Source organism: Toxotes jaculatrix, chromosome 24, assembly GCF_017976425.1.
Source record: "Toxotes jaculatrix isolate fToxJac2 chromosome 24, fToxJac2.pri, whole genome shotgun sequence".
Taxonomy (NCBI): domain Eukaryota; kingdom Metazoa; phylum Chordata; class Actinopteri; family Toxotidae; genus Toxotes; species Toxotes jaculatrix.
In genome coordinates this window covers 2,747,483-2,872,669 of record NC_054417.1, presented here as the reverse complement: position 1 = coordinate 2,872,669, position 125,187 = coordinate 2,747,483, and the positions used below count along the sequence as shown (strand labels likewise).

The 125,187-nt window shown below is 43.6% G+C and overlaps 5 protein-coding genes across 13 annotated transcripts; 3 read left to right on the top strand and 2 right to left on the bottom strand.

The window, feature by feature from the left end:
* The first annotated feature begins 7,645 nt into the window (after positions 1–7,645).
* Positions 7,646–35,730, top strand: mcf2la (mcf.2 cell line derived transforming sequence-like a). 3 transcript variants are annotated; one of them, XM_041032227.1, is made up of 33 exons: positions 7,646–7,840; positions 16,180–16,263; positions 17,333–17,447; positions 19,605–19,695; positions 24,570–24,683; positions 24,903–25,019; positions 25,154–25,303; positions 25,503–25,627; positions 25,775–25,889; positions 25,974–26,093; positions 26,574–26,765; positions 26,865–27,056; positions 27,145–27,298; positions 27,413–27,465; positions 27,560–27,639; positions 27,732–27,798; positions 27,904–28,019; positions 28,111–28,180; positions 28,345–28,437; positions 28,524–28,616; positions 28,712–28,837; positions 28,954–29,175; positions 29,266–29,358; positions 29,463–29,541; positions 29,636–29,708; positions 29,825–29,931; positions 30,199–30,291; positions 30,656–30,730; positions 31,300–31,374; positions 32,121–32,230; positions 32,326–32,438; positions 32,640–32,743; positions 32,878–35,730. In XM_041032227.1, exons 1-33 carry the CDS (start codon positions 7,693–7,695, stop codon positions 32,955–32,957), a joined length of 3,639 nt encoding a protein of 1,212 aa, XP_040888161.1. In that variant the 5' UTR covers positions 7,646–7,692; the 3' UTR covers positions 32,958–35,730. The 3 variants fall into 3 exon arrangements, with proteins under 3 accessions (XP_040888161.1, XP_040888160.1, XP_040888159.1); XM_041032226.1 differs by lacking the exon at positions 31,300–31,374; XM_041032225.1 differs by lacking the exons at positions 30,199–30,291; positions 30,656–30,730; positions 31,300–31,374.
* An 823-nt stretch (positions 35,731–36,553) lies between these two features.
* On the top strand, positions 36,554–48,679 carry cab39l (calcium binding protein 39-like). The gene is made up of 9 exons (XM_041032363.1): positions 36,554–36,769; positions 42,292–42,419; positions 42,839–43,003; positions 43,231–43,349; positions 43,442–43,610; positions 44,232–44,291; positions 45,244–45,309; positions 45,831–45,974; positions 46,186–48,679. Exons 2-9 carry the CDS (start codon positions 42,318–42,320, stop codon positions 46,363–46,365), a joined length of 1,005 nt encoding a protein of 334 aa, XP_040888297.1. The 5' UTR covers positions 36,554–36,769; positions 42,292–42,317; the 3' UTR covers positions 46,366–48,679.
* Positions 48,680–48,859: 180 nt separating this feature from the next.
* On the bottom strand, positions 48,860–54,729 carry cdadc1 (cytidine and dCMP deaminase domain containing 1). The gene is made up of 13 exons (XM_041032325.1): positions 54,323–54,729; positions 54,102–54,243; positions 53,528–53,628; positions 53,177–53,354; positions 52,654–52,957; positions 52,303–52,509; positions 52,095–52,210; positions 51,465–51,514; positions 50,939–51,108; positions 50,660–50,849; positions 50,277–50,325; positions 50,055–50,165; positions 48,860–49,863 (listed from the first exon to the last, which is right to left on the bottom strand). Exons 2-12 carry the CDS (start codon positions 54,199–54,201, stop codon positions 50,065–50,067), a joined length of 1,566 nt encoding a protein of 521 aa, XP_040888259.1. The 5' UTR covers positions 54,202–54,243; positions 54,323–54,729; the 3' UTR covers positions 48,860–49,863; positions 50,055–50,064.
* A 129-nt stretch (positions 54,730–54,858) lies between these two features.
* On the bottom strand, positions 54,859–62,364 carry rcbtb1 (regulator of chromosome condensation (RCC1) and BTB (POZ) domain containing protein 1). Of its 5 annotated transcripts, XM_041032304.1 has the most exons (14): positions 62,312–62,346; positions 62,175–62,204; positions 60,868–61,165; positions 60,613–60,763; positions 60,062–60,228; positions 59,355–59,513; positions 59,159–59,266; positions 58,780–58,922; positions 58,437–58,500; positions 57,941–58,067; positions 57,689–57,815; positions 57,380–57,531; positions 57,131–57,261; positions 54,859–56,961 (listed from the first exon to the last, which is right to left on the bottom strand). In XM_041032304.1, exons 2-14 carry the CDS (start codon positions 62,189–62,191, stop codon positions 56,821–56,823), a joined length of 1,785 nt encoding a protein of 594 aa, XP_040888238.1. In that variant the 5' UTR covers positions 62,192–62,204; positions 62,312–62,346; the 3' UTR covers positions 54,859–56,820. The 5 variants fall into 5 exon arrangements, with proteins under 5 accessions (XP_040888238.1, XP_040888241.1, XP_040888240.1 ...); XM_041032307.1 differs by lacking the exon at positions 62,175–62,204 and having other exon boundaries at positions 62,312–62,364; XM_041032306.1 differs by lacking the exon at positions 62,175–62,204 and having other exon boundaries at positions 62,294–62,362.
* Positions 61,559–107,691, top strand: LOC121177931 (fibroblast growth factor 14-like). 3 transcript variants are annotated; one of them, XM_041032373.1, is made up of 6 exons: positions 61,559–61,578; positions 67,350–67,468; positions 91,433–91,543; positions 95,328–95,431; positions 107,235–107,433; positions 107,543–107,691. In XM_041032373.1, exons 2-6 carry the CDS (start codon positions 67,375–67,377, stop codon positions 107,689–107,691), a joined length of 657 nt encoding a protein of 218 aa, XP_040888307.1. In that variant the 5' UTR covers positions 61,559–61,578; positions 67,350–67,374. The 3 variants fall into 3 exon arrangements, with proteins under 3 accessions (XP_040888307.1, XP_040888305.1, XP_040888306.1); XM_041032371.1 differs by lacking the exon at positions 61,559–61,578 and having other exon boundaries at positions 67,177–67,468; XM_041032372.1 differs by lacking the exons at positions 61,559–61,578; positions 67,350–67,468 and adding an exon at positions 84,186–84,378.
* Positions 107,692–125,187: the final 17,496 nt, after the last annotated feature.

Below are 125,187 nucleotides of genomic sequence, written 5' to 3'. Positions count from 1 at the left end.
GTGACAGGTTCCACTGCTCCTCAAAGCAACAGTTCAGTTTGAGCTTTGCAACCTGTTGCATGCAAACCCCTTTATTTCTTTGCTGGCATTGTTTTTTAAGGGACAGACCTAAATAGTACCAGTATAAATAGACGGAAAAAATATTAAATTATATAAGTAATATAAACTTCTCTTTGATCCTTCGGGCTGTGAGTCCTCCTCTTGAGTGATTAATAAATCTAATAGTGAAGAATGCCATTCTAATGAAAAGTGCATGACCACCTTTGCTTGCTACCTTTGAAGTTTAAAGGGAGGATGTTTGTGTGATTGTGTGATGATAAATTAGGTGAAATAAAGATAATGCGATAGTCTAAGGGAGGAGGAGACCTTTACAGATGGCACCAGGGCAATTTTAGTTTTCTTCCTATCACCGGTAATGCCTGACAAGTCTAAATCTGCTGATGCTACAGTTAGAAGGTCCTTTTGGGGCAGGGGGGGTTTCCTCCCTGAACAACATTAAGCACTCTATAACTTTCTGCCTCTCTTTTCAACCGTTTGTTACCTTGACAACCATCATCGTTATAATTCCCCCTGACTGTAAATCCCTGATCAAATCATGTCCGCTTCCTTTAAAGCTTCCTTTAAATGGTCCTGTCACTGCACACCATTCCACTTGATAACAAAATGTCCTGGTTAACAGTCAGAAGAACTATGTTTTTGAACAGAAAAATTAAGAACATACTGACACTAACTACTGTCACATGCAGACACAGTTGGCAGCTTATTAGGTCGGTAGCCTAATGCAACGGTCCTGCAGTAAATGCTACCTTCATCAAGGTTATAACATTCACATTTTACTGAAACTGGGTTAGAGAGGAGTTTTTATTTTGGGAGCTTCGCTGATATAAATATGGTGGATGAAATCTTGAAACACTGGTGTAATTCAGGAGCTTCTGAAAGCCTTTGTCAGTCTTCAGCTGTAAATATCACCCTGGAAAGTACATGATCATCATTCATGGCACACAGTGAAGTCACCCAGGAGGAAGGAAGCAACTGTTTTGTTTGTTTGTTTGTTGGAGCTGAAGTCAAAGTGAAACACAGCCACCACTTCAGTCTGATCATTGTAGTTGCTTCTAGATTATTTCTAACTTTGACATCACTTTGGTATTCATGAGGGGACAAACAGGAACACACATGTGCCACTTTAGTATAATTAGCTGTATGGGGGTTATGTCATAGCACTCCCTCCACCCGTTCTTCCTGCGATAAACACAGAGCAGACATAAAGGCAGATAAACAATCACACATTCACAAGAACAAACACAGCAGCCTAACCGGGGAGGGGGAGAGGCAGCCAGCTTGAAGAGGTTTCATGACCAAGCTCACAGACATGATATGAGACACACACTGACATGACGATGTCTCTTTTGGAGTTAATTCAAGAGAGCCAAGGGGTGCTGAGCCGATTGCTGCACGACCTGCACGAATCCGTCAGCGTGCTGACCCGACACACACACCACAGCAGGAGCAATCGACCTATCAGGAGAGGAGGTCAGTGTAGTTTCGAGTGTGTGCGGTGCTGATTGCAACTGGACATGAATTCTGTCCAAAGTGTGTCCTGGTTCTCTGGTTCTGTGACAGGATGACAGGACAGGATTTCCTGTCACCACGGGGAGATTCCTCCTGCTGTGTTTCAGACATAATTGAAGAACTTCTCTGTTTTGTTTCCTGCTGATGCTACAGTATGTCTGCAGGAGTTTGGACTACAGAGGAAAATTAAAATGAAATGTCCTACTATTGCGTATGGTATACTGTATGTTTGTAGTTATTTTCAGAGCAGATCTTCTACACTGTCTTACCTTGAGTGCAGCACTCTTTAGTGTTTGACCTTGGTAACTGACTACATGGGAAAGCCTGTGAGTGGTTAATTGATAACTTACTTTATGTCTCAATACACCAGCAGCAGAAATGTCTGTTCACTAATTGGACGGCTTGGGGACAGTTGACACAGATAAACAGGCAGACAAACACACAGTCAGAGAAACTGGTTCATAGGACAAGCACACTGGCAGCCGGGTGTTCGTATCGATCATGTCTGCCAGCCTTTGCTGTGGCCGTCAACCAGCAGAAAGGAAACAGAACCATAAATACACCCAAGCTAACACACAAGGTGAGTGTTGTCTTAATGTGGGACATTCTAACGTACTGCTTCTGGGAACCTGTTGAGTTTGAGGTTACAGTTTAGCTCAAGTTTAGACACTTCAAGGAGAAACTGCATTGATTTTTGTAAATTCAGTCACGCAGCACCGACTGATCAATATTTGTGCATGGCAAGAAAAGCAGGCAGGTCCCAGGGTTAGTCCTGGTTTACAGACATTAGACGGGAGGTTGATTTTGTGTTTGAGTTTCTCTATCATTTCCCATCCCATGTCACCTGTTTCAGCCTAAGCATCCTGAGACCTAGTATTACATGAAAAGATTGCTATGCTCGGAAATTTGTTGCTGGCATATGTGTGTGCGTGTGAAAGATTTCCACAGCAGGAGGGAGGGGCAGAGGAAAGAGGTGTGGTGTAATCACTCAAGAAACTTTGACAGGTGTGTGCGCGTGCGCACGTGGGAGAGATAGACAGGGAGCGTTTGTTTGGAAATACAGATGAGGAGAGCGGGATGAGGCGGGCGACAGTCTTCTCTCTACCTGTGGAGAGGCAGACAGTCAGGGAGGAAGAGGAGAGCGGACAGAGGGACGGGATGAAGGAATGCACAGGAAAACAGGAGTATGGAGGAGAGAGGTTTGTCTGCATCTCTCTGCAGGAGATGAGGAGCTACTACAGATACACCCAGAGCTGTCAACAGCTGCAGAGTGAGTGTTGCAGGGATGTGTGTGTGTGTCACCGTGCATTAACTGTGGTGTGTGAGGTGTGTCAGTGCATGGAAGGGCAAATATTGAAATTTAGAATATACTCAACCTACAAATGCACACCAATGACTGCAAATGCTGTTTTTTTCTCTTAGTGGTGGTTGTTTCCCCACATGAGGATCACATGCATTTTTTTCCCCTGCACTCTTTCTTAAAAGCTGAGTCGTGATACTTTCTGTTCAGATTCCGACACCATGACTGCACCTCTCTCATGCTACTGATTGCAGCTGTACGTGGGCTAAAAGAGAAACTTTAATCATAAATACGAAGTCAAAGGAAAACACAATGAGTTGATTTCCGCCTCTGATAAATGTCTCCTGTGGCCCATCATGGTAGACCGGTAAGAGAGTATTACAGTATACTGCTACATCCTTATTTACCCAAGGTGGTTCAATAAAAGTTGGCATAATTACGTGACAGATTGTGTGCGAGGTGTGTGTTAAAAAAAGACTGCTGAGTATTTGTACACCATTGATCACACAGGCTGAGAGTCTATATACATGTGGGAACCGTGCAGTGTTTGCTTGATGGTCATGGATCCTGTCAGCGATGGCTCAGGTCTATTCTGGTCCCTTTCCTGTGGGCTTTGGTCTGTATTTAGAGCTGATGTGTGTATTTTTAGTCAGAGCTATTCTTCAAATGCTGTGTCACAGAGACAGGTGCTGCGTTTTTTTTCTCTTGATCTTAGATTAGATCCAGACCCGTTTGTTTTTTTTCACGATTGTTGGATTCACACATCTTCTAACCTGCAGAATTATATTTTTCTTCTGTTACTACTACAAAGTTAAGTTCTACTTAAATCCCACACAGCAATAATAATAATAATAATAATGGCTGTAGCTGTAAAAGTATAGTACTTGATTGAAATTCAATTTGCTTGTTTCTGCAAAATTTGGGAATAAACATTCATTTTGATTCTACATTGGTTTTATGATGGTCAGCAGTCTTCTCTGTAATTTCCTGCATGATGAGCCATCGTGACTGATAGCAGTCTTCCTCCTCTGTAGCAAAACTTCCTCTTTCATGTGTAATCACATGATTTTCTCATCACTGACTTTCCCATGATATCCCTCACTCTCTGCCACACCTCAGGTGTCTTTGACCTGTCTGACATCTGGTGATCTCTTGCGTTAAAATCCCTGGTCACCATCTGAGTTGCGCGTGACCCTGACCCTCCCACCACACACTCCTCTTTGTCAAGTTCACTGTCGTCAATCTGACACTTGTGTGGGTATAAATTCAGTGCATAATATTGTTCCCCATTTTCTTTATTAGCTACACTAAAATCTAATCTAATGAAAAGATTTTTACTGTGAAAGCAGCACAATGAACAATAAATTAACAAAAGCACAAAAGTGAAGATGCTGGCATTGATTTGGCAAACTGACGAACTCTTTAATACGTCTAAAAAATCTATTGCCGTGAGTCAACATATCCTTTATGTCCCTTTTAATGGCGTCTTGTTGCTTTTGAAAGCACTTAAAAATTAAGCCTCCGAGCGCAGACCTTAAAATAGAAGCTGTCAAAACAGAGTTGACAGGTGCAAACTTAAATCTACAAGCTCTTGACCTTTTTGAAAGTGCTATTCATAGCCCTACACATTATTTTCATATTGAGCTTCCATGTAATCTAGACACACTTTTCCAAGATCAGTCCAAAACCTGCAAGAATGAATGAGGAATCTGTGTAGCTGTTTCTCTAAGTATGTTCTACATCTTTAGCCTGATCAAGAGCTGAGTTTATTAGACTTCCTGATTCTGAAATCTTATCAATGCAACTGCTGAGTAATAACGAGTATACTTGAAATAATGGCCCAAACACAAAACCTCAGGTTGAATTTTCCTACATGAAAAAAATTCTCCAACTGCTCCAATAGAGCAATGATTCATTTTTCTCTGTAAATGAAACTCACCAAACCAAACTTTAACACAAAGTGACGTGTTCCTGTTTTTATGTAGACTGTTCATTTTGATTGGCAGGACATAGGGATCTGTCTCACCCCGTAATCCAGTCAAACATGCTGCTCTCCATGAAGTGAACGAGACATGTCAAAAAGTCAATGTGTCAAGCATGTCAAGACTACAATAGAAAATTGACCAAATGACTGAAACTCTGTGGACCTCCTCTTCTATAAACCATGATTTAAAGTGTGACACGGAGTCCAACAAACATTTCAACATTTTTGTTTTGCCAGAAAGTAAATGAAATGAAGCAAATTGAATAAAGATGGCTCATAATACCTTCTTTTTTTGACTTTTATGCTTGTTTTCTTTATACTCTTACAGTTCTCTATCTTATCTCTGTTTATGGCCTGCTTTCTCACTCATCCAGTGTATTTTCAGACAATGCAGCTTTTATTGAAGGCCACAGACTGGTTCTTCCGAGATATAATTTTATAAATAACAATTAAAAAGCCAGTGCGGTGTTCAGTGCTGACTGACTGGCCACTTGTTCACACCTTTTTGTCTTCCATCTAATCTTCTGCTTCTTGTTTTGTCTTATGAGTCACTTCTCAGTTTGGTGTCTTCCTGTTTACGCCACAGACAGCCAATAGTGTTTGATCCTGGAGCGGAAGGAGTGAACGGTGTTTCATCTTTGCCGACACAGACACGAGGGGAAAGTCTCGAATAAATAATTCAGCTGGGAGTTATTCAAGCTGTAGTCTGCACCACATCCCACATACAGGCACAAACAGGTCTCTTTTACATCCCGTATACACACTGACGTCTGCTCTGCATCCCACCTAAAACACACACAGATGCGCATTCACACCCACCCACACACCTCCGTTCTGTTAAATTCTTCTTCGGCCTTTTCCTCAGCTTAACTTGAGCTAACGAAGTCCCGAAAACGACCTGAAGCAAATTTAATTTGAGCCGCTGTGTTACGGCGAGCCTTTCACAGAAGGAGCTCGAAGCTCACGACATAATAAAGTTCATCATGTGGCCGATTTCAGATGCTGAGAGGGTTTTAGTCACGAGAGGGAATTTTCACATAAACTGATAAATTCCATTGCCTGGATTAAAGGTCAGTAGTTTAAAATGAGCTGAAGGTGAGGTCTTCAGCTGTGATCATTCTTCTTTTATATTAAACAGGCCATTGCACGTGTGCAAGGATAGTTAAAAAAATTTAAGTTTAATTATGTTTTACCTATAAAAATCTAGGGCCTGGCTTGTGCATGACTGGACTGTGACAGTGACGTTTCTACAACAGCACAGCGAGAAACACGAGTGCAGTGATGAGACAGGTTTTAAAGAAGCCAACAGTTGAGCCAGATTATCAAAACCACTTCATTCTGAGGCAAAACTGAAAGCGAATGCCTGACATAGTGACGTGCATGTGGAGAAACAGGACAGCGGAGTATCCTGAGGAGACCACCAGTGTCCTGGTTTACAGGGAAAACCATTATAGGGATTTGATACTTTACATGTTTGGACAGAAAACAAAGCATTTGGAAAATAGATGAAATGCACCTTAAGCCAGCCGCTTAATGACAATGCATCTAAAATGTGTGTATTCAGGACGTAGGCCTGAAAATTGTCGATCAGTGGGTGAAACCGGTCGCCCTCAGAGCTTCTGGAGGATAAATCACCAGAGACAGGAAATGAACCATTATAAACCCTCTGCCTTTTCCTGTCCCACAGCCAACGTGCTTTATCATCTAAATCTGACATAACGCGCTCACACACACACACGTAGGCCTCCATTTTGAGACAAGTCTTAGTATGTACAGTAACTGCAAAGGACCTCCATCCCTCTCTCTCTCTATCTTTCCCTCCATTTATTGATAATCTGATCTCAGACCAGGCTGAATTTAGCCTTAATCCAATTTTTAATCTCACACATCCACTGTTTTTCATCTCCTTGTGCCTAATCTCTATCACGTCTACCACCGTTACCCCGAGACATTTCCATATTCTAGTTCATATTTTGCTAAACGCTGAAATTGCTATTTTCATTCAGAGAAACACTGCTAACTAAACAAAGATCTGCTTGTACTTCAGGCTCCATCTTCTTGAGGCGTCTTTGTCTAAAGGAGCTTGTTTGAATTTGATACAACGGGAGAAATGATCACAAACTGTATTCTCTATGTGAAGAAAAACAGAAGAAACCGACTGACAGTTTAAAGAGTTTGTTTGGCTCAGCAGGGCAGCGCTTTGTGAACCGACCTCCTGAGGGTATATTCACATTTTCATCAGTCCAACTTCTCCCTGCGTCTGTGTGTGGCACACTGGGTCCCCCTGCTGTCTTTACTGGCATTGTTTATGTGTGTGTGTGTGTGAGAACAGCTCTGCTCTCTCTGGCACTAACATGACTCTTGTATTTGGATTATTAGAAATCATGTTTACTTTAAATTAGCCTGATTCAGAGCCGGCTCCGTGCGTTCACATGTTGGTTGGACACAATCACAATTTATCTTGCAGTATTATAATTTTGTCTGGAAAATATTTATCTACTGTGGTTTTAAATTGCAGTTGCTCTTCTTTCTGTTAGAATTAACTCTTACGTGAACAAACGAATTAGACTGTGAAAGGAAACTTTTTCTTTTCATATAGTTTTCCTCTATCTGCCTGAGAAATGTGAAACTGGGGGCGGACCGTCTGAAACTCCGCCTCACTGGCTGACACAAATGGGGAGGGGGGAGGTGTGTGTGAGTGTGTGAGTGTGTGTGAGTGTGTGTGGGCTGCACCGTGCAGTGACAGCTCAGTAAGCGGCTGAAGTCCTCGGCTGTGGCGGAATGGACTGCCTGAACTTCCACCGTGATGTCCTCTGACACAATATGTGGCTGTGTGTGAATGTGTTGTAACTGTGTGTGTGTGTGTGATTGCGTGTGTGTGTACATGTGTATACATACATGTACCTGCAACACTATGGCTCTAAACCGAGTGTCTCAACTCTGCCACGATATCACCAGGCTGTGGCTGCAGCTGAAGATGATGACAGGTACAGCGTCTGCGTGTGTGTCTGTGTGAGTGTGTGTGTGCATGTGTGTGCGTGTGTGTGTGTGTGTATCTGAGGTAAATGAGAGAGGTAGCACAAGATCTGTTAATTTAACATTAGAGTGTGTGTGAATAAGTTTTACAGAGATAAGACTATGAGAATTCTGCAGGTGCTTTCCTTTACGGATGTGTGTGTGTCTGTGTGTGTGTGTGCAGTGCTTACACTGACACTGGCGTGTGTTTTTGTGTGTTCTTGTCCGGGACCAGTCTTTGACATCACAGGTAGACCAGGTGCTTAAACAGAGTTAGTGTTTCATGTTTGTCCAGTTTGCCACACACAAAGCTGTGGGACAGTGGACAGCACTTTGGAGACCAAAGAAACTAAACAGTTGCATTAACTGATGAAATTGTGATTATAACCCTACACGGCCATTACTGTGGTCTGATTTCAGCTTATCACATATATTCTGGTATCAGCATTTATATTGGCTGATAAGTAACAAGACATCGTAAAGGATCTTTATCACAAACTGCTCGTCTTTACAGGAGAACGCTGAGGTCAAGAAGTCACCAGCGTCACTGTGAATCATCTTCTAAAGAAGATGAATATCTATACAAGACATTACACAAATGTGTTGGACAAAATGAACACACACACACGCACCATAAACTATCTTAGCACACACACAAACATACAGACGTCAGCGTCACTGTGTGACAGGTTTCCCCTGGTGAAATCACTTTGTAAATAGTTTTAAAAAGACGTTTCTAAATGAGTGTAAGCCGCTTTATGAATGATCTAAATGAACGGACGTGACCTGACTTTGTTATCCACATTGATTTTGTCTCCTTGCACAAAGATGCTTTTCCTGCTGAAGGCATTACTGTCCATCAGACGGTTACATAATCCAATATAAAGTGGACAGTGTGTGTGTGTGTGTGTGTTTTTCTTTTTCCTGAGGTCCTAACTGTGTGTTGAAGTGAGATGTGTCCTTACTCAGTACAGTACACATCAGCGCACGCTGACAGCATGTTAATCGCATTCGTCCCATTTACACAGTGTGTTTCCTCTCGTCAGTTGGGAGCAACATTAGGACAAAACCCTTTTGAGGGTTTGAACGTCAACATCTCCTCCCCCTTATTTCCACTCTCAGTTGTGTGTCTGTGTGCTCGTCGGTTCTCTCGCTGTTTTTTTGTTTGCTCTGCTGTGTGATAATTGCAAACCTGTGAACCACAGTGTTGATAATAATCCATGGAGATTTCGTCTTGTGTTTCTTGGCTCTGTGTGGGTGTTTTTCAGGTGTGTGCACAGTGCGCTGTGTTTTGGTTTGTGTTGCTGCGCAGAGAGAGCGAGCATGTTTGCCCTGCTAGCAGATGGACGGAGGTTATCTTATGGGCCTCATACAGCCTGCTCACACACAGACACACACACACACACACAGATAGTAAGGTATCCACCTTTCAGAGCGTTGCTTTTTGCCAAGTCAAGATTAGAAGTTAACAAGTCTCAGCTAAGCTCCCATAAGGCAATCTGGGACGTGGATCTGTGTGTGTTCGAGTCAGTGTGTGTGTGTTTTAAAGCATTTATTTGCTTTTAAAGTGCCGGTTTGTGTTGGATTTAGCAGCAGCAGCAGCTGATGTAATGTACTGTACCCTTCAGTCGATTCATCTTATCCTCAGGAGCCATTCACGACAAACAGCTGGTAATTACAGAAGAGCTGCAGCATGTCAACACAACAAGGCAGTGTAAGCAAGAGAGCATAATCAATAAGGTCAATACAGAGCTAAATTAGATTAAATGGATGGGATGAATCTTTAATGAGCCCTGAGGGGGGATAGAGTGATTCAACAACAAAATACAACAAATCAAACCTATTGATTTTTAAATATATTTATCAGGCTGACACACCGATCCATTACAGAGATTTGTCACTCGGCTGTAGTCAGATATAACCTGAAATTTATACCAATTATCCATTTTACAATACATTGTCGGGGAACTACTCCTTATTTAACCAAATGTTCATCATTAAATTTTTATTATCTGTTTAAGACTATCGTCAGGGAAATGTCTTGCCTCCAGTGCATGATGTCTGTTTTTTCCTACAGCTGCAAGTTTCTTTGAGGGCAAGTAAAAACACAGTCCTCCTGGATTCTTTACTTGTTGGCTGCCTCCCTCTCTTTCTCTCTGTGTGTGTGTCCTTTTCCCTTTTCTCTCCCCACTCTGTCTTTCTCAGTTTTCATGTTCTTTGTTCTGTGTAGATGACTGGTAGCCACGGCCAGAGGCAGCTAAAAAAAGGCTGCAGTTATATCTGCTGGTTTTACTCTGTTTTTTTTTTCCTCTAATGGTGGAGAGAGAAGAAGGGAGGAGGACCTGGATTTTAACCCACAAGAAAGGTCACACCGATCTACCAGGCCGATCTAACAGCTATCAGATCACAGCACAGCAAGATCATCGGTGTGTGCCCTGAGGATTGTTGGCACCGTTTGCATTAACTGAGGAAGCAATGAAAGTATAGTAACATAGTGTGTAACTGTTGGGAGTCAGGGACATAACCACTAGCTCTGAACACCAGTTTTAAATTCCCTTTATGTTTATTTTGAGATAATGAGCTCACTTGAAGCTGAAACTGTTATTGGCACTAAAACATACGCTCTAAATAACAAGAGGCACGTTTATTGAACAGCTAAAGATGGCTGGGCACGGACAGCCTGAACTTGTTGCACTTAACAGCAGAAAGTGCTGATTATTATTTCCACGTCAGCTGATAGTAAAGTCGGCACTGATCGGTCGCTCTGTTTGAATACAGTTTGCTTGAGTCCTGGATGGGAGCTCGGCTTCGGAGTGGTTGCGTGTCTGTGTCTGTCTGTGTGTGTTATGACGGCAGCACAGACTGCAGACGGAGGGACAGTGGTGTGTTGTTCTGCTGAGATGATGATGCGAGCATCTATTCAGTAGATCAGGGCTCACTGCCAGTGGCAGAGTGAGGCCTGAAGCCATTGTTCAGAGGCGGAGCGCGTCACTTTTACATCAGCACCTTGGCCTCGTGCAAGTAGGATGAACTGTACTGCAGCAGGAATAATGAATAAATTAATAAATTAATATAGACACTGGGTTAATTTCTAGAAGTGTAAATAAAAGTGATATTAATCAGGAATGTCCCCAGAGGACACTGCACACAGAGAGCCGAGGAACCCAAACAGTAATATTTTAATGTTTGTCTGGCTGCTGCTGTTTTTCCTGATCCACACTAATTCAGGCTTTGTGTTTGGGGATGGGCACTGCACACACACACACTCACACAGACACACACACATATCCCAGGCCGCTGTTGGCCGTGTGACCCAGTTGTTGTTTGGCATGGTGTGTGCCAGTCAGCCCCTGTCCTGTGTGTGTGTGTGTGTGTGTGTGTGTGTTAACGTCCCACAGCAGTGGCAGATGGGACTTTGGTAAACCCTGACTATAATGCCAGATAATAGAAGTCGGATTCCCTCACACAAGTGCACACACACACACAGACACACACATTCACACACACACACACAGCTGCAGAGCGGCTGTCAAATCCTTGCTTCTCTATATGCAAACACGCACACACACGGGTGCAACTGGCCATCTCTCTGCTGGCATTTGATACCAGCACAACAACTTTTAGCCTTCCATCAGCCCCTCACCACACACACACACACGCACACACACACACACTCATTTCTCCATCCTAGTGCCTTCAAGTCTACATTCCAAGTCCGTCCTTTCCATTTGGTGCATACCAGAGCAGCAGATGAAGAGCTGAAGGTCTCAGTGACGCCTCAGAGCCGGGCATCTGTCTTAGTGACGTTGTGCTTCATTAGCTCTGCCAAGGAGGTCATGTTTTCACCCGCGTCTGTTTGTTGATTTGTTTGTTTGTTTGTCAGCATGATTATGCAAAAAGCACTGAACCAGTTTGCACCAAAAGGGAAGCCCGAAAAAAATCTCTGTGGTTTATTATCAGCCACCGCGCTCCACAGGTTTGCAGTTATCACTCAGCAGAGCAAACAATGAAACAGAATAAATGAAGGAGAGTTTACCGATTTTTTAAATCACTGTGATGAAACCTGAGCAAGTGCTCAGCTCTGCTGTGTGTATATGTCTGTTTCTGTATGTCTGAGGTCATTTCTGTGTGTTCGTGCACCCGTGTCCGACCATGTCATGCTTGTTTGTGTTTGCACAGTCCTCAGCCGGGGGCCTGTGTGTGTCCATGTGTGTTGTGGCGAACATCAGACAGCCCTCCGGCTTCCTGTGGCTTTGAACTTTGACCAGCCACCAGCACTGGCAGCCATTAACCGGCAGAGAACAGCTGGCTGTCGGCTTTGAACCGACAGTGTGTGTTTAGCAATGAAAACCTGTAGGAACACGGCTGCAGAACAAAGGAGGAGGAGGAGTGTGTGTGAGTGTGTGTGTGTTTCCATCAGTTGTTTGTGCTTTGAGTGTGTGTAATGGACTGTACCTTTATCAGACTTAATTGAGCTGTTGCCTCTCTTTCACTCCTGACATAACCAGAGTGTGTCTTGTTTTGCAAATTGAGTTTTTGCAAATTACATCATAAGGGAGTGTTAGCAGCAATCAAATCTAAACACAGACACACACACACACACAAACACACATTTCATGTTAAATCTGCAGAGGAGCGATTCTCTATACAACATATGATTATGTTCAGCATTAACTAATTTCCTAAACTAATTGTTTTGTCTAGAAATTGTCAGATAATGTGGAAAATGCTTCTTATAATTTCCAACAGAATCTGATACCAGCGAATATTTTGCATTATTTTGCCTTAAAAAAAAAAATTGGTTGAATTGGTTGTCAAAATAATTACAGATTAATTTTCTGTCAATCAACTAATCATCTAATTGTTCTCGTTCCAAAATAGTATTTGTTGGGATCTTGTTATTCCTTTCTTGAGAAAGTAAAATTTAGAATCTGTAAATGATTAAATTAGACTGCAGGTATACAGTTGTGAAGTGTGGTACTTCTCTTGACCCCCTACCACGGAGAAAACACATCCACAGTATCAACTAGCACCAGGCCAACACATTAAAAATGTAGGCATGTGTAAAGAAACCCTGTCCTCCATTTCATCCTATTTAGACAGGAGCACCTCCACGCTCTTTTTTATTTTCCGACTGCCTCGTTCCCCCTCTTCCCTCCTCCTCCTCACTATCTTTTCACCTCTCTAAATCCAGGGCTTATTCCCTCTCACACATGCAGACACACACAAACAGGCTTTCAGCTGCAGACTCTCAGGAGATCCCTGCAATGTGTTGTGGAATTCTTCTCATATTTTATTTGAATCCTGAAATGCTGCATGTAAGGTGTCACGTGTTATTGCCATATTAGTTATATTAGGACGACTGAGAGCAACTTTGACTTGAAGTTAATTTTACTGTTCAACAGGAATCCAGAGAATCCTGCTGAACCGGAGTGAATCTAATAAAAGAGTTGAATGAAGTGATATTTAGTTTTAAGGGAAGGCTGTTGAGTTATGTATCGTTTAGCCCCTCAGCTAAGCCCCTGAAAAAAAGATGAATGAATTGGGGAAGGGATGTCAGGGCTTGGGGGAAGGGTACAAGGGGGCGGGGGGACATTCTTTCTAGGCCCCCCATAATCACTATTTGTGTTTTGCTGCATTGCCCCACTTCTAGTGAGTGTGTGTATGTGTGTATGTGTGTGTGTGTGTGTGTTGTTGCAGTCTAGTCACTATAGTTTAATTTCATTCATTCCACTGAGGACAAAGCAGGGAGTTTTAGAGTTTCAGCAGCAGTGAAAAGCAGCCCGACGCCTGAATGTCTGATATGTCTGCACCAGTCACCCCTGTAGTGCACAAGCTGTGTGCTCAGCGCTGTTTGTACCAACTTGAACTGAAAACTGCTGTTTTTTCCCATATCACATACACAGAAGCTACTGATCTGAAACAGAATCGCTGTCAAACACATGAAAATACAAGAAAATTAATTCCCATGCTTTTGTTTCTTTGAGGATTTAGTTTTCTGCTCTTAAATAAAAAACAAAAGCGAGTAACTAAAACTCCAGGCATGTTAAGATGCGATGAATCTCTCCCAAAGCTTATGCAGTGCCAACCTGCTCTTTCCATCGATATGATAACAATAAAAATATAGTGTGGAACAACTGTTATTTAAACCCACCCTGTCATTTTCCTGGATGGAAAAAAAAACAACACAAGAGCAATTTTTCTCACTGATGCTGACACAGCTCCTCTGCTGACCTGTATTTAAAAGCCACAGCTAAATGCTACACATGCTTTAAGTTTCAGATACAGTCTGTTAATTTTGGTTAGGCTTAAAGATCAAACACACACACTCACACACACACACACACACACACATATATATACAAACGTATACACAGACACAGCAGAGTCAGAGAGGTGCTCCACAGTCTCAGGCAGAGCTTACTGCCCTGACACACTGACCTGACAGCTGGCACAGTGAGCCCACAGCGCCCTGAAACACACACCCTGACATATGACAACACGCTTGCTCAAGTACAGTCTCACATATCGTATGTGCAAAAAATGTTAGAATGCACATAAAGTGTTGGGTGCTTTGCTCAGAGGCTCTGGGAAGAGAGCTCTCCAGATTTCAAATCCCCTCCTCTCCTCTCCTCTCCTCTAGCGTTGCTCTTCCTCTCTGGTTTGTGGTGTAGTAGAAGCTAATTATAGCAGAGATGGTGCTTTTTGGTTAAATTACAGGCTGGCTCACTTTGCTGGGAGCTCTGTGGTCTGTTCAAGTTTATTAAAGTGGACCTGCATTAGTCCCACGTTAACCATCTCTTTAAACTACTCTTCCTTTACTCTCTTCTTTTTCTTTCCCTAACAGGTGATAGTCATGTATGTTTTTGGTCCAGGGTGTTCCCGTCTGTGTGCACAGAGGCTGAGTGGCTCCTGAGTCACTGCTGTGACATCTTAATGTAATCCCCTGATATCTGGAGCCATGCCCAGTGACTTACTGGCATTATTACTCTGTACACGTGTGTGTGTGTGCCAGCCAGTGCTGTAAACCTCCTGTATAATATATCCCCGCCTGATCACAGCTACAAGAGTTTTGTGCTTCCTGTTTAATCGCTGTAGAGTCATTCTGCATAAAAGCTACGTACATCCCAAACATCCTGTAAACAGCTGCCAGCGTGTGGACTACACATGAAGCCTGAGAGCCACAGTATGTGGTATGAGTCACTGTCTAGCCAATGGTATGCTGACACACTGTATATAGAATTACTGAGGATTTAAGCTCTTAATCTGTTGGGTTTCTTCATCATATGGAGCCGCTGCACAGCACAGTGTCCTCTGTGCCACAGAGCGCAGAATTCAGACCTCTTCAAAGGTTAGAGTTATGATGGAGAGCACTGGTTGTATGATCACCTGTAATGGTTTAGTTTTACTGATGATTAATATAGTTAATATTGATTTTTACAGAATTGTCCCCATGCCTGCTTACCTAACATTCAAACAACACTAAGAAGCTGGATGGACAGTAGATTGGCCTTAGCTGCCCCTTTTGCAACAGATAAATCTCTGAGACTGAAACAAGCACATTATCCTCACCCTGCCCCCAGTGTCAAAGCCTTAAAATCAGTCAGACGAGCTTCTCCCGCGGGGTGATTTGGGTGGAAGGCCCCTTTCCAAAATGTGAACAGTTTGTTTGGTTTGCACCGAGATGGTAATTAATGCCTCTCGCTGCCAGGCCCACTATGCTGCTTGGAAACCTTGCCACACTTCGCTCACACCAGTCACAGTGCCAGCCTTTGTATATGTGCACACAGCACTTCACAATGATGCTCCATCACACACGCTAAGATGACGGAGACATTAAAAAATTCTCAGTTTTCATTCACAGACGCGCACATGATATGTACACAACTAACAGTCCCTCTTCGCTGTGTTTGGCACAGGTCACACATAGCAACCAAATGGGTGGGGGACAATGATTTTCTCTATCTCTGTCTTTCTCTGTGTCCACATGTGTTAGAGGACTAAATGAGATTACTGTAATCCAGCTTGACCAGAGAGAGGAGGAAATCCAAATACTGTTTACTTCATCCCCTGTTGGTGTCTCTGCCTCGCTTTCTCCCCTCTCCCCCCCGGATTTTCTCTCGCAGTTCTTTCACTCTCTTCTTCATTTCCCATCTTTCCTCCTTTCTCCCCCCTGCCCGGCCTCCTAAATCTGTATATATTCACTTCACTGTCTCAGTTTAGACTCTCAGACGTCCAGCTCTGGGTTCTGTCTGTGTGGAGACATTAGTATCTAACTAATATGCGTCTCTTTCTCTCCCTCTCTCTCCAGATGACATCCTGCAGAGGGAGGATGTTCCTCTGTGTGCTGCAGAAATTGGCTCTGAGCTCCAGAAACAGTTTGCCATCCTGCCCGGTGGGTTTGATGTCTTTGCTCACCTGCACCAGGTTTACAGTCACAGACACTTCACATATAAATGAAGATCAATGATTGAGTTTAAGCAAAATTAACAAATTACTTGCAACTGCAAATAAACATTTGCCAGCAATTCTCTATTTGTTATGTTTTGCGCTCAAGCAATTTTTTTATTACATATAATTTGTCACGGCGAACACAAAAATAGCCAGCAGCTGAGACAGAGCATCCAGCCGCCGCCCGACACACCACACATCACATGGTACCTGCCCCAGAAACTCCCAACATCACTGAAAAGCCCGTTTGAGGCCAAAGGATGAGGTGGAGTGTGAGGCCATGTGAAAACAGAGTTTTATAACGAGCTGGTTTTCAAACTGTAAAACTCCAGGGCAGATTCAGTCTGCGTGAAGAAACAAAGAGTTCTGCTGCAGGAAAAGTTTCACTCATCAGTTACTGATGACAGGCTGACCCAGATAGGACACACACACACACACACACACACACACTTAAACACACATGCACATAGGAATGCACACAAAGCAACTTAAAACAAACGTATGCACAGAGAAACACACACACACTCTTGGGGCTCTTTGCTGGGTTACCATGACGATAATGCCTGCCCAGTGACGGCATGTGAATAATTTAGCACCATGATGATCTGCTTTGCAACTTGACCCACCAACGAGAGAGCGAGAGAGAGAGAGAGGGGGCCAAATGTGTGTGTGTGTGATTTTATGCTCCTGTATAAAGTTTGGTCCTTTTACAGGTGGGGTTAAGTTTTTGTGGAAAATGTTCATGATTAAATTCAGAGTCACATTTCCCTGTGTCATCTTACTTTAGAAATTAAAATTACAGCTACAAATACAGACCCCACATTCACTTGCTTGACCTTTAATTAAGAGTTTTCTTCATGATATGTCCCTGTTGCATGTGTGAGATATCTCTCTGCTCCAAAGTCACTAAAAAGTCAAGAGGAAATCATCAACATGCCCAAACCTCAGGCTGACACACGCTGGATGTCACCCTGACCTTTCTGTGATCTCCTCCCTGACCTCTGTGTCTCCAGGGGGCCGTGGGATGAACGGCAACCCCATCATTGTCTTCCCAGAATTCCCAGCTTTCAGCGAGTTGGAGGAGGAGGAGGTCCAAAATGTTCTCAGCTACCTCACCAGCATCCCAAGGTTAGCATCACACACACACAGACACACACACACACATGCATGCACCATCCCTTCTGCAGCTTCATTTGGTCTGACAGTAAACATACTGAAGAGAAAGCAGCCAAAGAAACTGGAGGTGTAATACCACAAAGAGCCAGCAGGTGTCAGCACAACACCAAACAGATACCACAAGGAAAGAGCTACAGAAGACATGAAGAAATAGATTTTACAGAAAGGGAGATTATTGAAAAGGTTGGAGAATAGAAAAGAATATGGCTTATAATTGTAAGTATTTTTCATAATAAACTACCATAATAACCCTAGCTCTGATGGAAGGGTATCAGGTTGAACGCGGCACAATGTTTGGCTAATTGAATTCAAATTAAATCATAATCCACCTCCTCCTTTCTCCTTTCTGTCCTTATTCCTCCTCCTGTCTCCTCCCTCTCTCTGTCCCTCCACCCTCTCCCCTCCCCTCTCTGTCTTTCACCTTTCCTTTCCTGCTGAGTGCTGCACTCCCATTGCACACACACACATAACTGAGGGTATGAGAAAGGATGGAGATGTATTCATTTGTATATGTGCACATATGTGCATGTGTATGTAATGTGTGTGTGTGTGTGTCATGGCGGCCTCTCTGTGTATCAGGGGCTTTTTTTTTTTTTTCACCTTTCATACCCCCCACCCCCCATCCTCGAGTCCCCTCCCTTTCTCCCCACCAGCTATTTGCACCCAGCTGCCAATCGGCTGCACTCTGAGCTCTGATTGGCTGTGGGGGGGACAGCAAGATGCGGAGCTCAGCTTTAATTGGCTGAGGGTGGGGAAGCGGGTGGTGGAGGAGCAGAGGGAGAAGGACGAGGAGGAGGGAGATGCTCTTTAAGGATGTGAACGGTCACCTCTCTCTGTCTGCGAGCTGCAAACAGATGATTGTGGATGCAGGAACTGAACACTGAACAGCAGAATAAGGACAAATGAAGGGAGACTGGATTATTTTTGGATGATAACAATGGAATATTAAGGGGTTTTATCCTCTTTTTGTCCTGGAATAGCAAAGATTTTTCCAATTCAACCGGTTTTATTCATGTGGTTTGAATATTTTTTCAGCTAGAGATGGATTGAGGATTTGCTGTCGCAGCGTTCACTGGGTAGTGTAGTGTCTTCATTTTCTTAATGTGTGTGTGTGTGTGTGTGAGTGTGATGATGAAAATTGGCTAATAATGGCACCCAGATGGACCAGCTCAGCAGTATTCCTATGTTGGCCCCACAGTGTGTATGTGTGTGTGTGTGTTGTTCTTTAATCTTCATCCTTTTTCCTCGTGTGTTTAGGTGTCAGGATGCATGTCAATATGTCCAGCAGGACCTTTGCTGGCATTGCAGCATTCTCACACACACACACACACACACACACACACACACACACACACACACACACACACACACACACACACACACACACACACACACACACACACACACACACAGACGCACACACACATAGACATTAGCTTAATGAGGCTGCTACATATGGCACTGCCTGTGGAATGAATGGCAAGATTTTCATTTGCACACAACACACACACATTAATGGAGAGCCAAGGTTGCCATGGCAATCACAAGGGTCTCTCATAATCATCACTGATGACAAACGATGACTACAGACACACAGGCAGTTGGCACCATGGTTTTAAGCTTCGCTAGCATCAGTTTCTAATCCCCAAATATTCTTTTTTTCCTGTCAGGAACAATATAGTTTTTTAAAAATATAATTTTATAAATAATTTTATGTGTCAGGTATAAAAATACAACCTGATGAGGAGCTTTTACGTTTGCTCTTTCCAACAGGCAGCGGCTGGAAATGATGCATGTAGTATTTCTCACAGCATCTGTAACACAGACACAAGTGATCTCTGGGAAATGTAGTGACCTGCAGTAACAAAAAATGAACATGTATCTAACTTGAGGATTGCAGGTCATTCTGTTCAGTGATTAGTTCAGTGATTTATAAATAAAATTACTGGAACATGGATTTATTCCTCATCTTGCTCAGTAGTTTGACCTGTTGCCTAGACCTTAACAGTTTGGAGACCTTGATTTACACCCAAACAAACAAACAGACACACACACACACAGAAAAAAGTGGTTTCCCTGGTTCTAACAGTGTGTGCCTCTCTCCTGCAGTGCTGCAGCATCTGGAGTGGGTTTCATCCTGGTCATCGACAGACGACTGGACCGATGGGCCACCGTCAGGGCTACCCTGCTCCGCATCGCAGTAAGATCCAGTGTGTTTGTGAGACAGAAACTGTCCTAGTTGTGTGTTGGATCGCTGATGCCTACAATTAGCTGTTTTGAGTGTGTGCATTACTCTATATGTGCTAATGCTTGTGTAAACGTGGACCTGTGGGTGTAGTTGCTGGTGTCAGCTGTGTGTGGGTATAATTTGGTTTGTCACCACTCAGAGTAATGGGTGTTTTGGTCTTTTGTGTGTGTTTGCTCGCTTGTACAAACTCTACATTACGTGTGTGTGTTTTAGTTTAGTTATGTATTCGTTAGCTGTCTATAGAAAATGTGCCGGCAATTAGGCAACTGGATTTTTTCTTTCTGGATGTTGGAACAAAGCAGGATGGGAGTTAAAAATAGCGTGTTATTCTGGAGTGGGTGGTGGGAGTCTCACAGAGTGTGAACATCGTGTGTGTGCTGTATGCGTGTGTGTGCAATGACATACACTCCTGTTGGAGCAGAAATAGAAAGTCCAGGCTGTGAGAGGCATTAGTCTCATTCTGTAATTGTCTTTCTTTTTCTTTTTTTCTTTTTTATCATCAGCTTTGCATCAGTGTGCCATTAGCCTACTAGCCTACTTCATGCTCAGTGTAAAACTTCTCTTCTCTAAATTGAAGGAGGGAGCACGAGCGAAGAAGAGAGAAATCAGAAATCAGAAAAAAGACTTAGAAGAGTTTACATCAGACATCAGAACCAGTTACTGACTACTGCTCTCTGAGCCCCTTAATAAAAAATATCATACAAGTGGAAAAAGAAACTGCTACATCTGAAAGAGGAGCCAAGAGAAAAGCAGCCAAGTCAAAGTAGTGAACAAAATCCAAAGAATTACAAGAACATAAGCGTCCCATAAATATTTATCTGTCTGAAATGATACTGTGTCGTGTTTCACTTTGGTTTGCCATTATTTCATTCATTAGACATCCCTCCTACAAAGTCCCTGATTTTTGCATTGTCCTCCTTCTACTCCATCTGTGAATCATGAATAGCCAGCTCTGCCAAAACATGTGGACGAAGCTTCACCACATCTGTTGTTACGATGCTCATCCTGTATTCCACCGTTTAGCATGTTTAATATATGCAGTTATATGCTAATATATGGTAATTGGACACTGATTACAATGATGCCTGATGGTTTTTCCATGGTGTTTCTAAGAAAATAGCCCCACTGGGGCAATAGGTCATCATGAGATTCCCTGCTTTAGTAACTGAACCCCACCTGTACACACACAAGACATTTACACACTCAAGACACTGCTCCACCAGTCTTAATGGACTATTCAGGGTCTGTTATCATATTCCAGTCCACTGGCCCAGTCCATGTCCTTGAAAGGGACATTGATGGACTGTGGGTTTTACCGATAGCAGGGAACCAATCAGTAGCTCTGTCTCTCTGCTTTAACTGGTGTTAGATCCATGTGAAATGGATGCTTAGCTAGAAACTGGAAACAGGAGGAAACAGCCAGCCTTTGTCCAAAGATAATAAAATCCACCCACTAGCACCTGTAAAGCTCACAGGTGATAAAGCTAAGAAAGAAAATGAGTCTCACAGCTTATCATACTCAGGAGAAACCCCAGGATTCAGAGAGGCAGTTAGAGTGGAGTTTATCAGTGTGGTACCTTTACTCCTCTTCTTCCATCCTTCGCTTCATTCCTCTGTTCTGCTTTTGTGTTTCCCCTGTCTCTCTGCTCGCTGCGGTCGTCCTCTGCTTTCCATCCCACACACAACTTTGAAGGGAAACATGCAAAACAATGGGATGGGATGAGGACGCTGTAATTTCTGTTTTTATTTTCAGCTATTTCTCTTTCTATTAAATGTCTGTTTATATTTTCACTCTATATTACTCCATATGGAAGACACTGTCACCGACAGCTCCTTATTTATTCTGTCCCAAGTTCCTTACATTTACATGAAATTCATAAACACAAACGAGGTGTTTCAGCTTTAAATCCTTTTCATGCTTCATGTAGGACGAGCAAAATACATAAAGGCAGAGTGTGTGAATTATCATTTAACCTGAAGGCATGAAGAGCAGGTGGTGAGAGGAGAGTCTCAAATCCTCACCTCCTCAGTCCCCCTCAGTTCCGTTCCCTGTGGCACTGTAGATGTCCTTGTACACGCTTGTGTTGTCCACCAGCCAATGACACACACAGTCTTTCTGGAGAAGGTCGATCGTCTTCCTGTGGGACGTACAAGGCTGTTCAAGGTCGTCCGCTGCCATTTGCTGGTTCCCTGCCTGAAAAAAAAAAAAAGAGGAAGAAGAAGAGTGGACATTATTGTCATGTAAAGCCACAGATTAGTGTACAGCAGATGCACAGATGGTGCTGAACTGTACGTAGTAGGCTCATGTTCGGCGTTGTACTGTGGCTGTAAATGAAAACGGGGATGAACTTTGACCTCCACTTGACAGTGATCATGAAATGAGCAACAATTGCTGCTCACAAAATATAGAAATTCCCAGAAGAGTCTTAAATACAGAGATTTCTTTGCACTGGTAAAATTGATTACGTTAAGCTCCTTAGATAATGTGTTTAGAACGTTTTCATACTGGTTTGTTCAGGAAAATTTCTTCTTTCTAAGAATTTATGACCTTCATCAGTGACTGAAGACCAGAATTTAATTAGGATAAACCGGGCGAATCATCTTCATCTCAGTTGCAGCCTTTCTTAGTGATTTAGGGTAATAAATATGCAGTCACTCAAGCATGCTACAGGAACATTGCTGCAGGGTGAAGACACAGACGGCTCCATCAGCTGGTGCAAACAAGAGGCTTGAATTTGTGAAAACAAATCATTTTTAACAGCCACGTATCGGCTAAAAGGCAGCTATAGTACAGCAGTCTGTGTCAGGATTCAAAGCCAAGCTCTGTGTCGTAATTGGGACATTTTCCATGTGCAAAAGCAATGATCCAGAGAAAGGGGGTTTGGGCATGTGGAGGGAGGTGGTTTAATATGGTGGCTATATCCAACTCCCAAGAGGACAGCGTGGATGTCATTAGAGGACATGACTGGAGAGCTTTCCCTCCCTGCGTCCTCACCAAAAGAATATAAATCAGCCCGGTCAACAGAAAATGATATTCTAATCCTTATCATTTATTAATGCATGCTTTTTATCTGTGAGGAGCATGTACGTGTGGGCATCACTTTAATGTATAAGTGCGTTTTTGGGGATGTGAGCACGCACTAGCATGTCTGTAATCATCTGTCATGGGGATGCATTGAGCAGCGGGTGCATTGTCATGTTAATGCAGAGCTACAAGTTAAACCAAGACCTCTGTGGGTTTATTGAATTTAATGGATTAGATATGTATTTTGCACAGAGTGTTTTACTGGTGGAAGAACCAGCTCTATAAAAGACATTTTTTTTCACTTGGACCTGTTGGATGAATTACAATTATTCTATTGTTTCCCTGCATCTTTATTCTTTCCTGCAGTGTATTATCTGCAGGTGTAATTAGCTATAGTAGTGTAAATGAGCCTGTAGTGTTACTGAAGATATTCTGTCACCTGTCAGTTTGGGTGGAAACTGGAAAGGAACCATGCGGCATGAACGGTGAATTTTCCAACCTGGCTGCCTTTCATCAACATCACAGCAGGCAGAGTGCATGCATGAGTGTGTGTGTGTCTGTGTGTGTGTTTGAGTGTGTGTGAGCCAAAAATAAATGACTGGTAGAGCAAAGTAGAGCTGCCGCACCAACGACGCTATTAGAAGACTCCTCTGCACACACACAGGGTCTCTCTCTGTATCATCGCTCCCTAGCACTCCATCATGCACTCTCTCTCTCTCTCTCTCTCTCTCTCTCTCTCTCTCTCTCTCTCTCTCTCTCTCTCTCTCCTCTGCCTCTCCCCATGCGTTTTCAGAGGAGAATGGTTTCCATGGCAACGCCGTGCAGGCATTTCATGACCATGATGTATGTGTGTGTGCTCCTCGGTGCGAGCGCAGGTCTCCTTGTAGACTAAATCAGAGGCATGTACATTATTTCATCACAGCCCTGGCAGCATCTGTTTATTTTTATTTTTTTAATTATTATGGGATGTTCCCTGTGACTCTGATGAATATTAGGCACGCAATAATGGATGAAGTCAGTGGGTGGCACCATTTTGTCCACACTGTGGACACCAGTTTCCTCACATATGCAATATAACCATTGTCTTAATACATTAAAACCTCCCTCTGAATGACTAAACGAAATAAACCTAATATAATATGTTTCCAAATAATGTAGGACGAAACTAAGAATGAGCATCGTTAGCACAGTTAGCATAGCTCAGCAAACACTGTTCATATACACCAACTCATATTTCATCTACTGAAAGCAAAAAGGATAAATAGGGGAAAAAAATTCCTTATTTTCTATCAGGTTTCTACTCAGACTTTATTTATGGCACCGCTAAAGACTTCATGAGCTTGTCACACATCTGTGAGCTTGCCTCTGGCCCTGTGTGTGTGCACGAGTGTGCCTTTGTGTGTACACGTCACCCGACATCGATTTATGATGCCTAACAGGGTGGAGCAATTCGTCCGGGGTTTTAGAGGAAGCCTTAACCAATATAGGCTTTCAGCTGAGTGGCCTCCTGGGCTGTTGTCTGTGTAAAGGCAATTCTACGCTTTTAAGCTGTTAGTGTGGAGGTGGAGGAACAAAAAGTCACGGGACCAATTAAATCACCCCTGCAGTCACAGCTTTCTAGATGGAAGGTGTAACCAGGGAACAACTATGATGAAATGTAGGAGATTTAGTGGATATTACATCCTAGAAAAACCTCTTTTACGGTTGGTTCAGCTTTGCAGCAGCGGGCTGAGCCCAGCCTCATACTCAGGAGCTGCACTATTATATGCCAGACTAACAGACTGCTATTTTTCTCTCTCAGGGATCATTTCCAGGGAACTTACACTTGGTTCTGGTGTTGCGTCCCACTGCTTTTTTCCAGCGGACTCTGTCAGACTTCCTGTTCATGTTCAACAAGGATGAGTTCAGAATGAAGGTACCGGTGTGACTTACACGCCGCACGTGTTTGCATGTGTCGGCGCTAAATCCCGTCCTACATAATGCATGTGTTTTTGTGCCTCACTGAATCCATTATTTACATCACTGCAACTGCACATAGAGCTGTGAGATCCTGAAAAGGCTGGCAGCAAACCAGAAGGATCACATCATAACAGTGCTTCATCTCATGTGTTAATCATGTGATTGTTTTCCTCAGGTGGTGATGCTGAGTTCGGTGACTGAGCTCCACGCTTATATCGACCCGGGACAACTGACCACAGAGCTGGGAGGCACACAGGAATACTGCCATGACAGCTGGATCTCACACCGCACTGTGTGTACACCAAACACACACACACAACATAAAGAAAGTTCAAAAACAAAGTTTTGTTGCTGGTATGTTCAAAGCTGTTTAAGCTGACCACTTCCTCTCCTCTTCTCCTTTATTTCTCTATAAATCCTCCGCAGGCCATCGAGGCATTCGCCCTCATGGTGAAGACCACGGCTCAGACTCTGCAGGGGTTTGGCACAGAGCTGGCAGAGACAGAATTACCCAACGATGCTGACGCCACCACCAACCTGCTGCACACACACATGCTGAAGAAGGATAAAATGAAGGTCAGAGACGCTTTTCTATACATGTCACCCAGCCACATGTCCCTCTGTGCTTTCCTTCATTCGCTCGCAGACATCTGGTGACCGTTTCAACCCAGGTCTAGGTTTTTCTAACAGTTCTCTGTTGCCATTGGAGTGTTTGGTGTTTGCATTTTCCTTTGAGAGCTTTAGACTTAAAGAAAATGGTTTGTTCATTTTCCAGGAGGACCTGCAGGTGGCGCTGTCTCAGGGGGGACGCCTGTTGGACTGTATCAATGAGCCTCTACAGACAGACCCTGAATACAACATGACCCATGATGAACAGGAAAACTTAGCGACTGTTCAGAGGTAGAGGAAGAGATGAATGGATAAACCAGCAGATAAGGAAGTTGTCTCTGAACACACACATGAATTTCCTCTCGTCTCCTCTTGTCCCATCACTCTTCCTCCTTTCCTCCCCTCTTTTCCTCCCTTCTTTTCCCTCCTCCCTCTCAGACTCCTGGGTCAGCTGAACGAAACAGAGGCAGCGTTTGATGATTTCTGGGAGCGTCACCACACAAAGCTGGAGCAGTGTTTGCAGCTACGTCATTTCGAACAGCACTTCCGTGAAGTGAGTTGAGTTGAAGCGTTTGGACAGATATTCATCTACACCTACACCTCAGCGACAGAAGGTTAACAATGTGTGCGTTTCTAGGTGCGTGCCCAGCTCGATGTCACATCAGAGAGGCTGTCAGGTTTCTCTGAGGTCAGCGTGAGCCCCGCCCATGCCGAGCACGTCCTCCGAGAGCTCAGCAGCCACGAGGACAAGGCCTGTGTAAGACACAGACACATGCACAATCATGCACTGATTCATTCAGCTCACGTGGTACAGAAAGCACACACTCAATGCTTTCACCTTTGATGCATCCTTGAAGCCATATGGCTAATGATATAATCAATGTCATGTCCTGTTCCGTCCCCCACCCACTGAGACATGATGAGAGAGAAAAGACAAATGGAAAAAGAGGCAGAGAGGGCACCTGTATGTGCAGGTGTGGATTAAAAAAAACCCAAAGACTGACTGAAGGTTGACTGATGAGTGTGATGTAGGTGTCCCACTCCATCCAGCATCAACTGATTAATACTCCACTCTGCATGAGGTGGAGGACTGAGGAGGAGGAAGAGAGGGGGTTGTTTTATTGTCAGCGAGTGATTGGCGATGCCTCCACAGCTGCTGAGCCAGTATTCTATATATAACTCTGCTCTAAAATATACACTGATATTAAGAAGAGACATGTCCAATGTGTTTGAACAGGACGTACTGGACCAAGCCTTGTCCCTCGCCTGTGAAGGTGACAGGCTGATAGAAAACTCGCACTATGCCGAGGACTCCATCAGGCCGAAGTGCAGCGAGCTGAGGGGAGTGTGTGAGGAGCTCAGCTCCACTCTGAGGAGCAAGAAGAACTTCCTGCTCAGGGCGATGGAGCTCCACCACGCTCTGGAGAAGGTAGGAGTGTGGGTCTGTGTGAGAGATTCATAAGTTTTATCACCTTTCAGGAAGTTAAATTCATTACTTCCATAAACCCCCCCCCCCCCCCCCGTCCAGGCATCACGGTGGTGTGAGGAGGGCATCTTCCTGTTGGCCAGCCAGCCAGTGGACCGCTGTCAGTCTCAGGATGGAGCTGAAGCAGCTCTGCAAGAACTGGAGCGATACCTGGACACTGCACCGCTGCACACCCTCGCTGACCGCAGTGCCATCTGCTGCCAGTACGAGGCAGTGCTCTCCACTCAGCTCAGGGTCAGTAGGAAGTGGCGTTAACAGAGATTTATGGGTGATGTTTCCCGCTGAGGTCAAAGTTCACCTTGTATTTAACTGTGTCCATCAGGACCAGATAGAGCGAGTTTTCCAGAAGCAAAGCTCTGTCCAGGAGATGTTCGAGAAGAGACGCGTCAGCTTGAAGAAACTTGCCGCCAAACAGACCAGACCAGTCCAGCCAGTAGCACCAAGACCTGAAGTGAAGTCCCCGCACTCCTCTCCCAGTAAGACTGGACTCATGGATAAAGAAAGAGAACAGCTCAGATCAGCAGCATCCAGACTTGATATCAGATTTCCTTAGTGAGAGATAAAAACACTGTTTTCTCTTTGTCCATCAGATCAACAGAGGAAAGAGAGGAGGTACTCAGCAGATAATGCCAACTGCAAAAAGGTAAATGCATCATCCAAGTATTTCAGATTTAACTCCGTTTATAATGTGGCTGTAATTATACGTGGTCATACTGATTAAACCAATATGTTTCCAGGTGGAGTCTCCCATACATAACGGTGGCACCAGACATGCTTCTCTCTCAGAAGAAGAGGAAAACCTGGCAGTACTTCGGCGGTAAGGGGTCAAAGGTCATCCTGAGAGTCTCAGCGCCTGCTGATTCTGATGAGCTGAAACTTTAGTTTGCTTTTGCTTTGTGTGTCTTCCAGTCACGTGATGAATGAACTGCTGGAGACAGAGCGGGCGTATGTGGAGGAGCTGCTCTGCGTGCTGGAGGTGAGTGTGCTCAGTGACGCCACGTGACTCTCTGTATCAGCGTGTTTCTGCACGTTTGGGGGAAAGACGAGGAAAGGGTTTTGCTGATGTGACGTTTAACTCCAGGGCTACGCGGCAGAGATGGACAACCCGGCCATGGCTCACCTCATCCCCAGCACCCTGCTCAGCAAGAAAGACATCCTGTTTGGCAACATGTCTGAAATCTACCAGTTTCATAAGAGGTTTGCTCCTTTCACACTAGCAAGGAGATAAAATATTTATATGTCTTTGCTTTCATGGTCTAAGCATTTGTGGTGTGTTGTTCGTCTCCAGGACGTTTCTAAAGGAACTGGAAGCGTACACTGACTGCCCAGAACTGGTGGGCCGCTGCTTTTTAGAACGGGTAAGCACTTCTTTCAGACGTCACTTCTCCTGCTCCAGTTTGGACGTATTACGTTCACGGAGACAACCTTGCACCAAACAGGAAGTGCTTCACCAGCCTTGCAGAAATCCAACATCATGAACATCTGTACCAGCTGGTTAGTGACTGTTTTCTTTTCTCTGCAGATGAAGGACCTGCAGATCTACGAGGCTTACTGCCAGAATAAACCTCGCTCTGAGAGCTTGTGGAGACAGTGCTCCGACTGTGCCTTCTTCCAGGTTGGGCCCTCACCTCTCACCTTTTGTGTGGCTCTTGAGAACAATAAACTCACTGTATATTAATTGGTTTCTGTTGTGTGAATCAGGAGTGCCAGAAGAAGCTGGAACATAAACTTGGTTTGGACTCCTACCTCCTTAAACCCGTCCAGAGAATCACCAAGTACCAGCTACTGCTTAAGGTGAGCTCTGTTCATGTTGTGTATATATATCTACAGCATGTGTGTTTATGTAAGACAGAGAAGACTCACTGTATTCTCCACGCTGTGTTCTGCAGGAGCTGTTGAAGTACAGTAAAGGCTGTGAAGGCTGTGATGACCTACAGGAAGCTCTCTCCTCTATTCTGGGGATCCTGAAAGCTGTTAATGACTCCATGCACCTCATCGCCATCACAGGATACGAGGTCAGAGAAACAAGTAAAAGAGAAAACAAGTTGCCACATAAATATAAAAATCAGGGGGAGGAACTCAAAGCCTCGAGAAAAATACATGTGGTAAGTCTGTGTTTTCTTTCTTTCAGGGTAATCTGTCAGAGCTGGGTCGTCTGCTGATGCAAGGCTCCTTCAGCGTGTGGACAGAGCATAAGAAAGGTCACGCCAAGGTCAAGGACCTGGCCCGGTTCAAGCCCATGCAGAGGCACCTGTTCCTACATGAGAAGGCCCTGCTCTTCTGTAAGAGGAGAGAGGAGAACGGGGAGGGCTACGAGAAAGCTCCATCTTACAGCTTCAAACACTCGCTCAGCGTAAGCTCACAAAATGTCCAAAACGCTCTGTATAGGTGGCTGCAGTAAAAGATGCTGTTCTCAACGCTGCTCCTGTCCTTCCTCTCTCAGATGAGTGCAGTGGGCATAACAGAGAACGCAAAAGGAGACAACAAGAAGTTTGAGATTTGGTGCAACTCAAGGGAAGAAGTTTTTATAGTCCAGGTACGGTCACTGAGCCTGCGACAAAATGAGCAGCGTGGATCTCCAGTAGAAAGGAACCACATCTCTGCTTATTCTTTACAACTGTCGCTGTTTGTCTTATCCAGGCTCCAACGCCAGAGATTAAAACATCATGGGTGAATGAGATCCGCAAAGTCCTGACCCAGCAGCTCAAAGCCTGCAGAGGTACACACACACAGAGCCACACTGGCTTGTTTGCTCAGCGTCTCCTCTGCTTTTTTTTTTCTGTGAAACTGTAGTAAACTGTTGTGTGTTTCAGATGCCAGTCAGCAGAAGAACGTAGACTCTGTTTCCCCGAGTCCAAACAGCAACAACACCTCCATCTCACTCAGGTCGGTATCACTGGTGAGCATGTAGTGTCCGCACACTGTGGACACACACAGACACAGACGAAAACACGCCTATGCCTACATTTATCATTCTGCTTTCTTCTTCTTGTCTTTTCCAGTCCCTTCCGCAGCAGTGGTCAGAAGAACCAGAAGAAACAAGAGGAGAAGAAGGCCGAGCCGAGCCCGACCTCCGACGCCAACTCCTCTTCCTCACCGAAACACAAAGGTGAATGTTTTAATTAATGCTGCATCCTCACACACAGACACAGACACACACAGTGTGTTAGTCAGTTATGGCTGCAGTGCCCTCACTGAAAGCTTCACTGTAAACTCTCACTAATCTGGACTCCTCTTTTCTTCATCACCTTCACCTTCACGGTCCCTCTTTGTCTCTCTGCCTCTTCGTTTTTCTGCTCTGGGCTACCTACATCTGTCTTTTCCTGACTGCCACACTCTCCTTTCTTCTTCTCCCATTTCAAACCATTGCTTCCAGATGAACCAGTGACCAGTCCGACCACTGACAGATCCTCAGTGGCTAAAAAGCGTTTTACTTTGCAGGGCTTCAGCAATCTGAAGAGTCCAAAAGGTAACATTAAAACAGGGACATGCTGCACAGACCAGTGATTTACAGCCTGATGAAATCATGATGATTCCAGTTCTTATGTTGGGGACACACTGCCCCCTGGTGGGAAAAGTCTCCAACGCCAGTGCTAAAGTTTCTGCTGGATACAAAACAGCAACCACAACAGTAACTCAAAATTATCATTAAGGCTAAATTATTTTGATTCCTCACATGATTCTTTCAGAGCACTGTGGAGTGACGTTGATTCAAACCCGGTCACTGCTTTAGATGTTTAATCATTCTGTCAGATTCTTGCTTCTCTTCCTCACTTGTCTCTTCTTCCTCTTCTTCTCCCTTCCCTTCGCTTTTTTCCCGCCTGTGTGGCCAGGCTCGGCCCTGAGCCCCGAACACAGCTCCAAACGCCACTCGGTCAAGAGTGACCCCACACCATTTGGGTTCAAAGGTATAATATTTCTGTCCCGTCATAGGGGGGCGTCTAATAGAGGGCCATTATTCATCCTCCCATCCCTCATCGTTAGAACGTGCTGTGTATTTTAACGATGTAACTTTCACCTGTGTCTCATATAGAAGGATGAAACTGGATTTGATGGTATCCAGCACCAACAGGAGCGCTTCTTCATCCTGTCATCCTCAGTTCACCAGGACAATAAATTTCCAGTCCAGTACAATCTCATCCAGTTTGCACACAGTTATATAAAATATCACATATCTCCAAAGTTTTATATATTCTGCAATATACGTTTTTCTCCCTGAACACTGCAGCTACCAAATTTCACCTTCATCCACAGGTCATAATCTCATCATCATCATCATCTCAGAATCGTACTCTCATGCTGTGTCCATTTTCATTGGGAACACTTTTTTAACACTGTTAGCAGTGATTTAGAGTCTGATCACACCTGTAGTCTCTCACCTGGTGCACTAACTGTTTGCGGGCCGATCAGCTGACCCAGCTGTCTCACAGCACCACCGACTGTCTCGCTGATTTGCTGGCTGTCTCTCCCCGTTTAGACCCGGCTGCCCATGCCACTCTGAGCAGAGTCAGATGGATGAGTACCTCTAGTCTGTTACAGAGCAAGCGCAGAGGTACAGAGCCGCTCTGAGGATCAGGCACTGTGGGTGTTTGCTGTGGTTTGTGGTGTTTGTGATTGATTTTTACCAGAGGTAACACGCAGCAACATCCACCGCCCAAGCCATTTAGCCTTTTATTGAGGGCTTGTTATTTTTAAGTCTCAACTGCTGCCTAAATGACAATGTTTTATCAAGGAGCCTACCTCAAATCAATCATTCTCTCTTCTTCTACCGCTGGGTGTTATGGGTTTAGTTGTTTTTTCCCTGATTCTGATCCTGTGTTTTACTGGGATCTGTCTGTCTCCTGTTCTGATCCTCTCTGGGATTCTGGAGGAGCTTGGGCCGGCGTTTGTGTGTTTGAGTGTGTGTAAATGGATCTATTTGTCATGTTTTCACAGAACAGATTTTGTGGTTTTGTGGAGATTAACGTATGTGTGAGTGTGACTCTCTTTCTAAGTGGCATTCTGTTTGCTCCTGGCCAAAACTCACATTCACAAACATGTTACTCTTTCATGTGCAGTTTCTGTCCTTTAATATCAACAGAAACATGAACCCAACCACGAATATCCCAAATATCCACATGTCTTTAGACCTGGGTTTTGTGAGTTCTACATTTTGTTTAGTGTCTTATCTAATTATTGACCCAGGAAGCATTTTAATGCCACATGGAGTGAGAGTGTGAGATAGATCCACCTCTACCTGTCCTGAAGTCACTGACCACTTTTCCCACTTCTCGTTATTCCACTTCCACTCACCTACAGGCTGGAGCAAGGCGTCTCTCTCCGTGGATGCCTCAGAGGAGAATGACGGGTACTCCAGCGGCGAGGACCCCATGAACTCTGACCCTGAGGATGAAGGAGGAAAGAAGCTGGTGAGCCTGAGCAGTGACGTGCTTTTAAAAATGATCAGGATGCCTGTGATGATGTTTGGCACCTGACTTACTTTGGTGACCTCTGACTCCTTTAGGCTCCAGGAAAGTACACCGTGGTAGCAGACTGCGAGAAGGCGGGACCTCAGGAACTGTCTGTCAAGAGTGGAGATGTGGTCCAGTTAATCAGAGAGGGAGAGGACGGACAGTGGTAAACACCTAAATTCATTCACATTAATGAGAGTAAATCAAACCTTATAAAACAGGAAAACACACAAACTATAAAAGCAAACTGATCTACATCTGGGCTCATTCGAGCTGTAGAAATCTTTTATATATTTTATATTTGTATAATTATCTGCGATGGTGCCAGTTAAGGAAGCTGTTTGACAGATATTTCCACTGTCTGCAGGTTTGTGAGGAACCTTCGCAGCAGTAAGGAGGGTTGGGTGGCAGCAGCAAACCTCCTCAGCCTCATCTCAGAGTCTAAGTCGTCCCAGTCACTGAGCAGCTCAGGTATTTTTCCCACATTAACACTGTTCAGCAGTTACTGCCCTCCTCTCTGGTAGAGGTGTTTGCATGAGGCAACAGCCGCCGTCTGCCTGGGGATTCACAAAGCCAGTTTTGTTGTTTGTGCGTTTGTCCTTCAGATGGCAGCGTCTCTGGGAACCTCAGCACTTCCTCCAGCTGCAGTGAGACCTACACCAGCTTTTCTGACATCAAACCCTGACCTGAGATCACTGTCCCCGCTCCGTCCTTCCACCTAAAACCACATCCAGGTTGAATTACAAAGCCTGAAGCCGACTCTGACGGGAGAACAGGATCTCAGTGTCCTTTCTTTTTTTAACCACGCAGACACGCACGCCTCACAGTTTGTCGGATCCAACCAAAAAACAAAAACTATCACTGTTTCTGCAAATCTTCCCAGAGTTTTTCGCTGAGTGTTGACAACACCCGGTTTTCCTGAGTATTTACAGTCACTAGTCTCTAACTGCAAACGAAACTTAGCTCATTTCCACTCAGCAGTATTATACTTTCATTAGATTTTTTTTTCACCTTAAAAAATATCTGCATGTTGATAGAATAGTTCATTCCAGTGACATAAAACTCAGACAATTAAAACATCAGGAAAAAATGGCTCCACAGCATACATGATAAAAGTCATGTGACCAATCACTTCCTGTTGGGCCTTTTTTAAAAAACATCACAAAAACCCTTGTGATTATGTAGCATTGAAAGAGACAATTGTTGAATATCTGCACTAAATATGAGGCGTCAACCTCGTCCGACCCCTTCAAGTCGACGGCATCACAGCATAGCGACAGATTCTTGTGTGAAACGTCCACAGGTACCATCAGACTGGTATTTCACATGACACATCGGCTTTAGTGTCAGACATTAATTGCACACTGTGAAAAGTGGCAGCTGGCTGCAACAAGAAAAAAATGCTTTCAGTGCATCTTGGAGCATCACTGAGCAGGTCGAATGTTCAGGGCACGTTACTGTAAGTGTTGTAAACTTTTTTTTTTTTTTTTTTGGGATGTGGGATACAAAATATATACCGCCGACCGCTGGGGTCAGAATGCTGTATTCATCCCACATGTTTAATAAGAGCTTCCCTTAATCCTTGCTTTATGGTATTAATCACAATTTAAGGAACACAGATGTGTCACCAGGTGAATGTCACCAACAGCACGACCTGGTGGTCACATGTCTTGCACTTCTCCAGCTACACATACAAATCCCTTACAAAGCGAGCGGCAGCTTGAAACAACTTTTACACTTCTCTCTGTTTTTTCTTTTTTTGTTTTTTTTTGTTTTGTTTTGTTTTTTAAGAGGGATTGTCTGTCTCGCCTCTGAACTGCTCTGGATTTACCTCTCAGGAAGCCCCGAGACGTTGCGTGGGCAGGCAGGTGTGACTACATACCTGCTTGTGTCAACTAAATGTCTTTGTGTGTGCATTCTTGCACATGTGTGTTGTTCAGTGCAAATCAAACATGCTTGTATCACAAATCCCCAGAAAGGCTCTTAAATCACAAGATGTCAGTCGAATCTTTTGCCCAGGAGCCAATCAGTGGTTCCCCACAAGCCGAGCCTGAGAAACCCTGCACATAAACCTCAACACTCTGCATATATATCCTGTTTTTGTGTCATGGCCGCCCTGCTCACCTATCTTTGGTCTGCACTGCAGCAACAAAAGCAGGCTTTGTCCCTTCCCTCTGCTCCCAGCCCCACAGAGGCATGTGACAGTAGCCACTACTCCACAAGCAGGGCTAACCAGGGCCCAGACCTGCTCGACATGTTTGCGCCACCAGCCCAAGAGCAATATTTGTTTACTTGACACCAAAATGTAGCCGAGGAAACGTCATGGTGGAGTAACAAGGTGCAGAAAAAAAACAAACGTATGACAGCGCACAGCGGGGGTGGTGAGTAAGCCAAGCCCTGATTGGCCCTGATTGGCCTCATCGTGGAAATGAGGATGCTGATACGGGCTGATAGCACACCTCCTCACTGTCTTTCAAACATGGTTTTTATATCCTGAGATTTCCACTGTATCAACACAGTGCACTGCAAAACAATCTCCTCCTTCTTCCATCCCTGATGCTGAATGTCTGACAGTAAGACACCGAGTGCAACACGCTGCTGCACCAAAACCAGCCGCACCCATGTATTACTAAGAATGAGCTGTATTTGTCAACTGGCCTAACAAAGCCATGTCTAACACCACTGTGGCTTTGTTAAATCCAGCTCTAGCGATGATTAATGCTCTTAATTATTTTCTTAAGCTGTCCTTGTTGAGAGCCACTTTAAAGCTTTTTTTTTTACTCAGATCACAAAAATGCATGTCGTCCCTGTGAAAGGAAAGGTTCTTCTCCAGAAAAAGGAAGTTTACACATCTCTTGGTGTCAAACTGTGAGCTAAACCAGAGAGTAAACTGTGGCTGGCATTATGTGTTGATCCTTGTAAGACTGAAAAATGTATGTTACACTTGTACAGCTGTGTCCTCTCTATACCTCACACTGTTTTCCTCGAGAGCATGTATATTGTGAAGAGGGCCATGGTTTTTGTGAGTCTCTTTGTCTCTCTGTGTGTCATCACTCTTTGTGGCATGTTCTTCATGAGCCCCAGTGTAAAAATCTAAAGTATTTTTTACCAGGCGCTGTTGTATATTGTGAGAGTTTATTTTCTGCCCTCTAACGAAAGCTGACACGGGCACTAAACTTGTCAGTGTTTGATCATGATCACACAATAAAGCTTATTGAATCATTTGTACTTTTTACTGGGAGGGTGGAGAGATGAGAAGGGTTATATTTTTTAGTTTCTTTTTATGCAGCACATTGCAGCAACCACTGTCTTTATTTTCCTATTGTATATCTACTGAGTATGGTGTTGATATAAAGATATTATAATGAGACATATCTGTGTATATTTGTAAATATGTAATTCTGAATTGTATGTAAAATGAAAAGCAGCTTTAATAAAGTCCGACATGGTTTCCTCTATGAGACTTTGGCTTTTTGTGGGAATTGAAGCTCTTTTATTTCATTTTAATTTGTAATATTATCAATTTTAGCTGGCAACATTAGGAATTAGACCAGTATGAGTCATGTGTGTCAGACATTTTTTAAGGGTAGAATAAAAAAAATCAAATCTTTAATTTATTGGCCTTTAGCATAAAAACACGGATACATCGCCAAAGTTATCAATTATGTATTTTGATCCGGAAATGTAATTTCAACCACGTGATATCTAACCTCCAATGGGCTTTTTCCAGTTTAGACTATCATGATTCGACCTGGGGCTCGTTCCAATAGGTTTACAACCCGACCTTCAGTGTCTCCTTTCTCCTCTAGTCTTTCCTCTCCGTGTTGGAAAAGGTAAATTACTTCTTGTCAGGTGTTTTAAATGTGAGCGTCGTAAACCGCGTTACACGTGCTTCTTTTAGTGACGTATGATTCAGGTACACCTGAGACGAGGCGGCACGAAGGACCTCGTGTGAGAGGATGCGAACGAGACTCAGCCGCGGCTGGAAAGATACAGATGTGTCAAGCTGGCAGGCGTCAGCCAGACTATCACCGGAAGTGACGCGAGTTGCTCTATAAAGCGACTTGTGTGTGTATGACAGCGTAATAGCGTAGGAGTAAGAGAAATGTCGTTCGGATTAATAAATACACGCAGTATTTCGACTATTAGTGGCGATCTCAGTCTGACTTTCACCCTTTCCTCGCTTTATACTTCTGTTTGTTCACACGGATGAGAGTCCGTGGAGGTTTTATTCCGAAACTTTGCACCGGAAGCCCCAAAGTTTCCCGGACACCAGCTTGACAGGAGGCTGGAGAGCGACCAGATGGAATTCTGCACTGCCTTCTTAACAGATTCCCCACATTTTAAATCGCATCGCACACATTTTTAGCGGACTTCCCTGCGAACAACCAGCCCTGGCGTGACCGCTGAAGCCTACCCGAGAGTCTCGGCTGCGCTGTGAACCGGGACAGAAGCGGTGAAGACATTTACAGAGACCCGACCAAACATCTCCCCACTGTAAGTATCATTTCTAGCCCATACTGTCGAAGAGCAATAGCTCCCAGTTAACCTAATGGTACGATCACTGCCCTTGACAGTCTTTATAACTTCAGCCGGGCTTGGCACGTTTAAATGTGCGCTGTGCTGATACAGGAGAGCTTCCTATTGTCCTTTCCAGCTGTGTTTTTTTTTGCTGAAATTATGCAGACAACTGTGATTAGCTCTGGAAATGTGTCAAACAAAAAGGGAGTTTAGCCGGAGGCGAGAGGGGTGTAGCCTTGTTAAATCACATTGTCTGGGACTGTTTATGCGGCCTGATCCGCTGTTTACTGCCGCCTGATCTGCAGGCTCTTATTCCTCTAAACACTGTCGTGCATGGGAGCTTTAATTCTCCAGCATCACATAAACAGTGTGTGTATTTTGTTTTTGTTTTTTTTTCCTCTCAGCTGCGTTACTTCAGGCGACCGCCGTCAGGTTGGTCAGATTGAAAACAGCGCGGCTTCCGGTCACTTTCTTCAGAATAAAACCGTTCAAAAAACGTTTATCCTCTATCTGCAATAAAATCTGAAATGATTATTCCCTCAAGCAGTTAGCCAGACAATTAACTGCCAACAATAATAATAACTGATTAATGCCGTAATGTAATTATCAAGTAATAATGCTGATCATTCTCTGATTCCATCATTTCTAAAGGAGAGCCTCTCTGTATTATGGCCTGTGTCAAACTGTAATATCTCTGAATGTTGAGCTGCACAAATCAAGCCATTTAAAGCCCGGGGAGTCTGGGAAACTGTAACTGACATCTTACACTACAAGTTAATCATTAATATATACAAAAAAATAACTAACAGACTAATCCATATTGAAATAACTAATAATGCAGTGACATGGACGGTTGAAGCATTATGTACAGGGTTGGGAATGCTTGAACACTTGTACTATCAGATGCTTTTATTCTGAATACCTCACCACCTTATATCCTGTGTTCCTCTGGTTACTTCCTTGTGCGTTGACATACAGACAGAGCAGAAACACATACAGTAGGCTCTCATATCCTGGTAGGAACAGGCCTGTCTGTCACTGGTTCAGAACATTAACCCACACTGATCCTGCTCTTAACAAGTGACTGTATCTCCTAACAGACAGTGACCTTGTACATTATAAACCAGGCTTTTACTGTCACTCCCCGCAGCATGTGTGGCATATTACCAAGGCTTTCAGGAGTAATACACTGATATAGTCAATGACAGGCAGGAATACTTTACACTTGTCACACTTCTCAGTGTCATCTTTCCATATTTGTGTTTAGCAAGATATTTTTAACTACTGGCTTGTCTGTCACTTACAAGAAGTTTAGAAGTGTGGTTTTGGAGTTAGTGTCTGTCGCAACGCTACAACGACAAAAGTGAATTTGGAAGGAAGGCTTGCCTGTCAGACTTAACGGAGAGAATAAAGGTTTTATTAAACCAGTTCATAGCCTGTGTGTACCAGTACACAGCGTCTTCCTCACCCATGATGGCGTTTATCAAAGCAGCTGGACGTAGAGCAGGTGATGGCAACTCTGACACAAAGCAAACCACAGATCCACAGCTGAAAAAATCCAGTCAAAGTTCAAAAGAGAAGGGACTTTTCACATCATTATCAATCTGGGGAATGGACTCAACGAGCTGATGTTTGTCCTTTCAGGCAGCGTTCCTTCCACGTTGCCCCGGAGAGGACAATTTCCTTGTGAACCTCAGGGAAATCTCTTTGTAGTCTGAGACGGGCTGCGATGTGGCGTCATCAGTTCAAACGCTTCGATTCTGATTTCTCTGTGTGGGAGCAGACGCTGAAGCATCAACACAGCAGAAAATCTCCTTTTTCAAAACAGAATTTGAAGCTAAACAGGGATTTTAAATAGGATACCATCTGAGTTTGATTACTTAGATTCAAACTGAACTTTTTTTTCTTTTTCTAATTTTGCTTTAACTCAATAAGTAACTATACATTAGACTTTTTCATCTGAATATAACTTAAGACATCTTATGTGATGCAGGACACCTGCTGGCCGAATGGCATGTAGGTGTGACGCATCACTATGCTGCTACGTTCGCTCTGAGGCTCGGTCACAGATCACTATGTTGCTGCACTGGAATGACATCGATTAGTCACCAAACCCACCCACTACTGTGCAGTTTGCACTAATTACGGTGTTTGTCACTGTTATCTGATGCTGCAGGTACACCGCAGGTAGAACAGCATTAAAATCAAAGATAAATAGAGCAGATAGCAAAGCAAGCGTTCACAGGAGGCAGCAGATAAAAGTAGAGCACAAATGCAAAGAGAAGAAATGGAACAATGTGCAGGAGAACATACGAGAACATCCGTATAAATAAGGAAACACTGTTATATGTTTAATTAACTAACTGAAAAGTTCACATTTGGGGGAACTGTGCAGCGTTTGCCTGTTCGCTCAGACTGAAGCAGAGCAGCTAGCTGCGTGCGCTCAAGCCCAGTGGGCACCAGATTAATTCCATTACATAACATTTAGTCAGTCTCAAGTAGGCTACAAGTGAAAATGAAGGCTTCACAGCAACCTAGAGCTTAAGCTTTCCAGGACTCAAAGAGGTGTTATTAGATGATTAAAACAGACCCCTGAAGTATTCTTTATTAATCTGAGACATTCAGTAACAGCTGCAGCCACAGGGCTGGACGACGGAGCGGAAATGTTAGACCTATAAGTGGTTATTACCTGACACAGCAGTCTGAACATATGATTGGATAAAAAAAAAAAGCAGGAAAGCTTGTGCAAGCACAGTAACTACTTCCTCATCGCCTGTTTATCCTTTGACAAATATTGACTGAGCTGAAGTTTTGTAGTCGCAGCGTAAAGTGATGATAAAGTGAAACAGAAGGAGCCTTATTCTATTCTATTCTTATTTTTTCTGAACATGTAAACCTCCTCCACAGAAGCATCTGGTCTCATTAATAAAGTGGAGCGAGTTCCTTAAAGTCATATGTTGTGTCTCTCTGTCTGTTGCAGCAAAACAAACTGGTGCATCATATTTAAGGGCGTCAGGTTCAGTCTGACCTTCTGATGATGATGTGTGTGAATAAGTCATCTTCTTCCATGTGATTTCATTTGTTAAATGTGAATCAGCAGCCTGCCCTCTGACCGGTGCCACTGAGCAGAGAGCATTACGATTAAAAACCTTTACGTCCAAACTAAAAGCACTGAGCACCAAGTCAGAGACGAGGACAGTGAACACACTCGGCTGCGTTTTTGTCTTTGTCAGGTGAAAACCTTGTGATTCCAATTCGAGCTGTTTTCTTGTTTTTCGCGGGTGTCGAACAATCGGAGAGCCCTTTATATAATCCTACAAACAAACTGCACTTTAATGAACGGCTACTGCCATTTCTTCCTCACTGAGGAAAACACTGGCGCTCACTGTGCTCTCCTCAGATATCTCTGCAGAGGATCAGCTTATTTTCTTCATCATATCGCCGTGGCACCGCGAGCTGCAGCAGCTCTTATCTTCTAATGATGCCCTGTGGACGGCTGCTTTATGACAAACTTCACCAAATCTGAAGCTGATCATGTTTGGGGCAGCATGTCGGGATTTATTACTATTCAGAATTAGATTTTTTTTTTTCCAATGGAAGCAAAACTGATGAATCAGATCCTGCACAGCTCAGAGTTTACCACCTTGCTTTAGTAGGATCTGGGGAAATCAGAGCGTCTGCTCCTCACTGCTCTGACACACAGCTATTTCACGGTCAGGGTTCTTGTTTCTCCTGTTTTCGTGCGGTTTACCCTCAAAGTGTCACGCCTGTGCTGGGCTGACCGATGGCACATTCGCCATCTAAGCGTTTTCATGACAAAACCTTCAGGAATAACAAGTGAGCGACAGGAGCTCAGACGCACAGGACTGCTCAGACTCTGTGTGAGGTTGTTCTCTAAGTTTTCTGAATTAGAGAGTGACATACAGGCGGGGGTGGAACGGTAGCAGAGGTAGACGCAGAGGAATGAAGGTGGGCGTCAGGGTTGAGGGGGAGTGTAATGCCCTTTTACATTCCCAGATGAGGATTAGCAGTCACAAGTTTTCTGCCTGCTCCTGACCCAGCCTGGATTGTGAAGGCCACTGCTGCTTCCTGGACCCTTTAAACTGAACCAAACTCCCTCTGTTTCACTCAGACACCACACACGCGTCTCTGCTCACAGCATTAAGTTACCTATTTGTAGTTTTCCTCTGGCATTTTTCACTTTCCATATTTCTTTTACTGTCAGCTGACAGCTGGGTTTGCGGCTAAATGAGCACATGAGGTTCTTGTTAAGGTTCTGACAACATGAAGAAAGGCTGAGAAGTTAAAAATAAGCTGCAGATTGTGGAACTTTCCTTTATTATATCCTGAATAAGGCGGATGGGGCACGCACGGCACTGACACTGCTCTGTTTAGTGCTCGGCATATCAGTATGTTATGTCTCAGTAACGCGGCTGCAACAGAATCCTGCAATAACCAACATCTGCTGGCACCTTCTTAACTGTTGATGCCCAAACAGTCGCTGACATTCTGGCAGCGCCGGGGCAAAATACAGTCAGAGGAAAGGAAAACCAGATTTTATGAATCACAAACAGCCATGACAGTAACTAACGGGGACCTTTGGAGCGAACGGTGAATTTTTCAACAGACACAGCCTCCCTGCCTCCCTGTTTATGCAGAAACTGATTTCGGTGAAATGTTTTGGAGAAATTTGAGGTTTTTGGAACAGACAATCGCGACCTACCCCTCTGTTGTTTCTGCTGTTACGTAACAATCTAATGTATTGACTATGACTTTGATTATCTGAAGACTGGTGTCAGAGGGGCTGCAGCTGTCGCTCCTGTAGACGAGAGATGACTTTGGTATGTGTCTCTAAGGTGCGAGAGGAATCCTGAAGCACAAACACACACGTCATTTGTATTTCTCTCTCAGCAGCCTTTTGTCGAGTTTTCATTCCAGGTTTAAAAATTCTTGGGGGGGGGGGGGGGGGGGGGGGGGGGGTGTTGTCTGGGATGAGGTTGGCTGATATTTTGGATTTCGTATTAACTTTATATTTGTCTATTTTCACCTGTAAACTGTCCAGTTCTGTACATATATTCACACATTTTATACAAACTTAAGGCAATCTGATTAAAAATGTCTCTTAGTGTTTATAAAAATGATTCTGACTTATATATTCTTATCAGGTTTTCAGAAACTCTGGGTATTGATGTCTACATCGGCCTCAAAAACTCAGTGTTAGGTTTTCCTCCATTGTTCTGCGCTGCAGACGAGCTGGCGAGCTCCTAAATGTCACAGAAATGTTAGGAGGCAGAAGTGCACTCGTTCACGTCCGACATCAAAGTCTGTCACGAACTGACGACAGACACTGACTCCACGCTGTTGTGCAGAGTAAAAAAGGAAAACTGGCATAATCCCACTCACATGAAAATAATACTGATCATTATTTATTGCATCCAGCTTGTCGTTGACTCCTCTTACGCAAGTCCTGCATGTGTGTGTGTGTTTTTGTTTCCCAGGTCCGAAGGCGAGTTTGTTTCCCATCATGCCGCTGTTTGGTAAATCCCACAAGAGTCCGGCAGACATCGTCAGGACCCTGAAAGAAAACCTGGCCATCCTGGTCAAACAGGACAAGAAGACAGACAAGGTAGAGAAGGACAGACAGCATGTGTCTGTGTGTGTGTCTGTGTGTGTGTGTAAATGCCTGGGTGTCCAGGGGCCCATGGGTGACAGCCCTCTGTGAAATTAGAGCATGGAACAGTCTGGTCCTGTCATCTCCTGACACTTCACTGTCAAGACAGTTTACTCTCTCTCACAAAGGCACGCACACACACACACACACGCACACACACACACACACACGCACACACACACACACACACACACACACACAAAGCTCAGGTTCTCCGTCTTCCATCTGAACAAAGTTGACTCTTAATCTGTAATGTTTGTTTGTTTTGGTCCATATTTGCATTTGTCTTCCTCCATGTGGTCAAAGAAAGACTCCACAGTCCACATGTCCCCTCTCTCTCCTGTCTTCTCCAACTCTTCCACTCTGTCCTGCAGGCGTCTGAGGAGGTGTCGAAGTGTTTGGTGTCCATGAAGGAGATTCTGTACGGGAGCAACGATAAGGAGCCTCACACTGAGACCGTGGCCCAGCTGGCCCAGGAGCTGTACAACAGCGGCCTGCTGATCGCGCTGGTAGAAAACCTGCAGGTCATAGACTTTGAGGTAAGGAGAGAGGGTTTTTTTTTTTTTTTCTTTTTTGTGAGTTGCTCCTTAACCACAAAGCGGTTCTGCAACATCACGAGTGTGCTGCCTCTCATGACTAAGCTGCCACAGAAACATGGTGGAGGAAATAATAAATGAACATGCTTCAGTTGTGGGGGGGAAAGAGACATTTAGGAGACTGTGTTCGGAGGACGTAGCCGTGCTTAATGTTATCCACATGTTTCCAGGGGAAGAAGGATGTGTGTCAGATCTTCAACAACATCCTGAGGAGGCAGATCGGGACGAGGAGCCCCACTGTCGAATACTTCTGCTCCCACCAAGAGGTCCTCTTTATACTGCTGAAAGGGTGAGACACCCACACGGAGCACGTCCTCTAAACACTGTAGAGTCTAAACGGCTTCCTGAGAGGTGAGACAAATGCTCTGTGTCTGCTTCAAGGTACGAGACGCCCCAGGTAGCGTTGAATTGTGGGATCATGCTGAGGGAGTGCATCCGCCACGAGCCGCTCGCCAAGATAGTTCTTCATTCCGATCATTTCCACAGTTTCTTCAACTACGTGGAGATGTCCACCTTCGACATCGCTTCCGACGCCTTCGCCACCTTCAAGGTACCTCAGGTGTTTCTGTTCTAGTCTGGGTTTGAGTCAGGATTTAACTGATGTCAGTTTTTGAAGCCGATGTATTTTTGGATAAAAAGAAAAACTCAGACTGATATTTTAAAGCCTAATTTAACCAAAACTTTTGTTTAAAATGATTTTACTTTTTATTATTTGGGAGAACCTCCCTTTAAGGTAGATTAGGAACTTCTTAAGACGGACTGATGCAGGTTTAATTTGATGTTTTATTGAGCAAAGCTCTTTGCAGTTGTTTTTAACGTTTTTTTCGTTTTAAAGTTTTTCCTGATAAATACGTGTAGAAATTAATTTTTAAAAACTGGACAGTTTTAATAAAAATCCATTGTTGATATCAGCGAGATAAATCTTTTAAATCTTCTTTTTTTATATTTGAGGGCTAATTTTTGTCTTGGTCATTATGAACAAGTTACAGTTGAACAGTAATATGTTTTCCAGTATTTTATGTGCTTTATTATACAGAAAGTAGCCATTTCCAGCTGAAAATGTTTACCAGTGTCCATGACCGAGAACAGACAACGACACAAACATCCTATAAAAAGCCTCTTACACCTGATGGACTGGATTTCTCATTTATGTTCCTGTCTTTATTCTCAGGATCTCCTGACAAGACACAAAGTGCTTGTGGCAGAATACCTCGAACAGAACTACGACGCTGTGAGTGCACTGACTCACGCACACATTTCCCAACACTGTGGCTCTGCCCCAGAGAGGAAACACACAGGCCGGCTAAACACACAATCCCACACTGTAACAGCTGCCACACGCGTTAACGCAAGTGTGAGCCACCGAGCGCTATTTGGAAGCATAAACATAAACACTGTCCACAGCTTTAAATGACTGCTTGACCAGGAAGACCCCAAGAGAGGAAACATACATAGATACACGAGTAACCAGATCAGGAATCGGTCACTGCAGCGCTCATTGGACACACTGTGGTCACACACAGGGCCTTGTGAGGGTCTATTCAATAAGCTGAAGAAGGGGGCAGATATGTGGCAAGTGAGAAATAAATTTTTGACTAATACACTAAAAGTTCCAGGAAAAGTGAATCACTGGAAAGCCCTGTCAGTGTCACAGCGCCTCTACATACAAAGATCTGCTCTATGCTGTCAGCTAACCAGGGCAGAGGGGTCCCTTTCATAGGTAGGGCCCCTGGGGGTCTCGGCCCCAAGAAACCCTGCACAAAAGTGCCTTTTTTACCTGGACGTTGTATGTTGACAGATGCCTGCATGTCGCTGTGAGGCCTGTCAGGAGACGGTGCTGTGGGCTCAGCAGAGTCGATGTGATCCTGGAGCCTGTGACCAGGCTGAGCCAGGCGACGGCACATTGATTAGATTTGGCCCTGATCTTTTCAGGCTCTGTGATATACAGCGCACTACATGACGTCCTCAAAATGAACTACCAATGATTGTGGTAATGAAACTTTAAGATAAAATATGAAAAGCTCTTGTGGAAGATCAAGGCCAAAGGTTGTGTTATCCAGAGTCCTAAGGTCTCTCCGTGTGTGTTTTACTTTTCTGAATGTCCACATCCAAGTTTGACCTGGACCTGACATGTTAAACCTGTTAATAATGTAAAATAATGTGTGCTTCTTGTGCCATTGCAGGTGTTTGCAGATTACGAGAAGCTGCTGCACTCTGAGAACTACGTCACCAAGAGGCAGTCTCTAAAGGTTTGGCCTTGACTCATGCATTGATTTGTAAGCAGCAGACAGTCTGTTGCAATGTGGCTGATATTTCTGTAAAACAAACAAAAGGGCCAACGCTGTGAAGTGATACCTGCTGTGAAACTATTAATGCTGCGAGAAAGCTTCTTCAAATGGGAATTCAATGTGCAGCTGTTCAGCAGAACAACAGCGAGGCCTGAGCAGCACAGAGAAAACACAACCACCGCACTGACCTTGGTTCACCACAGCTTCGACTGTGTTTTGACCAGCTGTGTTCGTGGGTGGGAAGCCAGTGAAGGATTGTTTGTTTGTTGCTATGGTACCAGCTCCTACCTATCAGAGCAGATGGAGGGCGGCTTACGCCCTCCCCAGGCCAACAGAGGGAGCTATCCACCCAGGAAGCCTCCGGTGCAAAAAGCCTGTTGGTCTTTGGAGACGCCTGCTGTACACTTCACACTTCAAACCAAGAATCAATAATGACATGGACTTCTCTAATAAATCTTTTTTTTGAACAATCTGTCCTCCAGCTTCTGGGCGAGCTGTTACTGGACAGACATAACTTCACGGTGATGACGCGCTACATCAGCAAGCCGGAGAATCTCAAGCTCATGATGAATCTGCTGAGAGACAAGAGTCCCAACATCCAGTTTGAGGCCTTCCATGTCTTTAAGGTAAAACCCCCTGGCTCAATCATCTCATTATCCTCAATTATCCTCAGCCTCAGTTGGGTGTGAGAACGTGGCTGTACAATTATTTATTTAACATGCACGCTTAGCTGTGTAGTCTTAATTTAACTTGACAGTAACAACAGACGTCAGTCCAGCAGTCCCTGCAGTCCATGCATGTAAACGTCTTTGTTTTTTCGGCTGCTCCCGTCCCCAGGTGTTTGTAGCGAACCCCAACAAGACGCAGCCCATCGTCGACATCCTGCTCAAGAACCAGACCAAACTTATCGACTTCCTGAGCAACTTCCAGAAGGACCGCGCAGATGACGAGCAGTTCAACGACGAGAAGACGTACCTAATCAAACAGATCAGAGATCTGAAGAAACCGGCCTCCTAGAGAAGCACCCCCCCTCCCTCTGCCCCAAACTTTTTATCAATAGGAAGACATAGAAAAAAAACACATTAACAATAATGGTTATACTATTTAAAAAGAAAAAAAATCTTCAAGACGTTATTTGTCTTTTTTCTCTTTGTTGGTTCATTAAAAACTTGTGTAGTTCTCAATCACTGATCTTTTGTAAATTTTTTTTCATGGAAATTTTTTTTTTCATCTGTAGCATGTAGTGCCACAACTCATGGTGTTGGAGGCAGCTGATTTGCTTTGTCAGGAGAACCAGAGATTAAAAAAAAAAAAAAAAAAAAAGCTTTGGCCAAAATGGTCAAGTGGCTGTCGAACACACAGACACGACCATTTTTGTATTTCTAATCACCAGTCGCTGCACACCAGTTAATTTCTAACTGTCCGTCTGCAAATCAGAAAAATAATGAAGAATTTCTGCTTGCTTTCTTTTCTTTTTTTTTTTTTTTTTTTTTTTTTTTTAAGCTTGGTCAACGTGCCTGGTCTGAGATCAGGCTTTAGAGTGAGAACATCTGAAGTGTGAAACACTTCCTCAGTCACTGCTCAAAGCTTCGTTAGCCAAACGGCAACAGTAATGCTCAGATACCTTCTGCTGGCTAAACATCTCTTTGTTATCGTGCTGCCAATTCACAGTCAACTCTCCCACTGATGAAGCAGTTCTCTGAAGCTGGGAACACATTACACAATATGTAAAGGCTGATTACAGAGATTACTTTGCAGTTTGCAGGAGTTTAAACTGACCCTGACTGGTCACAGTTTGATTTTCTGAACTTTACCTGAACTAGTCCAACGCGCAAAAGTTACTTGTTAAATGTGTGATGCCGAATCTTTCCGGTCAAATCTAAATGTACGAGTCTTCACGTGTTCCCGGCTGAAGAAGCCTCCACCTGTGCCAATCTGTTTAACTCAATAAGCTTTAGTGAGACTGAGAATGGACGTGTTTAGAGACACGTGGTGTCCGTCACTGTTGACCAAAGCTGGCCAATGAAAATAGTAACTGTAAACATATTTTAAGAATCTTTGAAATGAAGAGCCTTTTTAATTGAACGGCGACATTGGGCTGCTATCGGTACAGTAAGCTTCAATCATTTTGATCACTGGTTCTCTTTGCTGGTGGCTGATAGCACTTTCTGTATGATAAAAAAAAAAATAATAATATGATGATGATTCAAATGTTTGTTTTTTGTTTAAGCTGATCACTGTTTTCACTCTGCTTGATGGTAATTTTTTTTTTATATATATAGTTTAATTTCTTGTCATGTACAGTTTCTGGTTTGTACACCTGAAGTGAGTGCCATTGCGAGTGAGAACATTAACAGGAGGCACTTTGCTGTGTGAAGGACAGCAGCTGTAAAAAAATATGGCTGTTTGTGTTTTTGTTTCACTCCTTTTCTTTGTGTACCGTCACAAACGTTTCGCTCTGATTTGGATCTGATGGTGTTAGAAACAGGCGAGGAGATTCAGAGGTGCCTTTTTGGTTTGGTGTGTTTTCCCTTTTTCTTTTTTTTTGTATTTTCAGTATCTTTCTAGGGGGAGCTTAATTATGTTGATGAAAATATGCTCTGATAGAACATATTTGTTGTGATTAAGCAGTGAACCTCTTAACTCACTATATTTGAGTTACGCTGTCAAAGAAGCATTTTGAACTTTCTGCAGCTGATCGGTTGCCATCATGTACAGAGTCACTACACGTCCGTCGCCCACGTAGCGCTAATTCAGTATGTGAATTACAAGCTGTGTCGGCTGCAAAGTCACTGGGGAAACAGAGTGAGGCCAGAGTTGATCTGTAACAGGACTCAATGGTGAAATGTAACTGTGAAAAAAATCCACATGTAGTTAAAGACTTTAAAGACTAAATTTGCATCCATTAGTTAGCTAAATATTTTAAAGTCTATTGATTAGGACTTGAAGATTTCATTCTCAGCAGATTTAAAGTAAATTTAAGGTTCAAACTGTTCAGCTGTCTCATGTTTAATCACTGAATCAAACAGAAATAAAAAGCAGTAGGGGAGTACAGTAGGGTGACTAACAACTGTAAACCTGTAAAGTGACATTTTGTTTTTTTTTTCATCTGGAAACAAAAAATGGTTCAGTTTTTTTGTGTTTGGGTGGAAAATGAAAAACAATGCCAGCTATTTTGGATGTTAAAAGCTGTGACAGTATTTATAATATATCAGATATCAGAAAATAACAGATGCAAATGTAGACCAACCAGTTTTACATCGGACTTGTCAGCTGAGCTACACTCAACTATTTCTTCGTCTTGTTTTTGGCCTGTTTTACAACTAAAACCATGAGCAGCTACGGCCGAGCTGAACTCCACATTATGTTCCCGGTTCCCTCTCTGAAAGCAGCCACTTCGTTTTCCACACTAATGCTACTGTACACACATTTTCGCAGCAAATAAAAGGATGGGAATGCAAATGTGTGTTTGTGTGCTCAGAATTTTATTTCTGTCTTTTGTTAAGTACCAGTATTTGAGATGCTGATGTTGAAACGTGTTTTTTTTTTTTCCTGCCATATGGCTTCACAGCTAACACTCACATTTAATGTCTCTCTGTGATTTGAACGCGAGTTATAGAAGCCTTTGGACAATGTGTTATAGTACCGACAGGAAAAAGGTATGACATACAATGCAAACAGGTCCTCATGCAAAAAAACATAAAGCTTGAAATTAACCCAATTTCCCAACTCAAATAAATACATTAAAATGATGACACAAGCTATGTAATCAAGTTCCTTCCTCCTTAAAGCAGCTTCATGTGGCATTTTAGCAAACACCTGCTGAAGAAATAAGCTGCGTCGCTTCCTTCATCCCAGTGACAACATTCATTCTTCTTCAAACGAAATCTCATTGCACGAAAATGTCACGCTTCACTTCACAGTGAGCGTGTGGCTGCCTCTTTGTAGAAAGAGCATGAGTATCCTGGAGGAGAATTCATCGTTCTTTTAAGCCCGAGTGCATCTGGCTTCTGTTCACATCAGATCTAAAACAATATCATTATAATCCTAAAAAAAATTCCTAGTGTGAGAAAAACAGCCACGCGTCTTTCAGATATTTTCAAAGCAACGGTCCATCAGGGGCCTGTGTATCTGTAGTTCCTTTAAACCTTATTCAAGTCAACAAGCGCTACACCCATCACTACCAGCGCACACACACACATACAGTATGCATGTCTTCATATCAATACTTTATACCATTTAAATAAATTATTCACCCAAAAATTCTACACATCACAGTTTATATTACTATAAGAAATATATTATTTTATACGCAGTATCTGTTATTTCTACTCTTCTTCCTTCCATTTAAAAATTGTCCCGCATTCACGTGGTCCATTTATTCTTTACCTCTTCCATCACTGGTCCCTCCATCCTTTGCTTCTTAGTGGTTTCCCTTTGAGGTCGCTGTATTGCACACTTCTCAGCCTGTTCTCGTCTCTCCAACTCACTGCCGACGACTTCTTACCGACCGGACTGGTAAAAGACACAGTGGGAGGAAAAGTTTCAGAGAAAAGTGTTTGAGGAACGTTCTTGCTTCTCTGAGCCTCAAAGGACTTTATGGATCGTCCTCCAGTCACCTACCACTAACAATTTCTATTTTAAAAACTGCAGCCAGTCGGGTGCATTTGACCTGTTTATCAGTCAGTGTGGTGTAAAACACACACCTGCTGATGTTCAGCTGACAGAAGGCGAGTCGTGGGATCTGCTGGTGCACAGCTTCTTGTTGCGGTGGCTCTCCTGCTCAGTTTGCCTGCTGTGCTTCCCAACACAACCGTCTGGAACAAAAAATACCTCGGTTAACATACAAGGTCAGGCTGCTCTTTCTCCAACATGTGACCCCAGTTACAACTGTGTGGCATATGAACTCATAAATAGATGGAACTTACTGGAAATGTGAGGAGAGGACGCGGAGCAAACTGAAGGGTTTCTCTGCCACTGTGAAGACAGAGAAATGTTAGATTCTTTGAGGTGATGAAATTATCAAACGCACCAGAAGAAGATTTCAGTTTGAAAAACAGAATAAATGACCATATAGATTCTTTCTCGAAAGCTTGAGTGTAAAGATTCACCTCTGTGAAGCTTCTGTATCTTTCCATGGCTTAAGACTTGACAATTGAACCTATAGGCTAATTTTTTGCTATAGTACATATAAAAAAACATAAATCAGCATATAACAACATCAAATGGGATGATAAGGCAAAAAGAAAAAAGTATTCCCAATAATTATTATGATTATTATTATTATTCATCCCTCCCTCCATGTGCTCACTATGAACTTGCTGATGTCCTTCACGCTGCTGAACCTCAGGTAGGAAATGTCGCCCTTATCTTTGTCCCTGTCCTGGTCACTGGTGTAGATGTGTGTGATGCCGGCTCCCCTGATCAGAGGGACACACTCGTCACACGGACATTTAGTTACAAACAGCATGGTGTGCTCCCCCGGTTTGATGTCTCGAGTCCTAAAAGCATGAGGAAGAACTGATTGTTTAAAATGACCTTTTTACTTAGTGACTGATTATTAACACTGTGTAAATGGAAATGGTCTGACCTGAAGGTGAGGGCGTTCTGCTCTGCGTGGACAATGTATCTGTATTTGCGTCTCTGCCGGTCCTCTTGTTTGTTGTCCATCTGCGGGTACTCAGCGTACTGTGAGCCTGCTGGGTAAGCGTTGTACCCGCAGCCCACCAGGTACAGACTCCCCGTTCCATCGCAGCCAGCCTGGAGGACAAGAAACCCGTTCAACATAACACTGCATGAACAGTATCAGTGAGAGAGGACATGCAGCACAATGAGACTGAAATGAGAAATGTATAAATCCCTAGGTTTGTTTCAGAAACCCAGTATTTCAAGTGAGTAACCATTTATTTATCTATACATCCACTGCTCTTTCATGTCCACCTATCACCTACAGCTGCAGAGACAGCAGAGGAAGGATTACCCAGTGCTCATCTTTGCAAACTTATTCGAAGTAATGCAAAAATTACAATAGTGAAACCCTCCTGTAGAAGGTCAGACCAGTTGAAATATTATAATTCAGCGCTGGACATAAAATAGTCAAAGAAAGCTGAGCTCACCGAGAGTCCTCTGGCCCAGATCACCACACCCACGCCCACTTTGGGGTCCTCTGGAATGAAAATGACAGTTTACCATGTAAGAAGCTGGTGGCAAATGGCAACTCTGACAAGAACACTGTTTAAAATGGCTGTGACCTTTAAGCCCGTCATGCAGGAAAATGTCCTACAGGCCTGCATCTGTTGCCTCAGCCCTTTAAAGATTAGAGAGTGGCTGCCTGACTCCTGACACACAGAGATCTGTGGCTGACTTCTAGGAATCTGTCAGACTTCCACAGGCTAAAATGCCAAAGCTTGGATGTGGTTAGAGTCAGACACTTTGACAGAGCTCCATAATTTAAACTAAACTTTAAACTGACATGTCATCCAGCCAAACTCGACCAGTCAGCCAAACAGATTAATTACTCATCACCTGAAGATGTTTTTGCTCTGACTGTTGTGTTGAATATTTGAGGGTTAATGTTGCAGCATTCTCATTATTTTTTACCTTGCTGACATATTTAAGATAAATAGTTAAAGTCTGTTTCAGTCACTTTTTGCTCAGTTTGATCTGAAACAGGATGTAATCGGACGCTGAATCCCCTTAAAGTACCGTGAACTATTGTCTGTGACAAACTGAAAAACCAACCAGACCTGTTCTATAAGCCAGCAGTCTGGCTTGGATAATGCAATGGCGAGCCACCTCCTGGGAGACTTCCTCATGATGAGGAGGCAGCGAGGACATGGCTGATGAAGATGAACACGGTTCCCTGGGTCACGGAAACAACACAATTAACAGAAAATTCAGAGCTGTGATTGTGGCGGGGGGGGGGGGGGGGTGTTTAAAGAGCGTTCTACTTACTTGTAGAATCCGTAGTGTTGCAGTGGCACACCAGCAGCCACTGCAGCTAGAACCTCCACCAGCTCCCTCATGTTGTGTCGCAGGTACGAGAAGTTTGGCTCCACACAGAAGTTCTCCAGACCCATGTGTGTCAATATCTCCCGGTGCTGCTGAGACGTCCCGACCAGGAACTGTCTGGAGAAATCCTTCAGGTGTCTCGTTCGTTCTCTGGAAAGCAGGAGGAATTTCTCTTATTGACAGGCCACGTTACATGTATTGCCCTCCTCTCTGACTGGTGAGAGACTTCTAAAACCAAACCTTTGATTTAAGCATCAAGAAAACAACAATGTGGTATATATGTATGTAGGGTACCTGCTGAAGAGTTCCTCTGTGTTGAGTCCTGGTTCATCATCGGCCACTTTCTCCATGAAATCACAGTCTCTGGACGTCTCAGACACAAACTGTGCCAGGCCAGGTGCCAGCGGCTGCAGCAGCACACAGATATGAGGACGGCTGTTGGACTTCAGCTTCTCTGCAGCCACAGCGTCCAGTGCGGCCTCCTCTGTGATGCAGTGGGGTGGACTGTGGGAGTGGGAGTTTGAACGGTTTGTGGAGGTGGACCTCAGCATGCTGACCTCTGGGTCTCCGGGCCAGAAGGAGATCTGACTGACTCCAGCTGAAGAGGAGCAAACAGCATCATGAGTATTTATTTCTAGTAATGGCAGTAATATCTCCTTTGGAAAGATATATTTTATCTTATATTTTATTCTGCTCAGGCATCAATATGTGAAACTTTACACCCAAGTGTCACAAAGCTGTTGTCTGCAGGCATCGTGTTTTTCACTTCTCAACCTGTCAGTCTGTCTGCTCATCTCTCTGTCAGGCTCCCCCTCACCGTTGATGATCATCTTGAGGCAGGTAGCACAGGGTCTCCTGGAGAAGTACAGCTGACAATCGACTAGGCGGGCGCCATGTTGGATAATGGCTGCTTGTCCTGCGTGGAGCTCTGCTCCTGAACAGTGGAGTCCCACCACCTTACTGTCCCGCACCACGACCAGGCCCACCTCACGGATCTGGATCAGAGCAGATTTGAAACTATTACTTCACAGCTCAAGTGCTGGTAAGGAACTTTCTTTAACTCCCTGTAGCATATATCATGTGTTTAGTAGATGAACTGAAAATTTCACTCATAACTTGGTGTATTTTTTCCTAGGTTGTGTACCTCTCTGTGTGTTTGTACACCAACCTGACTGTGGCTGTCCTCTTCATGTTGTTCCTGAGGGAACAGCTCCATCCACAGACTCAGTAAGGTAAACAGATTTACCTTTGATAACCTGGGGTCATGGCCTGGAGGAGAGACAATAAAAAGAAAATAAGTGAGTGAAGAGTCATCCTGTCCATCTTGTTGGTGCAAAGCTGTAATTACACTCGCTGGAGTGAGACTGTAGACTGTCAGCTGTGTGAGGGACAGCAGAGATCAGCGCTGAATGGTGAAACGCTGCACCACAGTAGCCTGAGGCTGCTCCCACATATTACAGCTGCAGCTAAAGGTAATCTCCCATTTGTCTTATTGAATAAACCAAAACTCAGTTTCTTGTGTTAAGTTCACCAAACTTCCACTATATATATATATATATATATATATATTTATAGACATCAGGATAATCAGAATTTCCCCTCCAGCTATAAACAAGAATAAACAATGTTAGGCTGCTCTGATAAACTCTTCCTCTCTCATTGATCAGCTGTTTTGGTGACATGACAGGAAGCAAGATAAACCACTGCCGTTACAACATGAACTCTTTTTCCATCTGGCTCACCTTGCACTCTGCTGTCAGTCTGGGTGCTGCTGTCTCTGGTGCCTCGACCCGGCCTGGACTGGTCCGCATCGGCTCGGTTCCTTATCTCGCTCCCTTCCATTCAGTCTGCCAGCCCGCAGCCAATCAGTATCTCCGGTCCGATCTTCGGATAAAAGACAAGAGCAACTGAGAAAGAGACAAGACTTCAAATGAGAAACACTTCCACCAGAATTAATATTAACCTGGTTTGTGGTGTGAAGCCGGGCAGACGGACAAACAGGATTTCCGATCACCGCCTTCAAAGTAAAAGCATTAAGAACGGCACCAACAAATTATATGAAGAAGACAAATAAAAGCAGCGCTTAAAAGTATCTTATGTAATATTAATAAAAGAAAATTAATTATCCAATTGAAGCCGTTACTGTTTATATCCAACATCGGAACCGTCAAACTCTTATTCCAAAGTAGTTCTGTTTCTAAGCAGCTAACGGTCGCTAACTTGACGAAGCACAGGGTCATTTCCGCAAACGTCCTCCGACGTAAACACAAGAGGGCGGGGCCAAGTGCAGCATTCTCCTGTGTTGAATGTGTTTGTTCCACAGGGTAACTCCCAGATATCATCACATAACTGCTGCTTCATCACCCTGTAAAAAAGAGCTGGTCACTTCTCTGTAAAACAAAACTTAAACTGTTAATTTTAAAAAAAGGAAATTATAAGAATATTTACACAGTAAGAACAAATCTGACTACTTGAGCACAAAGTAGGCCATACAGCAAATGGGAACAAAGAAGATGGGAGTCATTTATTTCTTCACAGAAACATATTGTCCCCATAACTGAAAATAAAAAAGACTAAGTAAAATAACATGTCCTAGGTACAACAGCAAAAGAACAGTAAAATACACCATAACATCATAATGTTATAAGATGAATTTAAGCATGTTGCCATGAGTTGTGTAAACGTGTCCTATGTAAATCAAAGCTTAAGAAAGCATAACAAAAATATATTCAGATCTTAACACAGTAAGCAAAACAATATTCTTTTTCCAGTTAGCTTGTCCTTTTTTCATATAAAAAAACTGTAAACCTGCTCTTCTGTCCACTGAAGCTGAAATATAACTTTAATAAATCTGTCATAGTTTTACGTGGTTCAAACCAAATTAAAATTGTCCCATCAAGCATCTGAGTGAAACCTAAGAAACAGAAACCTAATAGAGGAAACAGAATCTGAAACTTATCTCACCCGTCTTGCTGCCAGCTGGCCTGGTCACTAACTCTCTTACTCATAGATACTTCAACACACCCAGTGATGCAGCAGAGGGTAAAAACTAGGACCTGCAGGCAGTTAAACCCAAGCTAATAGAACATTTATAATTATATAATAATAATAAAATCACACTTGTTTCTACAGAGCATTTCAAAGTGATAATATTGCTTAGCTTGCAGTTTCTTGTGCGGGTTCAGTCCAGTGCATTCTCACTGTATCTACAAGAAAAAAGCCAACCTATGGAAAATGCATAAATTACCAAGGAGTGATTTTGGTCTTACAGAGGTTGTATTTGGCCCTAAACATTAGCAAACACAAACCGATGATGGACAGTTTGTTGGAGGTCCCAGAGTAACGGGGGAATATAAAGTTTCTGTAACATCCCATCTGCCTCACATACATTTCACAACATTTACACTTGGAATGAGAGAGAAAAAAAAAACGGCTAATAGTGTAACTGTGCATCAAATATTTAGTTTTTTGTGAAATCTGTACTGTAACATGCTTTAACTCATTTTTCTCGTCTTGCCTTCCATAGTGTTTCAAACTATTTCAGCTGTTACTGTTCTACTGAATATAAGGACGAACGCAACTGTAGATTCTTAAAGTGCCATAGAACAAAAATCGAAGTCAGGCAGAATATACTTACCCAGAGAAAACAGACCTCAGTATAAAAAAGGGAAATATACATCCCACAACACATACACAGAATCCCAGCTAAACAATTAAAATAACAAACCAGGTGTCCAATAACAACCCACACTGGAATCTGGATCAGCTTTGTATGCTGACACCTCTAAATGGGACTCGCCTTTTCTTCTGTCAATGCAACAGCTTCAAGAATTCAGCCAAATATAAAGGCTCAGCATATCCAAACACAAAGACTCCACACTGAAAATGACAGGAATGGAAAGTAGACGGAACTCAAAGATGTGTTTCGGGACAGTGGTCCTCGTCTCCTGGCCAGTGTAAGTCAGTTATCTAAGCTCTTTCTGAGTCAGCTAACACGGACACAGACTCTGCTCTTTCAACTAGTTCCCTTCCCCTTGCTTCCAGGTCTTTGGTCTCCCACATTAACTTTTCAGGAAAACACAGGAAGAATGTTGAGTACATGAAAGCACTGGCCGAGAAAAGAAATTCAAGTATACATGGAGCAAGTAAAGAAGACAATTCAGTTTGTCAGAAAAGGCGCCATGAGTTTGTTGAGTGTCTCCACAGGAACTGGCCAAAGTGCTGAGATCAGATCCATGGATAACGCAGCTTAAATTCCATCCAGCATCTTTGTGAGTGATGCTACTTATGTGCCAACATGCGCCTCAGTAACTATGCAAATCAGCATTTTAAAACCGGTTCATCTCTTTCGTTTAGGAATGTGATCAGAACAGATTCTTTTACAGCAGTGCCACGCTGCCACTACCCTTGGATCACAACCACATCCGCTTGGTCAGAATATAGTTTATACTCTACTACCACTCAATTCTTGAAGGCTCCGCAGCGGCTAGCTCTGCTGATAAACTCCTTGAGCATCGCTCCGTCCACCTGCCAGAAGGCTCCGGTCTGAGTCACCTGAGTCAGATGGTTGACACAAAACCTGAAACAAAACTCTTCCAGGTCCTGGAAAAAGACAGAAAGTGAGACCGGATCAGAAAAATGCAAAATGTGGGCGTCCTCTTATTCTTAGGTCAATACTTTAGGACTAATTAGGTCATCATCATTATTAGCCATCACACCTTCACCTGGCATCACAGTACTGCTGTGTACAGTCTGTCTGTGTTCACTGTACCTCTGCGTCGTATCGTATGGCGGCAGACAGCAGGGTGAAGGCGTTTTCCACAGTGATTCCTCTCTTGATGATCTGCTGACACAGACGCTTCAGGCGGTTTTCGCAGTAAGAGGTGGCCAGGTCCAACAGGCCTGCAGACAACACACACAACACACACACACACACACACACACACACACAGGATCTCTACAAACAGCCCAACTGATCAGAAACAAATGAGGGAACATAGCATGTGCGATGAGTGCTAACCAATGGCGTCCTCAGGTGGAAGGTCAACAGTGTCCGTGTAGAGAAACTGCAGGAAGGATCTGTAGACCGGGTAAGAGAACTGGCCGATCTCTATCACGTCCTGCTGATCCTCTGTCCACTGGGAGCGGAACATTGACCGGAAATGCTCACACCTGTTTGAAACAAAAGACCTCCATTTATACTTTACATAGGCCTGGGTATGGAACAAGTGAAGCTGGTGCTGAATGTTTGGTTATAACCTTGTTCATTTATTCTGATTACTTATACCCAATGATATCTATGCTTTATATGCAGATGAACACAACATGCCTAATCTTCAGCACAGCTTTGTGGACGTGAATACATTTGCCGTCGACACTGAATTTAAGGTCAGCCGTTTCTGGACTGTCGAACTCTTTCCTCAGAGCCTCTGCAACCGTCAGGAAGTCATCATGCTCTGGAGTAAAGCAGAGAACAATACAGATGTGTTATGATTTAATAATAAATTTAAAGTAGAATTCCCTTTTACACAAATCTGTTTAGGACAACCACACTGCTGAGGATCAGCGTCCTCACGCTCACCCATTGACATGAGCCTCCACATGACAGAGGGCGTAGCGAAGCAGGCGAAGACGTCATCAGTGTTGGTGAAGTGAGTGAGGTGTGGCAGGACGATGGACTGACCCCGACACTGACCCCACATATACACCTGGAGGACAAACAGTCTTATTAACATCTCAACATCACATAATACAATTAAAAAAAACAAAAAACACACAGACGTTTACTAACTAATGTCATGTCAAAGTAGGAAAAGCACAGGTGTAAATATTAAAATTCATTATGGCTGCAGTGGATTTAGCTGCCTGGTTATCGAAGATGATAAAGACGTAACCCAAAACTAAAATTATAGTCAGTTAAAGGGTCACAGGCATGACAGCACCGCAGACAGATATGAGAGAAGTATCGATGATACAAACATTCATGTCTGAAATTAATTAATATCAATCAAACACATATAAAAACACAAGAAGCATCTACGTTAAACAACTGTAGAGAAGATTAATGGCACGTGTACCTGCCCGCTTTGCATCTTGGCTGATGAAGTATGTGTTGAATGGCAGGCAGCGACCTCAACAATCCTATTAAATGAGAGATGGCTACATGTTAGCACCATGTTTGGTATGTTTAAAACAGTGGTTTTTGGTAAATGTTCTTTGTTTATGAAGGGGAAGACAGGATCCTTTAGTCCACTGACGACTACTCAAGACCAGGAGCGGACGCTGAAGTACAGAGGGAGGAAATGAGGACAGGAAACAGGAAGGTGAAGTCTCAGCAGGATGTGGGAGAAACCAGCCTGTCAGTTCAGACATACTGCTCTCAAAATCAGCTTGAAGCACACACCTCTCCTTCTCCCCTACCTCTCTTTGTCAGCCATGATTTGCACTGGGCTGAGGTGGTTGCTCTTGTTGCCAGTTCCCAATTGACCGTAGGTGTTTGCGCCCCAGGCGTACAGCAGCCCTTCATCCGTCAGCGCCAGACAGTGGCTATAGCCCGATACAATCTGAAAATCAGGAAAAGCTTGAAGTGCTGCAGCTGCTACCAATTACCTCCTTAATTAAACCATCATACAGGAACGCTGTGGGCTGGGTTTCTTAGAAACACTGAGATAATTACATGACTAACAGATGAATCATTAGTGAGTTTTCCTTTGGACGAGATGAGTGAATGGCCGTTGTTTTAATTTTCCGTGGCTTACATGCCATCATCAGTTGTCATTAAATTAGGCTGCCATCTTACCTGTTGAATACACAGCCCTTGGAGTGCAGTGAGGCGACAAGGTGTCAGCTGGTTTCCATTGTTACCGATACCCAACTGCCCATTACCATTGTAGCCCCAGCCATAAACCTAGACAGGCATAAAACAGTCTTCTTTACTACATGAAGTTCAGATTTCCCACAAGGATCCTTTAGACGTCAAGTAACGCCATCTTCACCTCTCCGTTGTCCACCAGAGCCATGGAGGAGGTCTGTCCACATGTGATCCCCACCGCATTCTTGCCCTGCAGGCAGCCGGTGACCTTCCTGGGGTAAGGCTGGTTGGCTGTGGAGCCTGAGCCAATCTGACCACAGTTATTATAACCCCATGCAAAGACCTGGAGAGAGTGAAGTCAAATTTACCAGATTAAAGTTTTAATAAAAAAAGCTTCATGGATCATCATCCCCAAAAAGACCCATGAAGAAAACATCAGTAAAATGATTTGTGCGTTTACGTGCTGTTCTACAAACACACAAATACATAATGTAGACAGACAATGCAATGTTCACACAACACTGTGAAATGTACCACAGTTAGCAAGATTTCACACAGTTACAGCCTTTCCTGCTTACCACACACACACACACACACACACACACACACACACACACACACACACACACACACACACAGCCTAATTAGCTTTAATTCCTTGGGGTTAAAAATAAGCCGCTTAGTCTGATGCTGGACAGGAGGCGGCAACGATAGGGTTCTCAAATGACCTGTCTCAACATAAAATACAACCATATGTTCATATGCTGTTGTTATTTTATGGTAAACCTACATTATATATATTTTTATTTATAATGACTTAGAGGAAGTTTATCCTCCTAATATTACATATTTTAAAAAATCAATATAAATACAATAATCAACAACAGTCACCTCTCCATCGTGAGTGAGAGCCATAGAGTGATGCGAGCCACACGCCACCTCCTTCACTTTCTTGTTCTGCAGGTTAGCAGTGACCAGCACCGGGGACAGGCCCTGGTTGGTAGTCCCATTCCCCAACTGACTGTAGCCATTGTGTCCCCAAGCAAACAGCTGTCCATCTGTAATAACCCAACACAAAGATCATGCAGTGGGCCGAGATCAGAGGAGTCAATGGCTGCTGCATCAAGGATTTCACCGACCAGTCTTCTACTGAAATGTTTAAAGAATTTCACATTAACTTATCTTATGCAGAAAAAAAATATTCACGTCCGCTAACTGTTTCATATATTTTAAAAAATGCATTACATTTTCCTGACAGCTGGAATGAGCCTGAGCTTCAGTCCACATCACACAACCTCTTATCCAGGAAATTAAATCTCAGGAAATTATTTTGTTATATAAGAGACAGGAGCACTCAATAAGGAGAGGAGCAGAGACATATGCTATGAGTTTATAATTTCCTACCTAAATGATTTATATAGCTGGCATGAGTAATAACCTACCCTCCGTAGCCAATAGGACGTGAGGTCCGCTGCCATAGCTCAGGCTGATTACCTTCTTCCCCCGCAGGAAGTCCAGTTTCTTTGGCACAATAATGCTCAGACTGTCTCCAGTGCCAAGGCAGCTACTGCAGTTCATCCCAAATACAAATACCTGGAAAGCAACAGCACACACATCAATATACACAGAGTTACTGCTCATCATAACAGTCAGAGGTTTTCCACCAGGTGCTGGTATATCTAAGACACGCTCCTCACCTCGTTTCCATGTGTGATGTAGATGGCTTCATTACCGGAGGTTCCAAACACACAAGCCTGTCGGACCGTGGCTAGTTCCTCAGAGCTCAGCAGAGAGAACAGGGGCCACTTACTGACGTCCACCATGGCTCCCGCAAAACTCAGCCTTCCTTTCTGAGGAGGAGGAGGAGGAGTCAGGGCCGACAGGGGAGAGGAGGGAGGAATAGGAGGGGGATGACGAGGAGACGGGGGGCCGTGAGGAGGAGGATTTGAAGTTGGTGGAGGTGGGGAGCAAGGAGCAGGACCATCCCTGCTGACACTTCAGAAAGGACAAGATGAGAGGCAATGAATAAGTGGAACGAGGCAGAGAAAAAGCTCTTTATAATAACATTTTTGATAAAATTAGTTTTTTAATGGTCAGATTTATTTCTCTCCCTTTCTAGAGGTCAGAAAAGCCACACTGAATAAAAAAACCAAACACGTTTTGACAGCCAGACTGGACAGGTAAACAAATAACAACAAAGACAGATGCACTCAGAATTACATGCAAAAACAATAATCTATGCATGAGGACCAGGAATACATTTCTTCAGCTTCAAGAGAACTGGAGAATTCCTGGTTTCAGTCATGACTTACTCATGGCAATAAAGCATGGCAGGCAATCAAAGCAGCACAGGTGATCTGTTATAGCACGGCTTTTTATGCCTCATACATTTTTCTGCCTTTGAACTGGGACAAATCCTGCACAGCATCTGTCAATTTAGTTTTATTCCTGTTTCTCTGCAAATATATCACTTTGCTGGGCCAGAACTTCCCTTTACTTCGACATGTATGCCAGCTTTACTCAACACTGTAGTAACATATGGTCCTGTAACTTCTTATGGCTGATGAAACTGCAGATTAAGAGCACATTCTGAAAACGACTGGCATAATTACTGCAATTTTGTTGGACTAAACGCATTTAATTCTATTTACATGTCATGATTACCAAACTCTAAAGGCACTAATGTGGCTCATTAGGGTTTTTAGAAAAGCCACTGAGTCATAGACCATTAGCTAGATGCGTCCTGCAGCTGACAGGCAGGGGGACTTTTAAATTGCTTGATTTCTGAGTGGAGTTTGGAAACGGGGGCTAACCAGAGCACATAGCATAGTCAGCCAGCTAAAACTGCGCTATCTAATTCGAGACTCTCTTTTCAGCCAAGTGTAAATACAAATATATATACAGCCGTTTAGTAAAGCACCACAGCAAGCTTTATGGCACTGAAGCATATGGTAAACGGGAGAAGCTAGTAGCCTTGTTAAGCGCTTTCCTGTGCTATTCCTACCTAAAGCATCGCTCCATGACAATGAGTCAACTGGGAAAAGACAGACAGACAGCGACAACATTTAATAACAACACATCTACCGGTAAAACACCTACGATACACGGGCAGTGTGAAATTACCCGACTGAAATTGTTTACCCGGTGCTGTCAACAGAAACGCCGTCAGACCAAACGGCATCCAGTGTGGCCACTTCTTCTTCTTCGTCTTCTGTTTCTCTGGTAGACCTGGTGCTCCGCGGGCGCACTGCTGCCCCCTCCGGTCATTGGTGAAACTACAGCTCTGAAAATGTGGGAACGAAGAAGTCACAAAAACATAAAAGCAACACATCCACTGTGGCTTATCTGAGGGGAAAGAGACATCAGACGTGGCTTTGAGTTAAACGTGGTCTAACTATAGCTCTCCTTTCAGTCCGTGCCATTAAAAAAACAGCATTTAGATGTGGAATACACACATTTATCCAGATGCAGTCATTGAATCAGCTGGATCCTTTGATCCACCTACAGTGTGTAACTAAAGATGATCATCCCACTTCTATTTGAGATGTTTACATATGTATGTGTGCCAGAAGTGTGCACAGTTAATATCCTAAGTGAATAATGAACTGAGCTTGTAGTTTACCTTGATGTCCTGCAGGTGGAGTTCCACCACATAGATCCAGGTCTGCGGCTTGGATGTGCTGCATCATTAGTGATGCTCTTTCATATTATACAGTGCCAATAAATTAGGCTTTAGGCTTCAGGGTTTGGATAAGGGATCAATTATGTTTTCATGATTTAAGGCTCAGCATAAGACGTTTTCATGAACTGATTTTAAACATTAACTTCTCATGAGCAGTTGACCAGCAGCAGCAGGTCTTCTAGTTCAAATGAGGTAAGTTTCATATCACAGGGGGTCAGATTAAACATGAATCCTTACAAATCAGGATAATCATTTCCAGTTTGGGTTCCACTTTTGTCCAGCAGCACTTGCCTTGCAGTCTGTCCTGTGGCTTAGAGGGCAGTTATATGATATTCCCTGGACACAGGCCATGTTGTGCTTTTCTCTTAGAGCTGCAGCCAACAGATCAATACGTCAGCAGGCTTAGTGTTAACCCACTTCTCAATGGCCTGGTGTCCACTACACGCTGCTACAGGCGTTTAGTCCACAAATCTGACACTGAGAAGCGAGTGCTGTCGGTCCTTTGGTAGACCTTTGCACCTTTGCTCAACATGAAGTGTATTTCACATAAGTTGCTTGGCTTTATGGTGGTTTGGCTATAAAGCTTCCTAACACTTCAAAATACCTCACCAGTGTTACTTCAGCAACAAAAAGTGGTTGTCCAATTAAAAAACAGTAAACGTGTAGAATGCATTTTTAACCATTTCTCAGTTCTAAGTCATTAAATGTTTTTTTATATTCCCATTATTTAGCAACGGAGAAACTTGGTCAGCCAGTATATTCAGAAACCCTGTCTGAGAAAAGTCTCTGATACAGTACCAGATTATATAATAGCTTATTATAAAGAAATTACAAACAACCAAAATGAAGCATTACCATATGATTTCCTAACATCTCGGCCATAAAGCCCACTCCATGCATTCAGTTACATTCCCTGTGCCTGCAGAGATAAATCAGAAACAACCAAACATCCTTGTTTTTCTCCTGCACCTTCTTCTTCTTTTCATTTGACCTTCTTCACTGCTCTTCTTCTTCCTTCTCCAGCTACACTATTTGCTATGTGTAACAAACGCACATACTGTACACACACAAGCAGCTGTGGCTGTTTGCTTACTGAGCTGAGGCAGCTCTCTGTGCACACAGATGATATTTTGCCTCTTGATGACAGCAGTCCCATGCTGCAGCCTTGAGCTCCTCAAAACAATACAAGTCGTGAACAGAGTGAGAAAAAAAAAATAAATCTGCCAGCCGTCAGTCATCTTGCAGTAATGACTGTGTGTGGGTGTATCTCTCATGTATGTGTGGTCTTTGTTGTGATCCAAATGTCAAAATAAACAAGACAAGATGAGCAGGAGACATGGCTGTTTGTGACGACCATTATCCAGGACTCATTTCCCAACACTGCAATGCAGCTGAGGGTGAGGGTTTTTTTTTTAGGGGTAGTTCAGTGTTTGTCTGTAATTGGTAATTTGTGCCACTGCAGGATTTCACTCATTTGAATGTTTTCCTGAAAACTTTAAGAAATGCAAATGTCCTGCACACACATTCACACAGTCACATGCAGCTGTGAAGTGAAAGACTTAAACAGAGGCTGTGCTGTAAAACAATACATCGGATTCTTTTTGGGAAATCAGACCAGTGGTAAACAATCTAAAATACAACATAAGGCTGCCAGGCTGCATGGTGATAATAGTAAACACTAATCATACAAACATTAAGTTGCAATTTTAGAAAACTATAAGTTGTAATTTACACTTGTTCAGGAGGAAGGATTTAATGGGTTATAAATGGTATGCATGATGTTTTCTGTCTTTTCAGAGAGAAAGAGTTTGTATTTAACTGCAGTTTGCCTCTGCTTCTCTCTGAACATATAAATTCCTGTTCTTGTTCAGAGTGAATGGTTGAATTTTCTTTTTCGTGGGCCTTCACCTTCATTTCAGGACGCAGGTTTTATCAAGCTGCAAACATCAAAGGCGCGGGGAGAGGAGACTTTCCTCTTTCCTCGGTAAAACTGCTGTTTTGGGTTTAGGTTTATAAATTGACTGATTCAAAGGCAAATGAGCCACAGACCTATCTAGAGAATGGATGGCGTGTTTTAACAGCCTTTGGAGATGCCACGGCGCTCTGAGGGATGTAATGGTGTGTGCTAAAGTGATTTTTCTGTCTCTTGCAGACGTTTTCTCAGACAATAACGTTTTTAATTATTTCTCCAGGCGAAACGTAGACACACAAAAGGTGCTACGTGACTTTGATTATTTAAATCCGCAAAGTAGTGAAGTTCAGTTTATTGTTTTTCTGATTGGTTTTACTCAATCGATTAGATATGTCACACGGTCATTTGGGTCCAGAGAGCTTGAGTGCGCGTGAGTGTGTATGAGCGGCTGATGTGGATTCAGCACTACGGACAGCGCAGGCTCGCTCCTCTGGAACCACTGCACCATTTTCAGCTGAGTTTCAACCCGCCATGAATGCGAAGCAGTCTACAAACTGAGACAGACCTTCAGTCATGTCTGTGGTCTTTGCAACACACCAGGCAGCACTTCATTCAGCAAAAATCCCGCAGAAAAAATGCGCAGGAAAGAGGCCATTCTCTAAGAGTTTGCACAGATTCAGCTGTTCCCCACAGACTGTGCACGCAGGTCGAGCTGACTTGAAGACCCCAGTGTTTAAAGGGAGTCATGCAACAGGTGCGTACATTTTCCAGCAGGCAAAGCGGGATTAAAGTGACTGGTTTTCAGTTTGGAGCAGCGGCTTTCTGACCGAGGGAAGAGCGCGCTGTAATGAACCACCAGCGAGAGACAAAGGACTCTGCGTGGTGGTCTCGTACCCATATCAGTGACGCCATCTCCCCGCCCCACTCCCCCCGAATGTTGCCGGTTATGGTTCATATCCAGTCAGTCCGGATACTGACGGTGTGGGAACCACATGTCTACGTAAGTGCAAGCGGCTCCTCTCTGTGGGGCCACATCAAGCTGCACAGGCACACCGGAGGTGACTTTTCCTACAGAATAAAAGTCCAGTGCAAAGCTCTCTTTTGCAGACAGAAGAGAAAGTCTTAATACTTGTCTGAAGATTTTACAGAACACCCATGTCAGCTGACAAGTGCAGCTGACCCGCCCCCATGAAAAACAGAGAAGCAGTCTCCTCATGGAAACTGCTGAAAAAGTGTTAAAAACTTAAATGCTGGTGTTCAGTTCTTTTATTTTGAAGGTGCCAACCGGAATGCGCGTTTTGTTTAACTGCTCAGACTTTGTTGCTGGTTGGGTATAGATAGTCAGTGCACCTCCTTGCGCCCCACCGGCCGTCGGTCGTCTAGAGCGCAGCTGAGTAAGACGCTGAAGCACCAGAGAAGCGCAGGAGGACCACGAGCCGGACCTGGTCTTCCTCCTCTTCTTCTGCATTTAGTTTCTGGAGTGGCAGAGGCAGCAGAGCCAGAGTCCAGCAGCTTCTTTTCATCAGCAAGGTGAGGAAGAGGAAGAGGAGGAGGAGGAGAGGGGAGAGGAAGAGGAGACAGACAGACAGCAGCAGCAGCAGTAGCCTATCTTGGCGCACTGGAGCTTATGGATTATTGAGAAGTGGAGGCCGAAACGCGGATCAAATATTCATAAGGACTTTTTGAAGAGAAAAACACAGAGTGGGATAGTGCAGAGATTCCCTGCAGTGATTCACCTGCCCAGTCCAGCGCTGCATGCGCTCCCACTGACCAGAGAGCAGAGAACCAGCGCTGCTGCTGGAAAACGATTCTGCATCTAGCGTGTGTGTGTGTGTGCAGTGTGTCTGAGTGAGTGCGTCTGAGTGTGTGTGTGTTTGGAAAGGAGCCCCCCTGCTGCAGTACTTGCCTGCTGTGTGGGTACAGGGATGCCACCGACTTGCTGACGGACACCCGGTATCCGCACCCCTCCCCTCCTCCTCCCCTCCCGGACGGACGGACGGACCGACCCCTGCGATCCCCACTAATATGCAATGGTTTTTTGTGCAGAAGCCGACAGCTGCCGCGTACCGCCGACTTCACGCTAGCGCCGCCGCATGCCTGTCAGCCGCTGCCGCTCCTCTCCCCGCGCCGCGCGGCAGACGACGCCATTTGAAGAGGAGCGCTCGCGGGGTATTCACGCCGCGGCGGCCGGGCGGCAGCAGCAGCGACCGCTCCTCCGCCGCTGAGGACCACCGGCCGCTGGGGCAGCCGGAGGCGGAATCCGTGGAGAAAAGCGCCGCAGCGGTTGCTCTTTTCCTGCCGCACGGGGACGACGTCGACGCGGAATACGTGCGGTTGCTGGTCTCTGGGCTCGTGGAGGAACCGGGCGAGAAACCGGGCGACGAGCCGGGCTTCCTGCTCTTATTCTTGTCTATGGTGCAGATTGGGGGCGCGAAGCACCGCCGAACTGAGCCCAACAGCTGGCCGGCTCTGCTGGCATGCAAACAGGGGGGCGGACCAGCCCCCATGCGGTGGGTGAATTTTAGGCTGCCGCATCCGGAGCGCCTCTCGTCCCCCACCTCCTCTTCCTCCTCCACCTCCTCCTCCTCCTCCCCCGTCTCGGCCAAATCCATGCGGTTTATTTGGAACAACATTTTCAGCAAAGGATCGCATATGCTGCAGTGTCTTTGTGGCAGGAGCCTCAAGAAAAACAAGAACCCAACTGGTGAGTTTGTTGTGTGTGTGTGTCTCATTGTGTGTGTGTGTCTTTCTCTGTGTGTACGTGCGTGTGTAGGGGCTGATAGAGAAAGACTTTACTGCGTGTCTGAACGTGTGCGTGCGCGCAGGATTGTGTGTGTGTGTTCCCTCCTGAGACTGCACTGTTCGACTGCTTGCTGGTGTTTCTCTGCAATCGCAGTTGTGCAGCAAGTGAGTGCACTACAGGGAGGGAGAGGGAGGGGAGGGAGTTATGATGGGGGGGGGGGGGGGCAGAGGGAGGGGTGGGTGGGGTGATAACTTATTAGCACAGGTAGCCTACTGACTACAGTGGCAGTGCGTGCGAAAAAGCGTGCGTGCGTGCGTGCTGTGCGTGGCAGAGATGCTGCAGAAAATCAAGTCTAATGCAGCATGCAGACCCGTTCAGGCTCCAGTAACCTGCATGATTAAACAGCACATGGCCTTATTTAGACTTCCCCTGTGGATATACAGCGCATACTGTGGAACAGGAAAGAGTGGAAGAAGAGTCTTTGTGTGTTTTTGTCATGGCTGCAGACATTTCAGCCAGGCAACACAAACACCTCTCCTCATGAGATCGAAGGCTGGATGTGAGGCTGTGTTCAGCAAAGCCTGATGGGAAACTGACTTTAAGGAGTCACACAATGTTTATTTCTACTTTTTCATTTAGGTGAGCTGTTCATTATGTCCAACACCGCGGTGAACACAGTGACAGGCAACATCTCCATCCTCTGTGGCTGGATTTGTGTGCAGTCACAGTCCCTGGCTGTATTCATTAACAGGGTATAATTAAGAGTGAAATTCTGTTTAATTCAGCAGCAGGTCGTTTGATTCTCTTAGTCATGCTCTCCAGAGAGTACAGGACGCTTTTAGATTTGCTAAAAGCTTTGACCAAACTGAATAGTTTGCTTTGTTTTCCAGCAGATTTTCCACCACCCGCTCTGAGAGAGTGAGAGCAGGGCAGAGATTGACACTGGCATTGTAACAGGGACTGGATGCTGTTGACATTATTGGCATATTGACATTGCATCAGAGAACTGGCCTCTGTTTCCTCAACGCAGTGTTTAGAGGGCAACAGCAGGAAAAACAAAGTTGTGCTCAGAAATAAGGTTTTTAGGCACAGAAGTGAAAGTTTGGTGTTTAGGTAACTGAGATGAAGCCTCACAGCAGAAGGCACTTACAGAAAGTTAGATTACAGTTACATTTACAAAAAGTAATGGGTATTGTTTATATAAATAATATGTGAAGTAATTAGTTAATTAATTTGACAATGTAATTTGAAGGTTTAGTTAAAATAATCATGATATGTGTAGTTATGGATATGCAAATGTATCATCACACATAAAACGGTTCCACTGTCTTTTATAGAGTTTGAAAAATTAAGCTTTTCACATGCACGTCATGTGAACCAGATGGAGAACACATTGCACTGACCAGGGTCTGTAAACAGACATTTATCAGTGTCTTACTCAGTGGCACGTAATTAGACCTCAGTGTTAAATGAAACAAACAGCAAACAGCAAATTCTGTTTTGTTGTTGTTTAGTTTGCTGAATAAGTGGAAATGGTTTTAAAAAGTTGAGTTTTAAATAGTTTGAACTCGCAGCTTAACTTTTAAATCTGTCCTGCCTCCATGTGCTCTTATGATGCATAACAAGCACGGCGACAGTAAACACTCGTTCACAGACGAGTGAAAACATTCAGCGCTGAGCAGAAAAACAGAACGCAGAGTGCATATTCTGATGGTGTAATGAGGTCAAAGACACTAATGCTGTGTCTACTCTTTGTCCCTGGATGCTAAACAATCATTTTTTTCCCTCCTGTTGGTTACAAAGCACTGTCCCCATCGTTTGGAGCTGATGTGTTAAAAGGACAGATGTGCAAAAATTTCAGCACCATGGACACGTAGCAGTCGCCACCTCTGTATGCATCCATACTCACAGGAGACTGCAGTTTGTGGAAGGTGAATAAGACTATTAACATCATAGAAACAGATGTGTGAAAGAGACAGCTGTAAACAGCATCTCATTGCATTAGGTCTAATTAGCGATTTGTTTTGCTCTCCTGAGTGAACAGTGGTTCAGTTTTTAACAGTTAATGAAAGGTTGGTGGGCGTTTCCTCAGAAATACGTCTGCACCTTATCAACAAACATTTCAGAGAGGAAGGCACAGGTGTGCGCTGTGTCACCGACAAGTAATCTCTGGGAAAACACTAAAGCAGCAAGTGCACAGCAGCCAAAATAAAAACCTTTACTCTCGCAGATTAAAGATGAAAACAAACCAAACAAAATCAGTCTGGTTGTGTTGGCACAGGTGAAAGGACTCATTTACTACACAGAACTGAACAGTTGTACTAAGTGCAACACTTTCACAGCTTCATTTCACCGCCTGCCGACACACCGCTGCCTGCCATTTACAAAGTGTCACATGACTGCTTGTGTTTTTTTTGTGTCCACTGGGCTCTGTTTTTATATTCTTCTCTCTGTTCACTCGATGAACTGGCTCGATGCTACACACAAAACCTCCTCGCTCACAGCTACCCTGCAGCTTCAGACTTAAACGGACTGAGCTCCATCTGCTTATGAGACTGTGAGATGCAGCTGAAAGCTCTGGTAAAGCTAGTAAGTGGGCCTTGAGTTGAGTCGATATTGTGTTTAATGAACATAGCAAGTGAAGTTATTAATCACGGTGACGGTAACTAGCTCAGTCACTGCTGAAATGCAAACAGGAGTTCAGAAACTTGGCGTTTGCATATGTTGTTTTGTCATGTGAGGTGATTAGCTAATGAAAGAATATCTCACCCACACACACACACACACACGCACACACACACACACACACACAGTGGGAACGGCAGCACGTACTGTTCACTAGAGAAACGAGTAAGTCGTCACCGGCACCCTGCAGCCGGGCTCGTGGGTTTACAGCAGCCCGCACAATTTAGCTGTCACTTTCTCCTTTAATTAAGGAAAACGCACAAACTCTTTCCCGTGGCAGTTTAGTGTATATGTGTGTGTTTATGGGGAGCGCGCACAGTTGGCGATGAAATATGGACCTGCTGTGGATGGGGAGGCAGGAGAGCGTTGCTGACTCAGCATTTGTTGGCGTTTTTCTTCTGAATTGCACTATTTAGTGACGGTCCACTGGGAAGGCAGCTTTGTTTAGTGTGAATGAATGTGTGTATGTCTGTGTGTGTGCATCATTATGGGTGATGATTCACTGAGAAGCTAAAAGTTCTTGTTTGCTTCTTACTGCTGTTGTGCTGTTGTTAGGTGACTGTGTTATACTTTTCATCATCATGCATGATCCTGATTAGATGGACAAGCCCAAAGATGCTGCAATGTTCATTACACAATATGAGAAGGCCGGGACTCACACTGTACATGCAGAGCTACACAATGAGCACCGGCAATGTAACAACATACTGTGGCTGTTTCTTCATCGACCACTCGTCCCTCACAATACTAAAGTGATTTGTTAACAAAAGACACTGAAAACATCCTGTGCAGACCCACTTTTACTGAATAACAGCGCTGCTGACAAAGTACTAACCCCTGTGACAAATACACTGGATGTCCTGTAGCTGCTTCACAATAAAAGCCACCCCATGACTCACCGGTTTGAGCTCGTTTCATGTGGAGCAGCAGATTTAGTTCATTTAGCAGCAACAAATTAAACTCTGTCACAGCTGTAGGAGAGTGAGAGCGGTTTCTATCAGTCTGATGGAACTTCAGACACTAACACCGGAGCACATGCATGCACAAAAAACTTTTTTCTTCATTCAAGGCCGTGAAATTTCACAGCATGTGATCAGGTCAGCTCTTCCTGTGTGAATGGAGATCCAGTGCTGTAAATGGGACTCCTTCTGTTTCCTCCAGATGAACCAGCTCCAGTATCATTCATTGTTAAAAGGCATAAGGCACAATGCTACTCGACGTCGTGCGTCCCATGTGGCGTGACCCAGATAGAGACATTCACCTTTTATAGCACACGTAGGCACACACACACACACGCACGCACACACACACACACACACGCCTGGTCACCCTCTCTGGAGAGTTGCCATTAAGGCATCGTATTATATTTTATTTAAACACTGGAGTATAGCAGTGGGGTTCATGCCAAATCAGATTTGTCTCTGTATGTGAAAGGCACACACACACACACACACACACACACACACACACACACACACACACACACACACACACACACACACACACACACACACACAGAGTTATTTAAATATATAGTATTTAAATGTTATTTTAGTTTCCATCCAGTCAAGAATCAAATGTTTCAGAGATCTGGCTTCAGAAGTCATATTGGTGGATGCTGATGGGTAAATATATTCATATTTCATTTTTTCCCTGAGCTTGCAGCAAAGTACATTTGTGTGTGTCTCTTCCTCTGTCTCTGCTTCTGAGTTGCGTGCTCTTACGTTGTCTAAAGGTGATGAGTTGACAGAATAGTGACAGTCATCGTGATGTCTGTCCTCTAAGGTCACATGGAGGGTTTTGGTGCAGTACTCTAATACGCTCCCTTGGTGTGTGTGAGTGTGAGTGTGTTCATTAGCTTATGTCCTCATTGTCCAAACACACTGAGTCTGCAGAAAGACATTATGACTTTGCTGGTCTGATCTGCTTTCTCCTGAACTCATCATGTACGTCATGCTTCACACACACACACACACACACACACACACACGCACAGAAACTGTCAACTAATCACACCCGGAACACACATACAGTGCAGTCACACGTCATTTTATATAACCAAACAAACTACTTTGTTAGCGAAAACACACCAAACTGAACAGAACTTTGCAGACAAAAGCCAAAAACGATGCAGTGCTTCTTATATGATATCCAACTGTGAAACCGCCACCTGCCACAAGAGCTGCGTCTCTGCTCTGACAGGACAGGACAGTACAGACGTGGAGGTAAATGAGTTCAGGTGTTACAGGCTGTCGAACAAAGAAAAAACAGTATGAGAAGCTGCTGATTACAGTCAAACTCTGTTCAGCAGAGGAAACTATAATTTTACAAATGAAGCGACGAGCAACAGAAGAAAAGTAAATGAGGAAATATGTATGTGTGTGTGTGCGCGCACACACGTGTGTGTTTGGACAGCTCTCGCTCCAGGTTTCTGTCAAGAGGGAGTGAGTGCAGAGTATTATTTTTCCAAGTGCACTTAAAAAGCAGCAGGGCATCAAAGACTCTACGAAGAAGTGTTTTCACAGACTGAATGATAAGAAGCAGGGAAACACTTAACAACAGCTCAGCCTCGCTCTGACTCGTGGGCAAAAGCACTGTTTAATTGGCGAGGCTGGAAATGAATATAGAATATAGAATATACAGTCACTGTGGTATGATGCTACAGCACAGCTTGTGATATTCTACATTTTTACTTGACAAAATAATCCCAACTCAAGGTGCACTTACTAGCTTTTCCCAGAGATTTGAACCATGTCACTTGTCATCCAGAGTGCTTTGTCTGGACTCAGGCTGAGTGTGAAAGTTCATTCTTTGAAAGGAAACAAAAGCTTTTGCTGCTCACAATAAATCACTTTACATCGGGATGATATGGTTCAGCTTTGTAGAGGGCTGCAGCCCGTTCCATGATTTGTCAGAACAAATCTCACCAGAAACACAACACAACACCATCGCTCGTTTGTTCCACGGCTTTTCTGAACTTATGCTTCTGTGTATCTGTATCTTTTCCTTTGTGCCTCTTCTCTTTATCTCTGCACCTCCGCTGTTCTGCCTCTCACTCACACACACTCCAGATGACTTTTAGTCTTCTCATGTCTGTGCTTGCTTCTGCTTGATGACAGCCCTGCATGACATAATCGCCATATCTGTCCCACTCACTATATATGTGTGTGTGTGTGTGTCCATGTGTGCGGCCACACTGAGGGGACACTTTAAGATATAAGTTTTCCACGGAGTCCACTGGACTGGTGTTTACAGGTGTGTGTGCGTTAGTCATGGACTTTGAGTTTATACTGAAGGTAGCAGAGAGGAGAATAAAGGCTGCTTTGGGCCGAGCTGAAACAGGTAAGACTCACTTTACACTGGGAACATCTGTCCTGAGAGAGAGAGAGAGAGAGAGAGAGAGAGAGAGAGAGAGAGAGAGAGAGAGAGAGAGAGAGAGAGAGAGAGAGAGAAAGTTTACCTCTGAACAGAATCACTAAAATCATGGCAGTCCATTTTATGTTTAAGCAACTTTCTAAAACTTTTTAAAATGAATCTGACACTTCATTAGAGACGTAGTTATTATGTGAAACTCTGTGTTATTTAGTTGCTAAAAACTCTCTTCTCTGGTGTCCAGATAGGACGAGTGTTTGACTAATCTCATCCAGTCAGGGTTTAGGTGATATTGGAGACATTTTAAAGTCAGTTCATGATCACTGTGCCCACAGTGCCTCATGAATTTGGACAGACTGAGCGCGTACATTACACACTCACAGAACACACACAGGGACACTACAGAAACTGATGTGCCCTTTGCAGTAGTTGATAAGTCAGGCGTTGTGCTGTGGCGTCTGTCTGGAGGACCCAGTATTATATAGCTGTCAATGATATGTGTGCGTGCATGCGTTTATGTGTGTGTGTAGTAGACAGATGAGGTCATGATGCCCGACACTAAAGCTGCTCAACTGCTCCTTTCTTCCTTGCAAAGTCATTTTCTTGCTCGTCTCATGTGAGCACCTCCCTCAGCCAAAAACACAGACGCAGCCGTACGTGAACATTTTTAATCCACCGCTTCTTCTTCGGCTCCTCTGCTTTTAACGATCAGAGTCATGACTGAGAAAAGCTGTGATGGTGAGGTGAGTTATGGATGGTGTAAGTGAGACTGGAGCCAAACAAACTACAGTGTCCATGGACGACAGTGTCGCTCACTGATTCTGAACAACAATGGAGCCCTGAGGCACAGAGGGATGAGCCATATTAGACCTGCGTAATTCAATATTATTACATGACTCAAATGCTCTAATATTCTCTAAAAACACAGTAGAAACTGAATTCTAATTTCTAAATTCACTGAAGCCGGCTTAGAGCAGCTGAACAGGGCAAAATGAGAGTCTAAAAGACTTCAGCTCTGATAAATATGCTCTTTATACTGTGCTCCGATGCTCCCTGATAGATTCGCTCTTGTGCAATGAGAAGATTGGGTGCAATTTCACGCCTGTTTGTCCAATTTTGAATGAAATCTAATGCATGTTAACACTCTGTCATCTCAAATCCATTAGCTGAGTGACGTACACAGATGTAAAACACTTACAGTGTTTTCAGTGGCCAACACTCATCCAGCGGAGAGTGGGCGAGCCGTGTTTGCATCCCCGCTCCCGTGAGACGTATTGTGGCACAGTTTGGATTAGATGCAGTCTTGTGTTAGATTCACAGGCTGAACGGGAGCTTCTAATGGACCGTGCTGCTGAGCTGTGCATGTTGTCATTGTCAGAGGGATTACTGTACACACACACACACACACACACACACATATATACATGCACATGCACTCACAGTGCTGTCAGACCTGGTGTCATTTAGCTTTCTATTCTACCTGTTGTGATTTCATTCTTTTATTTATCTAAATTAAGTTATAGAAAGAAGGAAACGGGACCTTAGATTTTGAGTTAAACATCTTTGTGACACCTGACCACAACAATCCACCACCCGGTCATTCCTCCTCCTCCACCTCCTCGATCCAACTGTGAACTTCTCTCCACAGAGAGGTGTGAGGAATAACAAGTTTTTTTTTTTCCCATAACACAATAGCTGAAATTAGGCATTTTATTGCTCAGCCTGTCGCTGCCTGGAGCTGCTGCTGAGAAAAATAAGCTTAAGTTCTCGCCCAGCATGTGCTCGACTGTGGGTGGCACCGAAAACATTCTCCTTTGTTGAGCCTTGAATGCTTGACAGAGTTTTATCTCCTGTCACATTATCTACCTACGGTCTGTGTTCCCGTTATTCAAAAACTAATTTCATGTTTCAGCCGCACATACAGGAGCGTTTGGAAGAGCACTAAAAACTGCTGCTGAACAAAAATAACGCGTCTGTCATCAGCAGCGACAAGCCCGGCTCTAATCTCCTTCTTTGGGAAAAATATGGAGCAGATATGTTATCATGCTGCACACAGGAAAATAAAAAGAAACTTAAACTTAATCTGTGACAGTGAAGGCTGAAGGGATTAAAACCAACTCGAGTGCACGGTCTTTTATGTGATGCCCAACTGTTGTGACAGCATTGCCAACACAGTCAAACAATGACCCGACCGAGACGTGACTGACTCATTACAGAGAGGCCATCAGGTTACGGTGATGTAAACCTCTCAGAGGCATGAGACCAGAATCACTGGTGGAGTCCCTGATCAGCATGTGGTGGTTTGTGAGCCCTGATTTAGATTTATTAGTTGTAACAAACTGAACTTGTGTCTGACTATAGAGCCGTCAGCTCTTCTTGCTTCCTCTACATTCTCATACACTAATTTTTCACATTATATAAACATTTCTTGGAGCCTCTCCGCCACCTCCGCCCAGCTTTGACTTTCAGCACCCCCTTAGTTCAGACTCTTGCTTGGAGGAGTCCTCCCTTTAGTCTTTGTGGTTATCTCACCCCCCGCCTCATCCCCATAGTTCCACCCTCTCTTCTCCTCTCCCCCTCCTCTCTTCCTCCTCTGACTTTTTGGGGAAAGATCTGGAGCACTTATGTAACTGCTCTGACGCAGAAGTCTCCCATTTTCAGCTGTTATCATTTTGTGTGGAAAATTGTCACTGATTACTTGAGCCTCCAACTGTACCTGCTTTAGCAGCCGCAATGTGACCTCTGACCTCTCTGGGAGAATCCAAAAACATAGGGAAATGCTCCAAAACAACACCCTATCACTATATACTGTTTTTAAAATAACTGTAAGGTCGCTTCAAACAGTAGAAGTACAGTAGAACTATAGTTTTGTACTTTCCCAGTGCAAGTGAACACAGTGTTTGCATGTCTTTTCCCATTAGCAGTTAGTGTTAGCATTCTCTGCTAATGAACTGGCAGCCATAATGAATGACATTACGTTAGAGCTGATTTCAGACTGTCAGTGTTCACTGTTTCTCTCTCTCTCTCTTTTTTTTTTAACAGTAGTTAACTCTGGGGGAAGAAAGGCATGACTAACAGGAATTGACTTCCACTGTTATTACTTCACACTTCAAAGTACCAACAACACCAGAAATATTAGCGCAGCCCTGCCTGGGAATATCCCTTCGAAATTTCCCTGAAGCTAAAAACAGGGAGCTTTTAAAAGAAAGATCAATAGTAATATGTGAGGTGTTTAGAGGACCACGGTCCATGAAGCTCTGTTACTGACATCCATCCAAGTACGAGTCAGGAGTACTTAACCTTGAGTGGGCTTGATACACAGACCGGTCTCAGGAGATTCCCACTGTCCTCCTGCAGTTTCACAACTATGCTTTTTGACTTTGATTGTCCCACATGAGACAGCAGACACAGCACTGGTCTCCTGGGCTAATTTACAAAAACTGAGCAGTTTGATTTTTAGCTCAAACATCACAGAACATTTCTAACAACCTGAATAAATACTGTAGTGTGTCAGAAGGACTACACTTTGTCAACATCCAGCTGGAGCGGAGATTACACTGAGCTTATGGGGAAGTGTTTCAGTGAGTAAAACGATACGGCACCTTCCTTACTTCCAGCCTCACTTGCTTTGATATAACCAGCGTAACTTATGGTGACGAATGTTAGCAAACTTTGGACAGACATTTATGACTCTGAAAGTCACATAGTCTCACTTTAAACTGCACCTCAAACATATCTACAACTTCTGACTACAGTAGGCAGTAAAGACGACTCTCAGCATCTGTAATGATGCACATAACTTTATCTGTGGTTGCTAGGCTACAAGGGCTGGCTCAATCTCGCTGTCAACTTAACCTGGTTTTCCCGTATCATAAAGTTATATTTGATAACTAGTGTGACAGGAACAAAAGCACTATAAATGCCACTGTGTGTTTTCCTGTGATACACTTATCTCTGTGAGTTTTCTGACATCCAGCAGACATAAAGTTTTTCACCGGTCTTTGTGCCGAGAACACGAGAGGCGTCGAAAGACATTTGGGATGAGAGAGGGATAGGTATAACAGAGAGGAAGAGGAGAAAGAGGGGAGGGGGATTCAAGACACTAGAGACAGCAGACAGAGGTGGAAGGAAAGGGGGGGTATGAATGAATAATTTAGTCCCTCCGTTCCCTCCCTCCTCCTCCCTGCTGAGCCAGGGATGTTACAAAGATAGACGAGAGGAGAGGAAATAAGAAGAGGAGACAAGGAGAGGAGAGGAGAGGCATCATGTTCTCAGTTCAGTCCATCCTCCTGAACACAACATCTCAGAAAAACTGAGGAAATTTCTTCAGATTTGGCACAGACTGATTTGATTTTGTTGCTCTGAGGTCACAGGTCAAAGTCACCCTAACCTCACAAAGCAGCTTTCTGGCCATGACAAAACATCCAAAAGGTCAAAGGTCAGCTTCACTGTGAAATGATAATGTTCTGCAGAAATACTTTTCGGGCCACAGTTCAACGCTGTAACTCAGGAACAGAAGGAGACTGAGCACTGAACTGATCACACTAATCTTGGGTCTCCACCTTAAAAAGGTGGAGACTGTACAGCTCTTCTGTGCTGCCGGTTTGAACATGTGTGTGAAGCATCTACGTTTTTAGAGCTTGAAGCTTCTTTGCAGCAACATCCACATTCAAAGCATCGTCTACTGTCACGGCTACAACTTTGTGTTCTATCAGAATGAAGGAGGCAAACAACCACAAGGCGGTAATTCTGGTTAATAGTGGGTTTTCTTCTTCGAGTTTTATAGCTTGATTACACAGTGTGTGTGTGTGTGTGTGTGTGTTTGTATGAATGTGTTGTAAGCTTTTCTGCAACAGGGTATAAATGTGTGTTTGTGTGAGAAAGATGAAACCCACAGACGGAGCAGAGAGATAAAGTCGCAGTATGATTGAATGTAATTGATCCCAGGTGTGTGTGTGTGTGTTATCCTCTCTGCATTCAGCAGGTGTTCTCTCCCTCCTTTTGGAGACCCACCTGCGTCACTAATCACTCGTTACCTAGGTAACAGTGGACTTCCCCGTGTCTGTGCTTCTGTGTGTGTGTGTGTGTGCGTGTGGGCGGGTGTCTGAGTGTGAATTATGACTCATCCTGCTCAGTTCAGAGTGGCTATCCTCACACTCCTGTCTGGGGAACACCCACCCACATCTGTTACCTCCCCGTCTGTCTGTCTCTCCCCTCCCAATCGCTCCGTTTGTCCTCTCCCTCCGTCAGGCCCGTCTGTCCCAGCTCTCCTACTCCGACATCCAGTTCACAGAAACACATAAATGCAGTGTTTACCTGTTGCTTTGTTGTTTGTTCAAAGCAGGAATGGAACAGATTAAGTGCCACAGTCACCATGACAGGCCACGCAGATGAGAGCGCCACCTACAGAGACGCTGCTTGATTCATAAATGATCCATGGGAAGTGCTTATGAGCACCAAAACAACAATCAGCATTCAGTCTGATAAAGTTACAAAACCGATCAAGTCATTATTCACTACATGGCCAAAAGTATGAGGACAACTAAAAATTACACGCACAGGTCAGAGCTGAACATGTCATTCCAAAGCCATGGGCCTGATCACAGCAACAGTCAACAATAATAAGAGTAAATGTTAAAACAGCTCCTCTATTGTACGGTACATCTATGAGCTTCTTAGTAAACGCACAGAAAACAAAGATCAGAACCACTCATCTTCATCCTCCCACAGCCAACATGTTCAGTACTTCTCTAAAGGTGGTTGAGCAGTTTTGGTGGTTTGGTGCCAGCACTGTACAATAACTCCCTTTGTCTTGTTAGCGTAGGCAGCTCTTCTCTCTCGGTGTCTGAGAACAAAAGCACTGAAATGTCAAAGACTTTTTTTGGGCTGGTTCATTGAGTTTATTCACATAAATCTGCTTCTTAACATAATGTATTGTATTAAAGAGCAGCTATAAGACTACAGACACTAATAACACATGAAATACTCAGTGACCACCTCTGCCCTTTCTGCTGGACTCTCACTCTGCACATGAACAAGGTACTTTTTTCAATTTAGCAAAAAAAAGATTAACAATAGAATAAATCTGCTCAGCAATTTATGAAAATATAATAATAAAGAAGTAAGGTACTGAGGAGAGAGAGAGCGAGTGTGAGTGGAGACTGCTGTTCTCTTTTATCGCCTGTAGAGAGCGCCGCTGCCTCTGCACAGACCTTGAAGCAAATTGTGTACACACACACAGACACGCAGAAAAAAGTGTGTATCTGTGTGTGTTCTCTCAGGAGGGAGCTGGATGTTTAATGAGAGTGTTTCCTTTTTTTTTCATTCATGCACAGAATTGCATATTTGTGCTTACTTGCATGATTTGTGTGTGTGTGCTCTCGTGCTCGTCTGTGTGTGTGTGTGTTCTTTTGCAAACCGTGGACCATGAAGAAGAGAGATTTGGGATGGGCATAGTTTTTTTTTCTTTCTTTTCTTTTTTTGAGGGGATGGATGGTGGAATAAGTGGATAGACGAAGGATGGGGTGCAAAGAATTTTCCTTTTGAAGTTGAAGAGCTGTGTCCCGCCTTCCTGGGATGTTATAAAAAGCAGCCGAAGAAATGAATTTTAATGTAAATGTAGCTTTGATTTATTCATAACTCCTTCACTCGGACTGACCTGGATAAAGCAGCGTACACACACCCTCCTCACACACACATGTACACACCAGCACACTTTTATTTTTATTCTCTTTTTCTTGCTGTCTGGGAGAGAGAGAGATATTTAAATAGTTGTGTGTCAGCACAACATCAAGGACAGAAGAAGGAAAGCCAGGGAAGCTTCTGGCTGAGAGGGAACAAAACATGGAGATCCAGGATGAAAACGTGCTGCTGCTCTGTGTGAATGTTTGAATTGGAGGTATAGGAGGTATAGTCAGAGCAAGCAAAGGAAGATGTACCAGTCTGAAAAGTATAAAAACACAACAGCACTGACATGTTGTCAGTTCTTAAAGACAAAAATCTAATAAGCTTGAATCTGCATTCAGAACTCCAGACTTCAGGGACCCACTCTGCTGCTGATCATTACATGCCACACACACACACACACACACACACACACACACACACACACACACACACACACACACACACACACACACACACACACACACACACACAACACACACAAACAATTGCCAGTGTGTCACTGATGCACCAGCACTAATAATAATGTTACCAGTGAAGTCTATTGTTTGACACGCTCTGGTGCCACCTAGTGGGCACAAGGAGAGACACACATTAAACTTCTGTGATACCTTGGAGAAAACTTCTGTGTGTGTGTGTGTGTGTGCGTGTGTGTGTGTGTGTATGTGTGTGTGTGTGTATGTGTGTGTGTGTGTGTGTGTGTTTGTGGCAGACACACACACACACACACAAAGAGGGGCAGAGCCAGACAGAGGCTGTTCTCTGTCCATGGTCCTGAAATATTTCGGTTTAAGTGTTCTGACCTGCTTCTGACGCCGTGAAGCCTCAAAGCGACATCCGATTATTTTTTAATGGCAAAAGCTCCACCCGCTGCCCTCAGGTCTTTTTGGATCCACACGACATTGACCAAAATACTTTAGAGTGAAAAGCACTTTCATTTATCTTTTAGTTGTTAAAAGTTTTTACATAAAAATAACACCAATAAAATAAAATAAATACTGTCTACAAATGCATGAGAACTAAAAACATATTTATTTAACATTTAATTTTCTAGTGATATAATTATTTTTATTATAAGCCTATTTTAATGGAGCCATACGTATGAATAAAGCAAAAATCAAAAGGAAAAAAAGGGAATGAAAAGGTTTCATCCCTTTAGGGGCATAAATGTGATGAGTAAAAAGGAAATGTCAAGGTGTCGCCAGAGAAACTGAATCCCTGCAAGAACTATGAACATCCAAACAGAATAATGGCCGGACATATTTCACTGCACACCAGTGAGTGCTGCAGCCCACACTGTCCCTGTGACTTATCACTAACACTGCAGTCAAAACACCTGCCCTCAAAAATCCACACGTCCAAACCCTCCTGTCTGTCATTCATAACAAGGACAGGCGCAGACTGGAAAAGGTTCTGGGATTTTCTTTGATATCGGAAAGGAAACTTTTCATTTCAGTGTTCTTTTGTGTCCAGCTGGTTCCCGGCCCAGCGCTTTTACTCTGGAAAGATGGCTGACCTACATGCTGCACTGGAAAGACAGATTCATGCTGGCCTGTGAAATTTAGGCAAAACTTAAACTAGAACATAACTTTTCAAAAATACTCATCTTTTTTTTCTTTGTCTGATTATACATGGATTTAAAGTATGATACAGTTTTAATAAGTGTAACCTCAACATTTAAAACTGGTTATTAAACAGACAAACTCAGTGCAGTGCTACACCTGATACTGATACTGAGTGTACTGTATTCAGTCCTGTAATATAAGCTTACAGCGGGAAACCTGCTTCAGAGGTATAAGCACGCGTACAGTAGACAGCCAGACATGTGAGGCGGGCAGCCCTCCAGGTTATCAGCCTGTCAATCTAACTCACCTCTTGCATTTTTAAAACCATTCCTGCAGACAGCTTATCATGAGCTGAATACAGACAGCATCAGTGAGCGGGGCAAGTTTCATCGTCTGCATTAAATTCCTGAACAGACTCTGTGAGTTTCATTGCTCTTAAATAAAATTACTACGACAGGGATGAAAAGTGTTTCACAGTTTTGTCATATTCCACAGTTAAGTTGCTCTGTTCATACAAAAGACAACGTAATCATGTAGAAGGCACAAAATAAAGTCAGTTGAAAGCTTTAAAATTTAAAATTTCACATATTTTGCATATTTTTGCAGTTAGATTGTTGCCTGTTTATTTCCCAGCATGAAGATATAAAGCGTTTCATGCCTTCAGGCACTGAGAATGAACGTTTTTTTTTTTTTTTTTGGAATTAAAATATTTGCATATTTATAGATTATGGGGGAAAACAAGTAGATGTAACTGATTTTTGTTTTATTATCATCATTATTATGGATTATGTAAATATATAAATAGAAAAGTCTACATTATTCCCACCGGGCACCTGTTACCGGTTCCATCCGACCACCGGCCGGTGACGCCCATCCCACACACACACACACACACACACACACACACACACACACACACACACACACACACACACACATCACCGGTCCGTTATGAGGATGACAAGTTGTTTTTGGGAGCGCGTGTGTGACTGCTCGCTCGGCGCGTGGCTCCAGCAACGGTGTGGCTCCAGAGAGCGCTCGCGCTTTCGAACGTCAAGTCACCCAGAGCCACAACCAAAGGGACATCCGGTCATTACTTTCAAAATAATAATGACATGTCAGTAACACTGTCTCCAGAATACATAGGCTATTCTAAGTCAAAAAGGTTCCACTTATGTAATGTAATAATCCTTGTATGACTTATTCGGCCCAAAATGTCATTTTAGGTTTTATAGAGTGTGAAAAGAAAAAAAAAATTGAAACAGTTGAAAAAGTTCGGTCTGGTCTACAGCCTGTGACAAGCAGCTAAAGGTCAGTGTTGAATAAGAGCAGGTACATCATAAAAGAGGACTAAAATAACACACTCAAAGGTCGTTAAGTAACAAAAAAAAAAAATATATGCAATATGAAAAAACCTATTCGTACAGCAGTTATTTTTGATAAATTGCAAATATAAACCTTTATGGATGAAACAGGTCATATAAATGAAAAAGAGATAGTCTTTAACAAGCGTGTATAATATGTCCTATTAGCTGCATTTTCACTAAAATCTTTTTTTCTAAAATGATTAAAATTGGCCCCTTGATGGCAGCAACAAGTAGCAAAATAACAGAGGAATAAAAATGAATAGTAGGCTATGGCAAAAAATATATATAATATAGTATATATAATAATATTATTAATAACCTAACCCAGATCTTTATTAATATGTCGAAAGGTTGTTTTTTTTTCGTAAACAGACTCGTTAATGTCTGTAATCCGTTTGAAAAACAGACAAACCCCATTAGGCTTTCACTTTGAAAGACAAACCGCCTCTTTCCGGTGAGGCTCGAGGTGACTCTCGCTGGTTTCACGCAGCTGGAGCGGCTCGCGGCGGCACGCGCGCCTCGCACCTCTGTCAGCGGAATACAAACGGAGATTTTCCGAGGAGCGGGAGGAACTGCTTTCTGAGGCATCAGTCTCCTCTTCAGAGGTTTCCGTTTGTTTCGCCTGACGATCATGGGATCACACACTGATAAACCAGGTCCGGTAAATTCGGTTGGAGGAGCCGTTCAGTGACAGCTGCTGTGAGGCTCCCTGACTGACAGACAGCCCGGTGAAACGTGACGGACAGGTAAACCGCTGCACGTCTCAGATCAATGGCCTGGGGAATAACGATAACAGAAAATATGCAGTAACGTGAAGTGGCGTGTTTATTTTGGACTTTATCGCTTTCTGGCTGAAGTATGGGGCTGTTGTAGCCGGTAAAGCGGAGACTGGAGGTTTGCGTCTGGTTTTGTCTGCGCTCCGTCCCCTCCGGTGGACACAACTGAAGAGACTGGAGACACGGACGGAGACGGGGCTGTTTTTGTGTCGGCTGTTTCGGCGGAGACATGGCAGCGGCCATTGCCAGCGGTTTGATCCGGCAGAAGCGACAGGCGAGAGAGCAACACGCCCACCGACCGACTGCTCACCGGCGGCGGAAGAGCCCCGGTAAGAAGCAGGGGCTGTGCAACGGGAACCTGGTCGACATCTTCTCCAAAGTCCGGATATTTGGCTTGAAGAAGAGGAGGCTACGGAGACAAGGTGTGGGGGGAAATCGGGGGGCGAACAAACGCGCACATGCATGCGCACACACATTCACACGGACGCATAATATATATATTTATATATATCTTGATATGCATGTGCGCGCTCACTTCCACACACACACACACACACACACACACACACTGAGAAAACGCACGCATGCACGCATGCATACACTTTTACGCGCGGCCACATTCTGTGCTCCACAACCACCTTCACACGTGCACGCCCTGGCTGGTGCACGCATGTACACTCGCGCGCGCTCATACACTTGCACACACCCCAATCATGCATAAACACAGACTGACAGACTCTGTCCCTCTGTCTCCCCCCCCCTCTCTGTGGTCACACACACACACACACACACACACACACACACACACACTGTCATGTCTTGTAGTGCCCTATGGTTCAGTAGTTTCCAGGTACATCCATTATTGAAGCCACAGATTAGTCTGTCTAGTCTCTCTCTCACTGTGTCTGTGTCTCTGTGCGTCTCTACCTCGCTCTCTCATTTTCAGCTCATAATTCAAAGAGCCCGATCACCAGGATCAGACTTTGCCTGAACCACCAGAAACATGTCAGACCAAAACACAGCCACGGCAGCCAAACTGACACCTCTCTCTTATTTTGAAATTGCACTTTCATGTAATTCAGATTTTTCTCTTGCAGAAAACAGAAACAATTTTTTTTTTAAATTTCATGTGGAGGTCAAAAAAAGTCTGAGTCAAAAATGTCAGATTTCAGATCTCAGTGAAAACCATGGTAACGTCAGTGTTAAATCAGGAGCTGGGTCCTTCTGTCAGCAGTGATCAGACATGGAAGTGAATGCAAATGAATGAGAATGTTGTGATTGTGTGCCGTGGTTAGCGTTCAATAGCAGAGGCGATAAGTGCTGTTGTAATCAATTGATTGTGTGAGAAACCAGCAGGTGAGTGTGTGTGTGTGCGGAGGGAGGAGAGAGGGAGGCAGGAAATGAGGAAATGAGAGGAGGGGAGGAGGGACAGAGAGGACGAGATAGAGGGGAGGCGAACGTGAGGGCTGTTGATGGGAATTGGTTTTCACCAGTTTGGTCTGGTGAGTGAACTGGTGAGATCCGAGAGCAGGGATTGATGATGATGATCTCCTCCTCTTCTTCTTCCTTTCTTTCCTTCCTACCTCCTTTCTACATTTTACTTATCCTTCAAAAACAACCCCCTCCCCTCTCCATTTCTCCTCCCTTCTCACCCCTTTTTCTCACCTATCTCTCGTTCCTTGTTTCTCCTCCTTGTCCTCCACCTCCTGTTGGCCCCTTCATCCCACCACCCTTCTTAAATCATCCAATCCAGTTTTCCCCCGTTGTCTTTCTCCTCATCTTTCTTCATTTTCTCTTTCTTTTTTGACTCCACTTCTCACGTTTCACCTTCATTTTTTCATCCATTTTCCCGTCCTGTTCTCCTCCTCACCTCTTTATTCGAAGGCCCTTCCTCCTCTCACCCTAATCTTCCCTCCCTATCTTAGATCTTTTCATCCCCTCTGCTCCTCTCTCCTCCTTCTTGTCGTCCTCTTGCTGCCTTTCTGCCTTCCTTATCTCCTTTCTCCCCTTCCTCCTCATTTCCTCATTGCACCACCTTTCCTGTTCTCCATCCTAATCCTGCTCTCCGACCTTAGATCTTTTCATCTTCCCATCCCTCCTTCTTCTCCCTTTTCGGAAAGAACAGACGGCAGCAGCCTCCTCTCCTCCATTTTTTCTCCTCCTCACATCTTAGCTTCAGTTTCTCTTAATTTTTTTTGGTTCCTCTTTTCTCTTCTTTTATTGTCACCTCTCTCCTTTCTTCTCCTGATCCTCGGCTCATCACCCTCCTCCTCTCCACCCAGTTCTGCCCACACACCTTAGATCTTTTCATCCCTCCTTCAGGCTTCATTTTACTTTTCCTCTCTCTTTTCTCTCCTACCACCTCCTTTCCCTCCCTCCGTCTTTCCCTCCTTTGTGTTCCCAGCTGTGAGAGCTGCTGGTGAAAGCTTGGCAACGTCCACAATCTCTGTGCTGAGTGTGTGTGTGTGTGTCTGTGTGTGTTTGTGTGAGCGAGAGAGATTTGCCAACATCCCCTACTGTCTTCCAGAGGTTTTGTGAAGGAGAGACAGGCAGACCCAACTCAAACTGATCTGCAGCCTCAGTCAAAGATGCGGTTCAATACAGCTTAAATATGCATACGTTTATCAGCTGGAGAGACATGGAGCCACAGCTGACCTTTCATTAAAAATGAGACATCCGTCCACTTCTGATGTGATGGACGCTGCGTCTTGTCCACAGTCTGGCCTCAGTATTTTGTTATTATTGGTAATTAGACGTCTGAGCGGAGAATTCGTGGCACTAATGTGGGAGGATTTTACTGAACAGTGTTTAAATCCTGCAGTGAAATCCGCCTCACTAAATATCTTTTAAGCCAAAAACCAAAAACTGCTTCAGTCCGACTCTGAGCAGAGGATTTGAATGTGACATGATGGATGGCACTTCCCCGCCAAATTAAAAGATAATCACTGCCATAAACTATTGGTATTTGGTACCTTTAATCAGAAAATTTAAAAAAATAAATCCTGTGGCCTTAAAAAAAAATCCCATCAGCTGAGTCACACCACCATCCAGGAGCTGTTCATATATTACATGCTGCCACTGAAATGCACCTGCTGTAATACATCCATATCAAACAGGGTTTTACGCCAACAGAAAGACAGATGTATAAATGCAAAGCGAGGCTGTGAGGTACAATCTCTGCTCTGCCTCCACATCTAATTCAGTAACATTTAATTAATTCAGCTGCTACTCGTCCTAGCTTCAAGAACAAGTTTTTTTTTTAAATTTCCAAAACCCTAAATCACAACTAGTGTATGTGTGAGCTGCAGGAAGGTGGTGGGGAGAGTTCAGAGACTGTGGATGTGCCAGAAATGAGGAGACGAGGAGTCCAGTGATGCAGGAGGACCACTAGAAAGTCAAGTCGCTGCTCTTTCATATTGATAGAAGGATAGAATTGATAGAACTATTTGACCCAGCTGGCCTCTGATGTTCAGCATGAACCTGACTCAGACACACAGCTAGAAAACAGACATGAAGAATCACCGCTTGTAAAATGGGTTTCCCCCCCAATTCAGAAAACAAATGCCGACATTTGAAACATTAAAACTACTGACAGTGATTCATGTTATTCACCGTGGGACAGATCAGTTACCTCTGTTTGTCCATATGTTAGAACAGGCGATCTGTACAGGTACAGGCTGTTCTCATGCCTTTTCAATCAGTGCATAATAACAAGCAGGTTTGGAAAAGCGACAGATCAGTGCATGAAGCCAAAGGCGCAGACTTGTTTAAATTTGAATGTAATGTCTCATTAGGACAAATTCAGGTTAAGGACTTTCATTATTAATTAGTGTAGAATAACAAACTGCATCACTGCTGCTTTATTCCAGATGAAGGACATTCAGTGCAGCTGAAGCAGACCTGAACGGTCTGACAGTATCTGTGTTTTAACAAGAAATCTGCCCTTTTCAGCAGCGTAAGTGTTCCTCTAATCAGTAATCACTCTGATGTAAATGAGGGGGAAATGGGTGCATTTAGTTTCTGCTTGTGAAGCCTTCGCTGTTTGGTGAGATGGTGTGTGTGAGCACAAAAGAGGGGAAGGTCTCCGATGCATCGCGCGTACGAGACGCCGGTGATGATATTTTATACCGTGTTAAGCGCTGTATTTAGACTCAGACTGGGGCGAATTAACAGACAATATGACATGTCACATCAGTGCGGCCGCCTGACAGGCTGACTGATTGAATCAGATCATATTATGGTGAAAATATAGCTGTGTGTGTGTGTGTGTAGGTGTGTGTGTGTGTTGAATGGGGGAATACCCTTCCACTGGAACAGTCTGGAATCACGAGACTGTTGCCATGGCAACGCGAGAATGGGAATTTCCCTAGTAACAGACAGACGGGATCTGGGGGATACTGGGAAGAGTGGGAATATCACCTTGGCGACTGTGGGAATGTCGCTGTGGCAACGGTCGGCCGCGCCAGGTCGGCCTCTGAGTGACTGGATAAATGGATGTTAGATGGGTGGATAGACACATAAATAGAAGATGAGTTGATGCAGCAGGACGATCCCCCGTGGAGAGGTATTGATTTTTCATCCATTACAGCAGGGAGTTATGCAAACACCACCAATAACAGCATTTGAGACTGTAGTGATGCTCATAACAAGGCTGCACGACGTGTTTAAAGATCCATATCATGACAAATGATTTCAAATAAGATAAATGTAATTGTACTAGTTTTTTTTTTTTTTTAAATAAATCAATGCATTATATTTCCTTTCATACACTGGCTCACTTCTTCTTATCTGAATTACCGACATGACTAATGACTAGTTCAAGATTCTGGATCAGACAGTGACCTGATTGGCTGATTAAACTTCTTCTTAGATGAGATTCATTATAAAGGATTCAGATAAAATATTTATTTAAATGTGAGCAACACTATATTGATGTGAGATCTTCTTTTGATAATTATATATATATATATATATACAGTATGTGGTTTATTGTCTGGGCCTCATGTGTAAAACTGATAATACAGAATATAAATAATAAATGTTGCCTCTTACTGTTTAAAGAACAAACTGTAAAACTACACATTTGATTAAAATTAGTCCATAAACATGATGAATAGTGTGAATCTCATAAACTTCTTACAAACTGTGCAATGGCCAGAAAAGAAAAATGATTAGTCTGATTAAGAGAATATATATAAAAATATATATCTAAATTTCCAAACTGGAAAAGTGATATTGTGGAGCGCAGGGCTTTACAGTGTTTAAAAGTTTTTGATGTTAGTACTGATGTGACGCCAGTGTTTCAGTAACAACACCAAAACTTTCCATAAGTTACTTTGAGAAATACAAATATTTCTCTACAGAGTCCTCTTCTTAAAATAAAATTTTCCATCGGCTGAGTCACAGCATGGAGAGAAGTAGAGGCGTTCATTTATTACGTGCTGCAGCTGAAATGCACCTGCTGTAATGAATCCACGTCAAACAGGGTCTTAAGCCAACAAGACAGATGTATAAATGCAAAGTCAGGCTGTGAGGTACAATCTCTGCTCTGCCTCCGCGTCTAATTCAACGCTAACGTTTATGTTCAATAAACGAACAGAAGTCACAGATGAAGCTCAGGAGATACGACACACTCTGGAGAAAGATAAGAGACAATAAATAACATTTCCAGCAGCTTCCTCAGACCGTGCGTCACACAAACGGGGACAGGGAGACTGAAATGTGACTGGTTTCGGTGGGTCTGCAGCGGGCGGCCTGCTCTGATTTCTGCTCTGTTCGGACAGACAGATGCTGAGCAGGTGAACTGTTACTCTGAATCATAAAGCTGCATGAAATGCCACAGCCCTGAGCTGGAATGATATTTACTTCATGCATTCTGCTGTATTGTACTGACAGGAAACAAAAATGCAGTGTGTGTGTGTGTATAAATCAACCGGGAGATTTACTCACAACACATCTACATTTACCAGGACGATCTGCAGCTACACGTGACGCGCAGGCTGTTAGATGACAGCACAGCTAATATCTGTGTTTCAGATCTAACTCTGGTTCATTATTGACAGCACCACACAGCAGTGGTGTGCAGGGAATTTAGTCAGTTCCAGTGCTGGTTACAAGCTTCACGGCTGCTCTTCCCTCCTTCTCCCCTGCTGCACAAGATGGATCCTTCACAAAGATGGAAAACACCCCTGCCTCTCTGTCTCTCTCTCTCACACACACACACTCGCTTCATAAACTGGGTCAGTCTTGCCTTTTTTCTGTCTCTGTGCATTAGGGTATACCTTTACACATTCACCCTCTGTCTCTTACACACACACACACACACAGATGTTCAAAGGGGATTCCCACCCTGCTTATAGCTGCACCGACGACGGAAAAGTCACTGATGTGTGCTACAGATGGAGACTGGGTGTGGTCACATCTAAGTGTGTGTGTGTGATGGAGCCATATTAAATAATCAGTGTCACCAACCAACGTCAGTGTGTGTGTGTGCGCGTTTGTGTGGAAAAAAAGCGGAAGCAGAAGGGGAGATGAGAGTAATGATGGAAAAAGCCTGTCTGTACCTGCCGCAGACGCTGTACACCCAGAGACTTACAAGACTTTTGTCCAAAGTCTTCATATGACTCAGACGGTCTTTGTCCCTCAGCTCTTTGCCATCTCCTCTGCCACTGGTCCTTTCTCTCACTCTCAGCAGCTGTTTTATTCATTTTGTTTTATTTCAGTCATTTCTTGTTTGATTGCGAGATGCAAGAGCTAAACAGCGAGAGGCAGAAGTGACTGCTGCAGAGATATGAAACGGCCGAGAGCACCTGCGTGACTAAAAAATTAAAAAATCTGAACCGGCACAGCGATGATTTTCTTCTGTTTGAGATATTAGATCTGTAATTACATTTTAATTATTGTGGATTTATCAAATCCAGTGATTTGTGGGCAATTCAGATGGAGACAGACAGACAGAGATCCACACAACTGTCCTAGTGTCGATAAAGGGAATCACACCTACAACCCAACATACTGGTCAATAGATAAATAGTAAATAGAATTTGGCAGCTTCAAAGCCACTTGAAGGCTGCTCCTTACTATCAAAGGTTCAGAAATAATTTATCGGCATTATTCAAGTGGAACAATGACCGCGAAGGAAGGATTAGTCCAAGAATCCTGTAATGGATTGGATGTGCTTGACTAGTCCAGAGGAAATCCCTCAGGATGCTGCATGTTACATGAGGCCACATTGTGTTTCTTTAATGCCAAACTGTGTTGGATCTGGAATGTGCCTTCTAGGATGTGTGCAGAAATTGAATTCAGGGGATGAATCTGTACATAAATCGCTCACGAATCATTCTGCGGAAGCTGACAATGCTTATTTAAAGCTCTGACTGGCTGTATGATGTGTAGCATGTCCAAATTATTTCTTTTCATCTGCTCTTCTCTCTCTCTCTCTCTCCCTCTCTCTCTCTCTCTGCCTGTGTCATGTAGAACCACAGCTGAAGGGCATAGTGACCAGGTTGTTCTGCAGACAGGGCTTCTATCTCCAGATGGGCCAGGATGGAAGTCTGGACGGGACCAAAGACGACAGCACCAACTCCTGTGAGTACGCACTCCGCACACCATGCATGCACAGGTACGCTGGTTAAATTTCTGCTGCAGCCTCGTCTCAGAGATCATCTCTTTATCTACTGCTAATTTATAACTGCAAATACGTTCTGATAAAACACGTAATGCAATCTGAGTTAAGCTTTGTACTCAACATGCCATGACAGTCTCTCTCAAGGCCGAATAGCTACAGGCGACAGGTCAGTCTCTCAGTCTTCATCTGATCTGAGGAATGCTGAGAGACCAGCAGGAAAGAATAAGACCAGATGATCTAATGTGATCTAATGAACTGTAGTTATTATAAACATGGTTAAAGGAATTTCTCTGTAGCAAATTCCTCAATTTACCAAGCACTTCCAAACATACCGTACGGCTATACCGTCATTCAAGAATATTGATCTTGATGGCTCTGTTTTCAGAGAACACACCAACTGTTGGACTGAGAGCGACGAGTGGCGGCTCTGAGGGTTTGGTTTTTTAAGGCCTTGTTTGTTGGACCTCTGCATCCAGCGCAGCCTCCAGCGAGGAGCTGCAGATGGACGGCTTATTGATAAATGCAGCTTTTGCAATATTCTAATTTGCTCGTCTTTGAGAAAATGAAATGCTAATCAGTGATAACTGGTCCACAGTCTCCCCTCCACATTGGCTGGGCTTGTTGCTCTCTGCCACCGGCCTGCAGCAGTGTCCCACTTGTTTACTACGATTTATTTATTCATGTCTTCGCATCAGTTTTTGGCAGACGTCTTCACGTCACCATGTTTTTATTCAAATTCCTGCCACGGCTCATCATGTAGATCAAACAGAATTTACTGCCGCTCACACTTGTTGCCAAGCGTCAGTTTGTCTCAGTCACTGAGGAGACATCAGTGACATTTCCTGCAGCCCTTAAAAGAAGGGCTGTTACCAGTGCACGAGTGTGACAGTGGTTTAGAAAGTGTGATATTTATCAAGGGAGATTACTGGCAGGTGTGCTCATGCACATTTGATAAATTTCTCCTGCTCAGCCCTGAACACTGTAAACCCGGTTGTTTAGAGAGATTTAGCAATAATATCTATGTAAGAGTGATTAATGAGGGCTGTGATAACCCAGGTGTAATCAGCCTCTGATTAGAGAGAGAATCAGCAGGGCTCTCGGTCCTAAAGAGCGCATCCACCATCACAGCCTTCATTACAGGTCATTGTTGTGTTTGATTTCATAATATCTCAATTATACAATAATATCTATGTATGTTTCCTTCTGCAAAATGGAGCATTAGAGCATATAGACAGCCGGTGTCAGACCGCTGTTCTGAAATGGTCATACTGCACTTGGCCTGGGCGAAAACAGAATAAGCAGACTGGAGGGGACGCGTCTCGCATTATGTTTTGATTTTAACTAAACAAAATCGACCGCTTCATCCCACGCTTCTCTAACCAATGACCTCTTGAAGTGGCTACATGAAACAAAGCTTAGTCTTCGATTCAGCCTGTCACAACAGCTCCACCATCTCTGATATCGTTCATCCATCGTTTCGCCTGATCTGTTTTACCGCAGAGGGCAACAACATGCAGATGGTGAGGAGTCAAGCGTGTTTTAGAAAACCACATCTTCAACACACGGATGTACATTAAGCTAAAATGCTTCTTATTTGACAAAAGTATGAGGCTGAAGAAATTTTCCAACAGAAATTGTAGACAGTGAGATCTGTGGATTATCTGGGACATTGTTTTAAGAATGACACACTGCTGTGGAGGCAGAAATCTCAGAGGTGGATATTTCTAAGCCAGGCATCAAACTCACAGCATGAAACAACAACATCTATGTGCCGGAGCCACAGGCTGCAGCTAGCAGTCGGAAAAGCAGCAGAGTCACAAATTACAGTATCGATAATTGATGAAAACATCCCCAAAATGAGATAAACGCTGCATCTCGAGATCCACACAATACGGCAGAAAGAAATGCTGGACGGACAATACAAAACAAGCTATTTTTTATCAAGGAGAGGTTCAAATAAGAAAAATCTTAACATCTCAGAAGTCTACAAATGAGGACAGTGAAAAAAAAGAAAACAGGAGAAACTGGGTTACCTCAAAAAGACAGAAAAATAAAACATGGCTCGACACCTGCATGTAAACATTAACCACATTTAAAAATACTGAAAATGTTCGCATTGAACCAGAACATCCGAATTTCTGTAAACTCACTGGATGTACGGAGAGAGGCAGGGTTCACCTTCAGTTTAGTCTGACATTGTTTCTGTCATAACAGCCCGACGGCCTGCGCCGTCGGCAGGCTAATCAATAACTCTGTAATGATAAGAGGCACGCGGGTTAAAGAGGTGTCGCTTCAACTGACCTCAGCGTGAGACCGAAGGATTTCAGCCCCCCCTGAAAGGTCACAACAAATGACGGCTGTTAATCGGCATAATCATTTTCACATCAGAGAGCAGCTTCATACAAGAATATATCACAACGGAGGTGTGTAATAATAATAACTAAGCTTTCCAAGCTTCATCGTTGTGGCAGCTCTGCCATTGTGTAACATCTGACCGGTCGCCTGAAATCACAGCTCCAGTGCGACTGGAGTATCACTCAATTTTCATGTCAATTTAATGTCAATTCCAGCTCTTTCATGTACAGATTATTATCACAGATGTTTGCAAATGATCTCTGCGGAACCTCCAGAGGCTTGTTCACATACCTTCAATTCCAAATGTCATGCTTCACAAAAAGTCTCTGTCGCTGAGAAGCTGACAGCCGTGTTTTGCAGAGTCATTTCACGACGCTGCTATGAAGTTATAACCTTTATGTTTTCTGTATGAAAATAAAAAACAGTTTTAAAGAGATAAGAATATCAGAACAGCAAAGCACACTGGGAGAGCTGTTTTACTGCCTCCTGCTTGTAAACAACCTCAGCATTCATTACACGATTCCCCTTGTTCAATCTCTCAATCAATTGTTAATGTGCTCTATGGATGTGGAAGCTTGACGTTCACAATTACATCTTATAACTGGAATAGATCTTAGACGATAGAAGACTGTAAAGGATTTCAGGCAGTGAACAAAAACACCAGTGACACTCGCACTGTCTTTTAAAATACACGCCTCAGGCCAGAAGGGTGTGATCAGTGCTCTGTTCCTTTACCGTCACTGACTGCTGCTCTTCAAATAACACTGACCTGATGCAGCTCAGAGCTGGATTGTGCCTTTGAAAAAAAGAGACAAGAATCGGCTGAAAAATGAAAATGTCATGAACTAAATTTACCTCGGTTGAACTATACAAAATATCCAGTGGATAAAATGGATAAAATGGATAAAACGTTCCAAGTCAGACTCAGAGACGCCTCTAAACTGCACAAACGTGTCGTAAATCGCTCGATTCAATCTGATAAAGGCTGCAGCCGTCGACACCATGAGCTGCCACAGAAACAAATAGGGGACGGTTTGACATGAAGTGGACCATAACTTAGACGTGTGGTCCAGAGGAGAAGACAGTCATGGAGATGGAACACATTACAAACACCTTAACTGTATGGAGCTATAGAGATAAATGAATGATGAGAATTTGCAGTGGCTTGAATTTTCAGCCAGTGTTCTGCAGACGTCTTCCTCTGGTTTAAAAGCCCTTCAACCAGCCCCACGCGGCTGAGCTGCTGCTCCACCTCACCAGCCAACCAAACCAACTGAGCAACAGGCGACTGTTACAGTGCTCCGAGCGCTGTATTTCAAGACGAGACGCACACACACACGAAGAGGAAACACACCAACATGAACTCAGTTTGTCTGTTTCTGTCCTCAGCTCTGTTTAACTTAATTCCCGTGGGTCTGAGAGTCGTGGCCATCCAATCAGTCAAGACTGGCCTCTACATCGCCATGAACGGAGAGGGTCACCTCTACTCCTCGGTGAGCATGCACACACACCTACACACACACACACAGGCAGTGTACTGTACATGTGAGCATGGACACTTAAGAAAGAGCAGTTCCCAGCCTGAGCTCTGCTGTTCTGGAGCTGGACAGAAGGTGTGTGTCATTCTTTCACACATTTATTTTCTTGATTTCAGCTCTCGTGCAAACTAACATTTAAAGGAACTCACTTCAAACAGATTTCACCTGCTATTTTCTCATTATTCTGCTCAGCAGAGCCACTGGGTGATTTCAGTGCCACTCCTCAGCCAGCCCCGTGTACAGACCATTGCATTCGCCGTGTCCGGGGACTGGGGTCTGTCTGCAGAGCCTCTGCTGCTCTGTCTGAAAGACGACACACGTGTGAGCGAAAAAAGGGAAAATGGATCACACGCTTAAAGAGCAGCTACAAGCAAATATTGCTCTGAATGACACAATATGTAACCTACATTTCAGTTTAAATTTAAAGGAGGATTTAAGGGACAAATTAAATAAAATTCAAACAATATGTATGTTGATAAAAAGCTTTTTCTCATGTCAGAGGAGAATATGAAAGACCTGATCTCTGAGGCTTTAGTGGAACAAAAGATTGGAGACAGGTTCATTAGGCAGAGACAGGGAGAAAAAGGTTTGGGGGGAAAATACATTAAGCATGAATTATTTCATTATATGTTAATTGTTAGTTTTAATGTCCTTAACTGCCTTTCCAGGAGCATCTCCTCCCTGAGCATAAAATATTCAGAAAAAGAAAACAAAACAAAATCACTTCAAGTTGTAAATGGAAACTGGAAAATGAAAAATAAAAATCCCAATTAGTGAAAATCTTGTCAAATCACTGACGTACTGTAAGGGAGGGACATACAGGACAATATGGAAGACATGAGAAATTAAGAAAAGAAGGAGGTGGTGAAGAGCAGGTGGAGGCGAGGAGGACAGAGGGGAAGTGAGGCAGAGGAGCAGCGACCGGCTGTGAGGAGATCTGCTGGAGCAGAATATGAATTATTTCCATGCTGACTCTTAAGAGAGAGTTCATGCTCCTCCACTGATTGTCTCTTCTCCCTGACATCATCCCTCTTTCCTCCCCTTCATTTCTTTTTTTTGGGGGGTGGATGAGAATAGCCAGAGAGCGGGGGAAAGAAGGTGACGGGAGGAGAAGACAGGAAAGGAGAGGTGATAGAGAGATGAAAGGAGGGAAATGAAAGGGAGAGGTGAGAGGAGTAAAGGTGAGGCCAGGACAAATAACAAAAAAAAAGATGAGGAGGAGAGAAGAAAGGATAGACTAGGGTGGGAGGCAAAAGAGAGGAGGTGAGGTGAGGAGGAAACAGGACATAAAGGCAATGAGAAGAAAAAGATGTGAAGGGAGTAAAAAGGTTGTATACAGAAGATGAAAAAAGACAAAGAGGAAGGGAGAAATTGGTAGCAGACAGAAGAGCGAAGGAGGGAGAGGAAGCAAGAAAAAAGTGTTGCAGACAGTTGTAGACGGTGGAGGAAAAGATGGAGATGAGGTGGTGAGGAAAGAGGAAAGCAAACTGTAGAGAGAAGATGAAGATGGAGAGAAAGGAGGAAAGAGTTTTATGCAGAACAGGAAAAAGATGAGAGGAGAGGAAGACGGAAAAACGTTGTAGACAAAAGGATGAGAGGAGGAGAAAGGAGATCTGTGCTGCTCTGCTGGGCTTTCTCAGCCTGTCGCTGAAAGTCACAGATGCATGAGGGCTGCCTGTAAATAATTGAAGAGGGGGAGTTCCCCCCTACACACACACACACACTCACACACACACACTCACACACACACACACACACACACACACACACAGTAGAAATCCCCTCTAAAGCTGCGTAGAGGGAAAGCGTGGATGTTTGATCATGCTCCAGCTCTGTGACTGATTTGCAGGCAACATGATAACAAATATATAAATTACACAGAGCAGGTCTAATTTATCATGATGTCAGCTCCGCTTGATGTTTAATTGGTTGCTGCAAAGGTCCTGGTGAGAGTAGTGTGCTGTAGAGCGAGCTAAGGACGATGCCACTGTGCCTGAAGTGATACTCATTAAACATTACGAGGGCGCTATTACAGCTGCAGTTTGTTTCATCCTGGTCCTGATCCGCGGCGCTGGCGCTCACCTTTATGTATTTTTGTAATTGGCCGGTTCAGGTCCACACAGACATGTTATAGCATGCAGATAGCAGATGCTGATAAATCTCCTGGTAGCTATATACTGGTTTGTTTGATTATTTTCACTACCACGTGTTGAGACTTCATAGTGCTGGTTCTCGATCAATCTAAGTGACCAGAACAAAAGGAACAAACACGTACTGTACGCTCACACACACACAGCCTCACATTCCTGCATTAACAGACATGATTTAGTAAGAACATTTAAGCACACTGCAGCTGCACTGTGATCATTATAATCAGAACATGATGTACTGAACACTGAATAACAGGGTGCATGGAAAGGTGTTTGTGGAGCAAATGTGTAATGGCATGTAATATTTTCTGTTGGCGGATTCTATTTTTGTTTCTGTGTCTAATGGATGAACATGAAATGCAATTCAAGTGTTTTGTCGCTGGCAGATAGAAAAAAACAAACATCATGACGTTCGTTTTTTGGCCTGTATGTCACATGAGTTTACAGCCCGTGTTACGCTTCAAACGCAGGATAACTGTGTCTCACTGTCTCACTGAAAACCTCCGGGTCACATTTCTCTGAATGAACATTAACAAGGTGAATCTTATACAAGTTTGACACGGTATAATTCAACTTATGAATCAATCATTTAGTCTGTAAATGTCAGAAAAAAAGAGTGGAAAAAAATGCTCATGATATTTTTCCTTTGCTCAAGGTGACGCCTTTAAACTGCTTGGAAACCAAAAGACATTCAGTGATGTAAAATATAAAAAAGCTGCAAATCCTCACACTTGAGAAGCTGGAACCAGCTACTGTTACTGTTACTGGCAAATAAATGATCAGTTATCAAAGTACTAATGAACTGTTTCAGAGCGACCGTTTCTGAAGATCTTTGGCAGAATAAAAGGTGTTTTTTCATACTTTTGTCCAATATAGCAACACATTACTGTCAGAGCATCTGATAATTCTGAGATCGTTTTAATTGTGGTATTAATTTTATCCCCACCCGCGTGTCAGAAATTGCATCCTCCATGCAACAGAGCTAGTTAAGTCTGCGCCTGTTCCTCAATTTGCTGCTCTGCTTTCAATAAGATTCTTTATCCTCTTATTGCAAATGGTTAATGATATGCTGCAAACTTAGTTATACATGGTAGGACTGTCTTATTAATCCCAGATCCCAAGCATCTGGCAGTGTGTGGTTGTGCATGTACGTGTGGCGTGTGCACGCGTGTGGGTCTGGGCGTGCGTGTGTGCAACTAACAGATGGCACAGTGTGCAATGAGCTGCTATGTGATAATTATGGAGCATGCTGGGGAAGAAAGTGGAAAAAAAAAGTGCTGATGAGTTTGGGACTCTGTGTGTGTGTGTTTGTGCGTGAATGAGACGAGAGTGTGTTACTGCGCAAAAGTGTGTGTGATACACACGTTGGCATGGTGTGTATGTGTGTGGGTTGTCGGGTAGGTGTAGGTGTCAGGATGTCAGCTGAGAGGTGAAAGAGGAAATGGACTTTTTCTGTAAAATTGTTGCACGTTTCCTGTAACACAGAGCCGTTACTGATTATTTAAAAAAGGCTTTCCTGTCGAGAATAATAATAAATTCTCCAAAGAGACAAGCAAGAGGAAGATTTGAACTTGTACTCTCTGTGGCTATAATGAGTTAAACTGTTTATTTACCAGTTTGGTCATGAGATTTATCTAGATACATGACCGAGGCTCGTGTACAGCAGTGTCCCCCTGAAATCTGCTTGTTTTTCAAATCTGAATAGTGCTGACTGTCCACCAGCCAAGATTAGATATGGAAATGTATTCCTCCATGCCAGCTCCTCTGAGTCAGACTGTTAGAGCCCCAGTCTGTCTGCCGGAGAGGTCCTGGGAGCCCAAACACCATCAATCCAAGTCCACTCTCAATCCATCTCTTTCATCCCCTTGTTGCTCCTCTTGTTTCTTTGCTGATACTTTATCTCCTCTATCTGCCTCCTTCCCTTAAAGTCCAGGTTTCTTCAGGTCACAGAAACATCTTAAAGTACTGCAGGGGTCAGCAAATAGCCTGCGGTCAAATCTAGTCCACCTCTAAAACTAAATTTTCCTTTTACTCTACAACATTTAGTTTCAGAAATCTCCCAGTATAAATCGTCACACAGCTCCTGGCGCTGAAATGAAGTGTAGTAGACTTAGGAGATGATCACGATAAGAAATAAAATCCCTCCATTTTGATTAAAAAACTACAGCGTCTTGTTAATTCAAAGACAAATTTCATTCACCACTGTTATTTAACCAGTAGAGAACTCACACACACACATCGAGGTAAGATTATAACAGAACTGCCAGCTTAGGTGTCTGTGTGTTTAGGTCTCATATCTTGCAGCTGCAACATCCAATCAAAGATCAATTGATTAATCATTTCAGTTCTATTTCATTGATTACAGTGTTAAAAAAAAGGAGACCTTCACCTTCGTTCTGAGCTACAGCCTGTTTTCCTACAACAGGTTGTTTTAAACAAACAGTGTGTGTGTTATATGTATGTATCTCTGTGTGTATGTCTGGCTCATGTCTGTGTACGTGGGCGTGTGCTTCCATTCATAACACAGCCGGTACAGCACTCAGACAGAGTGAGTCCTGTGATGTCTCTATCCAGAGAGATGAGAGGGAAGAGGAGTGGCAGAGAGAATAAACGTTAGCCATGTGAGTCATGACACACACGGACACACGCTTTCTGCAGACTAGAGAATGAATTAGTTACCGGTGAGCCTTTTCAAAGATGCCGCACTGTGAATCACTGCAATCGTGGCCCTGAAGTACCACAGGACAGACGTCACGCTCGAACAGCAGGTCGGAGCACGACAGGCTTACTGCTTGTAGATTCATTTAAAACAGAGAAAGTGAAGGAATCTGCAAAACTGATGCCGCCATTTTATTTGTTGTGTTAATCAGCTGGTTTGTGGACCGTCTTAGACTCAGGCCATGTGTAACCTCTTTATAAAGAGAGGATACACTGGCAACAGGTGGATGCTCTGATCCACTTCAACATTATCCAGAAAGACGCTGAGTTGGCCAATCAAAAAGTTACAGTCACTCATCTTAAGTTACTCTGTGTCCACGTGCATCAGATGGAAATAATAAAAGGAACAGTTTTAATATTTGACACAAGTTGTCTCCTAATTCAATCCACCCATTGTTTCCCAACCAGCTCTCTGAGTGTACCTGTGCTGCCAGTCGCTGCTCCAGCTCCAGCACACTCATATCCATAACAGTGTAATTGGATCAGGTGCACAGGTCTGAAGTGGTTGAGGAGTTCCCGACACGCTGGGAGCGACTCTGTGATGGGAGACAGGTTCATGCCTGGGTTCAGTCTGTCTGGGACGGAGGACATCGCTTCATATCCGTCCTCTAACCACGCGCTTTACTCTTTTGTTTTTGTGCTCCAGCACTTTTCTTTCCGCTCCTCCTCTCCCTTCTTCTCTGTGGTCTTCTTTTCTTTAGAGTGATTTGTTTACCCACAATCCCCCTGGGTAATTAGTGCTGTGATAATAACTGGTGTTGGAAACAAACACACCCACTCGCTAAGCTGTGCACACAAACAAGACACACACGCGAGCAGACACACACATATACATACACACTGGGATGAAAAACAACTTCCTTGAGCTTAGTCGCATTAAGTAACGTTACAAGTAGAACAACTGTGCCCTCACTTTGATATATTTTGTGGTGTAGTTGTGAGGATTTGTTGGATATTTGGGATCTTGTGATGCTGATCAATGACAGAAGAGACGCAACAACCAGATTTCACCCCTTCACACCATCACTGGAACTTCAGAAGAACCTGCCGCACATTATCAGGCCACATATTACTTTAATCATGTACCTCAATGTTAATAGTGTTTACGTTCTTTCATTTGCTTAATATATGGAAATAACAGGAAGACTTGGCTTGTCTCCCTCCTGAACAGCAGACTATTGCTGTGCAATCATTATGAGATAATGGCAGTTTGCATTTTTTCATTCACTGTGACTGAGAAAGTCAATTGCAACAAGCAGAAGGGGCAGTAGAAACGGCTCTGTAAGACACGTGCCACTGAATGGGCCATTACTGAGCTTTCTTCAGTCCACTCCTGTTGACCTCATTATCAACAATCTCCAGTGGCATCAGAAAAAACACCAACAGCCCAGGCTGACCTTGTGGTTTCCATCTCCCCCGTTATGAGAAACATTAGTGAGCAGGTGCACGTCGGCTACGGTCGAGTCAGTCAGTCATTCAGACAGTCTGTCTTTAGCCTATGAGCCTGTAAAGTCAGGTCTTGAATTGAGAAGCTCACATCGGGGTCACCAGCCTGAGCTCTCTGCCCTCCCTCACAGTATATTTGATGCCACTCATCCAGCTCCCTTTAACAAGACATGTCCCTGATGGCTTATGGATTAAAAGCTTTGATAAATTATTAAAAAAACAAAACAAAACATAGAAAATACACAAGTACAGTTATTATTTACAATAGGGTATTGTTGTGCTATGAAGGTGCTTTTACTGGGAAGCTCCCAGTGGCCGGCAGTCAGGCTGTGGCAGCACTGGGCAGCTAGTTGCCAAGTTTTGTTATTAGAGAAGCCTTGTGCCGTGCCAAGAGTTGAGATTGCCTTTCCCACTCTGTTTTTGAGTTTCTTATTTTTAGGTTTGTAATGGACGAGGGACAAAGTGCTGCCTGCATCAGTTTGGTCTGTTTCAGAGCAGGATACTTAACATGTTAATGGGCTCTTCTCCGTCTGATTATGGCTGCCTGAAAAACAGCACCTACTCAGCCAAGCATGCATGCGTGTGTGTGTGTGCGCGCAATTCAGAAGACGGCGACGTGCATGCATGTGTGCACTGTGTTCACTTCTGCTGAATCTCTGCAGAGCACAGAGAAATGACGGAGCGAGGAGAAAAAAAAAAGAAGAGCGATGAGAGAAACACAAAGATAAGAGAAGGGAGAGAGAGAGAGAATCCCCTGCTGTTTTTCCAATCAGGAGGCGTCGTCCTCCTCACTGGGTGATTTATTCTCTCTTCGCTCCTTCATGTCCCAATTTCAAAGCCCCCCCCCCCCCCCCCCCACACACACCTACCTCACCCTCCATTTCTTTCATTCATTCTTTCTCCCTGTCTTCTGTCTGTGGGCAGCTTGTGAACATGGCTATTTAGAAATGACGACAGAAACGCATTCAGACAGCCAGTGTTGTTAAAATGACTCACCTGTGAGGCTGTGAGGTTTTCATCTAAAGTAATCCTTACAGTTCACTTTTTCTCTCTGAAGTCAGTCGGGAATAAATGTTGCTGCTTCAGACGAGACATCAAACATCTTTTATTTTAAAAGCAGCATTAAATGATGTATGACCTCTCTGACCAACATTAATAAGTGTCTGGAACCCGTCTCTGCACACCGGCAAAGATCACCCTCCTTAACAAATGAATAATGAATCCGGGGTGCAGGTCAAGACTAAATATATATATTATTAAGTTAATTTAATCCAGGAATGAAAAATATTAAGCTCTACAGAGAACAACCACGCTGTTAATGCAAATCAAAGCCGCGGTTACCAAAGGAGAACATTAGATTTGTGGCGGTGTGTTTGTGTGTGTGTGTGTGTCACTGACATTGCCAATAAATAGAGCATTCATTCATTATCACCTGTCTTGTTTTGTTGCCAACCAATCATTTAGTCAAATTTCATATCCCAGCCTGCACCTCCCTCCATTCATCCCCCAGAGCCACAAGTGTGTGTGTGCTTGTGTGTGTGTGTGCCAGTGTCTGATCCCTCGCAGCTGTGTATTGGTGCCACCCAGCTCTACCTTTATTAAGTGTCTTCCTATGTTAGCATGAGCGGATGTGGTAGAGCATGAGATACAGAACATTATATATTAAACTAGACAATTTCCCTTTGGGAAATCGCGAGAGTGGTGCATTGCACTGCTAGTAATGTTGTGTGCTTCGCAAAACCCAGTATTGACACTATTGTGTGTGTGTGTGTGTGTTTGTGTCTGAATGTGTTTGTGTGCCTCTGTCAATATTGTGCGGTGGTGCTGCACCGCACAATATTGACTGTGTGTCTGTCTGTGTGTGTCTGTGTTTGTGTTTGTGTGTGTCTGTGTGTGTGTGCCTGAGTGGGTCTGTGTCAATACTGGGTTGTGCTTCGCACAACCCAGTATTGACTATTGTGTGTGTGTGTCTGTGTGCCTCTGTGTGTGTCTGTGTTTGTGTTTGTCTGTGTGTGCCTGAGTGGGTCTGTGTCAATACTGGGTTGTGCTTCGCACAACCCAGTATTGACTATTGTGTGTGTGTGTGTATGAGTCTGTGCGTGTGTCTGTGTTTGAGTGCCTCTTTCCTGTGTGCCTCTGTCAATATTGTGCGGTGCTGGCGCACCGCACAATATTGACTTTGTGTGTGTCAGTCTGTCTATGTGTGTGTCTGTGTTTGTTTGTGTCTGTGTGTGCCTGAGTGGGTCTGTGTCAATACTGGGTTGTGCTTCGCACAACCCAGTATTGACTATTGTGTGTGTGTCTGTGTGCCTCTGTAAATATTGTGCGGTGCTACCGCACCGCACAATATTGACTGTGTGTATGTGTGTGTGTGTCTGTGTCTTTGTCAAAAGTCTGAGTGGGTCTGAGTCAATACTGGGTTGTGCTGCGCACAACCCAGTATTGACTATTGTGTGTATGTGTGTGTGCGTGTGTGTGTTTGTCTGTGTGTGGCTGAGTGGGTCTGTGTCAATACTGGGTTGTGCTTCGCACAACCCAGTATTGACTGTTGTGTGTGTGTGTCTGTGTTTGTGTGCCTCTGTCAATATTGTGCGGTGCTACCGCACTATTGACTATTGACTTTGTGTGTGTGTGTGTATGTGTAAGTGTGTCTTTTGACCCTTATAGTTCTCCTACAGTTCTAATTACAAAGACAGAGAGACATAGAGTTGTTACAGGGAGAGAGAGAGCCACAGCTCTTGCAGTCACCGTTGCCATGGGGATGAGCTTTCCTTCCGCTGAGGCAGCTCACAGGTGCTCTGACGAGCTCATTTTTGGCCGAATCGGGCCTGCCGAACAACTGCTATTCATGGAAAAACAAAACATGGTATCACTAAACAAACGGCACCATCAAAGAGAGAAGACTTTAAGGAAGACCTGAATCTATTTTTTATGGTCCTACTGTCTAAAATGTGGATTTTACAGCAAGTTTCAAAAAAGGGGATTTTCTGCTTTTCTCCAAAAATCCTCTGCTCGATTAACATTGGAGTCAATGGAGCAGTTGAGAGCTCCTCTTGTCGCTAAAAGGCACGCCAAAGAAAAACCGTAAATCCTACAGAAAAAATGAACACATTGTGAGAGAGAGGACAAGTGTGGCTACAACTCTGGAGAATTTCACTGCTCTAGAGTAAAATTTGTGGCCGTAGTCGTCGTGTAAAGAAAAAATTTCAGAGAGTTCTTTTAAAGCCTCTCCACTCTAACCTCCCACTCTAGCCTGGAACATTCCGCAATACACAATCATTGAAAAGCCTGAATTTTTTCAAAATCACTCATGATCAGTTGGAGCTCACAGTTCAAAAACTACACAACTTTTGAAAAAGTTGAATACACCCCGAATACACGAGACTTGTGTCTACATTTTACAGTTTGAATGGTGTTTCTAGGTGAAAGTATGCCAGAGGAGATACTGTTTGAAAAAGGGGAGAATTTGCGACTTTTTTGAAAATTTCCCAGCCATTCTCTATGGGAAAATTTCGGCCGGTTTTTCGCGAATTTCTTCGCGAAACGTGAATATTCTGGAGAACAAAATACAAGCACACCGAGTCCGATCGAGCCGCACGTTTTGATGTATCATTTGTTAGTGTGCGCTCAACGGTGTGGGACGAGTTACGAACCGAAAATCGATGCGGAAGAAGAAGAAGAAAGAGATGATTCGCAAGAACAATAGTGTGCATGCTTTGCATTGCACACTAGGTACCTCTATAGCTTTGCTATAGAGGTGCCTAGTGTGCATGCAAAGCAATGCACCACTAATAACCAATGCAAGTGTTTGTGTACGTGTCTATTTCTCTCTCTCTTGCTCTTGCATTCCCCCCAACACACACACCACACACACCCACTGACCCCTCCCTCTCAGCGCTGGTTGGTTGCCACGGCTACAGTGTCGCCTCTCTTCCTCATGTTGCTATGAGACTCGGACCGACAGACCTGAGCTGAATGACAATGTGTCTGTGGCTCTGGCAAGAGGCCCACAACAACCAATAAGAGACGGTCTAGACAAACACTTCCCAATCTGGGGTCTTGGGACCTGGTGGGTGATTGTTTGGGTTGGCAGGAGCCTCCTCAGACATATGAGGAGCAGTTTATTAACACTATTACTTTTTTTCTGGTCATAGAATGGGAAATAAAATAAATGCTTTGATTACATTACAGTAAATAAAACAGGGCTTGTTAAATCTGCATTAATCAATGTTTTTATATCAACAGTGGATCAATATGTACGCGTAATGGGCAAGGTGCTGCTCATAGTGACAAATCCAGAGAGAATTATCAACAACTCAGCAGTTTCCCTCAGCTCGAAGAATCTTTCTTATATCACCACATAATCTTACTGTTGTATTTATTACTTGTGTTTTCATATAATGATTGAAAAATAATCCAATTTTCCCCACATGGCTTATTAAAGTTTAATTTAACTTTATCGAGATATTAAAGGGAAATAACAATGTGCTGGGTTTACTGTAAAAACAGTTGGGACTGCTCCTCCCACACTGCTTTAATGAAGACACTTTAATGCCTTCAAGCCTAAAAATTTGCTCCCTTCATTGATTAGTTGACCGACAGAAAATTAACCACAACAAAAATATTTTCTGCTGTTTGGACGAAAGAGGCAGTTTTAAAATGTCAGCTCGAGCACTGGGAGATTTTTCAGCACTGTCATACTGACATTTTATAGATTAAACTATTAATCAAAACTAAACAAGTAAACAGATAAAAATAAATCATTAGTTGCAGTCTTGTCGAGAAAGCCTGCTAAAAATCAGTGAACAGTGGAAACTTGAAATCATATTTATTATATATCACTGACCTCAGCTTTTAGTTGTAACTATTGCTTGAGAAATTGCAGCTGGAGTCTGACTTCACAGGCTGCCTGAATCCTGACCTCCCCAGAAGAAGAATGCTTTATGTCAGGCTGCCTTTTATACTTGCTGCGACTCAGTAGTGCAAGCGGACACCAGGGAGGGACTATTTTTCTCCCAGTAAGAATAACACCTTGTTTCTGTGCTGAAATATGCTCCTCTAGAGGTGCCGGCACCCACGGAAAAGAGTTTTGACACATAACAGCAGAGCAGATGTGGGTGGGAGGGTGAGATCTTTGGGGCTTTGTGTCGCCAGAATCAATCCGCTTTTTTATCCGTTTAGTTTCTTTATTCGTGTGCATACAGAGAGAGCGTCGGGGGAAATGACACGGATTAATGCAACACGCCGTTCAGTCAGTGCTGTGCTGCTCCTCCCTGTCTGTGGCTGGTCAATGTGGTTCCGTTCATTTTTATATCAGATGTCAGACCAGAGAAATCTCTCTGATTTTACTTCAACTACAACAGCACACAACACAACACATTTGCTGCTGCAGTTAAACAACATGACCAACATTTCCTTTCGTCTCTGTCTGTGTTTCTCCTCAGGAACTGTTTACAGCAGAGTGTAAGTTTAAGGAGTCGGTGTTCGAGAACTACTATGTGATCTACAGCTCTATGCTCTACAGACAGAAGGAGTCGGGCCGGGCCTGGTTCCTGGGCCTCAATAAAGAGGGACAGGCCATGAAGGGCAACAGGGTCAAAAAGACCAAACCAGCTGCACACTTCCTGCCTAAACCTATAGAAGGTAACACGTTGTATATTCATATATAAACAAGGGCTTTATTTATATATATCTGTATTTTTAAGTTGGAGTCCCTGTTCTAATTTTTCCTCGTCTCCCTCCACTCCACCAGTTGCGATGTACCGAGAGCCTTCGTTGCACGATGTAGGGGAGGCGGTGCCTAAGCTCGCCGGGGGCCCGCCTTCCAAAAGCACAACCAGCGAACCGGTGGTCATGAACGGCGGCAAACCAGTCAACAAACCCGACAAGGAGGCGACATAACCCCACCCCCCCTTTTTACCCTCCTCTGGCCAACCAGAGGCCAGGAAAAGCCAGAGACTCGCCCCACTGCTGCGCTCTCAAAAACACTAAACTACAACAAAAAGGTAACAAAACAAACAACAGCTCAAGTTCTGACTGGTCAGCAGTGGGGCCGCACGCCCTGTCTCACCTCTCTCCCTATTGGACGGATCAGGTGTAGTGGGGCAGGGCCAGAAGGACAGAGCACTGCGGCTGGTGGCGGGGGAAGAGGAGGAGGAAGATGGGCCAGTGCCAGCCAGATATTTTGGAACTGGGACAGTGGCATGCCCTCATACTGGAGACAACATGACTTCTTAAAAATATACACAAAACAAACGAAAAAACGGAAAAAAATGTCGTCTTCACCGGTATTTTTCTGTGACAATCTGTAAGAATGAGGCCCCTTTTTCTTCTCCCGATAGTACTGTTTTCTGTTGCCGGGTATGCTTGCTCGCTAGTGGCTACAGACACACACACAGACGCACACACACACACACACAACTCCCACCCAAAATCGACCACTTGGATTCGATCTTAAAAAAACAGATTAAAAACATCAGCAAACAACGGGAAAAGAGAACACTTTAAAGACCAAGCACTGATGATTCAGAGGATACTTAGTCATCGATCAATTAAGATTTGGCAAAAGACATTCTGTACTGAGCTTACAATGAAATGTACTTGAAAGTGGCCCTGTGCACTACATACAAGACAAACACACCCACTAACCTGTCTCTAATTTTGATCATATACTATATATCTCCAGTTCCTATTTGAGACCACATAGCTTAAAGCATGTTTGTCTTCTCAGTATTCCTTTGTTATCTGTTTGTTAGGTGGTTTATGATTCTGCACACACAAAGCACTAGTGATTATCGAGCTACATTGTTGTACAGACACAAAACAGATTTTAGTTTCTACCTCTCTGTCTGACAGTTTGGTTTTTTTCTTTCCTTCCCTTTATGAATGCTCTGATTTCCACATCGCTGACACAAGTGTAGCTCAGGAGAAGAGGGGATCAGTCGACATGTCAAATGAAGAGTTTTGGCATCAAGTTCCTCAAATTAGTGTGTAGCTGAAGCCAGAAAGATTTTCACCAATTCCCTGTTTGTAGCAACGTGGAGAGTTTAGGAGGCATGCTCGTACCTGAGCCGCATGGTAGCAGTCAGTGTTTACACTGAAGTAGCAGATATTCTAGACTGAGGTTTTAGGGAGGGGTCAAACCTCAAGGACGTGGGAGTACTTTTAATTTCTGTTCCCTTCTCAAGTACTTGAAATTAAAGGTAGGAATGAGGGTGATAGTTCACAGGGTAAATGGTGTTAAAGCCACTATGTGCAGCTGTGGATCTTTAAAAAAAAAAAAAAAAAAAAAAAAAGAGCACTGTGTTAGATGCACAGATCTGGCTCGGACCCAGGCACTGGGTTCTTAGGAACAAAGACCCAGTCTAATCTGGTCAGGTAAGGTCCTGTTGTATTGCCGCAGGCCTCAGGCAGTGGTGGAAGACATATTCAGATCCTTTACTAAAGTAAAAGTATATCATCTAAATAAACTTAAAGTATAAAAACGATAAAATATTCATTCTACAGAAAAATGGCTCCTGAAACTGAAAAAAATAACTAGTAAATATACCTGTCAGATAAATATTTGGGAGTAAATGAAATGCGGGTGTAGCAGTAGAAGTATAAAGTAGCAGAGAATGAAAATACTTCAGTAAAGTACAAGTGCCTCAAAATGTCCCCAAGTTCAATACTTGAGGAAATGAAAGTGCTTATTTTCCACCACTGGCCTCGGGTCTCTGTGTCAATAAGTCTGATATTCGAGTGGGACCAAGCAAACTTGTTATCAGCTGTGATCACAGGCATAATCATCGCAGGTGAAAAGCTGGGAGTGTGAACGCTGGAGTGCTGGAAAAGTGACATGTATTTTTACACTTTTCGACCGTGGCTAGGTGGTCCATCCTGCTACCGGCGTTCTCTCACAATGAGGTTCTGCTGGGATTGGGCCTCTAATTATTCTCGGGTCTAAATGGACCGGGTCTGACTGTCCCTCTCAGATCTGGTCTTCTTTTTTTTTTTTTGGTTGTTGTTCTAAATTAATTTATGCACATGAGGTTCGGACAGGTTCTTCCACAGGACTGTGGACAAGGATTTGAATAATGCTGCAATAACACAAAAAGTCTTCACATAGTGGCTTTAAATTCGCCTGCACAATGGCCTATAAAATCAGTTTAGGTTACTTAAAAAGTATTAGAAATGTGGTTTCTGTAGAAAATTACGAAAACCACTCAAAAGCAAACAGCACACATCGATTGCAGTGTTACATAAAGCTGTCATCAAATGAAAATACTGGAATGTGGGTTTGTGTGAAACGTGAAGCTACAAGGCAGAAAATCAAATGAAATTAAACCAAATAGATTCCCATGCTTCGTCCTCTCACTGTGACAGTCAACATGGCACCAATCTGTTCTGGACTTGAATCCTGTTCGACACCCAGGCTTTCTGTTTACTCGTCTTTCTTTGACAGCAAGTCTAGACGCCAATTAACTCCTCAAGAAGTTACACCAGTAGTCGGTCATATTGCTGAGGATATACTAAGACTGTGATCCCACACTTCATATTAGTATCAGCGACAATGAAGCAGACACATGCTAATGAATATATTCAGTATGAAACAGAAACTGTGCATCTCTCTGTTGCTTTGAATCCCAATTTTGGGTAAAATAACCTCTTTGCATTTTAATGAGATCTTTGAAACACTGTCTCGTTTGCTGAAGATGAATGACCTCCGCTGACGTTACCAGAACTACAAAGAAACAACAAGACAAAGCATCCTCCCGACAAAAAAATCAAGGCTGTATGATTAATCCTCGCAATTGTTCTGACATCAAACAAGCACGGGCCAAAATCTGCTGCATCCCCAGCTTCGGCAACAGGTACCGAATGTGTCTGTGCAGCAGGTGAAGCACTGCACTGCTGCAAACAAGTGAAGCCACTCTAACGTGTTAAATGTTGTCCCGCTGTGTCGCACTGAGGATACACTCCGTAACTGAAGAGACTGTGAAAATACGAGACAGCTCACAGTGTTTCTAATTGGCATTTCTCAGATTTTTTTTTCCTCACATACGCCACATTTTTCTCTCCTCTGATCTCATTAGCTGTTACTTGCCTTCGTCCTCAAATATGTGTAGCTGACCAGCTAACATTACATGAACTTATCCAGTCTAATGTGCTCATGCTGGTGTCGTCCACACTGTAATTTTGATACTGAAAATCTGCAAATACACGTGAAATGTTTTGCTGCTGTTGGTTCATCAGAAAGTGTTATATATGCTGGATAGTACTAGTTATGTGAGTGCCTCTCATCCCCAGCCAAGCTCAAGATGTGCGACCCAGGGCGGCTGTAGATTTATACTAAACGCTCAGCTCTCCTTCTGCAGAGTTTACACAAGATTTCCAAATTTAACTTCAGCTCCGTCCTGTCTGATGTTACGTTAAGAGCAAAGTGAGATGGTGGTGCTGATGAAGAAGACGTCTTTTGACTTCGTCGGTGTTGTTCTTGTCTCACGTCAAAGAAATGTGGATGTTTATCGACTATTTGTTGTGATGCTAGAAAAAAGGTAAAAAGAATAAACCCTGACAATCAGGTCTGTCAACTTCCTTTTTTATTTTTTAGTGCATCCTGTGCTGTCTCGACTGGCTGTGTCTAAGCAGAACCTTTCAAGAAGCCACTTTAATGGCAGTATGGAGGACGATGTTTTTGTTCTCGCCCGTGAAATGGAAGATACAATCGTTAACAAGGCTCCAGGACAGCAACTGCTTTTCACTGAATGATTATCAAGCAGCTAATTTGTCCTACACTGCTGGCAGAGGAATAGGAACCAAATCTTCCTCAGCTCGGAGAGGCCCAGCTTGTTAGGTTAGCAGAAGGGTTCACATCCTGTGAAAGCCGCTATTGAAGATCTGTGGTACATGCTCAAGAATTAATTATGGCCGAGGCCAGAGAAAAATGGCCTGGTTTCCTGGCTACTGACCAAAGACACTGCTACAATAGTGTTTCCAGGCTTGTAATCACAGTTCCTGGTTCAAACAACGAGGGCCCAATTACTGTCACCGTCTCCTGAGAGATTTCTCTCCACTGGTGGTTAGCCAGGTACCAAGTCTACAATTATGAGATATCTAACAGCGGGCTCCGCACAGGAAGAGAGCAGCTGATTTAATTAGACGTGAGCAATCACCACAACCTGGGTCACTTTTAATTTCCACACACAAGTACCACTCGTGTTTTCATGGCAGGTACACATGTAGCCATCTTACTTTGTCCTGCATGAACTGTAGCTCTGAAATCAGAAGCCACAAAATGGACACAAGGCGAGACCTAATAGGACAAAAAGGCTTTTGTGACCTGACCACAGCCGTACAGGTGCACTTTAGAGACACGAGAACATGTAATGGTTGGCGCTCATGATGTAGCTTGTCTCCCTCAGGTTTTCTTTGCCGTTTCTTTTTCCCATTCCACTTTATTCCTCTTACAAAAGACTGCCTTATTACATCTGAATCTGAAACGAGACAGTAAACGCGCTCTCCTCCCAGCTGTTTCTTTCCCCGAACACTCTCATCCCACACACACACACACTCCTCATCCTATTTTACTTTTCAATTATCCTTTGATCCCCAATTTTCTGTTCACTGTAACTATGCTAGCTTTCGCTCTCTGCTCGTTTTGTAATCATGCAGCCAGAGAACTTAGTACCACCTCCTCTTTTCTCTTCTACAACCCCCACCTCTTCCTCCTCCTCCTCCTCTTTCTGTTTGGACTGTTTCCCACTTGTTGCATGGTTTTTAAAAGAGGAAAGATGACAGGGGGCTAATGCATGTGGTAATGTAGGAAATGTGTTATCAAAACAAAACAAACATTTACAGCATAGCACCAGTAAAACTTTGCCTGAGGCTCATTTCTGTCACTGGTTTGCACTGTTAGAGATGCTACAGTGACTTTTGGCATTTGTTTCATTTACACATTTAGATTTTATACTTTTGTCTCCCTGTGGCAACAGAAACAACTTACAGAGACATGAACATAATCCATCATTGCAATAATGGAGCAAAGGAGGAATGAATCAAAATGACTTCATATCACTAACATCGTTACACTAATGCTGAGCATCAACATTTAATTCCGGTGTCTGGGAGCAGGAAAAAGAAAATGATAAAATGAAAACACAGGAAAGAATTTCAAGTAATTGCTCCTCCTTTTAACAATGATGGATTAGAGCTCAGGACGTCACTCTGGGTGCAGGTAGATGTAGAAATAGATGATGGAAACTAACCTTAAACCAGGTTAGCCATACTATGTATCACAGTCTTGAAAATAAAAAGAAAACCCAGCGTCAGGTAGGTGTAAAGAAACAAGTTACGCAGACGGAGGAAGGTCTCAACTGTTAAAGTCAATACAAAGATGGTGCAGGTTTTCTTCCTCATTAACTGAGTGGAGTGTTGCTGTACTGGCTTTGAAGGGAAAGACCTTTCATACTCAGAATAAATCACGTTGTTTTGTTTGTTTGTTACTTTCTTGCACCTGATTCTGCCAGTGCAAACCGTGCTAGCTACGAGCCAAACGCAAAATGTGACTGGTGCTAACTTTAAAGGAGATCTCTGTCTGTCAGTAAATGTACAGTTACCTTTACATACATATTATGCAAACAGTTTGTCTGCACTGTACAGTTTGTGTCCAATCCATTGTATACACACAGAAAACAATGATATTGAATAAAGGATTTATAGAAAGGAAGCAGGACGGGACTCGTTGACTGACTTACTGCACAACATCTCACTGTCATCCAGTTTTTTTTACAGGAACTAAACATTAATAGACAGAAACCGTGAATTTATTAATCTGCTGAACATTAGCACTCTCACTTTCAGGTTTACAGCCTCACATGCACTCATACACACCTGTGAAGTACATTCATCCTTGGTGTTGACCTTAACATGCATAAAGTTAGATACATGGTACAATATAGAGGGATGTTCGCCGTCAGAGATTCAGAATGAACCATTCAATACAGCAAAAACCCTGTCCTGATTTTAACCCATGACAATCATATAACCAGCATCCTCAGCTTCACAGGTACCAGGCCTATGGAGCATCAGAAAATCTGAACATAATAAAATAATGATAAATAGTAAAAGCTTTATGAAGGTTTTAAGCTTGAAGCTATAATATAAAACACACACATTCCTCTATAGTCTATAAGATGAATTACTTATAACTTATGGTTACAAAACAGACACACTACTCACATGGCACACCCATATCACAGGAAGACCAACTGTGAAAAGATACCAGCTAAAGGCTGCTGGGTAAAATAAGCACTGGGCCTTTACTGACCTCCCCATCCCGACTCCTCTCAGTCCATTGTGCATGTATACTGTTGCCTTTAAGTATTAATCAGGTAGAGAGCAGCCAGCAGACTACGCTTATATTTTGCCTTGAGCCCCAGTGTGCTGGGATGCTAACTGCCCCCGGTGTTAGCTTGTGGGAATCTGTTTAAATTATTTTGAAATACGAAAAATCCAATGTCTGAACTGAGGTTCCGATGCAGAAATGTGAAAGATAAGATGAAACTGAACTTCTCAATGAGTCCTCAGCCTCCTGCACTGATGATGATGTTTTTCTTTTTATTAGATGGCCACGCATTTCAGGTAGGATCAGAATGTTTTTACTAAAGAGGGGTCTCTGCTATTCCTGTCACCCGCCTTTATCTGAAGGCTTTTGTTGTTGTGGGTGACCTCAGCTCACTTGATAATCGGGTGAACTGCAATTTCGTTTCACTTGATTCATCCATTTGAATCCTGAACAAACTGGAAACGTGGGCAGCTGTGGTGATGACTCAGATAATTCATGAGATAAGGTGTGGACTGGGTAGGCTGAGAGACGATGCCAAACTCCTGGTGTTGCCTCCATCTTTTGGGGGTTTGTAGTTCTAAAAAAGCCACTGAACTAGCCCAGATTTCTCTGATGAAAATGCTCATTTCTGACAGCAAAATTTCCCTTTCATCCTTCACAACAAGTTACATCTTTGCTGAACAAAAAGCTCAGTACAAATTTACAATAAACCAAGGGCCTTCGAGGGCCTTCTCCACGGAGCAGAATATTATGGAAGCACCATTAAACAGCTGCACTATCAGGGAGACGTGTACAGAGAGAGCTGGAGAGACAGATCGGCAGACACATGCAGACAGGTTGACAGGCAGGAAGAAACACATCGCACACACACACACACAAACACACACACACCCACGCTGCTCCCTCGCCCGCCTGGCCTCCTTTAAATGACAGATGAACCAGCAAATACTGTAATTAGGTGAACGTAATTAAAATTCACATATGTAAATTTAATTTAAATTAGGTGTACTTTGAAGGGCAACATGGTGTTTAATTAGCGGGAAGGGGTTTAGAAAGAAGTGTAACTTTAATTATATCCAGTAAAATGCTGCATGCTTCACGTCTCATTCAAACTAAAACATCCACTAAGTTTTTTTATTCTAGTTAAAGTATGAAGATTATAGACTTTGTCATGATTTACGAGTTATTCCTCCTGCCATTCTTTGTCATCTTAGGTAATTTGTTCCACCATTTGTTCTGTTATCATGCACACGGTGACGCCCAGACTTTGTAGTTTCTGTCATGCTGAGATCAGAAGCCTCCTGCATGAATTTAGGTTTTTTTTTTTTATACTTTGTCATTATACTGCACTCGTGTGATTCATCACTCTGCAGACAAATTCAATTAGACTACTTTATTATGAGCAAAGTGGTGTTCAGAACAGCTTCATGCTCATCTGTAGTTCATCCGTGTTCATGTATCTCATACAGTTTATATTCTGTGTATGGAGGCCTGAGCCTCAAGGTCCACTTACCAGCTTTTTCCAGAGCCTCCAACCTTATCACACGGTCCTCATCCGTAGGTGGTGTTCGTTCAGTTGTCATGGATACCGATCTATTAACACAAGCTTAGTAGGTAGGTGCTACTGCATCTTCCGTATTTCAGCATTGGAAGAAGTAGTTTCACAAATCGATTCCACACGACAACTGAGCAAATTCCAGCCACTGATGAAGATCATGTGATACAATCAAAATATGATCAACAGAAACTTTGAATGAATAAATAAAACATGAAGTTTGCGGTTGGGTGGTTACTCAGACATTTCATAGGTAGCTGGACGTCAAAATTTATTTATTTGTTTTAACATCCTCACTTCAGCTCTGTTTGGCTCCACCAATCGTAGCTTGACTCAATCAGTGAGATCACTTTGGCCACCAGCTAAAGCAAAACTCCATTATGCACAAAGCAAAATGGCTGAACAGTAATCTCTTATTAAAAAGCAGCCAATTAGAGCCGGAAAGCAAAATGACATTTTGTTATCACGCAGCACAAAATGTTTCGATTTTCCGTCTTTTTGATTAATTTCATTAAAACAGCATGCAGCTGGGATTTCTGGTTTCCAATCTGCCACAAACACACACACACACACACACTCACACACACACACAGTGTGTTTGGGGTGGCACTGGTAGCTCACTTGAGAGCCTCTGTTTCTATCTGCCTCATTATCATCAAAGACGACGGCCGCTCCACTACATGCATGCACGCACACAACCTTACATGCACATACACACAAAGGCGTGCGTCATAGATGGTTTCCATAGTCATCACAGCCACATCAAGACACAATGCCCCTCACCGCTGCTGCAGCATGTTTCCAGTCATCCACTGCTGTTTTCTAAACGGCCCCGTGAACCAGCATGTGATAGGAGTTTCCTCGGCCCTCAGAGGAGCGTCTGAGCCTTTAATTGAAGCTGCAACGCGAAAATCAGCCACAATATGAGGTTTTCGCACAACAATAGCATTATGTAAGGCAGTCTGCAGTTTCATTATATCGCCATGGCAACCCGGGCTGCTGTCAATCTCTCTGAAAGGTTAAGATCAGCCCCCCCACTCTTTTGTAATTACTGCCTCTATGTCTCTTTATCAGCATTTGACTGAACAAAAAGTGTTTCTCCAGGAATTTTCTCCTCTGAGGCTGTGAAACAGGATGTGGATCATCACGGAAAGTCTGACCTTAAAAATGAAAATACATGATGCGCTGATGTGCGTTTGTCTGGAATTTGGTCCAAATGTCTTATTAGAATTCACAATCAGGCTCCTACTGGCAACCTAAACCACCAACTATCATCATAGATGGAGGTCAGAGGTCACACACACACATCATACTGTCGCTGTCACTCATTCCTCTTCATTCTTTTCCCTGCTCGTTATTCACCTTCGACACCCCCCCCACCCACTTATCACTCCTCCCTCTCTCTTCCTCTTCTTCAGAACAACAGGAAAGGGATGATGAAGGATGAGAAACATGAAAGCTGGTGGAGAGAAAGGAATAATTTATCTCTCAGGTGATAAGTGACATTTGATGGACACACACACACACACACACACTCTTTCTCTCTCTCACACACACACACGGAGTAGGGCAGAGCAGCATCCAGTCAAGCAAACACGCAGTCTGAATACTGATTAACCAATCAGAGCCCATTTCTGCCCGGCACCAGAGATACTCGTTGGCTGCCATGGCAACCAAGAAAGCATCGTAACTGAAAGGAGAGGGAGGAAGTGCCTCAGTGTGTGTGTGTGTGTGTGAGAGTGTGTGTATACTGATGTTGGATTAAGAAGAAGCAAATCTGTCTCCTCCAGCTCGAAGAGAGAAAAATTTACAAAAGATAATATTTATTGTTAAATTTATAAGAACTACACCGGTTGCTATGGAAAGGTCTCACGTTTGGCTGCCATCTTTCCTGCTTTAAATCTGTCAAAGTGTCTCAAACTTAAATCTGGACGAGTCATTATTTTTAAATCGACATCTAATCACTGTGATGTGAGAGAACTACCACCAGCTCTGCAATAGCAGCTCTGAGTATTGCTCAGTAAATGTGATCAAGTTTCTGGTTTTACTCTGAACACAGCTTTGGCAACAGTGTGTCTAACACACTTTGAGGACTGTGAGACATTTTATTATCTGAGAGGCACTGAAAGAGAGAAAAGAGAACAAAATTAAAGAGAGAGGGAGCCTTTGTCTCGCTGCTTTGGCAATATTGTTCTCAACTGTCATGCAAATGAGGCGCACTGGACTGAGAAACACTGAGAGAGATGGATAGAACAGAAAGAGCCAATGAAAATCTGCTTTATTATTCCATATGGAACCAAGAGCAAGAAGGGTTCTTCAAATCCAACGTCCATTTCTGCACATTAAAGCTAAACTTTCGGAATTAAGTCTAAAATGCATCCACACTTCACTACATCACGAAACAGTGCTGTGTTGTGTGCGACTGCAGGGAGTGAGATTAGAGACGTGACATTTTCTCTGCATGAAGAAGACGACTCCACTATTTTGCACATTCAGAGTTTATCACGGCACAGAACTGCTTCATGTCACCACACAAACAGTTGTATTTACTCATCCAATCCCCAAGATTTAGGTTTTACCACGCATCCCAATCATGCTGTCGCTGGCACACACACACACACACACACACACTCACAAAGCCATGAGTCATAGCGTGGTTTTCACATAATCACGTCCACTTCAAACCTCTGCGTCACTTATGGTCTCTGTGGAGCAGCGTCGTGTTCAGCTTGACCACCGCACAGATTCAAATCACTCAGTCTGTTCTAAAAGTGATCAAACAGGCAGACTGAAGCTCAGCCACTGTGGAACTGTAGTCCTGTGCTGATGGTGCACAGACACTGTCCATCTCAAAATGTCCTCAGAGACAATGAGCAGCTTGTTTAAGGCTCATTTTTGAAAATACTGAAATGTATAATCAGAAAAATAAATCACAAATATATGAGCACTATAACAAACCTGTGTTACTCCAGGTTTAACCAATTTACCAAGGTAAACGTTTAATAAGTGCTTCCTTTAAACTTCTGAATTAGCCTGTGAATGGACGTATGTTAACAGCAGAAAAACTAAGGAAATTTTCCTTTAAATGACTAAGCTGGGAGAGCGTGCACCAGCTTTGTGTTTGGATATCTTTGCGTAAGTGATATTATTAGACGGACGGATGGGGAGAACAGAGGAAAGGAGGAGAGGATTATTACAAGATTTTGAAGGGCACCTCAGCAGGTTTAATATTGAAGTTAGAAAGAAGCCTTCAATATCAGGATTCATAAATATTGCATTTCATATGAATATGATTTCCCTGGCTGGCTCTCATCTGACAAACACACACCAATATCCTATTATAATTTGTGATATTCAAGTCTTCCATTATTGAGCTGCCTCATCAGCTCTTAACTCACTAATAAGAGGCTCAAACAAATTCTAGTCAGAGGGCTGCAGTTTGTAAAGCCTGCAGTGTATCTCAGTCACAGCCTGTGCTTCATTTCTGAATTTACAACATCTGGAACATGTGTATATTCATGTTGTCATCCAGTGTTTTCATTTGCATTTCTTTCTTGGTTTAATTGAAATGGATCTATTTCATGTAAATAAATATCACGCAGAGACTAAATTAATATTCCTCACTATTACACAGCATAATGAATTTTTGCTCGCCAATTATTTGGCCAACAGAGTAGATGACACTAGAAGAACGACGGCGGATGTCGTGGATGGCGCTGAGCAGACAGCATGACTGAGTGCGTAAACTAAAGCATTAACACTGGAATCAAGGGTTCAAATGTCTTTGTAACTCAATGAGACTTAAGAAGTGTGAGTTTCTAAAGGCTAAAAAGATGTAACTGAAAATCGCGGCTGTCACTGTGGTACCTTTGTGAAGAGCTAGAGTTAAAATTAACAGCAAAAAATCTGGGAACAGTTCAGGGTTTTGTTGGTTTTGTTCCACAGTAAATAAAGAGCCGTGGGGGTGAATGGAAAAGAGGAAGAATAAGCCTGAGCTGGGTGAAAAGAAGCAGCTTTTTGGGTCTAACAGGTAACTCAGCATGTTGGCTCATTCACAAAACAACCCCACTATGCCAGGTAGGAGACATATCGAGCGTTTTTTATCCCCTCATTTTTAGAGAGTGGCTTTGAAGTCACAGCTCCGTGGTTCGAGAGAAAGAGAGAGAGCACTTCCTTTGGAGATTTCTGAGAATAGGCCGCTTTATTTCTGTCTGCCTCTTTGCAGGTACGGAGGGGGAAAAATGGACTGGAGCAGCGAGAGAGGAGAGGCAGCCAGACAGAGATCAATGCCCGACTGCTGCACAAAGAGCAAGAAAAATAAAGTGTTTTTCTTTGCTTTTAGGCAGCTGTAGGTGTGCAGGTTTGGTGACCTTGGCAACTGGCAATGGAGCAGAACATTTGATTGGTGTGTGCATGTGAGTGAGTGTCACATGCAGGGGAGGTCAAGATGTTCAAATGGAAAATCAATATATTCACTTCCAGATGCACATCTAGAAAATGCACATTTTTTCAGAATAAAAGCTGAGCATTTTTTAGGAGACGCGTTCCAGCCTGACGAGTCAAACAGGTTTGTCAGTTCATCATAGTGTGAGACAAATCTGGCATTACAGCAATTTCACCCGTGGGTGCTGACGCCACTCAGCCATTTTAGCCATTTCAGCCACTTCAGGTAATTACTCTAAATGGTAGGCAAAAGGAAATAAACTTTGTTAACCTGCTCTGGTTGACAACAGGACCCCTCAGTTAAGCTTCTGTGAAGACCATGAGGTGAATCAGGGCTTCAGCGTGTCGGTCCACGAACTAAACAGGAGTCTTTGTGGGGCTACGTGAAGCAGATTAACATCAATAGATGTTTCCTGTCAGTTGTATCAGTGCTAACGTTGCATTTTATTTAAATGTAACTGCCAGCAGTGGTGATTTTCTACCCACGTGGCTTCAGGTTTGTTTCAGATTCACGTGTTTCCAACTTGCTAATTAGCACAAAACAGAAAGTACCGCTGAGGCTGATGGGAATGTCATTAGTGTTGCAAGTATGATGCTTAGATGCTTTGTGCAGAATAATGTACAGCACGTTTTCCCTCATTTTTTTACTGTAATAATTAATGTCAAAAATAGGCTAAATATCTTTCTGAGTAAACTAATTACTAACCAAATTAATGCACAGGCTTATCCCCTGAGTGTCATGTAGAGAAAGCAGATTTCTTAAAAAGATTTTAACATGCGTTCCATGTGATAATTTTGGGTTTTTTTAGAACGTAATCTGTGGACTAAATTGGACTCGACAGAAGAGGAATAATGATGACATATGGTCTTGTTTTCATTACCTAAAAGAAGAAAATGCCGCAGTATTTCTATCAAACATTAACAACACAAACAAGAGCAAACAAACAAACCCACCCCTGTTTCCTCCCACGTCCCTCTGTCTGTCGATCTGGCTCTCCCTCTGTTTTTGCTGTCTGTCAGTGGAGGAGACGGTGGCATTTCCAGCCAGCAGACAGCTTCTCCCATCAGGCCTCATGACTGACGGTGGAACTCTTGTGCATGCGTATGAATACAAGTGTGCTAATAAACTATTCTTTGCTCGTCCTTTAATGTGTCCATCAATCCATTTGACCGTCTAAGCTGAATAAATATCTTTAAAGCAGCCGAGGCTTGTGATGCTAAAGCATCACACTCAGTGACTGAGATCACACTGGTGATGCTGATGAGCTGTTTGTTCATCCAGCGCTTTGTTCCGGTGCAACACGTCTCGACAAGCACTTCACGAGATGGCTATGAACATTGGTTTGGGTATCCATTGTCTAGCGGGCGATGTGGTGACCCCTGACCTTTCCTTTAGTGCCACTGTCAGATATCAGAGTTCCATGGAATTTACTGTGGACATTGACTCTCCCCACAGAATCGCCTCTGCCCATTTCGCACACTCCATGACCTTTCCCCATGCGCCACCCTCTGCACTACTCTCAACTGTACTCATACAATCAGCAGCTATGAGCAACAGATTCTGTCAAATTAAGATCTTTATTCCAATTGAAATTGTCAAATCACTTTTTTTTACTCATTAGTTATTCAGATATCTTTTGAAATGAGGCTTGTTTGTGTTGTATCTGACAAACTCAGTACAAATTCTGTTCACTTGACCTTATTGTGCAGTGTATTGCACAAAAAAAAGACATTCTGAGATTGAATGTGTCCAAAAAGAGACCAGAGTTTTGAGACAGAATTTACATTTTCGTCCCATCACCCCCGCCCCTCTCCCCCAACTGTCTTCATGACCTTTTTGAAGGTATTACACCTGGAGAGTTCAGAAGATGATTTGTCTCGTGCACTTTACTCTGGAATATTTAAACAGTGAAACTGCGTCATTCCCATAGGAGCACATGCACAAGGTTGATAAACCATGGGCAGGGAAAGGGCAGCTATGGGGGCAATGGCAGTGAAAATGTCACACGGTGCTCCTTCTAAAGGCAGTTAGTACGATTCCAGAGGAGGAAAAGTACCCAGCAGGTTTATTTGTTTTTGACTGGGAACGCAGCCTAAAAACTGACAAGGCCTTTTGTATTTCTGTTTTGCCTTAATTCATGAGAGGGCTACAGTCTGCAGCCTAACCTTGCAGATACAGTACACTGTAGCCATGAGCATAATTAGACACAACTCCCAGACTGCACTGTCATGTCCCTCTGCAGCATGTTGACGAGCAGCTCTGCTGTCCTGTGGACACTGAGGACCTGCAGCACCATCCACAACTGAAAATCATTTGATCAGAGAGTGAAAGCAGCTCAGCTGTAACAGGTCGACATGTCTTCTGTCCCTCGTGCTGAACGCTCCCTCCTGTCTGCACGCTGAGCCCCCTGCAGGGACGGCTCAGTCCTCTCCAAGTAATGACTTTTCACATAAAATTCAACTTGAGGGGGCAGAACTTGAAAGCGATCTGAGAAAGATTGAATTTTAGAGATATAAATGTCTGATTTTCCTAATTCTGTTCAAGTTGGTGTTCAGGTTTTGCATCCAGGTCTCACTAGTGTTATATTAACACAACATATAGCAAAAATCAGACTAAGTTTCACTGCTTCTTCCAGGTGACAGAGAATCGGCAGAGACAGCTGAGGCACCCATGTCTCAAAGAAGCCGGGAGTGCCAGTGGATGGTACGGGTGTGAGACTTGCTTAAAATTCAAAATAGGGAACTACAGAGCAAAAGCTGTCAAGATGTGGATGTGCGGAGGAGTCAGGTAATGCAGGGGCGAGGAGCAGAGACGAGCCTGAACAGAAATAAGTAACCCTGCTGCAACATCAAGAAATCCAGCCGAGCTGAAGTGAGCTCACCTGCCCAAGTTTTTGAAGGTGGAAAGAGACGAGAGAGAGTGAAGAACAGAAGATGGAGGGGGAGAAAACGCAGACTGAGAAGTGCTGCTGAAGGACTTTTTTAAAACCTGACCCTCTCGCTGTGAGCTGTTCCTGTTCGGTTTCCCCATTGCTGGTTGAATCTTTGTTTCTCTGATTTCTTTTGAGTTAAACTTTCATTATTCTGTCTCTCCAAAATGCATCATTCCTGTAATACTGACAGTTCTCTGGCTTCTCTTCATGTGATGTCTGTCAGGTTTTACACTGAAGACATTCGCAGTGCACTTACATAACCCACTGCTGTTCAGTTTTAACACTCAAGCTGACTGGAATGGACTAACCAGGCTTTGCAGCATTAAAAATGATTTTACTGACTACTATTGATTGTTTCTTAACCTTTTGTAGAACTGAGGGAAAAGACACACCTACTCCAGTGAGGTGCTACTTCACAGGGAGACTTCAAAGACAGGAGGGGAAAACTACATACAATAACTCTGATGAAATCTTTTCTACATCTTAAGTTTTAAAGATTAATGTTTTAGGGCACTGTCTTCTTCAGGAGAACATCCAGCCTCCTGCAGCTATAATTTTATTTATTTATTTATGTTTAAACATGTAAATTGATTTTAATCCAACTAAACTAAAATTAGGCCACCAGAGCCTCGCCCAGAGTGATCTGGACATCAACAACATGTTTAACTGTTTCGTCGGGTCTAATTTTGGAATACTAAACTAAAAATGATAATCAGAGGAAGAACAACAGCAAAACTATTCCCAGAGTCTCACAATTAATTAGACGGTCACAATAAATGAAACTCCAACCTGGGAAACTACTTCAAAAGGGGAAAGTTTTGGGCTGGATGAGGGGACAAGTAGTGTAATCAAAGCTGAGACTAGGTTCCACACCTTTACTCTGTATCAGACTTATATACGATCTCCTGGCCTAATTAGCCTCATTAAAACCCCACAAATGCAAATGTCCAATTAATGCCGCATATTTATCCTCAAGACTCTTGTTAAAGCAAACTGTGAACAAAGGAGGCGGAGGTCTCAGACACAATGCAAAGATTTTCAAATTGCGGCCTTGAAGGAGGACGAATCCAAAGCCGGTCCTGTTGTGTTGCGTGCGACCTGAAGCGTTTCTGCATTCGCTTGTGTTTTCTGCTTTGTGTCAGAAGCTGCGGGTCCAGCTGCCAGCAACACAGAGACAAAAGGGACGGAAAGAAGTAACAAGGATTTATCCCTTTGATAAGATTCTCTCAAATACACCTGCTGCCAGAAAATGCCATTAAATGTCAGCTGTCTGTTCCTGGTTGTCAACACACACACACACACACACACACACACAGCTTTTCTTCCTCTGTCTCACCTTAAAACACTGTTGGAAGGTCGTACAAAAGGAGACGGGGGTTTGAGTCAGTCGCAGGGAAATGAAGCAGCTTTTTCTTTAATGACATTCACAGAGAACATAATGGGGGAACACTGAGAGGACAGAAAGGATGGCGCACTATTCTTCGGCTCGGGTTCATGCATTTGCGGCGTGGCTAATGCATGATGGGATGTGACAGTTGGTCTTTCTGCCTTGTTTCAGCAGGTCCACCAGAGCTGAATAAAGTCTGCTGCTCTGTGAAAACCAGACTCCAAATTTGAAAAAAAGCAGCTGTCCTGTTTTCACCTGACAAGTTAACGACCCTCTCAATTATCTCACTGTGAAAAAGCAAAGTTGCATATTGAACTCTGCACCTGTCGAATTTAAACTCTCCCAAGGTCACAAAAATCACCCAAATCCCTATTTTTCGACATTAGAAAACACCAAACACCTGACCTCAGTGTCCTCGGTGGGAGTCTGCAGGGTGTCACCTCTGTGACCACAAGCCCTGAGGCTGCTGAAAGTGCAGATGTGGCTGTTAGGGGCAGCTGCATCTGTTTCTCAGGTGTTAGAGGAGGTTCACTGCACCGGGGCACTGACATAAAGGACACACACACAAGTGTGTTAGTGAGGTTCTATGCATCTTGATGGAGGCTCGCAGCTTTGGCCAACTTGGGGCTTACCTTTAATTAAGTTAATACCTACAGAGTAAAAAAAGAAATAGCAAAATGGTTCAAGCATTTGCAGTAAGTCAACGTGTCCAGGGCTGTCAAAGAGTCTTATGACCACTGACGTGCAGAGTGAA

Coding starts and splice junctions, on each gene's coding strand:
- cdadc1 (XM_041032325.1), bottom strand. CDS start 54,201: ATGGAAGGGAGCGAGATAAGGAACCGAGCCGATGCGGACCAGTCCAGG. Junction 53,629..54,101: donor GACTGACAGCAGAGTGCAAG/GTGAGCCAGATG, acceptor TCTCTCCTCCAG/GCCATGACCCCAGGTTATCA. Junction 50,166..50,276: donor GTCCTCTCCTCACATTTCCA/GTAAGTTCCATC, acceptor TTTTTGTTCCAG/ACGGTTGTGTTGGGAAGCAC.
- cab39l (XM_041032363.1), top strand. CDS start 42,318: ATGCCGCTGTTTGGTAAATCCCACAAGAGTCCGGCAGACATCGTCAGG. Junction 43,350..43,441: donor CTCTTTATACTGCTGAAAGG/GTGAGACACCCA, acceptor GTCTGCTTCAAG/GTACGAGACGCCCCAGGTAG. Junction 45,975..46,185: donor AGGCCTTCCATGTCTTTAAG/GTAAAACCCCCT, acceptor TCCCGTCCCCAG/GTGTTTGTAGCGAACCCCAA.
- mcf2la (XM_041032227.1), top strand. CDS start 7,693: ATGTGTTGTAACTGTGTGTGTGTGTGTGATTGCGTGTGTGTGTACATG. Junction 27,799..27,903: donor AGCTGCTCTGCGTGCTGGAG/GTGAGTGTGCTC, acceptor GTTTAACTCCAG/GGCTACGCGGCAGAGATGGA. Junction 29,542..29,635: donor GCAGCTCAAAGCCTGCAGAG/GTACACACACAC, acceptor TGTGTGTTTCAG/ATGCCAGTCAGCAGAAGAAC.
- rcbtb1 (XM_041032304.1), bottom strand. Junction 59,267..59,354: donor CTCTGGTGGACAACGGAGAG/GTGAAGATGGCG, acceptor ATGCCTGTCTAG/GTTTATGGCTGGGGCTACAA. Junction 57,262..57,379: donor TCCACCTGAGGACGCCATTG/GTTAGCACTCAT, acceptor TGTTGTCTGCAG/GCCTGTTGGACCTGGCCACC.
- LOC121177931 (XM_041032371.1), top strand. CDS start 67,177: ATGGTGCAGATTGGGGGCGCGAAGCACCGCCGAACTGAGCCCAACAGC. Junction 95,432..107,234: donor AGGGTCACCTCTACTCCTCG/GTGAGCATGCAC, acceptor GTTTCTCCTCAG/GAACTGTTTACAGCAGAGTG. Junction 107,434..107,542: donor CCTGCCTAAACCTATAGAAG/GTAACACGTTGT, acceptor CCACTCCACCAG/TTGCGATGTACCGAGAGCCT.